The 144,179-nt window shown below is 41.7% G+C and overlaps 1 protein-coding gene across 4 annotated transcripts; it reads right to left on the bottom strand.

The window, feature by feature from the left end:
- Positions 1-50,184: 50,184 nt before the first annotated feature.
- CEMIP2 (cell migration inducing hyaluronidase 2) lies at positions 50,185-137,365 on the bottom strand. Of its 4 annotated transcripts, none has more exons than XM_047830773.1 (24): positions 137,248-137,365; positions 116,707-117,049; positions 111,171-111,311; positions 110,141-110,702; positions 104,178-104,347; positions 98,514-98,702; positions 96,514-96,683; positions 94,148-94,357; positions 93,631-93,836; positions 93,419-93,488; positions 89,855-89,983; positions 87,216-87,304; positions 82,473-82,604; positions 81,203-81,238; positions 79,824-79,979; positions 77,032-77,209; positions 74,418-74,633; positions 70,291-70,499; positions 66,124-66,306; positions 61,567-61,786; positions 59,020-59,118; positions 55,206-55,360; positions 52,790-52,893; positions 50,185-52,209 (listed from the first exon to the last, which is right to left on the bottom strand). In XM_047830773.1, the coding sequence occupies exons 2-24, from the start codon at positions 117,035-117,037 to the stop codon at positions 52,013-52,015; spliced, it is 4,152 nt and encodes a 1,383-aa protein (XP_047686729.1). In that variant the 5' UTR covers positions 117,038-117,049; positions 137,248-137,365; the 3' UTR covers positions 50,185-52,012. The 4 variants fall into 4 exon arrangements, with proteins under 4 accessions (XP_047686729.1, XP_047686728.1, XP_047686730.1 ...); XM_047830772.1 differs by lacking the exon at positions 137,248-137,365 and adding an exon at positions 136,170-136,851; XM_047830774.1 differs by lacking the exon at positions 137,248-137,365 and adding an exon at positions 118,754-118,773.
- Positions 137,366-144,179: the final 6,814 nt, after the last annotated feature.

Here is a 144,179-nt window from a genome sequence, read left to right as displayed (position 1 = left end):
AACTGCAGAGTTCCTAAGTCTTTGCATTTGCTATTGCTGCTGTCCCGTATGTCTTCCTCGGCTTTCCAGACCCCAATCAACCCTTTACCTGAAGGACAAACTCTTCCTTCTTCAAGGAGTCAGATTACATTTTTCCTTGTCTGTAGAGCTTCCCCGGGTAGACATAAATACCCCCTTGTACCTCAAGATAACAGAAAAAGTTGCTTACTTATCTAATTCTCCCACTAGAAAGTTCTAAAGCCAAGTCTCACTGTTCTTAGTATCCCTGTGCCTGGCACAGCAGTTAGCACATAGCAGATGTTCAATACATGTTCATAAATGAATAAATGAGTGAATGACTGAGCCATATGGGCTCTCTCTTTAAACTCTAGAGTCAAACCCAAATCTTAGCAGCATAATGTAAATACATAAAAGCCAAAAGACTTGGGTCACTTCCTTTCAGAGAGGATTTCTGTGACAAATCCATTTACCAAGCCAATCAGTAGCAAATAAAGAGCCCCCGGCTTTTGTTCCGCAGCTAAGCCTGCAGTGCTACTCTGCCTATGGTCTGGATGGTTAAAACTGAAAAAAGAGAGAGTGTGTTGGGCTATTCACATATGCCTAGGGTCTGCTATTAGTTGCTGCTGAGAGATAAGATGAAAATTTTTATTAGAGCGGAAGTACTTCAGGCTCCAGAATTATACAGCAGCTGTGGGGGGAAGAATTTGGGGGGGAGAGAATTCACCTTTCATCAGAAAAATCTGCGGTAAAAGTGGATATGATTTTTCTCTTTAAAAACACATGCAGAAACTGTTTGGCCTGGCTGGCCTTATTATTTCCTCTTGCAAAAGTCTGGCCAGTTCTCCTGAGTAAAGAAACGAAGACCCAGCCACGTGAAAGTCTTTGGGGCCACAATTAAAGATGTACTTTCCCATGTGGTGTTTTCTTTCCTGTAAGCTCCAGATACCACTAATGAGGATGCCCAATTATTACATCTGTGGACCAGGGGCAGTAGTCTTCACTGCCCAGTAATACGTCGTCTGGCAGCTCATTCTAATAAGAAACAGGATTATTGTGGATTCTCTGCCCACGAATACAGTCAAGAAGTCACAGGCTAACTTTAACTTGAAACCACAAATGCATATGTTCAGAAGTATAGTTAAGAGATCTTTGGACCGTTCCCCCCACCCCCCCACCCGGCAGAAGTTGGCTTTCTACTTGTTTGCATGTTTCAAGCCTAATCAAATAGAAAAACGTGTATTTTGCCTCTTTGTGCCCTAAATTTTAAATGCATGTTTGATATCACAGAATCAGAAATTTGGATGGAAGCTCTAAACACAGGAAGCCCCGCCACATGGACAGAACTCTACTCAATTCATCCCTGGAGCAACCTACCCACCCTTTCCTCAGAAATATCTCAAAGGGACATCATACACTGGTGCATCCTGCTATCTCTTGGCACAATTTGCTTCCTTGAAGCTCACATACCATTGTCTTCATTTCCTCTACTGCTCAAGTAGGAGCTTAGCTTTTCCATTGCTTTCATTTCCTCTGCTGCTCAAGTAGGAGCTTAGTTTTTCCCATCATCTCCAGAGTCACTGTGGGCTTTGAGACTGTGGGAAGATCTCTCTAAAGACAAGTCCCTGAACACTTTGTGCTGTTTTGTGCCTGTGTCTTTGCACCTACTTTGCCATTATCCTGGAAATCTTCTCTTTACCTATGATCTACCCTCTCCCACATTACAAACCTCTACTGAACCTCCAACACCCAGGTCCTTGGTGAAGAGCCTCCTGCTCATCATGTTCTGTCCCTCCCCAATCTGGGACTTGAATTACTAGTTCCTGAGTGCTACCACCAGCTTTCCTAAAACTGTGCTGTTCAAAATGAAGTCCTTAGGCCAGGAACAGTAGCATCACTTGGGAGATTATTGAAACTGAGCGTTCACGGGTCCCACTTCTGACGTACTGAATCATTATACCTGAGAGTAGGGCCTGGGAATCTGGGGTTTAACAAGCTTGCTTGAATTTAAGAAGAACTGTCCCACAATAATTTCAACTCAAATAACCTTTGGCAATTGTAGATGTGATGCTTTTGACAGACAAGGGGTTCGTGACATGGAGCCATAATTTTATTGAGCAAAATGAAAGCAACCAAGCAATAGCACTACTAGGAATTTATCCAAGGGATACAGGAGTGCTGATGCATAGGGGCACATGTACCCCAATGTTTATAGCAGCTCTTTCGACAGTAGCCAAATTATGGAAAGAGCTTAAATGTCCATCAACTGATGAGTGGATAAAGAAGGTGTGGTTTATATATACAATGGAATACTACTTGGCAATGATAAAGAATGAAATCCTGCCATTTGCAATGCCATAGATGGAACTTGAGTGTATTATGCTAAGTGAAATAAGTCAGTCAGGGAAAAACAGATATCATGTGTTTTCACTCATATATGGAACTTGAGAAACTTAACAGAAGACATGGGGGAAGGGAAGGGAAGAAAATAGATACAAACAGAGAGGGAGAGAGGTAAACCATAAGAGATTCTTAAATACAGAGAACAAACTGAGGGTTGATGGGGGCAATGGGGGAGAGAGGAAAATGGATGATGGGCATTGAGGAGGGCACGTCTTGGGATAGAGCACTGGGTGTTGTATGTAAGCAATCAATCATGGGACTCGACCCCAAAACCAAAAGCACACTGTATACTATGTATGTTAGCGAACTTGATGATAAATTATATTTAAAAAAAAAATGAGAACAGAATTGGAGGTCATTTCATGAAAAGAAAATTGTAATAGCCCAGGCTCTACATACCACTAAAATTGTCACTCTTCATTCTTAATTACAGACATATTTAGGGGAGGAATTATATGGCAAATCTGGAAAGTCACAGATACCTCCCATGAGAATACCAAGGGTCAGCACTTTTACCCTTTTAATATAATTTTGGAATTATTCCTTTGCATGTTTCTCTCATATTAGTCATAAAGTCTAGATCCTTCTCTATGCTTCATTTCAAAATGAAGCATAGGCCCTGACACACAGCATTTAAGATGTTAACTGAAACAATGAATGAATGAATGTTCACACAGAACATTTGCTGAAACCTCACTGCCTATTTTAGATAATACAGCCACCAAACTTAGTTTTGATTTGGTCTCCAAAAATAATTTTGGCTTACATTAATGTTTTTTGAACTGATGCTCGCTAGACCAACCAACTGTATCAGCATCATGTGAGATGTATATCCAGATTCCTAGACCCACCCTACAATATTGTTTCTGAATCTTTAGTTTGTAGAATCAAAAAATCCCAGAAGAATCTTATGTAGACAAAGTTAGATTATGTGGTTACCCCAATCTGCAGTACTCTGAAATTGGTCACTAACCAAGGAATAAGGAAAAACTTCCTTAACCAGAGGCTCATTATCTAAATTCAGTATAGGAGAAGTCCTAAAGAGATAGGAAAGAAATCAAGAATCCTACAGAGAAATTTCATTATGCAAAGATTCAAACAGTCCCATTTGTTCCATTGTATGTTTGGATTGAAATCCATACCTTCGTCAAATAGTTGCTTTGGGAAGTGGGAAAAGAGTTTAAGAAGTTTCTTTTGCCACCCCTTACATAAGAAACCAGTGAAATGTACTCCCAGGAATTTAAATCAAGGGAAGAAAAACAAGTGGAGGAAGTAGGGGAATTGTTTTCAAAACAGAAAAGAGAAAAGCCAAACATAGAGTTATATATTCTTCTCAAGCCCCTTCTCTCAAGAGTCTGATGCAAAGGCCCAATAGACATTGATTTACCATGGTATGATCTCAAGAAGTTGAAAACTTGATATCTGTTCCCCGAGAGCTCTTTAACTGGAGAAGTTCCACAATTAAAGTAACACCTAAAATATAAACACCTGAGGGGGTAAAAAAAAAAAAAAAGCCTTAAATTCAAACTATAATAGGGGAAGACAGTGGTGAGGGTATGTAGCTTTTTAAATATCCCTAATCACCTCATTAAAGCAGACATGTAGAGCCACACACAGTATCTATAACATTAAGTAAAATAAGTTATTCACATGAACCCCAGAATAGGAGTAAGTGAAGACAAATCATCAAGACTCATCTGTACAGGAAGAAGCCAAGGGAAATAAGGGAGTATCTAGCAGATCTGAGAACAGGATAACCCCAGAATTGCCAACATTTATTGACTTGGAAAGTGTGGGTGGCCAATTTGAAGACCGCAGCTGAATCGGAAAGGTTGTTTGCAGGTGAGTGCAGTGAGATGGCAGGAAGATTTTAAGAAGCTGAATTAATCTGGGACTTAACTATGGAAGTGAACTTGCCAAAATGCTGTTCCAGGACAAAGCTCTTCTGCTGGGAGAAACTACTGGGGATATAACCTAAATTGACAAAGAAAGGGGAGAATAAAAGAGAAGGTCCAAAGAAAGTGGGGATGCAGAAAACCAGGACATCTCCAGAAGTATGACACCATATTTTAAAACAAAAACAATAAAGCAACAAAAAACAGAACTCTACAGCAATGAAGCTAGACAAGCTATCCTGACCCATCTCTTCCCCCTAAAAGTTGAGGAAAACTAATCTCATGTGAAAATGAGCAATGGAAAAGAATTATAGTTGAATTCTATACAAGATTTTTAGACGAAAATAGAAAATTAGGCACAGGAAAATATCTCTCTATATAATGAAAGCTCTCCAGAAAAATGGCCACAGAACAGATGAAAGCTATAACTTAACATGTTTCAAATTTTCTCATGATGGAGCATACAAAAAAAAAAAAATCCCAACATCAATCAGAATGAAAAAAATTTCAGAAATGAGGTGGTAAGGACAAAATAAGAAAAAAAATTTATCATTTCAAAGTGTAACATAAATCCCATCACAAAAGAAACTACCCAAATGGGCCATAATAATGTGAAAAAATGCTCCATGTCACTATTCATCAGACAATTTAAGCCACAGCAAAATATCACTTTACCCCCATTAAAACGGCTAAAATCAAAAAGACTGATAATACCATGCACCAGCAAGGATGTAGAGAGACTGGAACTCTTGTACACTGGTGATGGGAATGTAAAATGGCACAGCTACTTTACAAAACTGCTCAACAGCTTCTAATACATGTAAAAATGCATCTGCCCTATGACCCAACAATTCGGCTCCCAGATATTTTCCAGGAGAAATTTATGCATATGTTATCACAAAGATTTATAAAAAAAGATTCATCACAGGGCATCTGGGTGGCTCAGTCGGTTAGGGGTCCAACTCTTGATTTCAGCTCAGATCATGATCTCAGGGGCGTGAGATTAAGCCTTGCATTGTCCTACACCCTGGGTGTGGAGCCTGTTTAAGATTCTCTCTCCTCCCTCTGTCCCACTCCCCACTCACACACATACACATGATTTCTCTCTCTTTAAAAAAAAAAAAAAAAAAAAAAAAAGAAGGTTCATAGCTATAATTTGTAATAGCCAAAATCTGGAAACTGCACAAATGTTCATCCACAGAAGAAAGAATAAATTGTGCTGTATATATGAACTGCTGTAAGATTTTGTAAGAGGCTGGATATTGTATTGGATATTTTTTAATAATTTCAAACATCATTGAGTGAAAGAAGTCAGGCATGAAAGAGTATATAATTATATATATCAGTATATAATCCCACTGATTTCAAACTCAAGAACAGGCAAAACCAATCTCTGGCAACAGAAGTCAGAATAATTGTTACCTGTTTTAGGAAGTAAGGGTTTTTACTGGAAAGAAGCACAAAGGAACTTTCTGGAATGATGGAAATGGTCTATATCTTTATCTGTTGGATGGTTACACAGGTGTGTACATAAGTGAGTCAGGAGACTACAAGACCACTCCCAAGTTCAATGGTTTGTCGTAGGGCTCCAAGGACTCAACATAGAGTCACAATAATGGCTATAATTTATTACAAAAAGGAAAAAAAGATGTAAAGTAAAATCAGCCAAGAGAGAAACCACATGGGGCAAAGTTCAGAGTAAATCAGAAGCAAGATTCTAAGAGTCCCAGTGAAGTCACACAGGATGTTGTTAACTCCTACAGCAACAAATGTGATATGTGTGAAGTGCTGTCTCCCAGGGAAACCCATTAAGGACTCAGTGCCAGGATTTTTATTAAGAGCTACTCACGTACATGGCTTCTGCCTCGCATGTACCAAATTTCAAACTCCCAGAAGAAAAGAAAGTCTTTAGCGTAAACCATATTATTCCCATAAATACACATTTAAGTTTACTTTATTTTTTTAGTAATCTCTACAACCACCGTAGGGTTCAAACCCACAACCCTGAGATCAAGGGTCGCATGCTCTACCAACGGAGCTAGCCAGGCATCCCCACAATGAGCCATTCTTATCAAGAAACACACACCCTCCTAAAATTCAAGTTCCGAGCAACATTGCAAGCAGGCATTTCTAAGGATAGCAGTCTTCGCAGTTAACTTTTTCTGCACATTATGTAAAAAAACTTCACAAAGCTATACATTTACAATTTTGGGGTTTTACTTCACGTGGATCATATATCAATTTTTTAAATTTAAACATCGACCTGCTAAGGCTCAACTCTCTCAGGGACATAATGGGTCCTGTTCTTAAGTAGCTTAATGTGAAACAAAGAATATGGACTCTGCATCAAGCTGGTCTTTCTTTTTTTTAATTTTTTTTCTAATGTTTATGTATTTTTGAGATAGAGATATAGAGAGCAAACAGGGGAGGGCCAGAGAGAGGGAGACAGAGAATCCCAAGCAGGCTGCACTCACTGTCAGCACAGAGCCCAACCCAGGGCTCGAACTCACGAACCATGAGATCATGACCTGAGCCAAAATTAAGAGTCAGACGCTTAACTGACTGAGTCACCCAGGCGCCCCCAGCATCAAGCTGGTCTTAAAGTCTGGCTCCATCATTTGCTAGCTCGTGATAACAGTCAAGATAATTCACTTATCTGAGCTCCAGTTCGTCAGCAGGCTGAGGATTTGCCACTGAAATGTTGTAAGGATTAAACGAATCAACACATTCAGTTGGCACTCACAAAAATGTCAAGTCCCTTACTACACGAGGTAATACTCTAGAAGATAAGACATACATATGGAAAATTATAAGGCAAGAGAGAACCTGGTTAAGTGCTATGAGGGTCGTCCAAAGTTTTGACTTCTACAGGAGATCAGGCAGAAAGGTTCCTGGTGGCCTGAAACCGAACTTTATGAGAAGTGGCATTTGAGCTGGTGACTGAAGGTTTGGGAAGATGTTGAGATTCAGAAATGAGGAGCGGGGGACATTTTAGGACCAGGGAAGGTACATGCAAATTTGCAAGCTGGATTTCTCTTGGGCTTCTGTCAGTCCAAACTTTGCTGAAAAAAATAGCATTTATTCACCTACATGACTTGTTGTTACCAGGCCGTTATGGGCATCAAACATAATGTCATGCTGAAGAGGGTTACACAGTGGGTTCTTCCACTCTGGATCCAAGGCCAATGACATTTTTTTGCCTCTTGACATATAGCAATATGAAACAGGGGTATGACCTTAACCAGGAACACTACTGAATCCTTTGGCAAAATGGTGACTGCTATAGAAACATCAAATGTATGCCCTTCTTCCTATCATCACAGTCCCCTCAGACTCTACTTTTTTTTTTTTATTCAATAAGTATTTATTGAGCATGTGGTCTGTGCCAGGCATTATGTCATATCCTAAGAATGAAATGTATGGATCCCAGCCCCAAGGAGTTCACAGGCTAGTCAGAAAGGCTACATGTAAATGCATGGATTACACTAGAGATCAGTAGAGGCTTTAGGGTAGAGATGAACGAAAGACCTCAGAATCACACAGGATAGGGCTGGGCCCTAGTTTGATGCCTCTGGTTTCTACTTTGCCAGTACTCTCATTTTGCTGACCGTTAAACTGAAGGACAGATTTGATAAGCTAGCTACTTTCCAAAACTGGTCAAATGAAAAACACTGGGCTCTAGGTAAGGTCGGAGTGCCCTCTGCTGAAACAGGAAGCTGGAATCAGAAGACAAACTATTCTAGTTTTACCTATATAAAAACACTCTCTATGCTCTTTTATTTGTAGTAATGAATAAATATCCTCTTTCCCTATCAGTAATACATCTTGAGTCTCGCTGGATTCTTACGTTTATTTGGGTTGGGAGGCAATAAAGGAGGACTAAGCAACATCAAACGCATGTGAACATCACATGGCAAAACAGGCTTAAACTAACTAGCACATAAAAACTTTCCAGGTTGATTGGCGGGCTATCGAAATCCAAGGTGTGTTAGCCTGGGGCCTTTTCATAGAATGACTTCAACACTGGAGCCTAAACTCCTGGCAAGCTACCATGTATTTTCATTCTCCCATCCCAACATTTTACGTGAATGAAAAGAAATTCAGCCACGAAAGATGTGGAGGAAACTTAACTTCATATGACTACGTGAAAGAAGCTAACGTGGGAATGTACATACCATAACGATTCCAACTGTGTGATGTTCTGAAAAAGGTAAAACCATGGAGACAGAAAAAGATCAGAGGTTCTCAGGGGCTAGAAGGGAGAAATGAATAGGGCAGAAATTACTCTGCATGATACTGTCATGGTCGACACATGGCATTCATACATCTGTCCAAACCCCTAGAATGTACAACACCAAGGGTGAACTGTAACATGAATTGTGGACTTCGGGTGATAATCACGTGTCAATGAAGGTTTATGGATTGTAGCAAGTGTATCACTCGGGTGGGGGATGTTGACAGCGGAGGAGGCCACAAGGGGTGGGAGGGGGATGATGAACACTCGTGCTTTATTCTCAGTTTTGTTGTGAACCTAAAGAATAAGTCTGTTGAAAAACAGAAAACATTAATTCCAGTTAAATACATAAGGGCAAGCCACGGGAGGCAAAATAAGTTCATAAAAAGGTCATTTATTTTGCCATCTAAAGGGGCCGCAGACAGGAAGAGAGGACGTGTGTGTGATGGAAAGTATGGTGGTGTGTGGTTGAAAAAAATGCTACCTCATTTCTTTCCTTTTGCCCAACCTCCATAACAAGCAACAAATCCCAAAGACAATGACCATAGTTATATGTGGCTTAAATTATGAGTGATTTAATAAAGACTGAAACACTCACTCCAAAGTAAGAAAGGCTATAATCTTAACCAGCTTATTTTTAACATGCATCCCGGGCTGTAGAACACAAACTGACATTCAGATTGCAGTGTGACACCATAAGGAGGAGTGGCTTGCTTAAGGACCCTCCTCCAGCAGCGCTGAGGACTGACAGTGTGCTGAGCACTCAGCATTTGTTTGCCATTAGGCAAAGGCAGAGACAACAACCGTCGCTTGTAAACAGGCGAGCTCTACAACAAGGACTCTTCAGCAAATGAGTTACCTTAAAGCAACAACTTGGGGCTGCTAAAAGCCAGGGTCTTGGATTGGATCCAATCCCTTAGTCTTGGGTTGGATCATGTGATCTGAAATCCTTATTCCACTCTGAAATAACTTCCCAAAATGGATCCCATATTTTGGAAGAGTGTGATTAATGAATTTTCAAAAACGTCCCAGGAGAAACACTGTAGTCATTTACTTAACTGGCCTTTAGAGTAAAATAATTAATAGTGTTAGAAATTTTTCTTGCCTCTTTAATTATGGAGTGAGGCTAAATATTTCGTTGCTCCTGATAATGAACTTGCTAGCACACATGAAAAGGTAAGGGGGAGGTCTCTTTAAACAGGTGCTGAATGGCTTACTTGCAATAAACATCCCCAGCCACCATGAGGTTTCCACATCTGGTAGAGATTTTGTAGCCATGAACATCTGGAATTTAATTTGCTACATGTACTAGAAACCCTTTTCATTTAAAAAAAAAATTCTTTATTCAAAGTAATTTGCAGTCTTTTATAATCCACTCACACATACCCCCACCCACCCTCCTTGAAAAAAAACTCCCCACAATGCCTATTGTGAAGACTGTTGGAATTTTTTGGCTTTGCAAAATAGTAACTTAATACAATTCAAGCAAGGTTATTAGAGTTCCTTTTTTCTCATTTCAATGTATGGATGAGCTCTGGCTTTACAATTAACGTGGCCTCTTGTGTTATTTCAGCTTAATTATTCAGTGCTGTCATCTCCCTATCCCGTGGCCTGTGGATTCAACAGTATGTATGAAGGCGTGGTAAGAGGGGGTAGGGTGTGAGGGGTGAAGCAGGGAGTTCATTTGTGTTTATTGCATACAACGTTCTTTTCCTGTGGAAATGGGCGCTGGTGACTGTTCTTTTCCTAGTTCGGTGGATGGCCTGCCCCATTGCAAATGGCTGCTATCAATAAACACCCTCACTTTCATTTGTGAGACCCAACCACCATTTCCTGGAGATAAAAGTGGCTTGGCTTTCAGCACAATGTAAAACATATTCCAAGACATTTCTTGAATGGAGTTAGGATATTTAAAGAAAACCTAACAGGCAGCCCTTAGATAAGATGGTTCTTGCTTTTTTGTGTTTTGCCATCCTCAGATATGGGGTCAAGCCACCTCCAGAAAGCAAGAAGACTGTCACCTCAGTCTCAGCGGTGACAGGTGGCCCCAAAGGACAAAAGGCTAGAAGCTGACATTTAGATCCTGAATGTGTCTTTCTCAATCCTTTCTAAACTTGATCTATGAGCAGTTTCATGCACAACTTAAGCCAGAAAGTACTTCTCAGAATGATTTCCTCCTCCACTGAAACCCCAAAAGGAAAGGAAACACTGAGTCTGACTCTTCCCTCAATTACTCCTATTCAGCATTTCCTAGATCACTAACACCCATCTCATTAAAAGGAAACTGTCCTCAAACAGTTATAGCTGTTACAAAATTTTATGTTCCTTTCTTTCATCTATTTCTCCTAATAACAAATTTTCCCTTTGTGTCAAATACATCATATTCAATCTGTTAAAGCACTTCATTATTTTTCTAGTAACTGAAATGTGAACTGATTGCCTGAAAACAAAAAACAAAACCAAAAAAAAACAAAAAAACAAAAAACACATGTTCAGTCCAGAAAAACACATCCCTGTAAATGGGACCTTTTGCAATGGGAAGGTTACATATGGAAATATACAATATGGGACCAGTTTTAAGTTGGTTTCCCTACGTCGGTACCAGCTGACCTTCCAGTAGTCTTTTGCTTTAAGACAAAATGAAATCTAGAAATTGGGAGAGTAAAGGAGGACTTGTGGTTGGCTTTATATTGTATATTAGATTGCAAACATATGTTTTTTAAGGAAAGGAAGCCTGACACAGTGAAACCTTTTGACACAACAAAGGAAGGAAATTGATCTAAGTGTCTGTCTGTAATGTGCCATTTGCTGTGATCAGTCTCTCATTCAAGCCTGATCTCTGGCGTCCCGGTTTGTATTGGAACCGTTTCCTGCATGATAGTACATTCCTGTTTGACACAGCAGGCCTGGGAAAAGGCGCTATCACCTCCCCCCTGCCCAGGCAGGCACAGGCTGTAAGACGTCATCAGAAGCCTCTCCGTTTCCGTTGCTGGGCGTGGGCTATTCTGCAGGGTTTGCATCTTTCTCAACTGACTTCCTGCTCCGTTAAAGGAAAACTATAGAAGTGTCCAAAGATTTGGTTTCAAGATGAATTGGCAAAACTTAGAAAAGGAAGACATGAAGGAAGGGGAAATACATCCCAAGGTCAAAGATTTTATAACCAAAAATTTGAAGCCTATGGACTTTCTCTGTCCCTTGCTACTCAGTGTGATCCCTGGACCAGCAGCATCGAATTACATGGTTGTCTATTACAAATGTGAAACTTCAGACCCCACCTAAGACTTACTAAATCAGAATCTGCATTTTAACAAGATACTCGAGTTTTGCACCCTTATGCTTGAGATACATGGGTCTCAATCCATTTATTCGTAAATAAAGAAACTGAGTCTCAAGTAAGTAGCTTGTGCCAAACCATCAAGTTATACATCAGAGCAGCTCGGACCTTAATACAAATGCTCCGGCTAGCCTGCTTTTGCTGTATATGAAAGGAAGACATACAGCTCAAATACCCCAGGACCAAAATCCCTTCAAACTCATCACCATCTTTCACGCCATAGGCCAAACCGATTTCTCTTTATCCGAGCCTCCTCACTCCTGTCTTCATCACCCTGGATTCCATTACAATCCTCCTCCTGCAAACGCCTGAACATCCCTAGGACCTTTTCTCAAAGCACCTACCATGACTGAAGTCAACCACCCACCTTCTCCATACCTGCACCCTAACAGCTGAGTAAATCTGGAGAAAAATCACAGTTGAATACATTGCTATCACTTTACATTTAAAATCAGCAAACTCAACCGAACCCCCAGAAGTGCCCATTAGTCTTGCTATTTTTCTCTAGTAGTGGCTTTTCCACCATTTTATACCTTTTCCGATTTCCTCGCACTTTCCACCACCCATTTTTAAGTAATGACTGACTTATCTCCAACTTCACAAAGGTAATACAAGGAATTAGCTATCAAACCCCTCAACTTTCCACCACTGATTCTTTTTTTTTTTAATTTTTTTTTAACATCTATTTATTTTTGAGACAGAGAGAGACAGAGCATGAACAGGGGAGGGGCAGAGAGAGAGGGAGACACAGAATCTGAAACAGGCTGCAGGCTCTGAGTGGTCAGCACAGAGCCCGACGCGGGATTCGAACTCACAGGCCGTGAGATCATGACCTGAGCCGAAGTCGGACGCCCAACCAACCAAGCCACCCAGGCGCCCCTCCACCACTGATTCTGTATAACCTCTTGCATCTGCCCACCCTCATCTTCCCCTTTTCCCCTTTTTACAGAAGATAAATCACCCACCTCCTAACAAAGGCTAGGTCAGAACAGACGCTGTGGAACTCATTCACTCTCCTCTCCTCTGGAAGGGACCCCCACTCCATAGATCACTTCTCTTCCCTAAATATGCCACATGCACACATCCTTGCTTCTGAGTCCATTTCATCTGCATTCAGTTTTATTCTAGTACCTCCCTTCTAAAACAAAAAGCAAGCTAGCAAAATCTTAGAGAAAACCTCTCTAGTCTGATCCCTACTTTAATGCTCTCCTTCACAGGTAGCTGGTGAGAATGTGTTCTCCACACATATGGTCTGTGCTTTTTCATGTCTCATTCACTATTTCTCAGAATGACTTCATTTTTTTTTTTAATTTAAGTAATAGGGAAAAAATTTAAAAAGATAGCAAGAAAAAAATTACTATAACTCTCACAACCCCAAAATAATCATCCATCCAAAAAGAAGATGGATAGGTAGGGAAGGAAATGTTAAATGTAAAATGAAATTGTATTCTATATGCAATCTTTTTAAAGTATAATTTCATTGTTCTTGAATTTAACAGAAGAAAAGTTTAGAAAATGAAATTAAGACCCTTAATTTCAACTCCTTACTTTGAACAAGAAGGAAATCTGCTTTTTGTAATTCCTTTCACGTTTTTAGTTTCATAAGTTATATTATTATTTTAACTGTCAAGATTTTTAATACTTAAGCTCTGCTTTGTTATTATAATCCTGCAAGTATTAAGTCCTAGCTTTCTATTTACATGTATCCAATCCTGAACACTGATAATTTTTACTATAGGTTTTCCATTCCTAAGTATATTCAATACATATGTTTGGGGCATCTGGGCACGGGGGAGATGAGAGTGAAAAATGGGTAAGATCCCTGCACTCACAGAACTTACATTCTAAAGGAGGAGAAAGAAAAGAAACAAGGAAAAACAAAACAAGATACTTCTCAAATTATGTGTGATAAGTGCTATGTACATAAGGACATATGGTGAATAAGTGGGGGAAAGCCCATTTTAGCAAAGAAATACTCCTCCTTAGATGTGATGTGCAAACTGAGTCCTGAATAATCTAAAATACTCCATCAATAAAAGGCCTTAGAGCAGAAAATTCTACATGAAAGGAACAGAAAATGCCTAAGGTAAAAAATAAGTGTGGCTTGTTTGAGTGCCAAAAAGGTCAATATAGCTAGGACTTAGTGGGAGAGTAGGAGAGGAGAATGTGTGGTCAGAGGGATAGTCAAGTTATTTGACACAGGGAATTTCAGACAATGAAATTCAAAATGCAATGTAAAACTTTAAGAAAGTGTAAGCAGGAGGGGGAAGAAGGATGTGAACCAATATACATTTTTAGAAGACCAATTTGCTGTGTAGAGAATGAATTGAAAGAAGATGTAGGCTAGGGGTGCCTGAGTGGCTCAGTCTGTTAAGTGACTTCAGCTCAAGTCATGATCTCATGGTCCGTGGGTTTGAGCTCCGTGTTTGGCTCTGTGCTGACAGCTCAGAGCCTGGAACCTGCTTCGGATTCTGTGTCTCCCTCTCTCTCTCTCTCAAAAAAAAATTTTTTTTTAAAGAAAGAAGAGGTAGGCTGAAAAAGTAGAAGCATAAAGTCCAATTGGGAGACAATACTATAATATAGGCAAGAAATGATGATGTGGACTAGAGTAATAACAGTGAAGAAAGAAAGAGTGACATATTTGGGATGTACATCACAAGTAGAATGGATGAACTGCCTAGAGTGGATGGAATGACTGGGGGAGGAGTAAGAAAAACGGAACCAAGCACAAATTCTAATGGCCTGGTTGGTTGGTTGGTTGGTTGGTTGGTTGTCATTCTACTTGAGCAACTGGGTTTAAATTAGTGCCACTTACTGAGATGTTAAAAAAAGGGGTCCAGGAGAGTCACATTTGAGATAGGTATTACAAATCTAATAGGCAAGAGGTATCTATGTTTAGCCTAGGGTTTAGTGGAAAGAGAAATTTAGAAGTGATCAACATAGGGATAAAATTAACACCAGAAGGATAATCACCTTGGGTAGACAGTGGTCTTCAGTCCTCAGTGTGCAACAAAGTCATCTGAGCTTTTACTTGTTAAAATTTCTTTTAATGTTTATTTATTTTTGAAAGAGACAGAGAGACAGAATGAGAGGAGAGAGGGGCAGAGAGAGAGGGAGACACAGAATCGGAAGCAGGCTCCAGGCTCTGAACTCCGGATGCCGGATTCGAACTCACAAACCATGAGATCGTGACCTGAGCTAAAGTCAGACACTTAACCAACTGAGCCACCCAGGTGCCCCCAAATCATCTGAGCTTTAAGAAATACTTGTTTCCAGTTCTCTATCCCCCAAATAAACAGCATATGTGAGGATGGAATGTGGCATCGTGTAGATAGAGAAGTGGGACCAGGACTAAGCCTTTGGATACACTCACATCTGGAGGTCAGAAAGAGGAGAATCCAGTAAAGAAAACCAAGGAGTAGCTAGAGAGAAAGGAGAAGTAGGTGTTGTCCTAGAAGCCAAGAAAAGAAAGTGTCTCATGAAGGAAGGAAAGGTTATTCTGCCAAGACATTAAGAAAGATAAGAATCGCGTACATATGGAGGACGAAGTCAAGTTACCATCTGTTTGCTTTCATCAGTCAGGTAAAGGGAAGCCATCAGGTAAGATAGCATAGGAAAAGAGTAATACTAAAGGTTGTATGAGAGTGAGGAAAGTGTATAAAGATCATTTTAAAGAGTCAGAAAGCAAGAAGAACACACAAAGAAAGCCAGGAAGTATCAATCGTTCTTCTCAAAATTATGGGCAGAAAATTACAGTGGGACTAGTCAATCCATTTGGATTAGTTACTCTAACCCCATTCAAGTGTTCAAAGTAGCAGACGGCTGGGTTTAATCATGGAAGGGTTTTGGGTTAGAGTTTTGTTTTATTTTTTGCTTGATTTGCCAAGTGAATATAATAAAGGAAGAAAGGGAGGCAAAGGAGTGAACTTACATCCTAGTTTCTTAAGGGTTGATTGCAGTGACAGCCCATATGATATCAATATGGGGTATCTCTTGCTCTAAACCAGGTACCAGCTATACCAGAAAGGCTATCATTCCAGGGCGAATTTGCCAAAAAGATAAAATAAAACAACAAGAAAAATATTATTCCTACTTTCAAGGAGTGCATTTTTAAATAAATCCAAGCTGAATACAGAGGGAGTGAAGTGAGAAAGCTTGATGAATTACAAAACACGGTAGGATCAATGGACTGACAATCTCAATGAAGCACAATTGGTAGGATGTGGACATGAGAGTGAACCAGTGGTGGGGACACTCTTTGTTCCAATTGCTTTCAACTCTTGCATTTTCCTTCTGTGTGCACTCTGAAATCTTCAGCTTTTTCTCTATGGAAATAATTTGATTTTCAGCTGTTGTGTACTCTGTTCTTTATTGTCTCTAATTTATGCATAAGTTTTGTAATGACGTTGTTTTGGTCCTTAATTTGTTCCCTTAGCTCTGAAATCTCCTTTTGCATTTCATGCTATTGTTTTTTTACCATTCTGTCCTTGAATTCTTTTTCATATTCCTGTTCTTAATAAGGAATTCCTGTTCATAATTCTTTTATGACCCAAAGCACCCATGGAATTATGGACCAAACTATTCATCTGTGTTTTACTCAGTATGTTCCAGCTCCTTCCCTCCTTTACCTCTCCTTCTCTTCTCTTCCCTTCCTTCTTTCCTTTTCCCCTTTCATTCCTTTGTTCCTTCTAGTCTGCCTTCCTTCCTGCCTTCCTTCCTTCTTTCTCCCTTGGTCCTTCTTTCCTTTCCTTCTTCCCATTCCTTTCTTCTACACTCTCTTCCTTTCTCCTTCCTTCCTTCTTCTCAACCTATCTAACACCAGGTTTTGTTTTGTGTTGTTTTGTTTTGTTTTGTTTTGTTTTGTTTTGACACAAGCTTAAGGCAGACAGCTCTAACCAAACTTCTCTTTGCTCAGAGAGGATGCATGTCAGTGTTCACAGACACAGTCTGCAGCTCATTTGAGACTGCATTGTTTTCTCCTCTGAGCTATATATAGGTCAAAGAGTGCATATTGTTTTGGACTGATTCTTTTTTCTATGGTCTGTGGTGCCAGGGGAAAGTGGAGAGCTCTGCTGGGGCTCTGCGTAACCTTAACTTGAAGACACAAGTTCTTCTTTCAGAGATTTTCTTAATATCCTAAGAATTCACATCACCTCATTGTGAGTGCTATCCCCCCCAAAAAAACCTATTCCCATGGGACAAGGGTGCCTGGACTTTTTCTCTGCTGCCTACTCACTTCCTTTGCTTCTTCTGGAAGGTGGGAGTGGGCAAGAAGCTGTGTTAAGCACAGCCACTGTAGAATCTCCTGATTCTCTGTCTACCAGCTTCTCACAGTTAAAGAGTGAGATTGTAACCATTTTCCCTATGTGATTGCTGCTGGTGAACTCACTGCCGGTTTGTACTGGATTTGTTGTTTGAGGAACAGGGATTTTTATGATCCTCTTTCACACTACTATCTAACAGACACACCAGAAATGAAGTATCTGCCCTCAGAGAGCTCTATTCTAGTGGAGGGGAAAAAATAAATAAACAAACCAACAACCCTGCAAACACAGACAGACAAGAAAGTTTCAACGTATTTCAAGAGAAATAAAATGCAGGTGAAAAAGTAGCTCTTTAGAATTGTCTCATATATTTTACCTGTTACTCCACGGATCAATTACTCCTAGGAATCCAGTCCCACAAAAGAGGACACTACAGGCAGGCCCTTTGCTTAGGTGCACTGAAGCTTTATGTGGAGCTGATGTTAAATGGAGTGACGTAAAATTTAACAGCAACAGTTGTTACTTGGGAGAGTCATGGGAGCAGTCACAGGTGAGACAAGCTAAAACAGTTCTGTCAACTGGTTCGCAGCATATAGAGGGGAGCTCGGATTTGTAGGGTTTGCAAATTTCTGAGGTATGCTCACTCCATGTGATTTCAAGCTACTAACAATCTAAGAACCAGCTTGAAAAGTCCTGAATATTTACCAGTGGGCTCTGTGAGCCAAGACAAGACAGCAGAAGGCAAGACTTTCACAATAGCTGCTGCCCTGGGACCCAAGATTCAGTCCTCATTTTCAGAATGGCTTTGAGCAAGCTCTTTTCCCTCTTAGTCTCTAGATTTTCATTTTTATAAGAGGATCAATGGCATCTAGCAGAAGGAAATGTGTGAAGGTTAAATCAGATCATGACTGGTCTAAAAATCTTCCTAATTCAGCAAGAATACATACAACGGAGGGTCTATTGTGAGCTGAACTCTGAACCAGAGATTTCTGAAGAGCCTCAAAATAACTGAAGACAGGTTTGTGCACATGGTCTCTATATAACTCAGTTGTGAAGGTACATTGCCTTCTCTTGAGTCCTATGTCTCCCACATATACGTGTCCAGTGTAAGCCACCTGAATGTCCAGGAGGGACAACTCAGCCTCCTGCTCTAGTCCTGATTTTACGGGGACTTCTGACCAGGTGTTCTGGCTCTTGGCCCTGCCATCTTCTCATTAGGAAGAAGCAGCTCATTCTCAGCACTCAGGCCTAGAGACCTCAGAAGGAAGCTTTCTGTAGTAGGCAGGATTAAGTAAGAATGTTTACGTCCCTCCGTAGCCTCTGGCCCATTATTATAGCAACCCTGTAAATCCCTCTCCTCAAAGACCCCTAAATAAGGAAATCAGCAAAAAGCAATCAGAAGGACAGGGTGGAATTATACCTTGGCTGATGTGGCCCCATGTTAGACAAAGCCCCACCTGTACATTCCCTGAATAGTGAGCTCTGCCCCCTGAGGAAAAACCTTATGGCAAGGCAGAAAGCACTAAGCTTGGACCCAGCTGACCAGGCCTATACAAAGGCCTCAGTTTTCTCATCAGTAACTTGGGCATAATAATGATACACACTTCATAGTGCTATGTAAACACAAATTGTGATTTGTGTATGAATGTGTATGTAACACATTCAATATAGTGGCTCACACAAAGGATAGGCTCATACTCCCCTACTCTGTCTCTCAAAAAATAAACATTAAAAAAAACTTTTTCAAGTGGGGGGGGGGGGCACTTGGGTGCCTCAGATGGTTGAGCGTCTGACTCAGCTCAGGTCATGATGTCATGGTTGGTGAGTTCAAGCCCCAGGTCAGGCTCTGTGCTGACGGCTCAGAGCCTGGAGCCTGTTTCCGATTCTGCATCTCCTTCTGTCTCTGCCCCTCCCCTACTCACACTCTCTCTCCCTCAAAAAAATAAATAACCACTAAAAAAATTTTTTTTAAAGGATAGGCTCATAAATGTTAACACAAATATTATTGTTAAGTACATCTGCTTATTATTAAGGATATCTTTCCAGTCTTTGAGAAGCTTTACCTATAACTTTCTCAAAACATGTGCCTTTAAATAAACCCCAAACTTACTGTTCGGGACTTGTTTCACTGTGTTACTATTTTTTAATTTACCCAAAAAATCTTTTAGGATCCTTCATGCCATTTTCCCTGACAGGAATTGTTTTGTGTGGTTTTGCTGTAGATGTCAGTTTGGACTGTTGTAAAAATAAAAACCTTATTCAAGATTCATTTGTTCAACATTTTTTGAAAACTCTTTTTATCTTACTTCTATTGCTTCACTTTTTTTCTTTATTTTTATAATGCAGATGGAGAAGAAACCAGTGCCAGGTTGCTGGCCAAGGGGAAAGCTTTAGGGGTGGGGGGCTGGATCCATTTATTCACTCACATACATCTGTGGAGGCCATGTCTCATGCCGACGTGCCAGGCACCACTGTAGGAACCAAAGCCCCAGAGAACAAAAGCATAGTCCCCAGCTTCAAGGACCCTAGACAGTAAGTAGGAGATACAGGCCAACTGGTAATAAATGTATGGTGTGATAAATGCTCGATACAAAAATTCTTGTGATGCTACAGACCCGGTGGGTGAGAGTGAGCTAAACTGGGAAAGGAAGAGACAGGGCAGTATTTTTGTAGTTTGGAAGTGACAACTGAGTGACTGAGGTATAGTCAGTCACTCAGGGGACAAGGAAGTCTGAGGAAGAGGGAAGAGCTGATTCATAATTACAAAAACATGAGCGAGACTGGTGTGCTTAGAGAACCACATGCAGTCTGATTTGTTAGAAATCGGGAACAGGGAAAGGAGGTCCCAGAGGTGAGGCTCCATTCAACCAGCTTATACTGCATCCTGAGATCAGTGGGGAGTAATCAAAGGACCTTAATCAGGGGGATGAAGAGATCAGGTCTGTGCTTTGAGAGGTCGCTGTGGTAGCAATATGGAAAAGACTTAAAGGGGGAAAGCTTGAAGATGGAGAGACCCCTGAGCAGGTGAAAAGAACAGGCAGAAAATGAGGAGGGTCTAAGCCAAAGCAATAGCAGTGGAGTGCAGAGAAGCAGAGGGGCTATAAGATATGAAGTGACAAAATCAATAATTCCTGTTCACCAAAGTCTTGGTAGGGAAGGGAGACAAAAGGATCAAAGCTGATTCTTAAGTGCCTGGCCTAGGCATCCAGACCAATAGATTACAGTGGCATTCACTGACAGGAGGCACAGGAGGAAGGTGGATTTAAGGGGTTAAATATTTATCCATTTTAGGTATCTTAGATTGAACTGCTCATAAAACATCCAGACCAGATAGAGACGGTGGTGCAGTAAACAGGTTGCAATACATATGTGTATAAATCACGACACTGTATCTTAAATTTACATGGTGCTGGGCTACCTCAGTCAGTTAAGCATCCAACTTCAGCTCAGGTCGTGATTTCACAGCTCATAAGTTCAAGCCCCACGTCAGGCTCTCTGTGCTGACAGCTCAGAGCCTGGAGCCTGCTTTGGATTCTGTGGTTCCCCCTCTCTCTGCCCCTCCCCTACTCGTGCTCTGTCTCTCTCTCTCTCTCTCTCTCTCTCTCAAAAATAAATAAACAATAAAAAAAAATTTTAAATAAATTTACACAATGCCATATATCAATGATAGCTCAACAAAGCTGGGGTGGGGGGGATGGTGAAATAAAACTAGTTTGGAGTTTAAGAGATAGATCTAGGGAGGAGATAAGTGGTAACGAAGGTCACAGATGAGAATAATGAGTAGAGAATAGAGGGTCAAGGAGGAAAGGCTGGGGAACATAAACATCAAAAAAGAAGAGACACGGAAAGAGAAAGCCAAAGAGATATAAAGAATATAAGAAGAGTTGGAAACCATATTAATACTCAAGTTTCAAGACTCAGTTCGGGTACCATATTCCCCAGAAAAGCCTTCTCTTGGTCTCTGCCTGCCTCCCGCTACTAACTGCTTTTGCTTTTTCTCATAAGCAGAGTGATAGCCCGGTATCCGTGACATTCTGTAAGCAGTATTTACCTGTCTCCTCCACACCCCCAATCTCCAACCTCTAAAGCTCTCAAGGGCAAGGGCCATGTCTGACTCATCTCCATATCTCTGGCATCTAGGATGGCTTCGGGCACATCATATCTGTCCCATCAGTAAATATTCATTTGACTGAGTTGAAATTAAAGGAGAAAAGGCATTGAATAAGAGGAAATAATCAACTTTTTTGAACTACTTCCAAGAAGCCAAGTCAAAACACTATACTTATAAACAAACTGAATCGACAACGTTCCTGGTAAGAGAACTTAGTGAACTAAGAGAGGCAGAAACCAAACAACCACAGAAGTGGATGGAGACAGTGGAGAAAGCACAAGCAGCTTTCTCCTTCAAGGAATCTGACAGCGAAGGGTTATGTTGCAGCACATAATAGCTGATCAGGAAAGGATATTCACCCTAATGGCTCTTCATTTAGCAACAATGTTTTCAAAAATTAACATTATTAAAGGGGAAATAAATAGGCATAGTAGAAATGGAAAGATGATTAAAAAAAATGAAGGGGGATTTTTTTTTTAAGTCGGAAGATAGTTTAGCATAATTATAGACCAGAGGGAAATAAAAACACCTAAGAAAGAATGATGGGAGTCAGAGGCTCCAACGACAAAGCGATATTCTGAGAAGTAAAATGAGAGAGATCCAGAACCCGGGTTGGCAAATAGATGTAGAAGGAAGACCATGGTTCTCATAGAAACTTGAGGAGAAGGGAGGGAAAAAAGGCTTTGGATTCAGATCCATGGGTCAGGAAGACGAGGAGCAGCTCAGGAAGGAACGCCTCTGACCTCTAACTTCCAGAAAATGCCGGATGGTGTCACTGCTGAGTGTGGGGCACTGTTAGGAAGCACTAGGAGATGGGTGAAGGTGTGTGTAGCTGTGGACAAACAAGAGAAGTCTCTAACAAGAAATGCACGGGAACATTACCGGAGCAATGTGAAAGACGCTGCTGGCTTACGACTGCCTCTGCAGGGCTCCTGCTGGGGGAGTTCACATGTTTGCATAGCATCTGTAGGAATAAGAAACATGATTTGGGGCAGGACGATGGCAAGGGACCCTGCTGTGTGTTACCGATTTATAAGAATTATGTGGATGAGGGAAAGAACACATTTTCTTACCTATTTTTATTCATGTTCTGTAACCTAAGTAAGAATACACGGTGGCTTATCCTTTTAAAATCCAAGTATCCAAATACCTACGTTCTCACCACCTACATTCAACAAAAGTTATTTCTGCCATATTTTCATCATTTGCCTTAAGAAATAAACATGACAGTGGTAGTTACCAGGGGCTAGGGAAAATGGGGAGATATTGGTCAAAGGGCACAAACTTTCAATTACAAAGATGAACAGATTCTGGGATCTAATACATAGCATGGTGATTATAGCTAATAATGCTGTTATTATATACTTGAAAGTTGCTGAAGAGTAGAACTGAAATGTTCTTACCACAAACACACAAAATTATGATTATATGACCAGATGAACGTGTTAGCTTATGCTATGGTGGTAATCATGCTGCGATATAGAAGTATATCAAATCAACAGTCGTACTCCTTAAACTTACACAAGGCTATATGTCAATTAAATCTCAATAAACCTAGAAAAAAAAAAGACACATGGCAGGTATCACTGAAACCTCTTAGCACCTCTCGCTTCCTCTCTCTCAGGAAATCACCAGATTCTTTCACTACCCTCCACGTTTTCATAATTTATCACCAAGGTGTATTATCTATAAGCAACAGTGATTTTTTTAATGTTTATTTATTTTTGAGAGAGACAGAGACACAGTATGGGCAGGAGAGGGACAGAGAGATAGAGAGGGATACACAGAATTGGAAGCAGGATCCAGGCTCTGAGCTGCCAACACAGAGCCCGACGCAAGGCTCGAACCCACGAACCATGAGATCACGACCTGAGCCAAAGTCTGATACCTATCCAACTGAGCCACCCAGGCTCCCCAAACAATAGTGATACTTACTTGGCCCTACAGTTTCCAGTAAAATATATATATATTTTTTCATATATATATATATACATATATATACATATATACATATGTGTATATATATACACATATATACATATATATGTATGTATACATGTGTATATATATGTATATATACACATATATACATATATATGTATGTATACATATATACATATATATATACATATATTATATATATTATATATATATAATACAGAATATATACAGTATTGTTTTGAATGTTTAAGTTGTTTAAATAAGGTCACCTCAATGTAGTTATTCAATAATCTGCTTTTTTCACTCTTTACTTTTGAGATTTACCATATTAATATATATAACTGGAAAATGAGATTTACTATTATAGTTTTAAGTGAATGTTAGAAACACTAATTTTACCTGAAAAAATATCCTTTTGCAGAGAGCAAGGTTTTAATTACGCTTTCTTCATTTTAATGAACTTTTTTTAACATACTGGTTGTATTAATTGAAACAAGGACAAAATAACAGTTTAAATGAAAAATACAATTATCTATTACAAATTCTTTGACAAGTGTAAAATAAACAGACATTGTTTCAAGTTCACAAGTGAACAGTCTTTGGACAATAACTATTAAACAAACTTCTGCAAATTATACAAAGTTCTTTGTTTAGTAAACAGACTTAGAGATAATTTTATGATAACAAAATACAAAAGAAGCATAGATTAATTTAAACTTGTGGTTACTGGAACATAAATATTCTCCAACCTTCATTATCTTTCTAATCTAAACAAAGAATAGTGGCTAGGCCAGTGTTTTGGGTTCTCAAAAGCCCGTATGTCAATGTCTTCACTTAAGTTTCTTATCACTGAAACATGTAGTTTATAGTTTCAATGATAATTTTAGCTGAGGCTGCTTCCAAGTATTTGGGGTCAATAATGTTGTAAAGAACATTAAAGAATCTATACGTAGAATTTATCTCCACATAGTACTAACTTTTTTTAATTCTTCGCAGTATTCCATTTTCTGCTGGTGAAAGAATTCGGTTATTTCCAGTTTTTCATTATCATAAGCAATGCTACAAGAATGCTCATGCCCATGCCTGTGCGTGCACACGTGCAAGAGTTTCAATAGGTTCCTCAGGAGCAGAAGTGCTGTGTCCCAGAGAATATGCATCTTTGGTTGGATTTGATATGAGGACATATCCTTACTAGATACCATCAAATTGTCCACAAGGGAGTTGTACCCGTGCACCCTCTCACCACCTGTGTGTGACTTCTGTTTCATTTCCCCACATCCTCACTCACATTTAGAAATATCAGACTTGTAAGTTTTCACTGATCTGTTAGGTATGAACCATGTTTTAAATCTGGATTTCTCTGGTTGCTAATGAGACAAAACACTTTTCTGTGCTTACTGTCCATGCTGGTTTCCTTTTTTGTGAATTGCCTGATCATACCGTCTGCAAATTTTCTCAGGACTTTGTTTTTTCTTTCAAGGTTTGCAAGGGTTCTTAATGTATCCTAGATACAAATTCTTTCTCAGTTTTATGTGTTACAAAAACTGTCTTTTGGCCTATAGATTTCGTTTTACCAGCTTAATTTGTGTTTACTATTCTCCTTTTCCTCATTATGTTTTCTCCTTTCTTGCCTTCTGCTGTACTTACAACATTTTTATGTACATGCTTTTTTTATCCTTTGTGGCTTTAAAGCTATAGTTTCTACTCTTTTCATGATCCCTCTTAACTTTTAGACTTACAGAGTTAGCTACAATATTTTTCTGATGAAGTCTGGAGGAGCGGTTCCCAAAGTGTGGGCCCCAGACCAGTAGGATCAGCATCACGTGGTAATCGTTAGAAATGGAAATTCTCAGGTCCCACCAAAGACCTAAGGAACCGGGTGGGGCCCACCACTGGTGTGTTCCAAGTGATTCTGATGCATGCCAAAGTTTGAGAAACACTGGCCTAGAATTACTTAACATCTCTACCTATCTGCTAAACAACCAAAGTCATCTTTTCCTACCCACTAGAAAGACCTCAACCTCCATTTCTGCCTTTCCCTCTTCCTTGGTATTCTTACATAGAGTTTCGAGTGTGTGTGTGTGTGTGTGTGTGTGTGTGTGTGTGTGGCAAATAGTGCCAATGACCATCGGCCACTAACAATAGCATGTTATTTTCTGGTTTTTGCATCCCAATTCTTACATACCTGTTAATAGCTCTTTCACTGAGAATCTGAAGCATCAAATTTTCCTAATACATTTCAAAACTGTATGGTCCTTTTTTTTGAGTCATACTTTATTTGGATTTAGAATTCAAAGTTTGCACTTATTTGCTACCATCACCTTGAAATATTACTTTGCTCTAATTTGGCATCAGTTGCAGGTAAGAAGTCTGTTGTTCATCTAATAGGTATTTATTAGCAGGAATTCTGTCTCTCTTCAGGCTTTGAAGACTTTTACTCTCTATGCCTGGGGTTCCACAATATTCCTGTTTTGTGTCTACGTGTACATCTACTTCTGTTTAACCTCTTCATTATTCTTTGTGTTCATTTAAATGTGAGGGTTTGTGATTTTAACTCTGAGAAGTCTTCCGTTACTCTCTCTTTGAATATTGTTTTTCACCCTCCTTCCTTGCTTCTGGACTTCCTGTTGGATATAAGCTTCTCAGTCTATCTTCCACGTCTTTTCCCTATTTCTCCGTATTTTTCCCCTTTTCTCTCTATGCTGCATTCTTGGTGAATTTCTAATACAATTATCGAGAACACAATATTTTTCTTCAGATGTGTCAACCTACAGTTGATGCAACATACTGTGTGTTTTAGTTCAGTCTCATTTTTCATACACAAGATATCTAAGTGGTTGTATTTCATATATACTTTTTAATTTCATTTCTGCTTATTTTTGTTTGATTAATCCTTGCTCTTTTTATGGAAGTCTTTATTTCATTTACCACTCTGAGGATCCTAAAAACAAGTATTTTAAGTCCTTCTGGGGCACCTGGGTGGGTCAGTTGCTTAAGCGTCCAACTCTTGATTTCGGCTCATTGAGCCCCACGTCAGGCTCTGCACTGAGTGTGGAGCCTGCTTAGGATTCTCTCCCTCTCTCTCTCTGCCCCTCCCCTCCACTCATTGCACATTCTCAAGAAAATTAAAAAATTTTTAAATGAAGTTTTTTTCATATTTCTCTATTATTTTAATTGTACCTAAAGTGAACTTGTCTCCAACTGCTGGTAGTCACGGGCTACATTTCTTCATATATTCTAGAATTTCCACTTCAAGTTCTCTTTGATGAAATCTTTTTCTTTTCTTCTCTTCCAGCCAGTCAGCCTCTTCCTTCTTTTTTTTTGGGGGGGGGGGGGCAGTGCAAGTAGTTTATTGAGGGGTGGTTGGAGGTACAAGGAACATTGGGAAGGAAGTAGAGAAATGATATTGGAAAGGAAAGATGGCCAAAAAGAAAGGGTGCATTATTAAGCTAGCTGCTACAGTGAGCAATTGGGAGTTTATCTCAGAAAACTTTCAGAAAAGGTGTATAAAAAACACATCTTAAAAAAAAAAAAAAACACATCTTATTTAGTGCCCTCTATGGAAAGAAGAATTGAGGCATTTATATACCAAACCATATAAGCCAATGGTTGAGGGTAGCTCCACAATTCTAGTGGTGGACCTACAACCACCTCAAGCCCTCCGTGCCCTTGATGGTATTGCAGAGATTAAATATCTGACACTGCCTGGGGCTTGCCTCATTGTGGGGTTGTGAACTTGCACGCGTCTTTGCTTCCTGGACACAAAGTTTCATAGAAGTGGGAGCCTTAAGGAGCTTTTCAATTTCCTTTCTTAACTAGGGGTGTGTCAGGCAAGACCCTCATTTCAAGAAGCTCCTGTCTGGGGCGCCTGGGTGATTCAGTTGGTTAAGTGTCTGACTTCAGCTCAGGTCATGATCTCACAGATCAGGAGTTCAAGCCCTGCGTCAGGCTCTGTGCTGACAGCTTAGAGCCTGGAGCCTGCTTCTGATTCTGTGTCTCCCTCTCTCTCTGACCCTCCCCTGCTCACGCGGTGTGTCTGTCTCTCTCTCTCTCAAAAATAAATATTAAAAAAAAAAAAAAAAAAGGAAGCTCCTGTCTGCTTTCAGACATATAGCCCAGCAGGGTCCAACACTAACCCCAACTATAGCTTTGTCTTTTTGTCGTGTTTCTGGAATGGGGAAATGTTATTCTTTTTTATTAATGTATCTATTACTTTAATTTTCTCTTTTTATAGTGTTCTATGTTTGGAGCAAAGATGGAGCTTCAAAAAATAAATTTATAATGCCTCCTTGATTCTCAAGGTCTGACAAGGAATCTGCTTTATCGTGTTGTTAGGACCCAGGAAGAGACCCAGAATGATGTAGATTTCTGGTTTCCAATTTGGCATGTAAAGAGCTTGGAAGCCGTCATTCCATCCTAACAACAAGTTAAAAGCAGAACAAACTGAAGATCAACAATTCTTCTTAGGGTTATTAGAGAACTGCGGTCACAGGACAAAACCCTGCCCCCCATATTGGAGACGCAGACAGGTGCATACTGAGATTCACAACTTACCAGAGCAGAAACCTCCCTTAGAAACAACACCAGGGTAGGAAAACCTCAAACGTACCCGACAAACCACTGAAGGCTGGGGGCAGGCAAGTAGACAGTGAACATCAGAGAAAGGTCCTTTCATGCTTCCAGCAGGGGAAAAGGATCCATCTTGAAATACTCTAGAGAATTCTGTTCTTCACAAGGCCTGCTCTCAAGAGAGCCTAACCTGCTGACATTTTATCAGAGCCTAACCAATTCCTGGCAACGGAACTACCTAACTGCAGCCCGTTCTGGCCATCCTACCCCACCCAAGCGGGAGTGGTAGGGGACGCAGAAGCACGTGAAGTTGACAGTGCAGGGGCACAGGCTCACTAAAAGACCTAACTGGAAAACTACTGAACACTTCCCCACCCCCACACCTTATCACCACATTACCATAGGTCTATTTACCTGAGGTTTTTTCCACCCAGTACATCATGACTGGCTTTTAACAAAAAAGCACAAGGCATCCTAAAGCAAAACACAGTTTGAAGAACAAGCATCAGAACGAGACTCAGGTATGCCAGGAATGAGAACTATTATTAGGTCTGTTACTACAAGACCGAGAACTTAAAACAACTGATTAATACACCCAGGGCTCTAATGGAAAACCATTGACAACATGCAAGGATAGATAAGTAGTCAGAGAGATGGAAATTCTAAAAAATAATGAAAAAGAAATGCTGGCAATCAAGACCACTGTAACAGAAATGAAAAATAGCTTCAATGAGCTTATTTGTAGAGCGGACATGGCTGAGGAAAGAATCTCTACGTTTGAGCATATGTCAATGGGAACTTCAAAATCAAAAGAAAACAAAGATTGAAGAAAAAAAAGATTGAGGACTGTGGAACAATTACAACAGCGTAACATAAGCATAATGGGAATGTCAGAAGCAGAATGATGTACAATAATCAAGTCTGCATCTGTACAACTAATTAAATTGCAACTTCCAAGCAGTTCTCTTGAAGATAAGACAGGTACTCTCCCTGTAATTCTTTGTGAAATTTCTTCATAACTAGATCATAAGCCATACATGAGAAGCATCTTTGAGGGGCACCTGGGTGACTCAGTCAGTTGAGCATCCGACTTCAGCTCAGGTCATGATCTCACGGTTCGTGAGTTCAAGCCTCAAATCAGGCTCTGTGCTGACAGCTCAGAACCTGGAGCCTACTTCAGATTCTGTGACTCCCTTTCTCTCTGCCCCTCCCTTCCTCCCTCCCTCTCTCTCTGTCTCTCTCTCAAAAATAAATAGACATTAAAAAAAATTAATGGGGCACCTGGGTGGCTCAGTCAGTTAAGCGTCCAACTCTTGGTTTCCACTCAGGTCATGATCTTACATTTCGTGAGTTCAAGCCCCACGTTGTGCTCCACTCTGTGCAGAGCCTGCTTGGGATTCTCTCTCTCTCTCTCTCTCTCTCTCTCTCTCTCTCTCTGCCCCTCCCCTGCTCACTCTCTCTGTCTCTCTCAAAATGAATAAATAAACTTAAAAAAAATTTTTTTTATTAAAAAAAAAAGAAATGCATCTTTGAGGTCACGTGTCAGGTGCTACAGGGACAGACACAGAAGCCATAAAGACCATCACTGTCACATAGTTTGAGTAAGGTCGAAACAAGTCCTGGCAAACACTGGCACACACACCATGGCCAAGGGAGGTAATTAGCTGCGTTGGCACTACATCACGACCCTTCTCAAAGCACTGCACAGTCACTTCCAATTTACCGCAGTTAGCCTGCAAAATTAATTCTGTTCTCAGTATTTCCTAAGTTGTGTCTGGAGGAGCTTCCTTCTTTAAAACATTAAGTGGTAAAAATATTAATAATTATTATTAGCATGTCAAATAAATTTGAAAGCGCTGAATCAAAATTATACAGGTTTTTTAACTGTCAAACTTCATAATGTACATTATACGTTTCTATTTTCTGAAATTCCTAAACCAGAGGGAGCAGCTTATACAATGAGTGTTCCCTAGAGTAGACTTCAAGAAATACGGTTCTAGAAATATTCATGGATCCATCGTTTATGGGAAGGTAGAGAAGTCTGCAGGTAGAGCAGATGTTAGCAAATTTTCTCCATAAAAGGTCAGACAGTATTCGGGATTTTATAGGCCAGAAGGTCTCTGTCACAACTACTAATCTCTGCTGTGGTAGAAAAAAAGCAGTCGTAGTCAACACTGGATGTAGCTGTGTTCCAATAAAACTATTTAGGAAAAAAGGCCTGTGAGCTGTAGTCTGCCAGCTCCTGCTACACAGAATAACAACGAGGCTTTGCCACAAAACATTTCTTTCAATCAACAAATACTAATTGAGTGCCTACTATGTGGGTTCTGGCTCCACACAGATGAATCTTTTGGGGGGGAGGGGGGAGATCATAGTATTTGGGGCACAGAAACATGCAAAGTCGTGAGGCCTTCACAGTTTACATTTACATGCAGTTTTTCACTTGACTTGTTTTAAATTTGGTATTATAAGTACCACCATTGCACAGAAAAGGACACCAAGACCGAAACTTTCTTCGGTGGCCGTGCTGGGGAAGGCAGCTAGAAATGGAAGGTGCGTGGACACACTTCTGGTACAGCATTTCTAGGTCACTTATTCTTTCAGTGTCAACCCAACATTGCCTCCAACCTCTACTCAGATATTCAACCACAATAAAAACATCACAAAAAATTAACTAATTACCTTTTGCCTTAGGCAATGGAAATGAATCCAAGCCCACAGTGTTTTATGTTCCAGGGTGGAATAGATGGATGCTTGGGTTGTTCAAAGAGACTGATTACATCTCTTCTAACTCACTAGTCCTCTCACTGAACTCAATACCTGGCGGGTAGGAAGGAAAGATAGAGATACCCTCTGTTGGTGGTGGTGGTGGTTTTTCTTCAATGTTTTGTTTAGAAATCCTGATGGAAAAGCTTTACTCAAGTCTGGCTAGCCTTTATCCTGCAAATCTTTCCAAAGTCTTCACAGCTTGGTTTTTGTCCAGGTTCTGCTGATTCTGGTAAATCAAGCTAACCCCAGGCACGTTTGGGCTTTGTTCAAATCACCACTAGCCTCCATTTACACGTCTGTTCCCCGTGCCAGTTGTTTAGACTACAGCATTCAGATATCTGCTGCCCCCTGTTACACCGTGTCCTTCCCTAGAAAAAGACAACCCCAGCATTCAAGCATTTAGCATCGGACAACTACAGAAGCAGGGAAGAGGAAGCGAATGATAATGAAAAGGGATATTGGTGCCCATGATTACTTTCTCAAGCTCTGTTCCAGCATCCTTTCTGACTGTAAACTTTTGGAATAAGCACTAGGGGTTAGCCTGTTTCAGACAAAAGAAACCACTGAAGTCTCCATAACACTATATACCAAGTTGCTCTTGTGAAACAATTAGCACTGTGGCCAGACATAGGGCTCCAATTTTAAAAAGTGCTGCGTTCCTTGAAATTCCTTAGGCTTGGCTGCCCTGCTGGCCACTGACAGAGCCACTGGAATGTTTAATAGAGCAAATGTTGCTCTCTGCCGAAGCCATTTGTTTCTCTTCCTACAATTCCTATGGAAAATTTCCTATGAAAGAGATTTGACAGATGAACAAAAAGCTTCCCTTTGAACAACTGTCTTCTACTCCCCCATCTCAGCCACATCAGATGAAAGCAAAAAAAAAAAAAAATTCTCAGACTGCACAAGAAAATTTGGGCCTCATAAGGACTTATAGAAGGTAGAGGAAGTGGGGGCCATTCTTTATGTGTTTAAATGAATGATCTACATGAAAGCAAATTCCTGCAATTCCCCTTCGGCTGGCATTATTTAGTACAGCCCATTCCCAAACAAAAGTATTGGTCTTACATCCGCCAATGGGATTGTCACCACTCATAAACATCTGTATATTTAACTCACCCCAGAGGTCTAACGAAGGGAAATCAGGCATTTGTTATTTCTGCAGAACAAACCAACATAGACCCAACAAGGGACAAAAAAAAATGCAAAGCGAAATGAAATGACAACAGGTAGGTGTGATTGTTGGGAAACAGAATACATAGACTGAGGACTGAGGAGAGGTTTGTTCTTGGGAATGTGTAACAGATAATGAAGAGCACCTTCCCAGCATTTAGAACCCTGGCTTCTGTTAAATTAATTAAATAAGGAGGCCATTAGATCGATGTGGCCCCAATGCTAGGGTAGCTGACGTAAGCAATCCAAAATCTAAGCCTATATAGACTATCCCGGACTTCTCACGGCTTAACTTAAGACGATTCAAGTTTAGGATGGTGCAAAGGCGATACATATTCAGTAGAAATTGTACTTCCCATTTTTAATTTGGATCTCTTCTCGGGCTAGCGATATGCAGGATGATACCCTGTCATGAGCTGAGCAGGGGCAGCGAGCGACCGCCCCCAGTCATTCCCACAACCATGAGGGTAAATCCCCAACAGGCTTACAGCTATCTGTACCCTTTCAGCCATTCTGGTTTTCATTTTCAGTGCTTAAGTTATATAAGATGTTCAGCACTTTGTTATAAAATCAGCTTTGTTACATGATTTTGCCCAGCTAAAAGCTAGTGTGTCCTGAGCACATTTAAGGCAGGTGAGCCTAAGCTGTGGCGTTCGTTAGGTGTACCAAATGCATTCTTTTACAGCTTATTTATTTATCTTGGGGAGGGGGGAGGGGTAGAGAGGGAGGGAGAGAGAGAACCCCATGCATGCTCTGCACTGTCTGCGCGAGCCCCACGGGAGACTGGAACTCACAAACTGGGATCCCGACCTGAGCCACAATCAAGAGTCAGCCACTAAGTCACCCAGGTGCCCCATATTTTCAACTGAAGATATTTTCAACTTACAATGAGTTTACTGAGAGGTTACCCCAACCTAGGTGGAGGAAGATCTGTCTCTGCCTCGAGATGACAAAATCGCAACACCAATCACAGCCAACTAGCTTTTAACTTGCAGCCAATCAAGAACTTCCTTACTTTGCTTCCGCCTTTTCTCTGGAAGAATCTCTCCGCGGCCGCTGTGGGTAGAGCGTTCCTAGCCGCTTCTGGTTTGGTGCTGCTGGATCTGAATCACTTTTTGCTCAAGTAAACTCTGAAGATTTTAAATGTGCCTCAGTTTGTCTTTTACCAGCTCATGTCAGAAGAGGAAACTGAGGGAGACCCTTCCAACCCCTCCCTCGCCAAACCCCCGCCGCCGCCACGTGTCCCAGCGTAGCTACCTGTTGAAGCGCGTCAGCCCGCGGCATTCTGGCTTGCTCCGGCGGCCCCACTCCCATACTAGCTTCGCAGATTGTTTATTAGTCTTTCAGACTACTTGAGGGGGGGGGTTGTTGGTTTTTTTGGGTGTTTTCCCCCAGGACTGAGTCTGCAAGCCGGCCGGAGTCAGCCTGGGTCCAACCTGGAAACCAGTCCGGGCCAGGGTTTGATTTGGAAACCGGTCCGGGTCTGGGTCTCCCCTGGAAACCGGTCCGGGTGTGGGTCCAACATGGAAACCGGTCCGGGTGTGGGTGCAACATGGAAACCGGTCTGGGTCTCGGTCCAAAACAGAAACCTATCCGCATCTGGGTCTTGCTTGGAAACCAGACGGGTCTGGGTCCAACACAGAAAAATGTCCGGGTCTGGGTCTCACTCGGAAACCGGTCCGGGTCTCAGTGGAACTGAATCTGACTTGGAAACCAAACGTGGTCGGGGTTGGTCTGGGGCTAACTGCTTGCAACTTGCAAAACGGACCAAGATTGGGGTCGGACTGGGTCAGACTTAGAACCGGGACTGAATCTCACTTAAGCTGGATTGGGTCCTTTGCGAGGCCACAGCGTGAATAAAATTTTGTCTTGAGGCTTGTTTAAGTGGGTTAACCTTACCAAAAAATCTTAAATTACAGTGGCTGCTGTAGAGAAGTCTTTATCTACCTAAGTGTATCCGTTTAGGAGGTGCCCTAAGGAAAAAAAAAGGGGGGGTGCCCTAAGGAAAAAAAAAGGGGGGGTCTCAGCCAAGCACTCACCATAAAGGGTAGAAGGAAAAATTTTTTTTTCCTCCTCTCCAGTTTCTGGTGACGAGGATGGGACCTTCTGGGACACCCACTTGCCCCAGAGCCTGCAGACAGGATCATGGGAAAATTGCCAGAAGCAGACAAAGGGCAAAAATTCGTCCCAAAGTCAGCTGTCCCAGATCTCTGTCTGTGGTGCATGGTTGAGAGAGAAATAGAAAATTTCCTGGTGTCCCTTCCTTTTCAAATTCAGATCAACAGGCAAAAAAACATTTGTAAAAATTAGATCTTTGAATTGTGATTCGTAAATTTGCTTTCGGGTACCCATTGTAGATTCCTTCTCTCCCAGGGACAGCTATTGCCTTCTTGTTCATCTTGGTTTGTGTCCAGGTTTCTTTTACTTTGGGAGCCCCCAAAATATGGCTGGACAGAAATGTGGGCTGCATTCCATTTGTGGCTAAGGTCCTAACAACTCTTGCCGGCTCTCAGGGTTATTATCTGTCTTTCTTTGGCTATCTAGGGAGTAGCTAGAGATCTTGGGAGGATGATATCTTTGGCACCTCCCTGGAGACGCCGCTTGCACCCAGGGGATTGTTCAGTACTGCCAAGAATATGTATTGATTGTCCCGGCTGAAAACTAACTAGATATTCAGAAGGATTTTTTTTTTTTTTTAAGTAGCTCTACTGGCAGAAATTGGCCAAATTGGAAGCTGATATTCAGAGCCTGGTGGGAAAGTTTTTTCAGACGTTCTCCCCTAAACTAAATGAGACTATGTACCCAGAGGGAAAGAAAAACGTTCCAAAGACAAACAGCTCTAAATCTAGAACACAGGAGTATTTTGATTTAGGTCTTAGTTGAAGATCTTCTCCCTGATGTAAAGAAGCAAATTAATAATGTGATTGGTGGGTGGGTGGACCTCACTATCATTCAAGTTGAAACATTGTGGTTCTTTAATGTTTCATTTTTATAGATTTCAGGAAAGCCTTTTTTTCTTTCTCCTAAGCTATGGGCAATTTTGTAAAGTATACTTTGTAAACAGAATTGAAGCATTTGCTATTTCTCTGTACCTGAGCCCTCCAGTTCTAGAGGCCAGGAGTCCAAAATCAAGGTGTCATTTAGTGTTCGTACCTTCTTATGGCTCTGAGGGAGAACCCATTTCTTTCTTACCTCTTCCCTATTTTCTAGTGGCTGCTGGCAGTCCTTGGCTTGTGATCACATGACTCTAGTCCCTGTCCCCATCTTCACATGGCTTTTCCCCTGTATCTCTGTACCAAATCTTCCTGCCTTTCCCCTTGGAAGGACACTTGTCATGGGGCACCTGGGTGGCTCAGTCACTTAAGTGTCCACCTCTTGGTTTCTGCTCAGGTCATGAACTGGCAGTTTGTGAGTTTGAGTCCCACATCAGGCTTTATGCTTAGAGTGTAGAGCCTTCTTGGGATTCTCTCTATACCTCTCTTTCTGCCCTTCTGGTGCTCACTTGCACTCTCTCTTTCTCAAAATAAATAAACTTAAAATAAAAAGGACAAAGGACACCTGTCATTTTATTTAGAGCCCGTCCTAAATCTAGGATAATCTCATCCCAAGATCCTTAACTTTATTTACAACTGCAAAGACCCAATTTCCAAATAAGGTCACATTCACAGGTACTGAGGATTAAGACTTGGACAAATATTTTGGGGGACACTTCACAGTCCTTATGGATGCATGAGAACAAAAATACCACCCTACCCCATTCATTCTGGGAACTGAGCCAGCCACCAGAAACCCATAAATGAGTAAAGTCAATGCAGTCCTTATCCTCAAGCTCACTGACTGCTCTTCAACATCCCTCTTGCCAATGCCCCACTAGAATGGTCTCCTAATGTTTTCTCCTGGCTTCAAGTCTAACAAGTGTTACATCTGAAACAAAACAAAGAACCTATAAGAGCCCAAACAGGCAAGGCTACACAGTGGCAGTAACCACCACTGTGTCTCCGTGTCTTAAGACAATGGTTTGTGTCTTATTCACATCCACGACAAAATAGCTGAGGATCTTCTCGATGGCATTCTTACCCAAGGACAAAGGCTCATGCTGCCATAAAAGCTAAGGCAGGAAAAGGCTCAGTGACAAACCAGACAGTGTCTCTTAGGGTTTCTGCCCAGATGTGGCACATATCACGTTCACTCATTGGTGTTGGTCAAAGTAAGTTACAGGCAGGCAGAGAAGTACAATCTTTAAGGCAGGCAGAGAAGTACAATCAAAGTGGGAAAAATTGGAAATATTCAGTGAATAGCTCTACTGCAATCATTGTACTGTTTGAATATCTTCAGTGGATATGTATCATCCGCAGGTGGCAGTGAAGACTCCTTAGCAGGGCAGTCCAGCCTCTATACAGTGACCCCACTCTTGATTTTCACCCTCCTTTCTCCCTCCTTCGCGACCACAGATGCTCTAGCAACACTAAATTTGATGACTCAAAATCCCCAACCAAGCCAGGCTCTCTCTAGCCTCAGGGCATTTGTTCAAGCTGTTCCCTTCACCGGAAACAACCTTTGCCCTTATTCATTCTCCAAAATTTTTCTTAAAGGGCACTTCCTCTTTGAAGTCATCTCCTTAGGTAAAATTAAGCCCTCCATCTGTGATCCCTTTTCATTCCTACATATCTCATTTCTTCATTGATTTAGGCACTCAAGAAGCAAATCATGTGCCGAGCACTATTTGCAAAAGAAAAAAGAGCTCAGCCCCAGTGCTTGAATGCTTGTGTCACGGGGGAGAAAGAAAAACCACAGGCAATTATGATACAAAATTATACACGCCACTATGGAAGAAGTATGAGGTGCTATGGGAGCCCTTGGCACAGTGACAATTTCCCAGAGGATATGGCAGATCTAAGAGGGAAAAAAAAATCAAAGCAGGCATTAGCCAAAAACAGGAGTGGGAAGGAGAGATCTGGGTAGAGAACAAAGCATGTATGAAGCCCAAAGATGAGAGAATGTGCGGCAGTTTGGAGAACTGAAAATATGTACTTAAGAAACATAGGGGAAATATGTGGCCTACGCTGTAAAGCAAACTGAACCGTGGATCCTGAATAGGAAGGAGAACAAGAGAGAACCCATTTCCTACTTTCATGATTCATCAGGGTGACTCCTTAATTTGGCCTCCTTGATCTATCTGTCTCGAAGAGAGATATTCTTTGTCTCTCTCTCTCTTTTAAATTTTATTTATTTATTTTGAGAAAGAGAGAGAGAGAGACAGAGAGTGCAAGCAGGAGACGGACACGGAGAGAGAACCCCAAGCAGGCTCTGCACTCAGAGCAGAGCCTGACGGGGGGCTCTATGCCACAACTGTGAGACCATGGCCTGAGCCTAAATCATGAGTTGATCACTTAACTGAGCCACCCAGGCACCCCTCTCACTTTTTTTCTTAAGTAAACTCTACCCTCAATGTGGGGCTCGAACTCATGACACCCAAAAACAAGAGTCACATTCTCTTCCAACTGAGCCAGCCAGGTGCCCCTCCTCTTTGTCTCTTAATATCATCTCCTATCATTATGTTAACCTTTTTCTTCTCTATGCATTTTCTTGCTAAATATCCTATTAGAATTCTGTTAATATTAACATTATTCAATATTAATATTGTTGTATCAAATTTCTTGGCTAATGTATAATTTTCTCTCCTTTCATTTTGATCACTCCATCTCATTTTGTTTGAGGTGTATTTATAAACAGCTCATAATTATTACATTCTTTAGTTATTTGAAGTATAATTGGCATATAACATTATATTAGTTTCAGGTGTACAACATAATGATCCAATATTTGTATATGCTGCAAATGAGGGCCACAAGCCTAGTTAATGTGTCACCATACATAATTACACCTTTTCTTTCTTATGATGAGAACTTTTAAGATCTACTCTCTGACAAATTTCACTTTTTGATCCAAACTGACAGATTTTTGTATCCAATGTGAGAAAAGTGAGTTTAATCTGCCTCTACCTCTTATAATTATTGATGTATTTGGATTGATTTCTACCACCTTTATATTTCTTTTTTTGCTATTCATTCTTAATTGTTTTTCTTCTTTTTGCTTTCATTAAATAGATCAGTTTTTTAAACTTTCTTTTTACTTTCCAGTTTGGAAGTTATGCCTTTGGAAGAGTGTTTGTTTTTAGCATACGTTCTTACATTTATAATATGCTGACAAAGTCAATGTTAATCAGTATCTCTTTTCTCTACTGAAAAAGGCAAGGACCTTGGCACACAGTGACTTCCTCTGCCTCATGATGAGGCTGGACACTTGCTTCCCGGACCTGTTTTGAAAGCGTAAGCAGAACTATAGTTGTGTTATTGCATTATTAACTTAGCTCCACATTCTTAAGTATGTTTTATGCACCTCTAAACTTCACACACAGTCATTAGCTTTGCCTTTTCACCCCCATTCCCTGTTTACCCACTGCTTTTATAAACCTAATGGGGACTGGATGGTATCATTTGTCTTGAAATTATCTGATGTACCAGATAGAACCAGGTCCTGAATGGTGTCTCATTGTCCAGAAGAATGCATCCCTCTAGGTTATTTCAAGTTCCTCCCCACCTTAAAAGTTTCAAGAAATCCCTCACTCTCCACTCATGTGTCTACCTCCTTCCATGAGTGTATATAAGCTGCCCCTGGGCTCACCAGGGCAAGACAGCTTTGAGAACAATCCCTTGCCTTCTCTTTGGGCAGATTGTTTCCAAACACAAACATAAATATTGTTATGTTTGTTATTTTATGGAAAGTACTTTTTAAAACCATGCTCTATTTTTCACTGCTTTCATTATTCATTATTGCTTCTTATAACCCATAGCTTCACTCTGAAATCATTTTTCTTCATCCTGAAGGATAGTCCCCATGGTTGTTTACAGCACCCCCCCCCACAACTGGGTATCAGGGACCAAGAAATGTGACCCAGAACTTCAGAGGGTTTCTCTTACCTTCCATCTATCTTCAAGAATCAAGGAATCCAGGAGCCCAAAAAGACACACCCCTCTGGGGGGCATCTGGTTGACTCAGCTGGAAAAGCATGCAACTCTTTACCCAACTCTTTACTCAAGACCCACTTTGGGTGTAGAGATTCCTTGAAGAAATAATAAAACTTAAAAAAAAAAAAAAAAGAGGAGTGCCTGGGAGGATCAGTCAGTTAAGGGTCCAACTCTTGGTTTTGGCTCAGGTCATGATCTTGTGGTTCATGAGTTCAAGCCCCACATCGGGCTCTGTGCTGACAGCGCAGAGCCTGCTTGAGATTCTCTCTCCCTCCCTCCCTCTCTCTCTCTCTCTCTCTCTCTCTCTCTCTGCCCCTGCCCCTCCCCCACCTGCATGCCCTCTCTCTCTCTCTCTCCCTCAAAATAAAATATAAATAAACTAAAAAAAAGGGGGGGGGGGGAGTCTGAGAAACTGCTACAATTAAGAGGAGCCTAAGGAGACATGACAAATACATTTACATAGTATCCTAGATGGGATTCTAGAACAGATAAAGGACATTAGTTAAAAACTACCATAGAATAAAACATAAACCTCACTTAACATATCAATATTAGTTCATTAATTGTAGCATATGCACCACCTAATGGAAGATATTAATGATACAGAAAACTAGGTGTGGGGATATATGAGAACCCTCTGTGCTGTACTATCTTCACAATTTTTCTATCTAAAACTATTCTAAAATTAAAAGTTCATTTAAAAAGATCTTCTCAAAAATTGGATGAGATGATTTTTCAGAGAGTTTTTAGCCTCAACATTCTGATATCTAAATATAAAATAATGAATCTCCAAGGTTAACAAGAGTAGAAGGAAATTGGATCATGCAGCTTCAACAATATGTTTGCAACCACAAATGTTACATTACTTATGTGTTTACTTGTACCTTGTCTATGTAGGGGCCAAGGGCAGGCCACCCCAAGACGGGCCACTTTGGCAAGGAACATTATTTTGAGTTAAAAGAAGTCAAAACCCAGTAGAACCCAGAAAAGCTGTTTATCTCCCCGTAAACTGCCTGCTTACACCAGGAAGAAAGCTATTAACAGAGATTCCTCTTTACCTAAGAAACATATCTACATAACAGAGAAACCTTTGTTTTCCAAATATGTCCTCTCACCTTCTTGTTAACAGTCTTTCTCCCTTTGTATCCTCAGACCCCTTCCTACCCCTCTCCTTAGCTGATGTAAGCATCATGTTCCCTCGTTGTCTTTGGAATTTCCATGTCTGTACGGATTCCCTGTATATACATGATTAAATTTGATTTTCTCCTATTAATCTGTGTCATGTCAATTTGATTCTTAGTCTTCCCCCCCCCCAAATCTACCAGCATTACCTTTTCTAGATGTATTTATGTTGATAAATAAACATTATTCATTTTACCTGCAATATAGTGTCCAATCTATGACTATACTGTAATGTATTCATGTAATCCCTCAATAATGAATATCCATGCTCTTTCCAATTTTTTACTCATATAAACACAGCCATGAATATCTCCACATGTTTTCTTGCACACACGAAAAAATTCATAGGAACATATATAATTAGGGTAGCTTAGATACAAAGCTATTAGATACTACCATTTTGACCTCCAAAGTGTTTGTACTCACTTTCCAGACAACAGTATATCCGTAGTTTCATTTCCTCTGCATATCATGAACCCTTTGAATGGTATCTCACTTTTTTTTTTAATTTTTTAACGTTTATTTATTTCTGAGACAGAGAGAGAGAGAGACAGAGCATGAGCAGGGGAGGGGCAGAGAGAGAGGGAGACACAGAATCTGAAATAGGCTCCAGGCTCTGAGCTGTCTGCACAGAGCCTGACGTGGGGCTCGAACTCACGGACCCAAGATCATGACCTGAGCCGAAGTCGGACTCTTAACCGACTGAGCCACCCAGGTGCCCCTGGTATATCACTTTTTAATTGCACTATCCCTAAATACAAATATAGTTATACGTTTTTTACATATATATATTTGCCTCTCAGGTTTCCTGTTCTGTGCTGGATGTGATTGACATTTGTCCATTTTTCCTTTGGTTGGCTTTTTTTTTCATTAATGACTTAGAGAAGTTCTTTATATGTTTTTGATACTAATTCTTTTTTGGTTATGCTCATTACAAATATCTTATCCAAGTTGATGGTGTGTCTCTTGGCTTTGCTTATGGTACCTTTTGTCATCCAAAATGATTACATTGTAATCTAGTAAATCTTTTTCTTTTTCTTTTTTTTTACGATTTGGGTTGCTTGTGTGTTTAACATCTATATCTCTCTTCCAATGTCAACATTATATTCTCCTGTATTTTCTCGAAAAGCTTTATAGTTCTACTTTTCACACAAGTATTTAATTCATATGGAATGTGTTCTTCATGGCGTTTGGTAGGAATCCAGCCATATATTTTTCCATGGAAAACCATTTATTCTCACTTTATTTATTGACTAGTTTATCCCTTACCCACTGATTGTAATGCCATTTTTGTTACCAGTCTACTTCTGGGTGCTATGATTCATTCCACTGTTTAGGCTGCTTATTTAAATACAGATTTTTGGGTTTCAACAAAAGATTCCAACTCAATCCATCTAGAACAGAGCTCATTAATCTGCAGTGTTAACAGTAAATCCCATGGTTCTGATGGAAATAGCCCATAAACGTCACTTTAAAAAGGATAATTCTGGGCTTTGGAAAACAATCAAGAATGCAGAACCCAGAAGATAATATCCCACAACATGGAATATGATGTCTCTCCTTCATAACCGTTGTTTTTCCATGTGGTACCTGAAACCCTAACATTCACCAGTACAGCCCATTTCTAGGCAATCTCATAGAAGTTTAATCAGAAAGGCTAAACTGTTTTTCTCTCTAAACTTGGAAACTCATACCAAGCAGATGGGTACATGTAAAGAGCTAACTTCCCCATGGTAATTAACAGACTTAACTTGAGCCACAAAGCAAGACTCTACCTACCACTGATAAAGACGCTCTCCTTGACCAAAATGAGTCAGGCTCCTCTGGGTCCTTCTTCTGACTAGGCCCCTGACCTTGCGTTTTGGGGACCTTCTGGCCTATTTAGTCCAGTTTCAGCAAGAATCCTGCTGTGTCAGTTTAAGGAAAACCCCCCACTCTTGATATCTGATCAAATTCTTCATTCCCACCCTTGGTATCTTATCACCCAGGCAAAAATCCCATAAAGCTAGAATCCCCCTACTAGTGATGTTTCCTCTTAGTAATATCCCATCCACTAATGCCTACCCTGCTCCTTGTCTATAAATGTCACTTTGTCCTTGTTGTATTCCAAGAATTGAGCTCCATCCTCTCCTAGTACAAAACTCCATTGTAATAACCCCTTGAGTAAAGTCTACTTTACCATCTTTAACAAGAGTCCTCAGTATTTAACACTGTACACACCAGTAAAATATTCTTTGTAGTCCTCACCAAGATAAGCTTCTATAACAGGGGAGGAACCAAATTTTGTTGTTAAAATGTGAGTTTTTGACATGTGGAGGATCTCTTTCCAAATCCTCAATTATATAATTACAAAAAAAAATCCATGTTTCAAAGAAACGTGCTTAATCATAATATAAAATTCATGTCACTTACCACAAAGTTAGACAGTCAAGTGTATTAAGGATAAACAAAGAAGAAGCAGTATTTACAAATTAGATTATATGAAACATTGTGAAGAATGTTTTGCTAGTAAACAACCTAATACATGCTTTTTTATACACCAAAATGATGTATCTGTGAACAATATGATAAAGTTTATAATGTTAAAGACTAAATTAAATTCAAGGTTGTCATATTGAAGACTTTTAAGTTTATTTATTTATTTTGAGAGAGACAGAGACAGCACAGGTGGGGGAGGGGCAGAGAGAGAGGGAGACAGAGAATCCCAAGCAGGCTCCACACTGTCAGTGCAGGGTCCAACACATGGCTCCAACCCACAAAGCCACAAAGCTATTTGATCACAACCTGAGAGGAAACCTTAACTGGACACTTAACTGACTGAGCCACCCAGATGCCCCATCATATTGAAGACTTTTAATTAAATGCAAGTAAGATAGCATTGAAAACTAAATTCAAGGTCAAGGTCAGAGTGATAAAGACTTTAAATTCACAATTTTAGTGATGATATCAGAATAACTTATAAATTCTCAGGCATATGAGATACACACACACACACACACACACACACACACACACAGTAACAAAGAGGGCAGAATTTGTTTAAAATAGCAAAGTCAGGGGCGCCTGGGTGGCTCAGTCGGCTAAGCTACTGACTTCCGCTCAGGTCATGATCTTGTAGTTTATGAGTTCAAACCCCACGTCAGGCTCTGTGCTGACAGCTCAGAACCTGGAGCCTGCTTAGGATTGTATCTCCCTCTCTCTCTCTGCACCTCTCCCACTCACACTATCTCTCTCTCTCTCAAAAATAAATAAAACATTAAAAAAAATTTTTTTTAACTTAAATAGCAAACTCAGAAATTCACTGGCTAGATTCCACTGGTTCTGACCTGCTAATTTAAGTATAGAAATAGTTAATGGAAAGTTTTTTTTAAAAAAAGAGGATAGTCATTCTTCTCTATCTCATTCTATATTTCTATTTGCTATTCTTTACGCCTTTCATTGGTTACCTTTATGCTTCATTTTAATCATTTGTCTTCTGTGAGCAAATAAAGAATGAAATACTATTAAAAGATCCTCTCGTTATTTCAAGTATGTAGCAACAATATAGGTATTAAGTTGACAGTTTCGAAGCCAACTATCCAAAATATCCAATAATTATACTTACCGGTAGCTTCTGAATCCAATTATTTTAGATAACATCACATTAAGAATTTATAGCTGAAATAAACAAATTATCCCATTTCAAGGAATTGGAAACAAGAGCCAGAAAATATAGATCACCAATATAATAAAATCACCCTGCCTTCACCCCCCAAAATAATAATTTTGCATTTGTAATTGACCTTCTTCCTCTGGATAAAAGTGTACAGGAAACCCTAATCCTTGTGATCTCTAATTTTTTTTATACATCATCTATCCACTTGGATCCTCACTTAACCTTGCAGGCACATGTTTTCAATATAAGGCTGCAACAAAGGAAAGCTGTAATTACCCAATCTCTTCCTTACAGCTATTGAAATAATGCGATTTACAGAAATGCAAGACAGTATAAACAAAGGGGATTTTCCAGTGTTCACAGAGCACAGCTTCCAGGAACATGTCGTGATAAATATGCTTTCTTGTGGCCAAGCCCCCTGGGCCTGGAATCCAAATGGATTATGTTTCAGAGCCAGGTAGGGTTACTCATCTAGTCTCTGTGTTCTGAGAACATTGTTTAAGCAGAAGGAAAATCACAGTAGTATCCATAACCTTCCTAAAGACGATCAGAAGGGATTCTATTCAAATACAAATACTGGTATCCCATAGATGGTTTTGACCCCATTACCCAGTGACTGATTACCTGGTTTGTGGATTTTCCAGATTTGTAACTTTCTCTAGGCTTTGATGGCACCAGCCCCATTTATAGGTGAAGGATGCAGGAGGGCAAAATCGCTTTAAAAACCAACCAAATCAGATAAACAAAACTTCCAGCAACACATTACTTTTAACATTATAAGCAATTGCAGGCTGATTTTAAAATGGCATCATTGCCTAAGAAGGAATTAGTTTTAGACATGAGGACTAATCTGATTTTGAATTAGTTTAGCAAGGAGTAAGGATCCTGAGGGCCGGACACGGGATATGTGAGCAGGAATGGGTACAAAGAAGTCTGGGAATGTGGTCTTGCCCAGTCTCACGGTGCCGCAGCAGTGGGCCCAGGGCGTTGAGAAGGAGGTGTAACAAGGAATGGGGTGCAGAGACATGGGAAGGTTTGGGGCCAAAGGCATTCATTTTCCAAGCCCTTCGCTCAGCTTCAGCTTGTCATATAAACCTAAGCTCTGAACATTTCACTGTGTTAGCACTTTTCCTGCTTGCTAAGAAGCAAAAGTGAAAATGTGGGCGGTTGAAGCATGGAGCGAAAATTAGAAATGAGCTGTTTCTATTCCATGTGAGTTTATGGCAAAAGGGACTGGAAGAGACAAAGTATTAGCTGAGCTGCAGTTTTCCCTCATGTGGACGGAGAGCAGAAAGCTGCATACACAGCTGTGGGACAGGGTGCAGCCACATGTTCTCATCTCACGGTTGTCTTTCCACATTTTGTAGCTCTAGCCCGTACACAGCTGGTTTGCTGTCTTACCGAGCTGGCGCAACCAAGGGCAGAAATGCAAACTTCACAAGAACGCCCAAACCAAGTCGCTGAACTGCCTGGCCCGAGGTCCGGTTTTCTAGACACAAACAACTGAGTACAGGAAGTGGGTTAGAACTAGGCCAGGGGCTTTCATAGGGCCTCTCAGCGCTTCCCAAATCTGGCATTATCTCCAAAGGGTTTTTTTTTTTTTTTAAGTCTTTTTTTAAGTTTATTTATTTTGAGAGAAAGAGAGAGGGAGAGAGAATGCATGGGGGAGGGGCAGAGAGGGAGGGAGAGAAAATCCCAAGCAGGCTCTGCACGGTCAGTGTGGAGCGTGATATGGGGCTTAAACCCATGAAGCGTGAGATTGTTGACCTGAGCTGAAACTGAGTCAGAAGCTTAACTGACTGAGCCACTGAGGTTTAATGTATATGGATAAGTTTAATATATACAGATTCCTTAATCCTTAGCCTTGGAAAAACCACAAAATGAGAATTCACAGGTGTCTGGGGGGCACCTGGCTTGCCCAGTAGGTGGTGCAGTGACTCTTGATCTCAGGATTGTGAGTTCAAGCGCCATATATGGTGTAGAGATTACTTAAAACAGAAAGAATGCACAGGTATCTGGAAATCCAATTTTTTTTTTTGGTAAAGAATCCACCCAGGTGTTTATTGTTACTGTTGATGATTAACCATGTTTGGGAACCATGGCTACTTTCATTTAATCCCCTTTGTAATTTTACCCAAGTATTGGTAGTCCCATTTTATAGATGAGAAAGCTGAGGACCAGGACTAGGAACCCACTTGAAGTCACACTGCTAGTAAAGACCCCTAACTGGCATCAAACCTAGTGTGGTCACCAGAACATCCACAGTATCTACAGCAGTGAAGTATATGAGGCACTTCACTGTCTCATATCCACTAACTATTCACAAAGGGCCGTTCTCCTTAGAAGAGTGTTCACATGCACATTTTTGAAGAAGGCAACAGGTTTTGGATGGTCTTTCTCTCCCCTGTCAGAACTCTCTTCTTCCCTCCCATATTGGGAACTAACGATGCTTCTTGCCCTGAGATATGTGTAGATCCTACCTTCTCCCACATCAGAGACCTATCTGATCTATGCCTCCCACTCTTAGGAACTGGGTGTTTAAGACCCATATGGGTTGGCGAGAGGAGGTGGAAGAAGGAAACCCTGCCACATTCTTCTACAGAGTGTCCCATCCAGTTTCTCAGCAAAGACCAATTTCATAATCCCCCAAGTCCATCCGACTGCCTCTCACCCCCTCCATAAAGTTCACATATTAAAAGGCTTTCACTTACACAGCAAATTGCTTGTATGAAGTAATTCATTCTATCATTTATTTAAAGCTTATTTTCAGAGAGAGAGAGAGAGAGAGAGAGAGAGCACACAAGCACATGAAAGTGAGGGAGGGGCAGACAGAGAGGGAGAGAGAATCCCAAGCAGGCTCCGAGCTGCCAATGCAGAGTCCAACTCGGGGCTCTAACTCAAGAAACTGTGATCATGACCTGAACCAAAATCAAGAGTCAGACATTCAGACATTCAACCAACTGAGCCACCCAGGTGCCTCTTTTATTTATTTTTTTTAAAGTTTATTTTGAGAGAGAGAAAAAGAGAGAGAGAGAGAGAGAGAGAGAGAGAGAGAGAGAGAGAGAATCTCAACCAGGCTCCACGTTCCACACATCACACTGAGTCTGATGGGAGGCTTGATCCCACAACCACCAGATCATGACCTGAGCCAAAACCAAGAGTTGGATACTTAACTGACTGAGCCACCCATTTGACCCTATGTTAAAAAAAAAAAAAAAAAAAAAAAAAAAATCTGCACTTGACAGTGCTTCTACAAATATGAAATAACTAGGGTGGATGCAGTTCCAATCTAAAAGCAAAGAAAACACTGGGTGTTGTATGGAAACGAATTTGACAATAAATTTCATATATTGAAAAAATAAATAAAAAAAGCAAAGAAACTATGCTTTTGTTTGTGCAACCTGTACATTGTGGCTAAATGTACATTTTTCATTTAAACTCCTCAAATTAACAAAAAGAACTTGCAAAAAACCCCAAAAGATGGCTGGGATAACCATAGGAATAATTGTAGGAATGACTTTAGCCAAAGGAATAATCGTAACAGTGAGAATTTCAGACAATGGAGAGAGAGGATTTTATCATGGGCTCCAAGCCTTTGCCCCAGCTACAGTTGTCTACTGTGCTGTGTGCGTCAGATCTGCCTTGCATTAGTCACAAAAAGTTCTGGGGAAGACAATGTAGATCAGGGTTAAAAAACACAACATTCAGATTTGTTCAGATGTGTTCTGTACTGAAGGAATGGAGGGAGAGAATTAGCAGGAGTTCACTACATGTTATGAGGTTCTCAGAAAAGTTCTCAGACTTTTCTTTATAAGAAATACCTGGGGAGCTTGTTATAAAATATGTTCCCAACTCCAACCCCCAGAGATGCCAAATCTCCAGTCTGAGTTGGGGTTTGAGATTCTTCACTTTCATCAAGCACCTCGGGTGATTCTGATGCCAGTTTTTTCCTTAACGTTCTATTTAAAAAATTCTCAAGCCTTGTGAACGTTCCAAGAACAGGATAATGAACACCAGTGTGCCCTTCGCCAGATCAAGGGTCGGCAAACTTTTTCATTAAAGGAACACAGTAAATATTTTCAGCTTCTCAATCACAGTCTCCGTGACAGCTACTTAGATGTGCCACCGAATATGTAAACCAATCATCACGTAAGCAAGTGAGTGTGGCTGTCTTCTAAGAAGACTACATTTATGAACACTGAAATTGAAATTTCACCTGATTTTCACATCACAAAATAATACTCTTCTTTCGACTTTGTCCAGTGGGTTAAAGAGGTAAAAGCCATGCTTAGCTCAGAATTGGTACAAAACCAGTCAGGGCAAATTTGGCCTACACATCCTTTGCCAACCCCTGAGGAATCCACCTGTGATTGTAAAGTCTAAGCTTTTCTGAGGATGAACTTTATTTGTTTATGCCAAATGTTTACTTATTTTGAGAGAGAGAGCAGGTGTGTGCATGAGCAGGGGAGGGGCAGGAAGAGAGGGAGAGAGAGAATCCCAAGCAGGCTCCATGCTTTCGACACAGAGTCCAACACAGGGCTCGAACTCACAAACCCGTGAGATCATAACCTGAGCCAAAATCAAGAGTTGGACACTTCACCAGCTGAGCTACCCAGGCGCCCCTTCTGAAGATGAACCTTAAACTGATCACTCTTCATGCAGACTCAACACACTGTCCATCTTAGGAAAATTGAAAAAGTTAATCGATGAGGTTGTTTTCTGACTCTCTGCTGTATTTTCAGATAGAACATTTCACAGCTTCCTATGGCTGATATTTTTGGATGCCCTGTGGGATACAGTTCCTCCTTTAAAATCTTGATAGTTCAGTTAGTCATTGTCTAATTTTGCCACATAAAAATAAAGTGTGTGTGCCCTTCCCCACGACACCAGGACCCGATTAGCATCTTTTTTAGCTTTTCTCTCATACTGAGGACAAATATGGGTAAAAAGACAAAAACAGATGGGGCGCCTGGGTGGCTCAGTTGGTTAAGCGTCCGACTTCAACTCAGGTCACGATCTCGCGGTCCGTGAGTTCGAGCCCCACGTCGGGCTCTGAGCTGATGGCTCAGAGCCTGGAGCCTGCTTCCGATTCTGTGTCTCCCTCTCTCTCTCTGCCCCTCCCCTGTTCATGCTCTGTCTCTCTCTGTCTCAAAAATAAATAAACGTTAAAAACAAAAACAAAACCTCTATGCTCCAAATGGCTCCAATTTGTTATTTGTGAGCAAGGAGCTGGGGATACCTTTCCTCGATTTTTCTCCTCCCTGACCTTTGGCTGAAAATTTGCCCCAACCCAGAATGTCTGCTCACATTTGTAGCAACACTGGGTTGGTTATTACCGAGTTAAGACAACAGTAATGATGCAAATCTGTTAACCAATTACTTTCATTCATAGTCTTCAAGAATTCTGGAGGGTAAGGTCCAACTCAGCATCACAAAATCAGCAAATATGGCCACAAAGGGATCTATGTATTTACCCATGAAGGCCAAGACAGTGGGGGGTTGGGGGTGGGGGGAACACTTGAGTTCACTAAGTGCATTCCTGCTTATTAAAATGCCTTTCAACTGGACTTATCCAAACATTACCTCATCTCCTAGGGAATAAACACCTAGCTTTCTGAAGCATTCAAGCCTCTACCACCTCATTGCCCCGCCCTTCTCAAAGCAAAGTGATCTGTTTAATGGCAGGAGGATGTGTTCTCCTCTGATGAAGCTGGAGAACAGAGAAGTCATAACCGCCCCCCTCCCCATCCGGCATCTGAACATCAGCTTAGGCTGCTTTGGAGTCACATTGTAAAGACCTTGCATCTGCCTTTCATCTCCCAGCTAGCTCTCCTCCAGCTTGTGAGAATATGTGGCATGCTGGCTCAGGTGGAAAGGCAGGCACCTTAGAGTGAAGACTTAAAACCCAAGTCGGCCGACATATGAGAAGGCCCTGGGTTTCTCATCAGCTGGCTGATTTGTGGACGGTTGCATCGCTGGAGCTCAGCCAGCTGCCTCACCTGATGGAAAATGCTTATGAGCTTTGAAATCACCTTTAAATAGGATATATTTTCTCCAAAGAAATTAGAACCGAATGCTAGCTCCCCATTGCCGGAAATATATTTGTCAGTTTAGATGACTGATTCAACAATTTGAGACGATTAAGGACTACAAACTGTATCTAAAATTCTATTCAAAGAAGACAATAGTGAAATGCTATTTAGGTCCGGGAGTTCTGTAATATAGGAATAGCAAATAAAAATAATAGACAAATGTAATTTCGTTTTAGTCAAAAATTACAGACTGAAGTTAAACAGTGGACCTATTATATTAGTGCGGTGGGTCCTAAACCTGGCTGCATGTTAGAATCACCCAGGGAGCTTTAAAAAAATTCCAATGCCCAGGCTGCATCCCACACCAATTAAACCTGAAAGTAGGGGTGGGGGGTGGGGCCCAGGCCTTTGTATTTTTTAAAGCTGCCAGGCAATTCCAATGTGCAGGCAAGGTTGAGAATGTGATCCCTGTCCCTCTGCGGTTTAGTCTTTCAAAATCTACTTGGCAGACGGCTTCCCTTCCTCATCTCTGCCGATAGCTTCTTTACAGCTGCAATCTGGAATAAAAAATGATTGATTGATTGAGTCACACACAATATATAAAAAATACATGCACACACATTTTTATTTATTTAACTTAGGCCCTGATTATTAGCATATAAATCAGAAAAAAACGAGTGCCTTGGAACTTACGTAGCCTCTCCAAATCTTTAAAGAACCAAACTCTAAAAAACACACACAAGAGATACTTAAGTCGTAAAAAACACACACACAAACAGACTTTAATCACCTTCAGGAACCATGATCCAATAATATATTTCATAGGTAAGATCTTGTTCATCAAGATACAAAAGAAAAAAAACAAAAACAGCCTTAAACTTTAAGACATGTGCCCTTAGCAAGAGCACTTAGAGTTAGAATGGTTTATCGGCAGCATTTTGAGGTAGCATATTTTGTAAAGTCAACAGAAGTCACAGAGCTGCTCTGCAGTTTCTCATGGACACAAAGGGACAGGCCCTCAGCTTTTGCTCTCGGTGGAGGAAAACGAGTGTGTCTGTATTCAGGACCAAGTGAGCCTGAACACCCTTCCTACCATCTCGCCACGGCCGTGTCTTCATACACTTCATGTATTACAGGTTTCGGAAAAGGTAAAGGCATTTTGATCCTTCTCTCCTCTTGGTGTGGTCACCGCCCCGGCTGTGGGGCCAATCTTTCTACCACATGAAATTCTCGCTGACAGAACACGCGGGGAGGAAGGGAAATAGGGCATCATGGCACTTTTTTAAAACATTGGCTCTAACAATTTAATTAATTAAGAGTGACTAACTCCTCTAAGGCTATACAGAGTACTGTTTCTGAAGATCTCCTCCATGATTCTGACCCTTAAAAGGCTCTCCCTTTTTTCTCCCCCTGAGTGTAACATTTTGGGGTATCCTTAAGCTTTCTGCAATTTTCCTGGCAGGATGGGGAGCAGAAAAGCTTTTAAAAAATCCACACATAAAAACAACAACAAAAACCAGGTGCAGGAGCAACCCCAAGAACAGACTTCCTTTGTGCAAGTTGAAACAACCCAAGTTTACAGTTCAGGAAAACGGCCTTCTCTAAAAAAAAAAAAAAAAAAAAGTAAATATTCAGCTCAGCTCTGCGTTTTAAACATGAATATACAGTTGAAACAGGTTAAGAATTAAAGCTGCAAATACGGTCCCAACAACTTCAGACCTTGGTGCAGATCAAATTTTTGCCCATGGGCGCAGATTTATGAGGGATGTCAAATCCCTAAAGCCCTTTTGTCCCAGTATCCTTTCTGTTTGAAAGTTAAACCCTTGGAAGGAATCAATGTACAAACGAATAAAAATAGCACATGCCCAGGCAAAAAAGGGCATGAGCTGGGCCTGAGCTGCCATATGGAAAACTCTGCCATTGAGTATCCTATACAATCTGCAAAGGCTGCCAGCCCAGATCCAGAGCCCAAGGCATCAGTGAACTTGCCAGCCACCCAGGTCAACTGTGGACCCAAAGCCAATGACACAACTGGGCATCAGCCTTCAAGTATATGAGTGCTACAAGAGCTGGTTTGCTCAAGGACTTGGGCTGACCCTCGGAGGCCCCTGCCTTGTCCCATGACATCCTGTGATGCAAAAAGGAAAGCACTGCTTACAGTCACTAAAACACACAGAGTGGAAGGTGGGGAATCGAACCGCTCTCTGAATATACCAGCCTAACAAATACAAATAAATTCTTCAACACTTTGTACAACTAGAAGGTGCGTGAGCTGGTATTTAAGCGATCACTTTAAGCTCTCTTTTCCCCTTTCTGGATCAAATAGGAAAATGGTTCCGTTGGGTTAACAGTGTCACTTTAAAAATGCCATAAATTAAATAAGTTAGTTCACATTTTTTTCCCCCAGCACTTAAGTTACAGAGAGTCTCTAATGTGCTTTTGAAGTCTGCATCAATAGTTCCAGGTCTCTTCTGCGGACAGCGCTGGTTCTGTGACAACCATATTCATCCAGCTGCAAAGGTATGAATTGTTCAAGCAGCCCAAGGCCCTGGCCAGCAGGACTGGTGAATAGCTTAGCCCATGATGGTTTAAAGTTTCCGCTGAATCCCAAAAATATGGTACTCCCTTTAAAAACAAACAATAACAAAAAAAAAAAGTGTAATTCGTACATCTACTAGTTTCAGGCAAGATAATGCGGGAGGTGAGTCGGAGGTGAGCAAAACAAAGACAGTTATAAACACAAAAAAACTATCCTTCCTTACGTCAGCCATTGAACTCTTACCACCCACCTCTTGCCCCAAATAACAAACCACATCCCCAAACGCTTCCTCTAATAATGTTCCCTTATTTAAAGATTATCTTAATGATGCCTGCTTCAGCAAAATAAGCTCATGAAACAATCTGGGGGCCATAGTCCACCATAAAAATGCTCATGTGGCTGGACTCATAAGAACTCCATAGAATAGGGGCGCCTGGGTGGCGCAGTCGGTTAACCGTCCGACTTCAGCCAGGTCACGATCTCGCGGTCCGTGAGTTCGAGCCCCGCGTCACGGCTCAGAGCCTGGAGCCTGTTTCTGATCCTGTGTCTCCCTCTCTCTCTGCCCCTCCCCCGTTCATGCTCTGTCTCTCTCTGTCCCAAAAATAAATAAACGTTGAAAAAAAAAATTTATAAAAAAGAACCCCATAGAATAATACAAATACAAACCTTTGTTATAAAGATGAGCTGGTTTGGCTAATCCCAGAGGTACTAACGATTCTGAAATATTCAAATGCTTTATTTCTCCTCTTGTGCTCAACAAAACAATTGACCTGTATGTAAAAGTTAGAAAGTTGGAGGGAATTTCAGTAAATCAGCATGTGTTAATTGAGTACCTTTCTGAACTGAGTACACCATAGATATGCTAGATAAAAGCAGAACTCAAAACAAACAGGAAAAAAAAAAAACAAACCAGATGCTTTTCACCTTCCTGCTGTTCCAAGTTTGGCTCCCCTGACCCACCCAGAACTGTGTTGCTATTCCAAGGTGTCTCCAAGAGTAGGGAAGGCAAAGGTCATTTAGGTCAGTTGACCCAGTGAACAAATTGGGACTCTGCTCTTTTATGGAATAAACTAACAGAGGAGGTTAGTTTTGTTTGTTTCAGATACTCTACTTATCTATTTAAGTCCTATTATCTATTTATCAAATAAATTAATAAACATCAATTCTAAAAAGAAATAAAATCTGTGCCCCATGGTTTGGTTTAAATTGCCCTGTTTGCTATGTAGCATAGCAACATATATACTTAGATCTGTTTGTGGATTTTCTCTTCTCCTGACCTCTCCTCTCTCCTCTGCCAATGCTATGCTGGCTTAATTACTATGGCCTCATGATTTATTTTAATATCTTATGAAACAAGCCCCCCTGTATTATTTTAAGTTGTCTACAAATATTTTATTACTCTCCCACATTTATTCTTCCAGATGAATTTCAGTACCAACTGTCAAGGACAATAGAAAAGTAACCTATTAGGACACTGATGGAAATATGTTAAATTTATATTTATGTAGGTAGAGTGACATCTTTACAATATTAACTTTCCCTCTAGAAACAGGGAAAATCTATCCTTTTCTTCAACTTGCTTATATCCATCAGTATTCATTTTCTTAATGAGGGTCCTGACATGTTTTATTAAGATCCAGAAGTTTTAGGTTGGTATGGATTCTTTGAAGTCATTCTAAAGCAGTGGTGACCATTCAGACTCAGAACAGAGGTCTGACCATAGCAACTCTACAGGTCTGATTCCCTTCAGGCTAGTCCCATGGAGATCACTTACAGGTCCCCACTGCCCCCCCCCAACCCAATACGTGCACAGTATCTCCAGAAGTCACTCCCAGTTGCGCCATAACCTCTTAACACTTTGTTAAGACACAACACACAGACAGTAAAGTATTTACACCGAAAAAAAGTATTTACACCAAATTTCTGCCCACTAAACATACTTATGTCACCAACCCGGATGAAGAAGCACAGCACTACCCAGATTTTAAAAGTCTTCCTTCGGTCTCCTTTCTAGAAACAACCTTGTGACTTTTTAATGACTTGGCTTTAACTCTTAAGTCTATGGGATACCATGCAGGACACCAAGTTACCCTAAATATTGGTGGTGAGAGGTACACTCTGGATTGTCTTAGGTGGACTGAGTACCTGTGTTTCCACCACTGGGAAAAGTTTTAAATCCTGAAAGAAAACTGAGGCCTTGGAATTCCCTACAAGTATCTTCAAGCAGAAGACAGGGCTACACATGCACATTGTATATTACACTCAAATAATCCGATGACTTTAGGGGACTTCCTGAGACCTGGTTCTGTAAAGCGTAATGAGCGTAAGTCATCAGATAACCGAAGATGTGTTCAAAAACTAGACAGGACTTTACTCCCCAGGAAGCTTATGTGCCTCCCTTAGTTACTTCACTAACTGAAGATCTGCATGTAAATCAATGTCTGTAGCACAACCAAGGAAGGCAGAAAGGAGCCTGAATTCATCGCCTTGCCTCTAGGCAGGGTCTAGCCAATCCCCAAAAAGAAAGGTTTTGTTCATGTGCCTGCTTCTTCAGAGACCAACAAAACAAAACCAATCAGACCAGGGCTCTGAAAAGAGAGACCAGATACTCAACCGCTTAAAAATCAGTTGACTCCTTTCCAGTCACTTCCATGTGAGCCAGGGGATGAATTCACAGCACAATGCCATCTGGGGGCTTATCAGTGGGACAGATGGCCACAAAGGCAAAATTGTGTATAAAATTGCTTACATCAGTAATGAACCTTCTGAGTGAGTTAGGTGCAAAGCAGATCAACCAAATGCTAAAATGTGGGACAGTAAAGCTCCAAAATACAGAACAATTCCCCTTCAAAGAGCCTTTACACTATTTGCAAACTCTTCTAATAGCCCGGCTTTCACTTATCAATGATAGGTACTTTAGACCACAGGGGCGTCCATCTGAGAAGAGGAAGGAATGGATACCTTTCAACAGCCGTAAGTATCCACCGAGGAAAAGGGTGGAAAGACAAACCAAAGCTCAGAGTTAACTGGGTGTCACTTGCTCAAGGTGACTTGTCCCTCTTACAGAGCAAGCTTCACCTACCTTGGAGGGATGCCTGTTCTCAAATACTCTTCCAAGCGACTGATATCAGCAAGAGAGAAAACCTTCTTTGCCGTTAAGCGGAAAGGAACGCTGCAGGCATCCACAACGAGGAGGAGAACACCCGGATTTTGGATGGTAAAGTCGGTGCCGTTGACCTGAGAAGAGAGAAACATCTTCCGTCGTCACCACCATTTCATATCTCCAGGATGGCTCATTTTTCTAGCCCGTCTTCTAAACCCATGATTCAAATTATAGTTCCAGGATTCAAGCTGCATGATCCATTTATTCTTTCTCCACCAACATCTGAAACTAAGCCAGTGTTCTCTAGACCGTGCCTCAATTGGTCTTTACTGTTGGGATAGATGCTCAAGAAAGGCATCTCAATGGAGGCACTCAGTTGAGCAGCGTGACTCTGCACGTGTACGGGATTAATTTTTGCACACACTCTCTCACTGGGGCCAATGCTTGCAAACTCAGTGAAACATCAGTTGATAGCCTTGTACTGCAGCTCCGACAGCTCACTTAATGTCCCATTGGTTCAGAAAAAAAAAATACCACACCTCCCCACACACGTAAGCCCCCCATTAGAGTTTAGGTTTGGAACAGGAGAGGAGCCAGATGGCCTCATCTCTTTTTTTCCATCCATAGCTCTCCTGTAAAATCAAAATGGAAAAGTGGTCATTTCACCAGGATTTAAGCCACAAGGTAGTAATAGATTTGGTTCACAATTATTGTGAGCTGAAGTTTCCAGTAGTCCTCTTTAAACTAAATTAGCAGTTTGAGACTTCTTGAAGAAAAAGGAACGCCAGACACATCCAAATATCATTAATTCATCAGCCAAAAAAGAAGGAAAAAAAACCCCTCGCCAGACTAAAAAATGATTCAACACCAATTTAAGCCACAGGCACTGTTCCTACCTAAAATGTGTAAAATTGGGGCATTTGGCTGGCTTAGTCGGATGAGCGTGTGGCTCCTGATCTCAGGGTTGTGAGTTCAAGCCCCAAATCGAGTGCAGAGATTACTTAAATAAATCAATAAAAACTTAAGAAAAAAGTTTTCCTTAAAAAAAAAAAAGAAATAAATTGTGTAAAATTATAAACTATACTAAAGGCTAACCAAGGAGAAATGCTATCACCACCGCACCTGTACTTGTTTGGGGAAATTATATTGAAATTTTATTTCTAATCGCTACTGGTCTCACAGGAATCAAAATGACTTTTTCGCTGTTTATATTGCTCTAATCTAGAGAATAATTCTGGAAATCCTTGAGGTAAAGTACCCTTTTATATTTGGAAAGACTGGAAGTGTTTTTAAGACACTTGTTTTTAAAACTCAGAATACATAAAATTAAGATACATCTGAGAAAAAATATATAATGATACCCAACACGCTTCAACTGTCCTTTTGCAAAGAATCCCCTAAGACCTACTGCTTAAACCTACAGCAGTTTCCACACAGACTCAAGCAACGCCATGTCCTAGCAAAGACTCTTCAGGTACTGCAAGGGGAAAGCACTGGAGGCAAATGTGACAAAATACAATGTTCTGTGACTTTTTTGGGGTCCCGAGCACCCAGTATGCAGCAATGGAGTTTTAAAAAAAATGTCTTCACAGGGCACCTGGGTGGTTCAGTCGGTTAAGCGTCTGACTCTTGGTTTTGGCTCAGGTCATGATCTCACAGTTCATGAGTGCAAGCCCTGTGTCAGTCTCTGCACTGACAGTGTGGAGCCTGCTTGGGATTCTCTCTCTCTCTCCCTTTCTCCCTGCCCCTGCCATGCTCACGTTCTCTCTTTCAAAATAAAAATAAAACTTACCAAAACAAAACAAAACAAAGTCTTCCTACCCTGGAGCAGAGCCTGCCTGAGATTTTTTTGAGCAAAGCAGTATCTTCCTAAATTATTTAGTGAAGTTAATAGAGCAGAAAGACTCAGCACCCACTTGCTTCCATTACACAACTGACTCCCACCCAGATACCATGCCAACTGGCTAGGATCAGGCTCTCCAGGTAGCCGACGGCACTGAGATACTGAGTTAACAAATTTCATGCCAAAAAAAATCATATCTCAAACATAGTACAAAACGAGCAGTTGCTAACACAGGATAGTAGGCATAAATATACAGTTGGGAAATCTTTGGGCTACCTTTAAATAGGAATCTTCTCTATTTATTTTTAATATTTGTGTGTGGTCATGAGATCCAACCGCTTAACAAATTTTAAGTGTGCAATACATAATTGTGGACTGCGGGGACAACGTTGTACAGCAGCTCTTGAGAGTTTATGTATCTTACTCAATTGAAACTACATGCCTGCTAATCAGGAATGCCTCATTTCACCCTCCCCCCTTAAGTAGGGATATTCTTGTTTTAACTTGTTTTACCATTTATTTTTGAGAGAGAGAGAGAGAGAGAGAGAGAGAGAGAGAGAGAGAGAGAGAGAGAGATAGAGATAGCACCTGAGCTGGGGACAGGCAGAGGGAGAGGGAGACACAGAATCTGAAGCAGGCTCCAGGCCCTGAGCTGTCAGCACAGAGCCTGATGCGGGGCTTGAGCTCACGAACCGTGAGATCATGACCTGAGCCGAAGTCGGACACTTTACCGACTAAGCCACCCAAGTGCCCCAGTAGGGATACACTTAATTCAGAGTTGCTACAAAGCTCTTAATTCAGAGTTCAGCCCTGGAAATGGATGGTGGGGATACCTGCACAGCAATATCAATGGACTTCATGCCACTGAGCTGCACACTTAAAAACGATTAAGATGATTGAGGCGCCTGGGTAGCTCAGTAGGTTGAGTGTCTGACTCTTGATTTCAGCTCAAGTCATGATTTTACAGTTCGTACGATCGAGCCCCATGTTGGTCTCTGCACTGAGAGCTTGGGATTCTCTCTCTCAAAATAAATAAATAAACTTAAAAAAGAAAACCCTAAAAAATGGTTAAGATTATGAATGTTATGTTATAAATACTTTAACACAAGTAAAAAATAGGGAAGGAAAACAAGAGTAAGGTAGAATTTTGTCAACATACAACATGTGGATTTGTGATTGTGTTACCCACCACTTTAAAACACTGGGCTCGTATGGTTAGAGGATGGGTCAGGCAGGTGAAGGGGATTAAGAGGTACAGACCTCCAGTTATAAAATAAATATCACAGGGAAGAAAAGTACAGCATAGGGAATAGAGTCAATAATATTGTAATAACTTCATATGGTGTCAGGTGGTAACTACACTTACCATGGTGAGCATTTCATAATGTATACAGCTGTCAAACCTGCTGTGCCTGGAACTAATATAACATTGTATGTCAGCTATATTTCAATTATAAAAGTTAAAAAAGAGGGGCCTTTAAAGAGACCACACGAGACTGGGACCAGGCCCAGGCTGGATGTCACTTGGATGGCTACATACCTGCCACCACAAGAGTTCCTAACACAGTGGCACTTAGGTCAACCTGGTTTTGGACAGATCTCATGCCAACAGCTGGTTACCACTGGCGAGCTTGGCTCTTAACCCCAATTCTAAGTGTTGGCGATGAGGTTTAGGCCTTTACTTCCATAAACTTGCCTAGAACAGACAACTAACACTTCGTGAACAAATTTTGACATTCACCTCAAAGTAATCAGTAAAGACAATCTACTGAGAAAAAAAAAGATTTTTTAGTGAGTTTGAACTTATTTAAAACACCAAATGTTTAAGAGGTACTTATAACTTTATTACATCGCTTGCCACCAAGGGACTGCTGCCAGAGATGATTCATGTCACCGGGATGAAATATCAAAGTGAGAAACTGAGGCGGGTACATGTCAGATGGTACTTACGGAGATCACAGACAGGTCTCCACGCTGAGTCTCTGCTTTACTGGGTGACTGGAATTGCACGGGGAGGTAGCTTTTATGAGGATCACTAGTAAACACCACCTAAACGGGGAGGAAATTCCATGTTAATGTCAACTGCATCTTCCTTCAAAAGGGCCTCAAATTAAACCCAATTATATCAAACCCAATGGTGTTTTTTCCCCCTTTGTACATATTGCATGGCCTAGAATTCCATGTTTTGATACAGATGTAACACAAGAAGTGATTGTTCCTCACTTTCTGGAATAATCCCAGTGTCAAATAATTGTACTCTTATTAATAAAATCAATTCTGCAAAGGACTAAGTAAGTGTGCTTTACACTTATAAACACTTTATGCAAACAATAGTCACAAATGTTTTTAAAGGTCCTTTTCAGACCAGTTATCTTAAATAGGGACTGAGTCACTCCCGAACTAAGAAGTATAGATGATAAGGATTACCCTGTTCAAAACCTTTTAGTAAGCTGTGCATCACCAGGCTAAATTCTTCTACCAGACTTGCAATGTGTCCCATAAATCAAGCCACGCCTTATGTACGGGCCCCTAACCCACTGTTCTAGCACATTCCACACACAGTGCAGCAACTTTGCTTTCCCACAGTGCTTCATCTCCTTTCCTGCCAAAATTCTGCCTTTGCAGATGCTGTTCCCTCCCAAGAGTGTCCTTGTTTCCTTCTACTCCTCAAAATCACTCCCAGCCTCCAAATCCCACCTCCTCCCTCCTCCCTAAAGGCTTTCTTCTCATTCTAAAGCAAGCTTCTCACACAACTGAGCACCTAAAGTATATATCTTTCTGAATGGATGTCAACAACTTCCTCACAAGGGCAAATAGTCATGAGACATCATGATACTAAACATTCAGAAGCTCCATATTTCTTTGAGTCTCAGGTTTGGAGTCAAAAATTCATGTGAATTTTCCTATTTACTCCTAAGGTACATGTGCCTGTTTTTAATATTCAAAACAAACTCATTCCCTCAAATCTCCAAGTAAAAGTGATGTTTTCAAATACTTCAAGTACCATGCAATTGCACCAATATATATCATCGGTATTTTCAAAAAAATAAATTCTAACCAATGTTTCAAGCGCATGTGCGTGTATGCACCTGTGCGCGTGTGCACGCGCGCACACACACACACACACACACACACACACACACACAACAAAGAATGCTAAACATTAAGGTATGGAACCATTTAACAAGACAGGCTATTTCCAGTGATGATTATTTTTAAAAATTATAATGTTGGAGTCGTAACTATAAATTATATAATCTTGTCAGTAATGAAGAACTTTCTTAACAAATTCAACTTGAGAATTGGGCTGGAGAATTTACTTTTCCACAAAGATTATCTAAAAATGCCACTTTAGCAGTTAAGACATTACATGGGACAGGCAAGGATCTATATAAACTTCTTCAGGTACATGGCTGGTGGGTTGGTGGGTTGGTGGGTTGGTGGGTGGGTTGATTGGTTGGTTGGTTGGTTGGTCGGTGGGTTGGTGGTAGAGTTTTAGTTGAGTTGGAGAATAGAGGTGGCACAGGGACATGAAACACTGAAACTGTGATAGTGAACTGCCATTGAAAATATACTTACCATATAACATAATAGGAAGGAAAAAAAATCCCTACTCTTACTATCACCAATAGGCAAAAACAAACGAGAAACATTTCTGATTCAGTAGGATTGGCATAGGACCAAGAATTCTAATATTTCACAAGTTCCCAGGTGATGCTGATGCTGTCAGTCTGGAGACCCCACTTTGAGAACCGTTTCCCTTAACCCATATTTGTTTCTGTAAAGGTTAAATATTAATTCTACACTTCTTTTTCACTTAGAATTGGTCTGACTTCCTTTAGAAACCCCATGCCCAATTTGAGCTCATATTTTGGACTTTCAATGTCATGTTTTCTTAAGACCCAGAGAGAAACTTTATAATTAAGAATATGTCAGGTGAAGCATTTCACTTCTAGCCCAAGTTAGTTTGTACTTTTAACTACAGATAAATATAATAGCACATGCTTCAAAATTAATCACTTCCAACCTTGAAAAAAAAGGAAATAATTTTCATATCAAGTGCATTTTTGGAAGAGAAATTTTACAGTCATTAATAAAACAACATATTTTTCTACATCATTGAAATGTAAACCCAATAGCAATATTGTAACAGAATCACACCTGAGGGGGGGAAAAAAGATGAGGACCAAAAAACGTCTATAGTCATCCAGGATAAATTGACATATCACAGGGGTAAGATATTTTTATTATGAATTTGGACTAGTTTGCTTCTTATAAGCATCACATTCTACAATGGGCCACAATTCAGGAGAAACCATGCAATATTTCTAACTTGGCAATACAGATGTTTCAAAGAAAAATGTGCCTATTGCAAAAAAAAAAAACAAAAAAAACAAACAAAACAAACAAAAAAAACAAACAAAAAAAACCTCCAAAAACAAAAAAAAAATTTCATTCTTTCTCTCAACCCACAGTCCACTTTTCTTCCTTGTTTACCTGGCGGGTCCCGCAGCCTTGACAAAGCCCGGTGAGCATGGATGGCATGCGCTTGAGTGCTGATGGCTTCCTGTAATACTGAGGATAAGCTTTGGCCATGCAGTTACTGATGTCTTTTGAGTCCGTTGCTGCCTGGATCTTGACTCTTTCGCATCCCTGAGATGAACAGTAACTGTGGCCATCCCTGTGGCTTTTGGCTTTGAGATACAAAAATAGTAACCTGTGTAGAACACAAACCAATCCATAGGGTGTTAGACTGACACTCAAAACTACAAAAATTCCTCAGATCAGCTCATGGCCTAAAGGGACATTCCTCTAATAAAGTAACTTTTCCTTAAAAGAAAATAAATTACAAAAGTAATAAAGTTGTTTCTCATTCCTTTCTATCCTCCTAGGGTCCTAAGTCAAATGTAAAGACTATGTTCAGAAAATATTTTGATAACCCAATTCAGGCATTCTGGAACATATCAAAGTTAATTTCTGGATTAAATTAGTTTAATGGGTAATTTGGGAGGATGGCCTTTGGTTTGGTTCAAAAATTCTTTGGAAAATTTTAGACTTGTATTGAGTTTTAGGATTTTGTAAATTAGTGCGGTTTATTCTTTTTTTTTTTTTTTTTTTTTTTGGTTTATAAATCATTTTGGTTTAAGGCATAAAATTGAAATAATAAAAATAGCAACTGTGACTTGCTTGGCTAAGGCCAAGATATGGTCTCACATCAGTTCCTGTGATGTTTACTAAGAGCAGATGGGCCTGAGGTCCTTCTGTCTGTACTTTGGCCAAAATCAAGTGAAATGAATAGTCACGCCCACTCTGAATGATCCTCCAGCTGCCAAGATGAATGGAAAAGTCACTTCCAGGCAACAGTCCAATGTCTGTCAGCGGAACTAGTGTTTCTGAACCAAGGGGAGACTGTAAAGCATTTGATCAAATGTGATTGATTACTAGAGATTAAGAACTCATATTTTAATAGGAAGTCAGTGAACAATGAAAAGTTGTGATACTGAGGAAAAAATCAGCCATTGTCCTAACATCGATACTTTTAACATATATGCAGAAGGAATGAAAGGGACCTAATTAGGTCTGGGCTTTTTGAGATACAATTAAAAATTGTCAAAATGAATAGAATTAAAAAGAATGAGAACTTTGGAGACTGAGGGATTATAAAAATACCTGGCTGAGCAATCCCTATCAAAATAACAGCAGCATACTTCACAGAGCTAGAACAAACAATCCTAAAATTTGTATAGAACCAGAGAAGAACCCAAACAGACAAAGCAATCTTGAAAAAGAAAACCAAAGCTGGAGGCATCATAATCCTGGACTTCAAGCTGTATTACAAAGCTGTAATCATCAAGACAATCTGGTACTGGCACAAAAACAGACACTCAGATCAATGGAACACAATAGAGAACCCAGAAATGGACCCACAAACGTTTGGCCAACCAATCTTTGACAAAGCAGGAAAGAATATCCAATGGTATACAGATAGTCTCTTCAGCAAGTGGTGCTGGGAAAACTGGACAGCGACATGCAGAAAAATGAACCTGGACCACTTTCTTACACCATACGCAAAAATAAACTTAAAATGGATGAAAGACTTAAACATAAGATAGGAAGCCATCAAAATCCTAGAGGAGAAGGCAGGCAAAAACCTCTTTGACCTTGGCTGCAGCAACTTCTTACTCAATACGTCTCCAGAGGCAAGGGAAACAAAAGCAAAAATGAACTATTGGGACCTCATCAAAATAAAATACTTTTGCACAGCGAAGAAAACAATCAGCAAAACTAAAAAGCAACCAACGGAATGGGAGAAGATATTTGCAAATGACATATCAGAGGGTTAGTATCCAAAATCTATAAAAAACTTAAAAAACTCAACACCCAAAAAACAAACAATCCACTGAAGAAATGGGCAAAAGACATGAATAGACACTTCTCCAAAGAAGACATCCAGATAGCCAACCGACACATGAAAATATGCTCAACATCACTCATCATCAGGGAAATACAAATCAAAACCACAACGAGATACCACCTCACACTTGTCATAATGGCTAACATTAATAACTCAGGCAACAAAAGATGTCAGCGAGGATGCGTAGAAAGAGGATCTCTTTTCACTGCTGGTGGGAATGCAAGCTGGTGCAGCCACTCTGGAAAACACTATGGAGGTTTCTCAAAAAATTAAAAACACAACTGCCCTACGACCCAGCAATTGCACTACTAGGTATTTATCCATGGGATACAGGTGTGCTGTTTCAAAGGGGCACATGCACCCCCATGTTTATAGCAGCACTATCAACAATAGCCAAAGTATGGAAAGAGCGCAAATGTCCATCGATGGATGAATGGATAAAGGAGATGTGGTACATTGGGGCGCCTGGGTGGCGCAGTCGGTTAAGCGTCCGACTTCAGCCAGGTCACGATCTCGCGGTCCGTGAGTTCGAGCCCCGCGTAAGGCTCTGGGCTGATGGCTCAGAGCCTGGAGCCTGTTTCCGATTCTGTGTCTCCCTCTCTCTCTGCCCCTCCCCCGTTCATGCTCTGTCTCTCTCTGTCCCAAAAATAAATAAACGTTGAAAAAAAAAAAAAAAAAGAAGATGTGGTACATATATATAATAGAGTATTACTCGGTAATCAAAAAGAATGAAATCTTGCCACTTGCAACTATGTGGATGGAGCTGGAGGGTATTATGCTAAGTGAAACTAGTCCATCAGAGAAAGACAAATATCTTATGACTTCACTCACACGAGGAATTTAAAGATACAAAACAGATGAATATAAGGGAAGGTAAGTAAAAATGATATCAAAATAGGGAGGGGGACAAAACATAGGAGACTCTCAAATATAGAAAACAAACAGAGGGTTGCTGGAGGCGTTGTGGGAGGGAGGAATGGGCTAAATGGGAAAGGGGCATTAAGGAATCTACTCCTGAAATCATTGTTGCATTACATGCTAACTAACTTGGATGTAAATTAAAAATAAACAAAATAGGGCGCCTGGGTGGCTCAGTCGGTTGAGCGTCCGACTTTGGCTCAGGTCATGATTTCGCGGTTCATGGGTTCGACCCCAAGTCGGGCTCTGTGCTGACAGCTCGGGGCCTGGAGCCTGCTTCGGATTCTGTGTCTCCCTCTCTCTCTGCTCCTCCCCTGCTCACGCTCTGTCTTTCTCTCAAAAATAAATAAAGATTTAAAAAATTTAAATAAACAAACAAACAAACAAATAAATAAATAAAAATACCCGGCTGAACAAAATATTTCCCGGCTAATCATGAATTTGTGATCCTCAGACCATCCTCACAAATTTAGGTGTTGCATTTATTTTTGTGGAAAATCAATAGGGAATGTGGAATTTCTGTCATCTGTAGAAGAAAAGCCCAAGTAGGGTGTTTTAAGTCTAATTAGAAATTGAAAATCAGAGACAATTATGGTAAGAGAAGACTTAAGCTGGCCACACTGGCTGCTGGAGGGGTCCTGGAGGGCAAACGAGCTGCATCTTATTCAAAAACTAATAAGGCACTCGACTAAAACCCGACCTCATTCCCCCATCAGACTCGCCACCCTTCTCCCCATTCTGAGCTTGTCTTTCCCCAAACATGCCATGCCACGTTCTTCCATGCCTCCATGCATCTATCCACACTGCTCCTAGGGACACCTTACCCCTCTCTTTCCATCTCCTCCTACTGGTTCCTCAGGAGTTAGCCCCATGACTGGGCGTCCTAGACCGAGCTTCTGGGTTACCGCAAAAGGCCTACTGAACATCCTGCTACGGGATTTACAGCATATAATCCTCTAGCTCTCTAATTACTTGCTTGGCATGCCCACATCCTTCAATGGACTGTGAATTTGTGGAAGAAATGAGCCTTATTTACATCAGTATCTTTACAGCACCTAGACGATGGCACGTGATAGGAATGTCAGCTCAAGGAATGGATACTAAAGGAGCATGCTACTTGTTGGAAGAGTACAGGAGATCGAGCCTACCATAACCCAAAGGCTGAGAGACTGTAACTGGATAAAAGCAGACAAAGCCAACAGGACCCCAGGTGAACAGGATTAGAATTAAAAAGTGGAAAGATGTAGCCTAGAGAGAGTTGAAAGCAAATATGCCATGGTTATACAGTGGTTTGTTTTTGTTTTTTGTAAACTCAAGGTCAACTTGAAAGATCACCTTAAAGGAAGAAAAAAAAAGAGAGCTTTTGCTGAAATATGAACTATATCACATGTAAATAATCATCTTAAGGGTTGTGATAGAAAAAAATTATTTTGATTTTTCATTGGGCCTACTGGTTCTTTACTGACAAGGATAATTTCTCTCTCTAAATTGCCTTAATAGGTATATGGCAAACATCTTCATTTCATTCCTGCTGCCAACTATAATTACGAGGCATTCTGTCTCTAAACCTCTAATAGTGATGAGCAGAGAATTACCCACATCAGCTGCTTTTCTAAACAGCTGTCACATCACAACCTATTCTTAGTTAGGGTGAAGAACTAGTAATTTCACCATTAAAGAAAAATAGCAATAATTCTCATTCACTGGTTGTGCTTCATTACCCCGCGCTGGAGTCAAAATAGAATTTCCTCTCCGACTGCTTTCTCTGCAATTCCTCCAGTGAATGCACAGGCTCATACTCTTCCATTTTGGATAATGAGCCATTATGGCGCTGTAAAAAGCCAAAGGTAACCTGAAAACTTGTGTTTGATGGATAGCAGAGGCCAACTCGAATCCAGTCATTCCTGTAAAGGAGAGACAATAAAACAATGAATTCATACTTAGGCCTATATAATTTTGAGTATTATAGCATATGTAAATTTCAGCCATGATTTTTCTCCTCCTTAAATTTCTCCTGTGTACTGAGCCACTAACAGTGAAGTCTTGTACCCCAACATACCAGCAAATACCCTATCTTTGTATGTTCCCCACACTTCTCAATATATATATACAACAATTGTCTGGCTTACAAAAAATGTCTTAGTTTCAACAGGACTTCAGGAAATGTGAATAGAAGTTGGATAAAATGTACTTAGGCACTGCAAGAAGAGAATAAAGTTAAGTGACATGGCTGGGTATGGGGTATACGAAGATGGAGGAGACACTAAGAGCCTGATAGCGGGAGCATACACCGGTAAAATCTTTGAACAGAACTTTTTTAAATTTTTTAATGTCTACTTATTTTTGAGGGAGAGAGAGAGAGACAGAGAGGCAGAACATGAGCAGGGAGAGGGGCAGAGAGAGAGACAGACACACACGGAATCCGAAGCAGGCTCCAGGCTGTCAGCACAGAGCCCGACGTGGGGTTCAAACTCACAAACTATGAGATCATGACCACAGCCGAAGTCTGACGCTAACCAACAGAGCCACCCAGGCGTCCCTAAAGAGAATCTTCTTTAAAGTAATCTCTGCGTCCAACGTGAGGCTCAAACTCACAACCCTGAGATCAAGAGTTGCATGCTCCACTGACTGAGCCAGCCAGGTGCCCCTTCAAAGAATTATTTTGTTTATAAATGTGTTTTTGTCTTTTATTATTGCATTTAGGATAAATACCTAGTGGTAAAATTGCTGAATATAAAGGCATATGTATTTTTAAAGTTTTTGATGCATATTACCAAATTACCATGGTGTTTTTTTCCTTATCTGATGTCCTATCTTTAGATATAAAATCAATACTTTCTGAAAACAATTAAAAATATTTCCCTTTTTTAAATCATTTGCTGTTTGGGGAATTTTTTTTAAGTGATTTAATGTTTTGTTTTTGTTTTTGTTTTTGTTTTGACAGAGAGAGAGAGAGAGAGAGAGAGAGAGAGAGAGAGAGACAGTGCAAGAGGGGAGGGGCAGAGAGAGAGGGAGACACAGAATCTGAAGCAAGCTCCAGGCTCCAAGCTGTCAGCACAGAACCCAACGTGGGGCTCAAACTCAGGAATGGCGAGATCATGACCTGAGGCAAGGTCAGATGCCTAAATGACTGAGCCACCAGGCGCCCCTTCAGGCATTTTTTAAGTTGTGGTAAAATATATGTAACAAAAAATATCATCTTTTTATCCATTTTAACTCCACAATTCCATGGCATTAAGTACATTGGCAAGGTTATATAAATCACTACTATTCTAAAGAATTTTTTTTAAGTTTATTTATTTATTTGGAGAAAGAGAGACAACACGCAGGGGAGGGGCAGAGAGAGAAGGGGAGAGAGGATCTAAACCGCGTTCCCGCTAACAGCAGAGAACCCAATGCTGGGCTTGAACCCACGAACTGTGAGATCATGACCTGAGCCAAAATTACATGCTTAACCAACTTAGCCACCTGGATGCCCCCTCTTCTAAAGAATTTTTAGGGGCACCTGGTGGCTCAGTCAGTTAACGGTCCAACTAATCGTATCGGCTCTGGTCGTGAGCCGTTTGTGAATCTGAGCCCTGCGTCAGGCTCTGCGCTGAGCCCACTTGGGATTCTCTCTTTCCCTCTCTCTCTGCCCCACCCTGCTTGTTCTCTCTCTCTCTCTCTCTCTCAAAAACAAAACAAAACACTTTAAGCGTTGAAACAATATGTCACAAGGCCTTAACATTATTCATGCAGATTTTACCAGTACTTTCACTAAAGAATAATTAGAAATGCAGACCAAAAATGTCTAAGAAAAGATGCTCTGTGCAATATCATTTATAATAGCAAAAGGGGGATATGGAGAGGCTGGCAGAAGAAACACTAAATGTTCATGCAGGAAGAGAGTAGTTAAATAAATCTTGGTTTATCTATATGCTCAGAAAACACGTGAGGGCGGAGAGAGAGAACAATACGTTTATAATGTCTCACTTCGATTAGAAGAATTCTAGGGTTTTTTTTCCCATTTTCCTCATGTTTTTCTCTATTTTCTTTATTTTGTTTAAGGAATACGTACAGCTTTTATCATGTTTAAAGTGTTATTTGCAGAAGAGGCACTGTGACAAAACCTATGACCGCTCCATGATCATATTAAATTTGAGAAGAAAAAAATTATCTGTCTTCTCCTCTTGCCTCTGCCCATGATGTAATTTTTACAAACTCTGAGCTACTTAAGCAAGGGAAGTCTGACTGAACTTCAAAAGCCCATGCAGATTTTTGAAACTTCTGGGCTCAGCCTCTTTTCACTTTAAAATATTTTTACTTGCTCAGTATTTGTTCAAAAGTTACATGTGATACTTATAGAATCCTGCATACCACGTGGTTGTAATACCTCACCTCAAGTTCGTAACCTGCCAGATACAATTCTTCGAACTACTGATGGCTGACATTTCTCCTTGAGCCTCTATAGCTATCATTTTTTCTTTCATTGCCTTCTCCGCTGCTCACTCATGGGAGCGATAATATCATACTGGCTTTTAGGAAACTGCCCCCCAGACACATTGTGAACTAAGGATTAGAGATGAGAAGATAGAACAGGATCCAGACAACAGATGATAATGGCCTGAACTCAGCCACAAGCATCCAGAGGTGGAAAGAAGAGGAGAGAGGCAAACAACATTAAGGAGACAGAGCTAACAGGGTTTGGTCACTGATGGGAAGGGATGAAGAAAAAGAAGAGTCAGTGATGACTCCTGGGATTTTTGCCTTGGTTGACTCAGTAGGCAGGGCTGTGATTCTCCAGCAAAGGAACAGAGAAAGCGCAGCAAGTATTATAGGAAAGCAGCAATGGTCCAGTTTAGAGGATGTGCGAGATCTAACAGCTCAGAACCCACTGATATTCACCGATCCTTGGAAGTGACCTATTCAGAGCTGAATTCCTACATGTTCTATGCCTCCCTCTGTTCATTTCAAGTGAGCATTTTAAGAGAGTTCTAACAAGTCAGAGCTTTAAGACCAGCCAGGTGAACAAGCCATTTTGATTTTTCCAGTACATATCTGAGCAGTTTCATGGAGTCTCATAGGTTAACCATCACATATAAACAGATTGGTTACCTCTACCTTTCAAAAGAATCCCATCCCTCCCTTCCAGCATCCTCTGTCACCTCCCCTGAGGCACCCTATGCTCTTAACACGCTGAATCCATCAGTCCCTGAGCAGAACCAGCTTTTTCTCAAAGGTATTGTTTTTATAACAAGACAAAACACTTAGTATCCCTTCCTCAGGGGCACCTGGGTGGCTCAGACAGTTAAACGTCTGTCTCTTGATTTTGGCTCAGATTGTGATCTAACGGTTCATGGGCTCCAGCCCCACGTTGGGCTCTGTGCTGACAGCATGGAGCCTGCCTAGGATTCTCTCTCTCGCCCTCTCTCTCTCTCTCTGCCCCTACCCTATTTGCTCATGCTTTCTCTTTCTCTCTCTTTTGAAACAAATAAATAATCCTTAAAAAAAATAATAAACACTTAAAAACAAAATCACACAACTCTCCTCTGCCAAGTCTGAACTTGGGCTCAAAAACCTTTTCATGTTCTTGATTACCAAGTGCTCAGTTGGAATACCAGATAAAACTTCTTTCCATCTCAGCTATGGGGCATTAAAGTATTCAGCAGACTATATTATAACCTAATGGCTTTCTGCACATAATACCTTGACCATAGACAATAAGAAATGTTTTTAAAATGACAGGATTCAATTGCTTAATCTCATCAGCATAAAATACATACAGCCTCCACATGAGAAGAACAAAGTACATGAAAACTGGCATTCTTTACTCGCTACAGAAAAGTGATAATTTTTCTCCACTAAATTACAACTTGCTTAGCTACTTGAAGTAACCGTAAGAGACATACCTGTTGAAGTTTATGAGGTATAGAAAAGCAGTCCGTGGGGCAGGCCCATTCCAGTGGATGGTATAGCCCTTCTCCAGCATGATCACAGGCTGGTACTGTGGGAAGGTGGCCTTCTGGTTAATGCCTCGGAGCACCATCGGATAGGAGGGATACTCATCTCGTGCGATGGTCATCGTCAGATTCTGAGTGCTCCATGTCTGGACATAAACCTTCAAAAAACAATCAAGAATGAAAGGGAAGGCGGCGCCTGGGTGGCTCAGTCGGTTGAGCAGCCGACTTCGGCTCAGGTCATGATCTCGCGGTCCGTGAGTTCGAGCCCCGCCTCGGGCTCTGTGCTGATGGCTCAGAGCCTGGAGCCTGTTTCGGATTCTGTGTCTCCCTCTCTCTGACCCTCCCCCGTTCATGCTTTGTCTCTCTCTGTCTCAAAAATAAATAAACGTTAAAAAAAAAAAAGAATGAAAGGGAAGAAGACTCTACAGAAAACAAACTGGTGGTTCCCAGAGGGGGAGGTGGGTGAGAGGATGGGTGAAATAGGTGATGGGGATTAATACACTTATCAGGGCACCTGGGTGGCTCAGTCAGTTGAGCGTCCAACTTCAGTTCATGATCTCGAGGTTCGTGGGTTCAAGCCCTGCGTCAGGCTCCGTGCTGACAGCCCGGAGCCTAGAGTCTGCTTCAGATTTTGTGTCTCCCTCTCTCTCCGCCCCTCCCTTCCCTCTCAAAAATAAACAAACACTTAAAAAAATTTTTTTAAAGCACACTTACCATGGTGAGCACTGAGTGATGTATAGAATTGCTGAATCACTATATTATACACCTGACACTAACACCATATGTTAAGTCTACTGGAATTAAAACTAAAAGCTTGATACAAACTTTTAAAAAGAATTGAGGAGAGAGCACAAGCTTAAATAGCTAAACAAACATTTCCAGCACAAAGTCCAGTGTCTCTACTTTCAGAACAGAGGTTCTGTGATCTGAGCCAGACTAAACGAGTAGAAGCCAACTTCATCGTAAGTTATACTTAAAATGAAGCCCTACTTAAACTGAAATGGTAAAACCAGACCAAGCATTCTGCTAGCCAAGATCTTCATCATCTCCTCCGCCACAACGGGCCAGCTTATTCATCAGAATATAAAGCCTTTGCGGCTTACACAGCTTGTCAAAGAAATACCTCAGTCTGAAGAACACACATCCAAAAAAAACCCGTAAATTAACTTGAAACCTGATACCCTCCAGTCAAATCTGAAAGCCTTTTCTCTAAAACAAGAGATGGAAAATTGAAATATCTTAGAGCTTCGGCTTTTCATTTTCCATGACCTACATCAGCCCAAGAAGTCATTTTTCACCCATTCAAAAAAAAAAAAAAAGGCTTTATAAAGCACTTTACAAAAACTGGAAAAATATATTAAACAGAGACAACTTTGAGAATTCTGAATTTATTCCAGTGGTATTTGAGCCCTTGCTCTGCCAAAACAAAACCTTCCCCAAATGCATCCTCTAAAGAACAAACCTCAGAACAATTTCCTAAAGCAAATCAGTATCCTGTAACAGGATTCCCCAGAAGTCTTAAAACATTTGCAGAATACTGTATTTAATCCACAATATTTCTCTATTTTTCTTCCTGTCATTTCTACAGTTTTGTACATATTGAGCCAGGAAAGCTTAAGTCTCATTTGTGTTTCAACACAATACTCTCCTTTCTGATACCACTTAAAGATTTAAAATAGATGGGAAATATATATTTTGAGATTACTGACTGTCTTCATTTAAATATATATATTTAGTATGTACTATATATTATAGTTACTACAAATAACATACTTATTTTTTTAATTATTATTATTTTAATGTTTATTAATTCTTGAGACAGAGACAGAGTGTGAACAGGGGAGGGGCAGAGAGAGAGGGAGACACAGAATCTGAATCAGGCTCCAGGCTCTGAGCTGTCAGCACAGAGCGCGACGTGGGGCTTGAACCCACAGAACTGTGAGATCATGACCTGAGCTGAAGTCGGACGCTTAACTGACTGAGCCACCCAGGCACCCCATACATACTTATTTTTAAACACAGGTTTATATTTAACCTGTAGGTTATATATAATACATATTGTTTTTAAAAATGTTTATATTTAACCTGTATTTATTTATAGGTTATATAAATGTCATATATATACATGTATTTATTACAAAATATAAGTGAAAATAATAAAATATTAAAACTAGCTTATAACATAAAAAACAAGTTATATATAACAGGTTATATATAATATATAATGGGAGATAGATAGATACATAGATAGATCTCCTCCCTTCTTCCAAATCCGGGAAGATATGAGGTAGCACATATTACCTTAATTCTCCTATGTTACCACCTTTTTTCCTGAGCCCCTTTAACCCTTGGGTTAGCAAAAAACAAGCATCCCATTAAAATATATTTACAAACAGCTAAGTAATTGTTATTCTATCTTGAGATCCAGGTGTTCTACCCTTCGCTTAAAGACATAAAGTCTTCTACAAATGTCTGCAGATCTGGGCCCCCAGCCCAAATCCCAAATTCTCAGGAAAAAATTTCTGACCTGTGGTCCTACCATTCCCAGAGCCTCCTAGCAAGTATTAGATGACTTATTTCTTTCCTCATCCTTCAGTAAAAAGTGAATTACTACTCTGCTTTATAAGATGGAAGGATCATGTTCACATTCTCAAATACACTTGAAATCCAAAGGGTTGACAGATGCATCTATAATAATTTTTTATTTCCTTGGTGAGTACACACCACTTTCAGACAGACACATACACACGAAACTTAACTAAAACTATAGCTACAAAAAGGAGCTAAAAGCTTTTTGTTTTAATTCTAAAATTTCTTCTTTTTTTTTTTAAGTAGGCTTCGTGCTCAGTGTGGAGCCCAGTGTGAGACTTGAACTCACAACCCTGAGATCAAGACCTGAGCTGAGTTCAAGAGTTGGATGCTTAAACGACAGAGCCACCAAAGCACCTTGTAATTCTAGAATGTGTAGAGCTTCCTAGGTATTGATAGGTTACTTAGTTTTAGCAGGCAATTCTGATTAGGAATAAAATGAAAGGGGGGCACCCGGGTGGCTCAGTTGATTGAGCTTCCGACTTCAGCTCAGGTCATGATCCCAGGGTTCGTGAGTTCGAGCTCCATGTTGGGCTCTGTGCTGACAGCCTGGAGCCTGCTTCAGATTCTGTGTCTCCCTCTCTCTCTCTGTCCCTCCCCCACTCAGACTCTGTTTCTCTCAAAAATAAACATTTAAAAAAATTTTTTTAAAAGAATAAAAGGAAAGGAAAAAAGAAATTACATTTTAAACCATGTTTTCTTCTTTACTAGAGTTAATTCTCCATTTTTTCCTTGTCCTTCCCAGGACTTAGGCAAGAATAACATTTTTTTTTCCATATTGGAATGAGAAATCCCACAACAAAGAAGCTAATACTCCTTTAAAGTAAGTCAGGAGACTCCTTCCCATCTTCATCCCTCTGCCAGATTCCCTAATTTAGTAGAGATAATGACCCTGAGAGCAAAGAATAAATCCCCCTCTCAGGGGGCACAGCTGTCGCATGACAAGGAAACCTGGCCTAAGACTGAGGAAATATGGGTTCTCACGCCAACCATATCCCAACTATATTTAACCAAGGGCGAGTCGTACTATTTCTGTTGGACCCACTTTTCCACCTGTTTAATTAATTTGGAGCAGTGGAACCTTAAATAAAACTGTACGAGTCCATGGGGCACCAAAGTGGCTCAGTCCATTAAGCGTCTGACTCTTGATCTCTGTTCAGGTCGTGACCTCACTGTTTGTGAGTTCCAGCGCTATGTCGGGCTCCATGTTAACAGTGCAGAGCCTGCATGGGATTCTCTCTCCCTCTCTCTCTGCCCCTCTCCCGGGCTTGCTCACATACGCTCTTTTTCTCTCTCTCCAAATAAATAAACTTAAAAAAGTTTGTCTGAGTCCATGACTCCTAATGATTTTTTTTTTCTTTTTTCCTAAAGGAAGGTCATGCCTTGGAAAGTATCGACCATGCTGAGGAGCAGAGGAGTACTCCTCGTGGAAGTGGTGCTATTAGGAGCTGGTTAGGAATCAGGCACCAGAGAGCATTCTGGCCTACCTGGGCATAGTTCCCGCTGCAGACCACTGCATTCCACTTCGTAATATTCACGCAGCTTGGGTGGCGGATCAGGTAATTGTCGATTCTTCCCACATACGCATCCTTGTATCCTGTCACAGAGCCGTCGATGTCGTGGAATATGGAGTTCTTATCACCATCCAGCTCACAATCTTCAAACCAGGGGCCAGGCTTCCCAAAGAAGACATTCAGAGAGACCTGCCAGCAGTGAAAGACAAGGACATCACAAAATGAAGGCTTCTGCATTCCTGGCCAGCGTCCCCTGCAAGGATCCAACTGCATATCCCTTACAAGTGCTTTGAGGTCAGAGCAGTTCTGAGTCACAGTTCATAGTTGTCAACCGCGGCACCCAAAGTTTTCACTTAATTATGACATGGTTCGTTGGGGGTGGGGGGGGGGGGTGGAAATTACCAAGCCTTGTGGAGTTCAAGTGGCAAATGTTAAAAATATAGCTGGTGTTTCCCTTTATCTTCCATTTAAAAACTATGACCTGCTCTCCAGACAAAACTAACCTATGGTAAGAGAATCAGAACAGTTGTGGGGAAGGGAAATATGGAGCCATGCATATTTGTTAAAAATTATAAACCTGACACTTAGGATGTGTGCATGTCCCTGTATGCAAATTATACCTCCATTAAATAAAGTCTGTTATAAATTCTATCTTCTGAGTTAGTTCGTCATTTTATTTCACTCCAAATGCTTTAGTTGCTTGTTCATTTGACTCCTTACCGCCCCCCCCCCCCACCAGAAAACATGTACAGTTCCAAATCAAAACAAAGGCCAAGTGTTGCCTTGGTATGCTGGGTGACCACTGAACTCACTCGAATCTGCTAGAAAGTGTATGTTACTTTCTCGTCAACATAGACCAAACCCAGCTCAGTAATTTTTATATCAGGTAGAGTTAATTTAAAGCTTTTATTAAATATGTAGTACACAACTGCAAAGCAGGCTGCAGATTACATGTTTTATAGTCTTTAGCTGCTTCTTATTAGTGGTAAATTATTCATACTATTCAAGGGGTGAAGACACACCTTTTTTTTTTTTTTTGAGAGAGAGAGAGAGCACAAGCAGGGTAGAAGTAGAGAGAGAGGATCCAAAGCAGGCTCTACACTGACAGCAGCAAGCCCGATATGGGGGCTCGAATTCACCAACCCTGAGATCATGACCTGAGCCAAAGTCAGACACTTAACTGACTGAGTCACCCAGGTGCCCCATCATGCTCAGATGATTTAAAGTCAAACTGAACGTCTAAATGATAAGCAATTCAATGAAAAATCACTGATGTCTGGGACACGTGGCTGGCTCTAGGTTCTTAGTCACAGGCTTTTTTTCTCATTTCCCTTGTACATCCTGTTGTTAAACCTAAGAGAAGTCTGGGCATGTTTCCCACTTTTCAGGGAGCACAAATGGGACAAACCATTCCCTTTACAAGCTGTTCCCAGGGCGTGAGCACCATTGGACCTCCGGATGATGACCACCGCGTTTGCACGGCAGGGATGTTAGAGGTCGGAACTCCACAACCAACACAACACCTGATGAACTGTTTCTCAGAACGACTGTGTCATCGTCACTGCAGCTCCATGTATGGAGGTCTGTGTGCACAGCAGGTGAACACCCGGCCTCCACACTGGAGAGCTGCTCCAAAGACCGTCCTATTTATTCACGTGGGAAGCTGCCTGCTAGGGTCGTCCTCCCTCTTCCCCTGCAGTCATGCGGCCGAAAAGAGAGCCAGCCAACCAAGCTGGCATCCCAATTTGCACCTGTGCCTCTGTTTCCTGCCTCAGCCATTCTGGAAAACCAGATACAGGCTTTGGTAAACTATCTCATGTTCTATTTTAAACTAGGCTACCACAGAGTCAGCCCATGGACGTGAATGAGAGAGGCATGAGCCACTTCCCAGTTGTGGTCGCCTGTGGAAGCGGCGAGCGAGATGGTCTGAGACTCAATCTCCACGTACCAAGGTCATTTTGGTACTGGCAAGATGGTGGAGGGAGAGGTACGTAACCTTACTGTCCTGTGTACTAACGGTACAGGGGTCACCGATGAAACTACTAAGAAAACAAACGATTCCTGTGGGCCACTGTACTGTAAACAATGATTTCTCGGTCTTCTTTGCAGTCTTCGTAAAAACCTTCCGACAGTTTTTATCCATATTTGCTTTATACCACCCCAGGACTCCTCTTCTTCCCCATCCTTTTGTCCTGTTTCCCCAAAAGAATAAGCCCCTGACAAGTAGAATACCAGGCAGAACTCAAATCGCTTCACAGATTATCACAATGAACTTCCCCAAATCCTATGTCCTCTGGTTCCTATGAAACTCTACTATCCTCAGTCCCGCGCTATCACTTTAAGACACTGTCCCTTTCGGGATATCACTTGAATGTCAAAAATACCCCTGGTCACATGGGATTTCTGTTCTCACCTTGAACTCAACGGGACAGCGTGCATGGAATGAGGAGTCTCTTTTGCATGTATTTCTCCTCCCAGCTGTAAAGACTGAGTACGAACACTTGGTTCGTGTGTTTGTCTCTGGGGATGTGCTACCCCTCTTGCTCCTGTCGTGGTCACCACATAGGTACCGTAAGAACATACTTACGTGTGGACCAAACTTCACGAGGGAGATGTTATTCCTGGGAGTTATCTGCCAGGGATTCTTCACAAGGAAGCCGATAGCACTGGTGTACCTATCTGGAGTTGGCACATATTTTTTGAAAGTGCACCTGGTTAGATGAATGGGCCCGTCATAAATCTGAAAGCCTCTAATTGGGAACGTCCTGTTGAAATACAAGATTGTGTTTAGTGTGCATGGGCCCATCCCTGCACCGGCACGTCACTTACAAGTTTGTTTTATAAACACTGTTGAATATCTCATACACGCTAAGCACAATTCTAGGATACAGCGGTACCATGACAAAATCCCCGAGCAGAACGGTGGAAAAGGCAAACAGAAAAACAAGGATAATTTCAGGCAGTGAGTGTTGTGCAGGCAGAGACACGGTAATACAATAGGTTGGGTAGAAGAGAGACGTTGTTTTGGACAGAACGGAGGCCTCTCTGAAGAGGTGATTTTTGCTTCCTTGAATCAACTCAGTCAAGACCTTTTATTTGGGAACTCCTATACTTCGGTTTTGGTTCCAAAATCTCTGGCAGGAGAATAAAAGACCAATCTGTGCTTTCACAGAGAGAACCTCCTTTCAAGCCACTAAATGATAGTAATAAGATGAAATGATACACTTAAAAGCATAAAAGTGTAAATCCTCAAGGCTTACTATGTCAAAGGGGTTGGCTGGATTGAGAAATTTGGTTTATTCATTTTCCTCCTTTCTGTTCAAACACAAACTCCTTAACCTACTAATCATATATCATTAATCATAATTAAGGTACAAAACCCATAATATTCTGGATCCCTTAGGTTTCTCCCCTGTTAAATTCTTTAACGGCACTGCAGAGGATTCCTACAGCAACATCAGTTTACAACTTGGCAGTGTTTTACAGTGAAAACATACATGCCAGCAAGAAAATGAAGTAGCCTGCTTAAAAATCTATGCACCTTGATGAACGTCTAAGGATATATCCAAAATGGCTCTCTCTCATAGAAAAAGTTGTAAAGATACAGTAAAATAAACACTGGATCCACTGACCAAGGAGGACTCCTTGTTTTTGAAAATCTTCCTTCATGAAGAAGCAATAAGAATTTTGAAACAAATCTGAAGGCCACATCGAATCAAAATTTTGCACACCTGAAACTAACATAATATTGTATGTCAATATACTTCGATTAAAAAAGAAAAATGGAGGGGGTGGCGCCTGGGTGGCTCAGTCGATTGAGCGTCCAACTCTCGATTTTGGCTTCGCTCATGATCTCACAGTTGTGAGATCGAGTTCCATGGCGGGCTCCACGCTGGTGGTGGGGCCTGCTTAAGATTCTCTCTGCCCCTCTCCTTCCTTTGCCCCCTCCCCCACTCATGAGTGTGCGCTCTCTCTCAAAAAAGAAAAAGAAAAAAGAAAAAGAGAGAGAGAGAAAAAACAAAAAGAAAAACACGAGAGGCCAATGTCAAGTGAAAAGAATGGAATTGGGCACCATCATACTGTAGCCAAACGCTAGCCAATATACAGCTATTTTCCGTTACACATTAGAAGAGACAGCTACAGCCCAATCTTGACAGGCACATCACAGCGATGAAGGCAGACTAACAGGGTTTGAATCCCACCTCAGCTACTTTTAGTAAGCTCCTCATTTACAAAGCAGGATAATGACAGTACCTACCTCACTGGGCTTTGCGAGGATTAAGTGAAGAATAAAGTATTTAGAACGGGGCCTGACACATGGCAAGCACTTAATAAACGTTAGCTATTAAAAATCCACGAAGTTTCTTCCCTCATGGCTTTCACAGTCTGACTAACAGGAGGGCTACACAGAGCGAAGCTTATAAGGGCATTCAGGATTTCCCAACAACAAGCAAAGGGGGAGTGGAACCAAGCTCACTCTTTGCCAGAGGCTAGTAAAAGCCCTTTTGCCAACACCCACCGCGCTGCCCCTCAAAGTGAGCAGTCTGTGTGGCCCATCCCCCTGACCTGTCCTAGCCCAGTACCCACCTACAGTGTATAACTTTAAGGGAACTGATGCTTGATGAATTCTGGCAGCGGGTCCAACATGAGACCTTCGGAACATGAGTTGTTCTCTGTTTTTCTCACAAATAGAATGAGGACAATTCCAAACTGGGTCTTAGAACAGAGGTATGGGTTAATTACTTACTAGTTCCCTAAAAGCTCTAAAGTATCTTTCTGGTGCTAAGTACTATTTTAATGACTCTGTGATTATTTTAACAGAAAACATGCCAAAAGTCTACTCTGTACAGCTGAAACACTGGTAATTACACAGCCGTGGTTCGGTTTTGAGTCAGCTTTGGCATCCATCAACTCTTATTTTCTAGGACTTTTTTCAATAAGTTATTTCCTTTTTCCAGTGGCTATTTCTGCAAACCCACCTCACAAATTGAGGCAAGAGTGACCTAACGTCATAGTTTACAGTTTGGCCACTTTCTGTGGCTCAAGAAAGAAGAAAACAAAAAAGTCAGCAGCTTATATAAGGCCTTAAGCAAGGAATGAAAAACAAGATAGTTTTTCCCTTCGTTATATAATTAATAATGAAATCTATAAAGTGCTTGATAGTTAATGCTCCAAAATTCCAGAGTCTACCCAGTTGTAATAGTAATGATACAATAATAATGATAATAATAATAATAGTAATAATAATAATAAGATAAGGTGGGGAAAACCATCACAGAGGGAACCAATGCACCCAGGATTACTGCAGAAACTTCCGATAAGGGTGAGGTTTTCATTTATTGTTCAAATTTAACAGTCTACTGCTAAAGCAATGCTTACCTGTTCCTAGGTAGGGTCCGAGGCTTCTGGTCTATTCCTCCAGTGCCTACATATTTGTTCTGACCACCCTGAAAGCCGTAATTCCTGCTCTCCCCAACAAAGAGAGATTCGGATACCTCCTGGCTGGAACCTTCATCACTGGGGAAGCTTCCATCACTGTTAAAATGAGAATAACCGTTACCTCCCACCTCCAGGAAATTTAAATTGGCCCTCAAATCCAGACACGCCATAACTTAAAAGCTAAAAATTTGCAAAACAGATAGGAGTTTTTTCTAATGCATATTATCAAGTCATCAAAAAGTCCTTCTAAGCTGTGAACATACCTCGTATAATACATGGTTTGCACATGAAACAGGTGACATTTCATTTAACAGCAACAATTGATTATTTTAGTCTCCAACAACAGTATTGTACATGGGGGATGAACTTACCCTGAGTTTAACAGTTAGATGACAGTCATATTTAAGACAGTACCCAAATAACTCTTGTCTGGAGAAAAATATGTAACATTAAAAGTTCGGTTCTTCGGGGCGCCTGGGTGGCGCAGTCGGTTAAGCGTCCGACTTCAGCCAGGTCACGATCTCACGGTCCGGGAGTTCGAGCCCCGTGTCAGGCTCTGGGCTGATGGCTCAGGGCCTGGAGCCTGTTTCCGATTCTGTGTCTCCCTCTCTCTCTGCCCCTCCCCCGTTCATGCTCTGTCTCTCTCTGTCCCAAAAATAAATAAACGTTGAAAAAAAAAATTAAAAAAAAAAAAAAGTTCGGTTCTTAAAGATCACTGCAAAATTAGACCAGGTTCTAAGAAATAAAATATTTAAATATTTTTTTAATGTTTATTTATGTTTGAGAGGAGGTGGGGTGGGGAGATACAGAATCTCAAGCAGGCTCCAGGCTCTGAGCTGTCAGTGCAGAGCCCGATGCGGGGCTCAAACTCACCAGCTGTGAGATCATGACCTGAGCTGAAGTCGGACACTTAACTTAACCGACTGAGCCACCCAGGCGCCCCTAGGAAAGAAAATATTTAATATACTCCCAACTTTTCTTCCCTTCCTCTCAAGTGTTTTCTCCTAAGCAAAAAAATATGACAGGACAATCCTTCTACAGAATTCCAGCTATATTAACCTATGACTTTGGTGCGAATTCAATTAATTAAGAAAAATGTATTTTGGCCCTCTAGTGGTATCAGGAAGTGGGTGCTGTTTTGTTTGTTTTTTCAACTGCCAACATAATGATAGAACAATCCATGTGTGATCAAACCCACCCCTCCCCGCCAAACACACACACACACACACACACACACACACACACACACACAAAACCAGGGCTGTTTTACCTTACAGCTTTGAAATAATCAGATAAGTGTTTTAAAAACAATTACAAACCTGGCAAAGGTCAGTCCTATTCCATTATCTGCAAATCTATGAGAAAAGAGAATAAAAGAACATTTAATTTATCACCTCATGTAAGAGGTAATTTCTCTCAATATTTAATTTTTGGGAAAATCCAGGAGGTTCCAATAATGTTTACTCCCCAAGACCACAAGAAAATGTTTCACTTCCCAATAACTTAAAGCACACACTCCACAGTGAAGGTAGCGTTGCTGATTACTGGCCACATGACCTTGGGTAAGGCATTCACCTTGACTCTCCCTCGGTTTTCTCACCTAGAAGTTGAACCGAGAACATAACCTTCCTCAATGGATACTTGAGGGCACTGAACATACTAATTAATGCCAACCCTTTAGGACAGTGCCTGTACACAGTAACCAGCACACAAGTGTGAGCTATATTATTTTTATGACTATTTTTGAAAACAATTAGGTCATGGGATTCTCTTCCAATTTTTCAACATTAATACCCAAGCCATTTCTACAGATTTAATACAAAACTAATTTTTTGCATGATGAAAGTCAGAGGTGACAGTAAAATGCCAAGAAGCTAATGTCAGTGCCAGTCGGAAAAAAAACATGTTTTTCTAGACTCTTGAACACCAAATCTTAGCTCGACATACATCAGACTTCTAAAATTATGCAAACGGGAAAAAATTAAGATGCTTACTGCCTCAAGTCATATTAAGCCATAAGTCAACAGACTTAGTAAGGTGGAATTCACGACTTGTATTTGTAATGGCAGTGGGAAAGCAACAGAAAAACTTCTGAGTTTCCAAAAGGAAGGGAAAAAAATCCAGGTAGTTTCAAAATCTTTATTTAGCTCTCTGACATAGACGATACTTGTTATATAAAGTTAAATCCGCAACTCCTGTTCAATCTCATCAAAAAACTCTCGTGTCACCAGATGAGTTCAATTCCAATAAAAGCAACAGAAAGAACGATTCCAAACATTTGCTGCCTATGAGCGCGAGCAAACACTTCCTCAGAGCTCACCCCGTCTGTTAGTAATAATAGTAATATGATTCCAGGGGTGCCCACTGGCTCAGGTAGGAGAGCGGGTGACTCTTGATCTCGGGGTCGTGAGGTCCAGCCCCACACTGAGTGTAGAGATTACTAAACATAAATAAATTTTAAAAAATAATAATAATAATATGATTCCAGAAACTATCACTGTATTTTCAGCACACTGGGTTGTTTTAAATTGCCTTAAAAAAATAAACACATAGGTGCCATCAGATAATGACTTTGTAGAGAATACCTACGCTGAATTCTGAACGACAATGTCTCCCCCTCTGACCCAAGCTCCATTGTCATTATTTTTAAAAGAAATGAGCCTGTCAATTAAAGCAGCAACACGTGGCTTTTCAGGGTCCGCATCCTGATGAGGCCTAAATCTTGGAGTTTAAAAAAAAAAAGAAGAAGAAGAAAAAGGACTTTTTAAACAAGCATTGGAAATCATTTATTTTACAATTGTAAGCTTAAGTGTCAGAAGGCAGGATTTACATATGACCAAGACAAACAAAATCTTAATGCACAATTTACAACTTAATTATTTGTATTTCAGATACTGAAAAAAAATTACATTTATTTATAGAAGTTTCCCAAGAACTGCTTTCATATTTTCTTATTGTTTTAAAGCAACTTACATTATAGAAGAGGACACTACAGAACATTCTAAGCACTAAAACCATTTCAAAACAAATAAACAAAAACCTCAGACCAGGAAATCTGGTATGTTTTCACAAATTCTTAAATACATGACACTAATATAAACACACTGAATAAATTAATCAGGTATTTTAACATACATATATGCAAACTAGAGTATTATTTGAGTTGTGTGCTAGTGAGATGTTTTAGATACAGAGATAAAACTAGTTCAATATTTAAAATGCCTAAATTTAAAACAGAGTGTATTTTTAAAATTAACTTGGCAATTACAAAGACTGAATTTTACTTCTTCTTTCTCTTCCTTCTACAACACTTACAAGGACCTTAATGAAAAGGTCAAAAAAATTGGTGTCAACCACTATATAAATCAAATAAATAATTCTATAAAGCCACCTGGTTTTTAAATGTTTGTTTATTGAAAGAGAGAGAGAGAGAGAGAGAGAGAGAGAGAGAGAATCCTAAGCAGACTCCATGCTGTCAGCACAGAGGCCAACAAGGGGCTCGAACTCATGAACCATGAGATCATGACCTAAGCCGAAATCAAGAGTAGGACACTCAACTGATGAAGCCACCCAGGCGTCCCAAGGCCACCTATTTTTTAAAAAAGATCATTTCTATCTTAATTTTTACAAAGCTGGGGGGTGAGGATGGGGGAGAAACAACTAGATAATTTTCCAAAAACCAATTCAGCAGGCTGAGATTTTCAAACCATGCAGTCAGGAAATACCATTTGCACAAATGTCATTACCATAGTTGCTGGCACAGTAGATGCTATCATGGGAGAAGACGACATGCACAGAAAACAGCAAGTGAGAAGGTCCTTAGGCATGAGTGAGCTTGGCCAAGGAACAAATAAATTGGCTGGAGAGTAAGAAGCATAGGGCAGAGGACAGAGAGGTGAGCATATGCCAGGCAATGTGAGGGCCTAGGGAGAGCAGGACACAAGGCAGGTGATGGTCAAAGAGTACAAAGTTTTAGTTATACAATATAAATAAATTCTAGAGGTCTATAATACAGCACAGTGCCTTAGCTAATAATACTCTATTGTGCACTTAAAATTTGCTAAGCCAATAGATCTTAGGGTAAATGTTCTTACCACAAAAACATAAAAAATATTCTTAAATTTTTTTAATGATAACAATAAAGGAAGGTGAGAAAACGTTGGGAGATGATGGCTATGTATATGACCTTGATGGTGGTGATGGTTTCGTGGGTGTATACCTATCCCCAAACTCCCTGAGGTGTATACATTAAATACACACAGCTTTTTAGATGGTAGTCATACCTCAATAAAGCAGGTGGATAGAGAGGGGGGCGGGGGAGGGAGACGGACAGTCTTCAGAAACAAGGAATCAAGGAAGTGATACAACTGATTTCACTTTTTTCTTATAAACTGGTCACTCACTGCTACTTGGTGAAAGGACTGTAGAGAATGGACCATAGGAGACCAGTCTGGAAGCTTTATACCCGTCCTTAGATTGTGTACATGACCCCTTACAGTAAAGAGCTCTGACCTAATAGGTAAAATGTCTGACTCTGGGCCATCACCCACTCTCTGGTAATTGCGGTTGCTGCCAAACAGCTTTGCAGTCATTACGCAGTATCAAGCAGATGGAAGAGTTCTGGAAAGAAGACTACACAATGTTCTACAAGAAAGTTAAAAAAAAAAGAGGATCCTAAAGCAACACTGATTCTCTGCTGTAGCCATCTCACCTTTTCTGAAATTCCAATCCATATACATCAATTGTTGACTGCTTGCTTGGATACCCTTTACTTCTAACCTCTTTCCCACTTGATCTGTAGGCGATAGCTAACTTTCCCAATTTTTCACCATCCTCATTCACGAGCTTTCAGCACACTTTCCAACCTCCTTTAATTGGCCTTGGCCTTAAATACTACCTGGTTTCTGTGCTCTTTCATTCCCTTAGACGAAACGTCCCAATCTGACACCAAGAGCTTTCTTGGGTTACAATTTCCCATCTTTGGATGCCAATAATTTCACATCTTGAAGACACACGGAAAGGCTCGTCTGATTAATTGTTGAGTCAACTTTCCCTTTGTTGTACAGACTAAATATCTTCTGGATCCCATGAGCCTTATGTTTAATTCATGGGCTGGTTTATTACTCATTGTGTTAGTGTTTTATCATTCTTACTCATGTCTGGACTGTATGAATGTACGTGGGCATATTCTACACATGAGTTTATACAAAATTAAATATATACACCAACTGCCAAATGTCTTATTCATCTTCCATAATCAGTTCTTTCCAGTAACAACTTCTAAATGGAGTCTAATTCCCACTATGTATGCATTTATAAACTGGTAAGAGAAATAATGAAGAGCAGAGAAAAAATTACCATTATCATAATATATACACATACCCAGTAAAGAACTTCTCATGCCATTATGGATAAATTGTTTTACTGTCAAGCCTGATTAAAGCACCAATGAATTTCTGAAATATATTTTCTCATTCATCCATTCATACACACACACACAACTTTTTAAGGCAGGGAAGAGAAAATCAATTGTGTTGTGTTTAAGCATTTTTCTGTTAATACTAAGCAAAGTACACATTACTAGTTCTACCAGTTAAAATAAACTCTTAAAAAGCAGCCGTGTCCTGTCAGCAAAGATTTCTTTGTTTTGCGAGTTAATATCCTCTTCTTGGTTCATGTCCACTGTCATCTCTATGCTCCTTTTTCTTTTAAAGTTTATCTCCTATCTTTCCATTTCATATCTTACTTAGCTATTAGGTGTCCAGTAACTTGTGTTTTATTTAAATAACGTCCAGAGTTTCCTGGTTTCTCAAATGTCATCTGATCATTGCTTTAAAATATTTCAGGCTCAACTTGACCTTTAAGTAGTCCTGATGAGTAATTTTACTAACTGTACTTTCTCCAGTTTTCTCCTGGCCTCGTGCCTTATTACTGTGTCGCAAAGATCTTGCCTCACACTTAAGTGGACGTACCAACCTACAGTGAGGATCCTATCTTATTCCCTTGTGAACAGTAGGGCCTGGTGTCTTTTTCTTAAATATCTATCAAAAGAGCCTATTAAACCTAGCACCCTTTCGAAACTATAAGTTGGTAGGGCGCCTGGGTGGATCAGTCTGCTAAGTGTCCAACTTTATTTTTTTAAAAAATTTTTTTTTTTTCAATGTTTATTTATTTTGGGACAGAGAGAGACAGAGCATGAACGGGGGAGGGGCAGAGAGAGAGGGAGACACAGAATCGGAAGCAGGCTCCAGGCTCTGAGCCATCAGCCCAGAGCCCGACGCGGGGCTCGAACTCACGGACCGCGAGATCGTGACCTGGCTGAAGTCGGACGCTTAACCGACTGCGCCACCCAGGCGCCCCAAAGTGTCCAACTTTAGCTCAGGTCATGATCTTGCAGTGAGTTTGAGCCCTGTGTCATTTTCTGTGCTGACAGCTCAGAGCCTGGAGCCTGCTCCAGATTCCGTCTGTCTGTCTGTCTGCCTGTCTCTCTCTCTGCCCCTTCCCCGCTTGCACTCTGTCTCTCTTTCTCAAAAATAAACAAACATTAAATTAAAATAATAATAATAATAATAATAATAATAATACTAAAGAAACTAAGTTGGTCAATCAACTTGAAGTACAGGAAAAAAACAAGTACGCAGTTTCTGTTGAATAGGACTTTAAGTTGCCATCTTTTCCAGAAACTTTTATTTCCATTGGAGACATGTTATTTATTTTGGCTCTTATAGAGCACATAGAAGAACTCTGTTGAAATGTTCTCCCTATCCCAACCACATTTTGCGGTTACAAAGGGGGGCAACATAGAGCCCAGAGACGATGGGACTCTGAGACTACAAACAACTGAACCAAACTAGCTTGCTCATCAAGTTCAAGACCTTTCTCTGTGAAATACATTTCAATGCAATGTTCCATTTTGACCACTAACAATAAATTCGATAGGCCTTGGTTTTCAGGAATTACACCAAAATGTCTTAGCTTGTTTTTCAATGAATCGTGTTCTATGTTAGGCCAAATGTAGACCCTATTTTCAACATCTCTCTCTCCTTTTTCTTTCTCTTTCTGAATATCTCTCTAACATCAATTTACAATGGTGAAAAAAGGGGAAAGTATCAACTTCTCTGGCATCTCAATAATATTTTAAAACAAACAAACCAGCCACAGGACCTAGAACAGCAGGGGGAGAAAAAAAGAGTTTCCCCAAAGCCTTCCCACAAGCTTTGAAAACTTTAGTTTAAATGGGTTACTGGAAAACAGAGCACAATGACTTACAACTCAGGAAGTTTTGTTTTGGCAAGATAGGGCCAGAATGTAATGTAAAAGGACGGACTCTACCTTGCGCTGTTATCCAAACAGAGGTATTCTCTTGGGTCTGCCGCACTAGCATTGGTTGTTTTGACACCTTTGTCAATAAATAAGCCAGCCTGGAAAATATAATAAGGGACTGAAGTGAACATGAGTCCTAAGTTATATCGATATACTTCTCATGACTCATGAAAATTACCTGTAGCTTATCACATCCACCAAAGAGAAGGGAGAGGAGTGAAGAGCAAGGTTTTATGAAAACAACTACCTTTCTGGATATTTTTATAATTTTATGTATTCAGTCATTCAACAAATATTTACTTGGTGCCTACCTTGTGGGAGGCACCAAGCGTGATGCATTAACAAGGAAACCATGGTCTTTGCTGTTGTTGGCATATCCAGTAGCAGGAAGACACGCAATTAAAGAAACAATTACCATCCTGTATGATAAGCAGTGATGAAGTGAGTAGATGATGCTTTAGCAGCATGTAAGAAGAGGCACCAAATGAGACCTTCCTCAATGATGGGAGACAGAGGATTCAGGGAAGGTCTCCTCAAAACAGTGACCTCCTAAAGCTGAACGATGAGGGATGGGGAGGACCGAACCACACAAAAGAATGGGCTGGGATGAAGGTTGGCGGTGCATGGGTGGGAAGCAGCTGAAAAACCCAGAGCAAAGTACTCAAGGAAATCGTTGGTACAAAAAGTCTGGAAATGAGGGAGAGCAGGGCACATCTGAGAAGAGACTTAGATGGATGAACAGGAAATGTATGGAGGAGGGGAAAGCAAGGAAGAAGGCTGAAGAGAAACAAATGGCGGACAACATAGAGTCAATGTGCTGGAGTCCATTTAACGAGACTTTTAATAAAGGCAATGTAATTAACCGCACGTTAAGAATGAATGCTCTACCCACAGGATGGATAATGGATCAGAAAGGGAAAGGGGCAAAAAGAGAGATAAGAGATAAGGTAGGACATGACCCTGGTAATCCAGAAGAAAAACAAAGATGACAGAGTCTTGGGCAGTAGTAATGGGGGCAAATGGATACGGCGAGAATTCTTTATGAGGTAGATACTGCTTAGCAATGAACAAAACATCTAAGGGTGAGGGAGAGGGAGCGATAAAGGTTCCTGTCTTTCTGTTTGGGCAATTAGGTGGCCGGTGGTTTCATTCAGTGAGACAGAGATATGGGAATGGGTCTAGGGATACACATAAGGATTTGAGTTTTGAACACACTTTAGTGATGTGTCCCTGAGACAGCCAAATGTCAGTTGGAAATCAGACATGACTGACCTGTGCCAGATGCAGATTCGGGTGTCATGAGCAACCAAAGCAAAAAGGTCAGTGTTGGTATATTTACAGCTTATCCAAAGATGACAGGTTACTGTCTGAGGACCCCAAGGGTTCTGTTTCCCTTGGCTGTAAAGTATCATTCTGGACAGTCAGTCCCAAATTAAACAATTTAAAACCTAATCATCCGCTCATTATTTAGATATGATATTTTTCTAATCAATAGAATAGATTACTACATGCACTTCTGGTATATGACATTAAAAGTTAATTAGAATAGGATTTTTTTTATATCACTACCATTAGAAAATTTTAAGGATTTCCACTTTGAAATGGTACTCTCAATAATTACTGGCCTTAATCAACTACTCAGCTTCTGACCAAGGTTTTTTGCTCTCTCAAGTGTTTAAGTGATGCTAAGCTCTTTAAATTATAGCACACTTAGGTCTTTACAGGATCCTCTCAGCATCGTAAATGGGAAGTATTTGTTGAACTTTGACATGGATCACATCAGGGTAAAGAATCTGGGCACTATATTACATAGTGAAAATACCCAAGTGCCTTGTAAGCACAACAGGAGGCAAATACATTTATCACTTGAGGGTGGGAATAAATACTAAATATCATGAAAACCGGTGTTCCTAAATGGCTTTTGCTTTAGTTGATCTGTATCATTTTAAATTGGGCCAAATATCATAAACAGTATTTTACCACATAATTCGTATGAAATGCCCAATAGGACATTCTACCAGCACTGTGAACTGAGAGAAGAAAGGAAGTATGCTCCTTAACCCACAGAAGCATATCATCTAATGTGTACATCCCTAATAGGTACTAACGATTGGAAAGAAGGTGAGAGGGAAGGAGGGAGGGAAGGAGTGAAGAGGGGAAGGTAGGAGTGAGGGAAGGGACAAGGACACAGGGATCAAGTCCATCATTGTAGTTACTCAGATTGTATGCACATGCATGTGTTGGTATATATGCCTGGGTGTGTATAAATGGGATCCGGTATGTAATCCTGAATGTGTCTGCTTTCCTTTTTAAGAATTTTTCTTTAATGTTTATTTTTGAGACAGCGAGGGTGAAAGGGGGAGGAACAGAGAGGGAGACAGAGAATCTGAAGCAGGCTCTGCACTGCCAGTGCAAAGCCAGACGTGGGGCTTGAACCCAGCAACCACGAGATCATGACCTGAGCTAAAGTCAGACACTCAACTGACTGAGCCACCCAGGCGCCCCTGTGTCTGCTTTTTTAATCACAAATTACTTTTTGTGATGACAGGTTTTACCTAAAACTGACATTTCTCACTTGTATTTCTCAGCATTCCATCCTTCACCCTGTAAGTCACATGAACTGATTTTGTTAAGGCCTAGGAACCTACCTTGAAACTTGAATGGACCCTGTTGTTATAAAATATACCCAACGGAGTGAGTTCTGGTTTTGCTAAGAGCTGCAATCCACTGGATTCTCCAGTAGGTTCCTTGTGGAATAAATACCATATTCCAGCATCCTGTAATTAAAAGGGTGAGATCATTAAAAGCCTTATTTTATAAAGCCACCCTATGAAATGGCTTCAATAGACTAAGTGCTTCAGAAACAAAAATGGATCTTTTTTAAAAAATTTTCTTAAGTTTATTTATTTATTTTGAGAGTGAGAGAGACAGAGGCAGCGTGAGCAGGGGAAGGGAGAGAGAGAGAGAGAGAGAGAGAGAGAGAGAGAGAGAGAAAGAGAAAGAGAGAGAGAGAGAGAGAGAGAGAGAGAATCCCAAGCAGGCTCCACACTGTCAGTGCAGAGCCTGACATGGGGCTCAAACCCACAAAACCATGAGATCATGACCTGAGCCAAAACCAAAAGTTAGACACTTAACTGACTGAGCCACCCAGGCGCCCCCAAAATGAGTCTTTTTAACACTAATTTTTCATTGTCTCAGGCTCAGAATGGACTATAAACACTTGTGCACTCACCTAGCACTTTCAGAGCCATTATAATCATGTTTTTAAAAAACAAATTTACTTCTGCTTGCAGTGTTCGATAGAAATACCTGGCTGAGGCCAAAACTCATTTTCAAAACATAACTCTCCCATCGTTATCTACTTTAATAAGTTATGCAGAGTTAGAACCAAACAAGGCTGCCTGCCTTCCATGTGACCAGGACAGCACGGCCTTTTAGCAATATGAGGGTTTTTCTGTTTACCTCCAAACCTGATCAATAGATGAGTCATATTCATTAAACAACTATCTGCCAACACGCAGAGCTCACTGACTTCTTTCAAACAACTCCAATGCCCTTCCTGTCCCGAGGCAAATTTTTGCCAAAGAAAAAAAAAACCACCACACGCATGAATCAGGATGCTGTCTCAGTCTGGATCCTGTCTGTTCAATTTCAGTATTCCTGACCTCAACAGGAGCAGCAGAACAGTTTAAACATCTTTGATACTCAAAATGAGCTATAAAAGTCAAAATGAAATGATCTTAATCTCCATGACCATTTTTTTTATTTTACATTAAAAAAATTTTTTTTAAGATTTATTTTTGAGAGACAGAGAATATGAGCAGGGGAGGGGCAGAGAGAGAGGGAGGGAGACACAGAATCTGAAGTCGGCTCCAGGCTCTGAGCTGTCAGCACAGAGCCCGAGGAAAGGCTCAAACTCAGGGAACTGTGAGATCATGACCTGAGCCTAAGTTGGAAGCTTAACTGACTGAGCCACCCAGGTGCTTTTATTTTACATTTTAATTAAAAACCAGCCCAATGCTAAAAACAGCTTCACGTAGAAGAACGTGGATTGAATGGGATGTTCCAACGTAAACATACAGTCCCAAAGTATGCTACAGATTCAAATTCGGCAAATATTTGTTTAGAGCCCACTGTGTGCCAGGTGTATAGTAAGACTATTCTCAAAAAATTCAGAGTGTAAGGAGAAAGAGAGAACAAAAATATACATACTAGGTACTACATTACAATTAATTGCAAAGCTCTGCAGGAGCACAGAGAGATGCATTGTGGAAAGCATATACACCTACACACAAAAATGAAAGTAACATTTAACATTTTTCCACGATAGAGGAACTACCCTGAAAAAATGTGTTTGCCATCTCTACTTTTGGGGGCACAAAACAGACCACAGAAGAAGATCTGGAGGCTCTATACCACGGCCTTAAAAGCGGAGGGTAGAAGCGAACCCTCCCAGGATGCAACAGGAGTCTGGGGAAGGGGCAACATGGGGGGTAGCTGCTGTTTCCTGTTAAACACTGTGGTGTCAAAACAGGTAAAGGGAGCTCTGTAAAAAGGCAGTGGAAACGTACAAGAAGAAAGAGTTTGATTTCCTTTGGGAGGAAAACCCTTGCCAAAACATGAGCTTCGCGGGGACAGTTTTTCTAGAAAGAAAAGAAAGAACTCACAGAACGAAAAGGAAGAAGAACGAACACGGGGTGGAAAACAAGAGACCCGCTTCTTCGTTTCTCACACAAGCCCCAGGAAGGGCTTCTGGCAGCCTCACCCTACGTTTTTTCATCAACTATTTGCAACTTGTTTTCATCTTCACTGTTCACTTGAAACGTACCACAGGTCAGAAGATGATCCCAGGTTGAGGCTGCATATCAAACTCGCATCTTTACCCCTAGAACTCCCCCTTCTAATTAGGAACTCTCAACACAAACCCCGACAGATTGCTCAACAAACATCGGATGAAAAATGAATGAATGAATGAAACCTGAAACGATTAAATGCCCAGGTCTCTACCCTGTCAAGTAAGAATTTTACATTTTATGTTTTTAAGGAAAATCGCAGAGGTCAATTCCACCATCACCCAGAGACGCCCGTGTTTTAGTTATCGGGAAGAAATACTTCCTTCAACTTATCTTTCCCTTGGTCCTGGGAAACAATGCTAGGTATGTCTTTACATTTAATTATTTAATTTTAATAGTCACGATATATAAATATGAATATTTAGGTGTTGGTGTAAAGCTCCTATTTCTCTACTGTGGTTTTCAGCACAGATATAATCATGATAGTATAATGTCTTCAGGATTCACTTTTATATTATAAGCTAACAGTTTTAAATCACACTCAATTATGAATGTAAATTTCTCCAGCTTTCTTCAGGAATTATTTCTGCCATCCAAAAATAGTTCACTTATTGTCTTGAGTTATACTCGTGTGTGTGCGTATCTCTGAAATAATTCAAGGCACATAGTAATATAAAGTACAGAGTTGGGTTGACCTGCTTTGCCAAGGAGATAAAACCCCTAAGTGTGGATGATCCCTGCATTTAACAAAAAGACGTATCCTTTGACCAGCATGACCGCTGTCATAATGTTCTACAGAATAATCCATTCCTATAAAGAAAAGCTAAGGCTTTCTTTGTTCATCAGAATTAAAAACTGAAATGATCAGGGGCGCCTGGGTGGTGCAGTCAGTTAAGCTTCTCACTTCATCTGATCTCACCATTCATGAGTTTGAGCCTCACATCGGGCTCTGTACTGACAGCTCAGAGCCTGGATCCTGCTTTCGGATTCTGGGTCTCCCTCTCTCTCTGCCCCTCCCCCACTGGTACTCTGTGTGACTCTCTCAATAATAAATAAACATTAAAAAAAAAAACTGAAACGATCAGTTACTCGGACACACATGACTTAAATAGAAGTCAGAAAGATTGCAAATTATACACTAAAAATACACTCTGAAGGTACAATAAACCCACATATCAGCCCACCTCTTTTCTTCCATTTGGCATCTATCTTACCACACTCATAAATACTAACTGGCATGAATGATTTGGAAGAAACAGAAGAACCATCAACTGTATCCTCCTTTCAACAAAACAGGCAGTAGCCGAAAACAAAGCCATGCTTGAGTTAGACAGTCACACGTTACATTACATCCATATGATATCCAAAATACTTATAAACACGAATACAAAACAGCTGAAAGCATCTAATATTACTTACCTGTGAGCCTGCAGCCGCATTACTAATCAGGTTATTGTTGGGATGAGCAATCCAGAAAGTCGAAACAGCCCTGCAAGGCATTTTTTAAAGTGATTTAAACATCAGTCAATGAAAAAATCCTGCCCGCTAAAAATGTCCTCCAAAACATCTTCTCCCCAGAGTCAAAGGCCTTGAGCACCACACATGAGGTTTTCTCTCTGCCAGATACTCACATGCAGTCCGTGGCGGGCACAGGGACATAATTTCCAAACACTTTTTCTCGCATGGCAGTGCACATGGTATTATTCCTATCAGTGGGGAGGAGGGTGCCGGGTTTGGTGAGGAGTCCCAGATTGTGGAACAAAGTATTTCTCTGTTCAATACCATCTTCCAAAAAGAAACAATGACCCAGTGTGTCAAATCCAATTGTGTCTTTTATCTGCAGAAACACAAGCGTATCATGTCACTGGTAACACGAACGACTGTGGTGTTAGTGACGAGGCTATCTATGTAGCATGCTCAGTACAAACGCAAAGAGACGTTTTAATCTTCACGGGAGGGGCAAAGTCAAGTGTCAGGTTTTATTGATCTCTTAAGAGAATAGAGGAAAACACCGGAATTCTCAGTACAAGCAGGAGAGAGTAAGGGATGCGGGACAAGAGCCGACTTCTCTCAAATTGAGAAGTTGGGACAATGGAAGACAGTTAACGCTTCCGACAACATGCATCGACGTGACGAGAGGCTACGTACCAGCAGGCCATTTGTTCCGTGCACAGTGATGCACCTTGAGAAGCTGTGATGAATAGACAAGCCATCCACAAATGTCGCGTGTCTGTACCCTCCCTTGTGATCCACGTCCCCACACAGGTGAAAATGAACAGGATACCGCCCCAGATGCTGCTGACCCATGTGTCTCAGCTCCACATAGGACAGATGCACTGAAGTAAAATTTTTCCTTATCTATAAGACAAGATAACTGGAATCACACTGATAGGCTTTGGAATATTTTTTTAAAAAATTGTTTTTTACATTTATTTATCTTTGAGAAACAGACTGAGACAAAGCGTGAGCGGGGGAGGGGCAGAGAGAGAAGGAGACACAGAATCCGAAGCAGGCTCCAGGCTCTGAGCAAGAGGTCAGCACAGAGCCTGATGCGGGGCTTGGACCCACAAACTGTGAGATCATGACCTGAGCCAAAGTCGGACACTCAACCGACTGAGCCACCCAGGCGCCCCAGGCTTTGTAATATTAAGGTAGCAAAAAAAAAAAAAAAAAAAATATATATATATATATATAGTTCTAATAGAAAATGTCTGAAGGAGAACACATATTAAAACTTTTGTTTTCTTTGGCACCTTGCTTTCTAGGATCTCCAGTTACTAATTTAGCAAGTGCTGCTACTTCTTTTTTTGGTTTTGTTTTTTTGTTTGTTTGTTTGTTTTAAGTAATCTCTATACCCAAAGTGGAACTCGAACTCTTGACCCTAAGGATCTGGAGTCACATGCTCTACTGACTAAGCCAGACACAAGTGCCAGCAAATGCTTCTTAACTAAGTGAATACTTTCAAGAGCCATAAAAATGGCCTCTCATAAGAATACAAAGACATGTAACCAGGAAAGCCACAGGAATGATTTGTCTATATAATATGTATTGATTTCTTCAAATATTTTGGTCATTTCCAGTCTTATCTTGTTCTTTGATTTCTATAAGCTCCACCATAGTTTGATAGTTATTTGTAAATCCTTCTCAATGTTTTAGTTAGCACATAATATTATTTACTTCAATTCTTTTTAAAACTTTCTCTGGGACCCACAATTTGAGCATAAATTAAAAAAAATTTTTTTTTAATGTATGTTTATTTTTGAGAGAGAGAGAGAAAGAGAGAGAGAGAGAGAGAGAGAGAGAGAGAGAGAGCGAGCACAAGCCAGGGAGGAGCAGAGAGGAAGACACAGAATCTGAAGCAGGCTCCAGGTTCCAAGCTGTCAGCACAGAGCCCTACTCGGACTTCGAACTCAGGTCAGATCATGACCTGAGCTCATCCAACTGAGCCACCCAGGCACCCCAGAGCATAAATTTTTAAACACCGGATTTTTAATCATACTGTTAAAAATAAAAGAATAACACTGACCAACATTTCCTAAAACAGTGTGACAGAAATGTTGCTAACAACCATAACCTACTGAGTGTACAAAAGACAGATTTTAAAACACATGTAGCCAAAATGCAGCCCAGAAGGCCAATCAGCTAGCACACAGTGCAATGCTTATCATATAGTGAGTGCTCAATACTTCTATATAAATAAAAATCTACATATAAAAAGTATGTGTAGATTACTATTGCTTACCTTTTCATAATATCAAGGTATTTTTTTTAAGTTTATTTATTTATTTTGAGGGAGAGAGAGCATGAGTGGGTGAGGGTGAGGGGGGGAGAGAGAGAGAGAGAGAGAGAGAGAGAGAGAGAATCCCAAGCAGGCTCCATGCTATCATCGCAGACCCAATGCGTGACTTAAACCCACAAACTGTGGGATTGTGACAAGCTGAAATCAAAAGTTGGATGCTTAACCAACTGAGCCACCCAGACGCCCTCATACATGGAGATTGCATGCATGGATACCAAGACTCTTTGTTTTTTTATCTCTATGTGGTTCTTCTCAGTGTAAACTGATTTAATGCTTCATGGGACAAATTGGTTTACGGCTCCAGGTCAACTAAATGAAGATATAACTTTCTCTTTCAATTCTGAAAAATCTCCTCACTGTCACTAAATAAAGAAAACACAATTTCTTTTTAATATCCATATAGATCTCATCCCCAAACTTGAAAGTTTCGGGGTGCTTGGGTGGGTCAGTTGGTGAAGTGTCTGATTTGGGCTCAGGTCATGATCTCACGGTTCGTGAATTTAAGCCCCATGTCGGACTCTGTGCTGACAGCTCGGAGCCTGGAGCTGGCTTCGGATTCTGTGTCTCCCCCTCTCTCTGCCCCTCCCCAACTCATGCTCTGTCTCTGTCTTTCTCTCTCTAAAAAAAAAAAAGAAATTCAAAAAAATTCAAAACTTGGAAGTTTTTTCAAACATGTATTTAGCAACCAAGGAGCTCCTTAAATCTTTTTGCCTACCATGACATGTCCCCCAAAGGTGTCATAATCAAAGAACTGGCATTGGTTTCCAGCATAGCATGAGTCTTCCATTTCTCCTCGGATCACAACATTCCGGGTGAGAATTCCGACCTCTGCTCTCATGTCTACACCATCAGTGATCTCACCCATGTGCAGGAACTGAGGGGCTTCTGATTGATGTGGACAAGAGACAAAAAATAAAAAAAAGAAAAAAAAAAGAAAACAGGAAACATATCAAAAAGACAGTCCTCTAACCACAGAATATAAGGAAGCAAGGCTGTTAAAGACCCTCAGTGTCAAAACCACACACAGACAAGGAGCTTAATCCTCTCCTGGATGGCACCAATATTCTGGAATCTACCTAAGTATCCACTCCCTCTCTCTTTCTTTCATTCTCTCTGGTTCCTGCCCATATGCTCTAGTTCTAATCCCTTGAGGACACATGAAAAATGAAATGCATGGTGAATCCATATTAAAAGGAATGGTTTTGTAGATGTTGATAATGGGGTATCAAGCTGTTTTTGCTTTTACTTCAAAGCTAAAGTAACATCCATTTAACCATTAGCAGTGCAAACATTACCAAGATTTTATAACATTTCATAAAATAAAATATCTTATTTTAATATTGATAAGCATTCTTTTTAAATGTCCACCTTTATTGGAAGTCTAGAAACCCTTTAATAATGAGCTTTTCTCTGATGTTTTTATTACGTAAACTCAGGAAGGAAAAATACAAATAAATCAAGCAGTTAAGATCGTGGGAGATTCATTATCATGTAGACTTGTTAACAAGAGTGGGAATTTCCAAACAAAATTAATGCCAGATGGTATCATAGTTTTTTGGGTTTTGTTTTCCGCTTATGCTCTATAGTGTCAAGAAGGAAAAGTACAACACTGAGTGAAGCAGAGACCAAGTCCCAAGTGAGCCAATCATCCTATTTTTTTTTAAAGCAAACCACAAAGCTCTAAATTACCCATGAGTGTGTGCCTATTAAATAGGTACTGTAAGCTCTCTTGTTTTATATCATAATTGTATATAATCTTGAGTACAGAAGGAAAATGATGTAAATAAGTGAAATGAATAATAAATTCCATAATTAAGGAAACACACGAACAAGCTTTGCCTATTACCTGCCTCAGGATAAGTGGCTGGTAAATGTCAGCCCTTCTTCCTAAATATGGCTTACAATACGGATCTCACTGCATATTCCTTTCATTCAAAAAACATTAGTCAAGACTGTGATTTAAAAAATGTATTGTACGAAAATACCTTTTTGGTTCTATTTTAAGTATTAGTGAAATGTTTTTGCTTTTGTTTTGCCAAGAAAGTAGGCACTCAAAAATCATGAGATTTTTTAAAAATTTTCTTTTAATGTTTATTTTAGAGAGAGACAGAACACAAGCAGGGGAGGGGCAAAGAGAGAGGGAGATAACAGAATGTGAAGCAGGCTCCAGGCTCTGAGCTGTCAGCACAGAGCCCGAAGTGGGGCTCCAACCCACAAACTGTGAGATCATGACCTGAGCCGAAGTCCGAAGTTCAACCAACTGAGCCACTCAGGTGCCCCATGAGATTAGTTTTTTTAATTAAGAAGAGAAAGACTTCTATTTAAATATGAATCGGTTGATAATTGGCATTATTATTATTTGATAGCAGAAAATTAACAAGAAGTTGGATATGATCTTGGAGAAAAAAAAAACAATCCATGTAGTTGCCATATATATATACATATACATATAAATATATCTATAATTTTTTTTTAACAAAGAAATAGCACAGAACACTAATTTGCCTGCAACACTACTGTTCAATGAGTACTATACTTTTTATCTAACATCCTCTGGGATCTAGTGTTCAAAGCACCCAGCTGCTAAGATCTTCGATATCAAGATGATGATGGTGATGGTGATAATGCCTTGGGATGGGAGTGGTGGAAGGGGATCCAGGAATGCGAAGCCAAGAGAAGAGCGTTTGCCAAGAAGCATTCTAAGCAGTCGGATACCTTTGACTTTGACCTGGAAACGGCTGCACTCTGGACAGGGGAGAAGAGTGAACTCCTCTGCTTGGTACATAGAATAGTCTGTGCTTGCAACCACAATCTGGTCTCCAGGTTTCCAGCTACTAACATCATCCAGCAGATGAAGCTTCACTCCATCCACAGCCTCCACCCGGAAACCTGAAAGAGAAACACCTAAAGGAAAAAGCAAGGAAGAAAATGATACATCATAGGCATTTTTTTCCCCTAAAATCAATTTTCTCACTGATTCACATCAAAAGTTAAGACAGACACAAGTCAGTATGATTTCACCAGTGCTAACCATGTGCCAGTCATTCCGCAGATACTACTAATAAAAAGATGAACATGTACATCCCTGACTTCCAGAGTAGAGAGCCCCAGCACCCCGAACCATGATGAGACAGAAAATGTCACGCTTCGGTACCATTTCTTTTATAATTTTGAAGAAGCCTCTCAATCCCCAGATCTTTTGCTATACTTCAACTCAGTGCTAAAACTGGGGTGCCTGGGTGGCTCAGTTGGTTAAGCGCCCAACTCTTGGTTTCAGCTCAGGTCATGATCTCGCAGTTCACGAGTTCGAGGCCAGTGTCAGGCTTTGTGCTGACAGCTCAGAGCCTGGAGCCTGCTTTGGATTCAGTGTCTCCCTCTCTCTCTGCTCCTCTCCTGCTCACACACACTCTCTCTCTCTCTCTCTCTCCCGAAAAATAAACATTAAAAAAAAGAATAAAAGCTTGCCTCTGGCAATCTCTCTTTTCTGTGCCTTTGCTCAAGCTTCATTCTTCAGTTACAGCATTCTTCCACTCTTAATTCACCAACCAAGATACTATCCATCTTACAAAAGTCATGCAAATCTTTTTTTTTCTTTAAGTTTATTTAAGTAACCTCCACCCAACATGGGGCTCGAACTCACAACCCCAAGATCAAGAGCCAAAAGCTCAACCGACTGAGCCAGTCAGGTGCCCCGAGATCAGACTAATCTTTAAAGACTTCCCAAACATCCTTGCTGGAAGCAACCTCTTTCTCCAGTATCCTTATTCTAGTGCTCCCTCTGGTGTTATCCATACCTTTCCAATGGAAGAATAGCTCCCTTCTTTGGAAGGTACATCTGTGAAGGCAGCAGAATCCGTCCACCTGTGTATTCACTCCTCTTGCAAACTCAAAGATTTTTGCTGAAGGGATGAACATTCCCACTATGACCTGCAATGTCCCCCAGAGGTCACATGATAGATCCCCTGTCCAACTTGGCTCCTTCCCTGTGACTATATCAACTATGCAGTCTACACAACCCAGGGACTCTAATCACTGATCTCTCCTAATACCTCCTTTTAAAACTCAAAGTTGATTCCCAATCAGGCAGACAAAACCTGAAAAGTTGATCCAACATCTTAACTTGTTCTTTTACATGCAACCAAGTGTAGAAGCATTTCCTGGCTCTAAAGCATCTGTGATAAAATCTGCCATAAACCAAAGGTCGATTTAATGCAAATGTATACACACTAGATGCAAGCCACTTCATGCGACTGGTGGAGAAGGAAAAACAGCGCATCGCAAAGGTATCTGTGCACTCGTATCTGTACTCCACAACCATCCTTCCAGTTAACCACAACAATATTCGGGGGCTACTTTAAGATACTGACACCATGGGTCAATGACAGGAGTGAAGAAACACATTTATTTACTCAAGTTAGAGGAATCAAAAAGAGGGACATTCGGGCAGGGCACAAGGAATACTACAGACATCCTTACAATCTGGAGCCAGCTCTCCTGATACAACCTGGCCGTAACAAGTCTTAGATTCTGTTCCTTGAGATGCCAACATACCATGCATTTGTTTTTGCAAAGCACCAAAAGAAAAGTACCTTAAAAAATGTAAAGTAGCTTTCTTTTTTATATGTTTCTTGCATCCAGATACTAAAGCCTACAAAGTAATTTGGTCTAAATAAAAATAGTAATAATGATAATAATAATAGTAATAACAACAGCCGATAGTCGCTGGGACTTCACTCGCATAATAAATAACCTCTTATTGGGGCGCCTGGGTGGCTCAGTTGGTTAAGCATCTGACTTTAGCTTGGGTCAAGATCTCGTGGTCTGTGAGTTCGAGCCCTGGATCATGCTCTATGCTGACAGCTCAGAGCCTGGAGCCTGCTTAGGATTCTGTGTCTCCCTCTCTCTGTCCCTCCCCCATCACACTCTGTTTCTCTCTCTCAAAAATAAATAAACATTTAAAAAATTATTTAAAAAAAAACCTTTCATCAAAACAACTTTGAGAGGGGTAGCTGGCTGGCTCAGTCAATACAGCATGCAACTCCTGATCAGAGTCATGAGTTCAAGCCCCACATTGGGCATAGAGCCTACTTGAAAAAAATCAAAAATAAAAATAAACAACTTTGAGAGGCAGAAACCATTTTGTGTACTAAAGATGAAGAAATCTGAAAGAAGTCAGGGAGTCTGGAGAACAGCTAAAAAAATGGTACAGCCCACAAATGAATGCTCATTTAACTCCAGAGCCCAGTTTCCTAACTTCTTTATTATTCTGCCTTTCTAAGAATCCCAACAGGCAGGGTAAACACAAAGACAATCAAGAAGCTCCACAACAATGATTATCACTGACCAAATTTTCAGATTTTACACCCAAAAATTTATCTAAAAAACAACTAAGAAACATTAATTTTTTTCACACAAAATTTTAAAAAATGCTTTCTAAAAAGGAGGACTGTTAGACAAATCCGTTTCAACTTAAAAGATCATTATAATTTGTTTTTAGGGGCGCCTGGGTGGCTCAGTCGGTTAGGCGGCCGACTTCGGCTCAGGTCATGATCTCGCGGTCCATGGGTTCGAGCCCCGCGTCAGGGTCTGTGCTGACAGCTCGGAGCCTGGAGCCTGTTTCAGATTCTGTGTCTCCCTCTCTCTGACCCTCCCCCGTTCATGCTCTGTCTCTCTCTGTCTCAAAAATAAATAAACGTTAAAAAAAAATAATAATAAAGAAGAGTTAAGACTATTCTTAAAAAAAAAAAAGAATTTGTTTTTAAAGAAAAAAGTCAGAAAGTTAGATGGGAAAGATCTGCATTATTCAATAATTTCTCACTTTTTCCTAGCTTTAGATGAAAATCCTGCCTAAGATTTCCTCCCATTAACACGAGTGAATTGGAAATAAGGGAGGAAATATGCTCATCCTTCTTGCTTCCTGGAGAGAATTTCCACCTCTTCCAGAAAGTAAGAGTCATTGCAAACACGGGCCTCAATATCCTACGATAGCTAGAATGTACCCTCTTCCAGAAATGAGTAGTCACTGAGAATGTGGAAACGAAAACAAAATTTTCCACAGAGGAAATGTTGACTCGAGGTTTGTCAGTAATTATCCTCTGCATGAACTCTCACTGGAAGCGTTTCCACTAAACCCTTCATGCAGGTTCAAATTCTTGCTAAGAAATGCTTCTCAACCACCTATGCTTTTTGCCGGAGGCAACTATGATGGGGTAGAAAGCAGTAGTCTTGGGGCACCTGGGTGGCTCAGTCGGTTAAGCGTCTGACTCTTGGTTTGAGCTCAGGTCATGATCTCATGGTTTGTGGAATCAAGCCCCACATTGGGCTCCATGCTGACAGTGGGAAGCCTGCTTGGGACCCCTCTCTCCCTCTCTCTGCCCCTCCCCGCTCTCTCTCTCTGTCTTGAAATAAATAAATAAGCTTAAAAAAGGAAAAGAAAAAGAAAAAGAAAAAGAAAAAGAAAAAGAAAAAGAAAAAAAGCAAGCAAGCAAGCAAGCAGTAGTCTTGGAGGCAGAAAGCGGAGGCTCGATTCTTGCATCATCATCCATAACAGCTACCATTTCCTCACCCCAGGCCCGGAAGGCCGCTTAGAAGCAACGTGTCAAAGTCTCTGTTACATACCAGGAACTCTATTTACCTGTTTATTTTAGAGCAAAAGACTTTCTCCCTTTAATTACAAAGATACAAGACACATGGTTATAACCCAAGTCATGTATGGATCGCCATTAAAAGAGCTAACACCGTATGCTAACTATGCATGCTGTGTGAAGAACTTCACATCTTTCACATCTGATATTCACAGCGGCCCTATGTGGTCGTTTCTCTTATTATCCCCACTTTTGAGATGAGGAAACCGAAGATTAGGAAGTTAAAGTCACACAGTAAGGGAAAGAGCTGGATGATGAACCCAGGCATTCTGTCTGCAGAAATCCATCTAAGTAAACATTTTGCTACATTGCTGCTCGAAACAGAGGTGTGAGCCCTAAAATAAACCTTTATGGGTAATAATGCACTTCCGAATTACTCATGTCATGTTAATTTCGGCATACTATTTGGTTGGAAAAGAAAGGCGGAGGGCAAGTACAAGAGGCTGCCAATCCATACTGGGCACCAAAAAATCTGGCAGCAACATAGGTAAGTAAACACCCTTTTTTTTTTTTAATGTTTACTTTTGAGGGACAGACGGGGGGGGAGGGGAGACACTGAATCCGAAGCAGGCTCCAGGCTCTGAGCTGTCAGCACAGAGTCGGACACACGGCTCGAACTCGCAAACCAGGAGATCATGACCTGAGCCAAAGTCAAACACTCAACCGACTGAGCCACCCAGGAGCCCCAGTAAATAAACATCCTTAAAGAAACAAGTCAGGAGTACCCAAAACACCCAGTGCTAGGCATTATTTAACAAATTATACTTCTTCTAAAAGGTGGATTCAAATAGAAATCATGTTAAAGAAAATGTAAAGACTTAAGATAACTGAATAAAATGTTATTTAAAGAGAGGGAAACAGGCTGAAACAAAATGAACACTAGAGAAGAAAATATATACAAGATAAAAATTACTAGATTATGTGCACAAAAATAATCATCTCTGAATGACAGGATTAAAGCTTAATTTTTACTTTGTACTTTTCTGATCTGTTTGTAAGACATACATATTAGTTGGATCATCAAGGAATAACTGCTAAGAAAATGGGAGGTTTGTTTGTATAGCCTGTGTCTAAAAGTAATATTTGCTGACATGTCTACATGAAGAGAAGATCCAAAGTACAAAATCATGTTCACTGTCACAGAGCACAACCAAAGGCAGCTCACCCTGTCACATTTAGATTGGTCCAACTGGTACCAAATCCAGGAGACAAATCCATTTCTTTTTGTTTGTTTGTTTTTAATGTTTACTTATTTATTTATTTTGAAAGAGAGAGAGAGAGAGAGAGAGAGAGGTAGGGAGAGGCAGAGAGCGATGAAGAGAGAGAATCCCAAGCAGGCTCTGCACTGTCAGTGCAGAGCCCAACATGAGGCTCGATCTCATAAACCATGGGATCATGACTTGAGCTGAAATCAAGACTTTGGACGCTAACTGACTGAGTCACCCAGGCGCCCCAACAAATCCATTTCCAATGGTTAACCACACCTTATGACTCAAGAATCAAGAACAAAGTCCAGGTGGGAGTGGAGCACTAGAACAGGGCGTTCTCCCATCCAGCGAGAACTCTTGAGTTCTTGATCAAACACAGTAGGGAAACCATAGGTTTCATCTTCAGTCAGTTGAGAAACCTAATCAGACTGTCCTTTGAATACAATACCACCTAAAAACCAAAAACCAAACTCAAACAGTCTTTCACAATACTTACCAATGTCTTAGTCTAAACTGTACTTGCTTACCTTCAATCCATTCACTGTAAGCGGTCACAGTGAACTTCTGACCATCCACAGTATAAAATTCTCTTTGGGCAAGAGCCTTCCCTCCACTGCTGTGATTTTCATAGTTCCTCACAGATTCATTGCAAGAAGCACTTCCACCATCAATGACACCAACCAAAGCCCATGCTTGCCTAGAAGGAAAAACACCATGAGCCTTATTTGTCATGGTACCAGTCCAGATCCCTGACACACATGTTATGTCAGGTGCTGCTAAATACTTGTATTTCATTTGTATCAATCCCTCTACTTCTTTTACCATGAGGTTGTAAGTCTAAACCTTGACTGAAGTAACCAACCTCACAGAAGGAAATGCACCTGGACTTTAAATCCTTGTTTGTCTAGCTCTGTAACAGGTGAAATACCAAAGACTGGCACTAAGATTAATCACTGTCTTCCCTCCTCGATACACACCCATTTGACACATCATTCTGGGCACAAACCCATGTATTTCCCTTCTTTTAAAATGTGTATTGCAGGCACCCTGATATTTATCGCATTATCTACAACAGCCAAATTACGGAAACAGCCCAGCTGTCTAATGACTGATGAATGGATAAAGATTTGGTATATATGTATATGTACACACACACACACACACACACACACACACACTGGAATATTACTCAGTCATTAAAAAGAATGAAATTTTGGCATTTGCAATGACATGGATGGAGCCAGAGAGTATTTTTTAAAGAGTTTTGTTTGCTTATTTATTTATTTATTTTTATTTTTTAGAGAGAGAGTGTGCACACGCGTGAGCAGGGGAGAGGGGCAGAAGGAGAGAGAGAATCTTCAGTAGGCTCCACACTCAGTGCAGAGCCCAACACTGGGCTCAATTGGACAACCTTGGGACCATGATCTGGCCCAAAATCAAAAGTGGGACACTCAACCAATTGAACTCTAGGTGCCCCTAAAGAGTATTACGCTAAGTCAAATAAGTCAGTTAAAGAAAGACAAATATCATATGATTTCACTCATATGTGGAATTTGAAAAACAAAACAAACATAGGGGAAAAACTAGAGAGAGGCACACCAAGAGACAGACTCTTAACTACTGAGAATGAACTGATGATTACCAGAGGGAGGTGGGTGGGGGGATGAGTGAAATCAATGATTGGGGTTAAACAGCACACTTATGGTGATGAGCGCTGCTGGGTAATGTATGGAAGTGCAGAATCACTATATTGTGCACCTGAAGCTAATATTACACTGAATGTTAACTAACTGGAATTTAAATGAAAACTTCAAAAAGACAGAAAAGAAAAATGAACAATAAAATGAGTATCGCCTGCTGTCTTTTGAACTCTCAGCAATGTTCTCAAATCTGGCTGCATAATAGAGGCACATGGGAGATTTAGGAGTCCATCCATGCTCAGCCCCAGCCCAGACTGATGACATCATCATCTCTCCAGGTGGGGCGTGGCCTTATTAGGTTTGTTAAAGTTTCCCAGGCGATTGGGATGTGCAACCAGACTTGAGAAACACTAAGTTGGAGAGTGGTTCTCACACTTTGATGTGCATCAGAACACCCAGAGGGTGTCAAACCAGATTGCCAGGCCCCACTCTCAGATTGCTTGGGGTTGGGCCAGAGCACTTGCATTTCTTTTTTTTTTTTTAATGTTTGTTTATTTTTGAGAGAGGGGGAGAGTGCAAGCTGTGGAAGGACAGAGAGAGAGGAAGATAAGAGGATTGGAAGCGGGCTCTGAGCTGACAGCAGGGAGCCTGATGGAGGGCTCAAATTCATGAACCGTGAGATCATGACCTAAGCCAAAGCCAGAAGCTCTACTGACTGAGCCACCCAGGCATCCCTCAAGAATTTGCATTTCTATCAAGTGCCAAGGTGATGTTAAAGCTGCTGATCTGGGGACCACATTGGGAACCCCTGAGTTAGTCACCAACCCTGACTGCACATCAAATGCCTGGCAGGGAGTAGAGGGTGGGGGGGCCCATCTTTCAGAGATTCTGATGTAAAAATTTCTAGGTGGGCCCTGGGCATGGGATTTTTAAAAATTTCAGGAGTGCAGGGGCCCCTGGGTGGCTCAGTGAGTTGGGCATCCGACTTTGGCTCAGGTCATGATCTCACAGCTTGTGGGTTCAAGCCCCGCATTGGGCTCTGTGCTCACAGCTCAGAGCCTGGAGCCTGCTCCGGATTCTGTCTCCCAATCTCTCTGCCCCTCCCCTACTCACACTTGTCTCTCTCTCCTTTAAAAATGAATAAACATTTAAAATTTTTTTAATGTTTCTTTATTATTTTTGAGAGACAAAGACACAGAGCATGAGCAGGAGAGAAGCAGAGAGAGAGGGAGACACAGAATCTGAAGCAGGCTCCAGGCCCTTGAGCTGTCAGCACAGAGCCCGATGCAGGGCTCAAAGTCACAAACCTTGAGATCATGACCTGAGCGGAGTCAGATGCTTAACTGATGAGCCACCCAGGCGCCCCATAAACATTTAAAAAATAAAAATAAAAATCTCAGGAGTGCAAAACTGAGAACCAATAGGTTACTGTTGGTATCATCCAAGTTGTATCATCACTCTCCAACAGATTTACATTTTTACATCTCTTTGTTGAAAGCAACTGTGTTTGAAAATTCCATTTAATTTCATTTTGTTTCTGTAATAAACATTCCAGGGACTTGCTCAGACTTGTGGCCAAAATAAAAAAAGAACAAAGACAAAAAGCCAAAAAATGTGCCTTAAGACTCCAGGTTTAAAACACAGAAAGAAAAATGTCAATTTCCTACTCTGGAGGTTGGGGGGTAAAAATGGGTGTGTGTGTGTGTGTGTGTGTGTGTGTGTGTGTGTGTGTGTGTATGGAATGTAATCTATGTCAAACAGATGGCTGGATACTCACAGATAAAAGTCAACCAAAGCATGCCTACATCCTTATAAATTCCACACCTGCCCCGGCATGGATTAGCTACTTTTCAGCTGACTATGCTTTATAGCTCTATTTATATTCCTTGACACTGCACAAGGAATCAAATGCAGAATGTTTCAATTTATTATCTCCTATGTGAGAGGAAAGGAGAAGAAATATCAGAGGCTCCCTTTATTCACCAGAACTGCCTCAGCAACTATAAAACAATGCTCTATTCTACTGACATTATCTCCAAAACACTCCTACTTCCCTCCTCCACTTGAGGAAAATTTCAGCGCACCAGAACATTATCTTCAAAGGCGTATGTTTATGTGCATTGGAGATAATGTCAAAGCAATGGAACACTGGCAAAGGATCACAACCCAAATCCCTCTGTCGAATCAGCAGCACTATTTTAAGGGGGATTTAGAAACCAGGAGGGAAAGGAAACAAAAAAAGGTCAAACGCAATATTCATAGCTAATGACCACACAAATCCAGAGAAACAATGGAGTAAAGAAACAGAAGTTGTCATCCTGGCATTAATGGGTAATGAAACAAGCAGGTATCTAACTTTGAAAAAGATCATGTTTCCACTGCTAGGTCTAGAAGTTACAGAAATATATACACATGGGTTTCAGGAGATGGATAAAAGAACATTTGGAGAAGCACTTTTTATCGCAGAGGTTCAAAGTGGAAAACCTCCCAGATGTCCAGCAGTGAATACACTGTAGTACAGGCATACATAACACTCAGGAACATAGAGTTGAGCAAAGAAGCCAGATGCAGAAGATGATACATTGTCTGCTTGCATTTGTATGAAGTCCAGGGGCACCTAGGTGGCTCACTCCATTGAGTGTCTGACTCTTGACTTTGGCTCAGGTCACGATCTCACGGTTCGTCGGATTGAGCCCAGCATCGGGCTCTGCACTGACATCTCGGAACCTGCTTGGGATTCTCTGTCTCTTCTCTCTGCCCTCCCCTGCTCTCTCTCTTTCTCTCCATCTCTCAAAATAAATAAACAAATTTAAAAATATATATATTGGGGCATTTGGGTGGCTCAGTCAATTGGGCATACGACTTCGGCTTGGGTCATGATCTCATGGTTTGTGGGTCCGAGGCCCGGGCTGGGCTCTGTGCTGACAGCTCAGAGCCTGGAGCCTGCTTCCGATTCTGTGTCTCCTCTGCCCCTCCCCTGCTCATGCTCTCTCTCTCAAAAATAAATAAACATTTAAAAAAATTTTTTTAGTATATATTGTATGAAGCCCAGAAACAGGCAAACCTAAACTTTCATATTCTCCGCAAATTTAGATGCATGGTGACCTTTGGTGAGCAGAGAGAGTGATTGGTGAAAAGGAGGAAACAGCAAGGGCACTGCCAAGCCACTGGCAGTTGTTCTATTTCTGACCTGGTGGGTGGCTATCCAGGTGTCACATTGTGATAAGTCATTAAACTCTGCATTCCTGTTTTTTGGCACTTTTCTGCATGTGTATTATATTTAAAATCATAATTTTTTAAAAACCGCATCTCCTGCTCTTCTCCACCTCCCACTGCCTACACAGCATCCTCCTACACTCCTCTCAGGTGTCTCACCTTTGGGAAGCCTCCCCAGATTCCCCAGGCCGATCTGGGGGCTCCCTCTATTTTACGCTCCCATTACAGCCTGTCAGCAAGGGTCTCACTGTCTAGTTTGGTGTGTTTCTCCACTGGATTGAACGAGGGCTCTGAGGCTGTGTTCTTTCATCTAAGCACCTGTGGGTACCCAGTACTCGGCATCTCCTCAATATTCCCTGGGTGAATAAAAGGGATTTAAAAAGCATTACAGGGGCACCAGGGATGCTGGGGTTGAGCATTCGACTCTTCATATCGGCTCAGGTCATGATCCCAGGGTCACAGGATCAAGCCCCACACCAGGCACTGCTCTGGGCACGGAGTCTGCTTGGGATTCTCTCTGCCCCTATCCCGCTCACGCACGCTCACTTTCTCTCTCTCAAAAATAAATAAACTGACGGTTGATGGGGGGTGGAAGGGAGGGGAAAGTGGGTGATGGGCATTGAGGAGGGCACCTGTGGGGATGAGCACTGGGTGTTGTATGGAAACCAATTTGACAATAAATTTCATATTTAAATAAATAAATAAATAAATAAGCATTAAATTGTTTTTAAAAAGCATCACACACACTTTTCTTCTTTAATTTCATCTTCTTTAACTTTCTCTAGAAATTCTACAGGTAATATCTCATTCCAACACCCAATCAAAGGAAAATAATAACTACATCACTCAACCATCCAAGGAAAAAATAACCAGATCATGTCAACCTATGAGTTTTAAAGTCCTCTTAACTTTTCACAGCAGATACTCTCCAACTTCACTAAGAACAGTAAGCAGGATTAAAACTTCCGTTTTTTGAATTGAAAGCGGAGCCAGCTACTTCCCCCAGACTCAGGGCTGCGTTAAGAAGTCACGGTAACCAGAGCATGGCACGAGAGCCATCGGCAGGAGAAATGAATCCCGCTCGCGGATGGGCTTCCAGGCCCCTCCAGCTTGTCGCTCCCTCACACGTGCCAGGGCTCCACAGCCCTGCGCCAATCAAGCCGAAGGACTCAAATCAGCGTGCAGAGGAGTTCAGAAAAAGAAACAGAAAACCGTGCGTGTTCCACAGGCTTTTCAGATAACTTTCACACCTCAGCGTGGGATCGGGGCCCCAACAAGCCTGAGTTTCATGTGGTTTTCAAAAGGTAACGAAAGAGGGAAGCAAACTGGCCTTGAACTGCCTGCCAATTTCTCAGTACCACATTTCCGTTCCTAACTTTCCACAAGCCTGGTGCTACGGCTCACAAAGTGCTTCGTAAACCAAAGCCAAGAAGAGAGCTTTGCTAACCAGCGTCCCGTCCTCCATCCCGTCGTCTCACAGCACGAGGTAACCAGACCTGCAAACGGTAGCTGCCATTCTGACGACTGAAGACAGTCTATGGAGTGATGTGTCCCTTTCTCCACCCCCCCTCTCCTGTCACACAGATAACAGACTCGAACACATAGCCGGGAAGGAAAGTAAAAGGTATGCCCACCTGTAGCCCAGTCCCTGGATGAGCTTACTTCCCAGCCGGTCCTGGATCATTTGTATGGTTCCTTGCAAGAGGCTCTTGGCTGCCGAATCTCCAACGGCGATAGCAACAATCCGGCCTGGATCCTGGATTCTCAGAAGTTCCTGAAGCCGTCTACTCTCATTGTGGTATTCGTGGGTATCAAACTTCTCACTTTCCAAAATTTTGGCCGTGTCTTGGTCGATGATCCTCACATTGAGGCCTCTAGAAAAGTCCTTTTCAAAGGCATACGACCCAAAGGTCAAGCCCGAGGAATGCAGAGTTCTCGCCAACAACGTCCATGATACTGTCTGCGCCCCGTGGATCTCCAGTGTCCCGCCAGCTTCCACACCAATAAATTTTTTGCCAAATGTTGGCATACTTTCACCTTCATCTGACTTGCCATACAAGGCAATTGTCGCTTTGGATTTATAGCGGCATTTTTCTGCTCCAATATGAAGCGCCCCACCATCCTTGATCAGGATGTAACGAGTCCTCAAAGTAATATTTCTGGATCCATCTTTATCATCCCCAAATACAAGCAATCCTGCAAGGAGCAACACTAGTGTAAGCCAACCTCTGAAACATCTCTCTGGGATACAGAGAAATAGAGTTTACTTTAAGGCAGTTACTGCAGGATAGGAGAACTCTTCTACAATTGAGTTGGGAAAAAAAATTCATTACGAGTCTGTTTAGAAAATTAAGCCTGTTTTGGGGCACCTGGGTGGCTCAGTCAGCTGAGCGTCCGACTTCGGCTCAGGTCATGATCTCGCGGTCTGTGAGTTTGAGCCCCGCATCGGGCTCTCTGCTGACAGCTCAGAGCCTGGAGCCTGCTTCCGATTCTGTGTCTCCCTCTCTCTCTGTCGTCCCCCTGCCTCCCCGTCCGCCCCCCCCCCCCCCCCCGCTCATGCTCTGTCTCTCTCTCTGTGTCAAAAATAAACATTAAAAAAAAAATTTAAAAACATCAAAGGAAGGGGTAACCTCACGGCTACCATAGGCAGGGACCTTTCTTTACCTCCATCCTGAATGACTACAGAATTCACCGTGGCATCTGACGTCAGACGGAACATATCTCCCTCCTTGATAACAACTTGCTTGGCAGAATCTTGTCCTGGATCCCAGTTCCTGAGACGTGGGTTTTGATCTGGGCAATTCTCTACAAGCAATGCAACATCAGTAGCCATCAATGCAACAAAATTCACGAATGCTTTTAGCCAGATCCAAGTTCTACTATCATTTACAGCAATTTGCAAGGGATGAGCGGACCTGTTTTAACTTCCTGCCGTAAGGATGGAAATCCCATCCCATTTCACCCAGCAGATATGTCAAAGCCTCTACTTCAACACATTCAAAAAGTTTCACCATGAAACTAAGTCGCTATCATCTGGTTTGGGTCAAACTCTACAAGGTAAACAAGGAGTTCCTCTGAATCATCGACTCTGGAAATAAATGAACAATACAAAACAAAACTGTGAATTGCTCTCAGACCTACACTAGGAAGGTGTTTTAGAAAACCAGTATTCACAACATACTGGTAAGTAAAAATTGGAAACTGCTAATAGGTATATCAGGTCTTCCCAAGTTCCCTGTGCACAGTGAAGCATAGCATAGGCGATAAAAGCACCTCTATCAACCCACAGGCAGCAGCTAATACCAGCTATCTTCAGACATGTGCGCTTTCCCAATGAAACTGCCAGAGGCAGACGGCCAAAGACATGACTTCTCATTTTCAGAGATGAGGAAACTACAGATCAGAGAAGTCAAATCCAAGATGACTCAGCAAGTTGAGTGATATTCAAGTTCCCCCTTAAGAAAGAAATGAGGTTTACTGGACATGCTGTGTTTCTTTACTAAATTAGAATGTGCCTCTCGAATGGGCGACGAGGAAAACATGAAAGCATTGCAACAGCTATTTAATGCAAGAGAACTTCAGCTGCTGTTATAATTTGGAAGAAGGGGGAGGGAGGGGCAGGAATCACACTGGTTTTGATCAACTAATGACCACATATTTACTGAGGATCAACGTGTTCACTTTGTACTAGCTATTGTAAAATTTATAAAGCATAGAATGAACTCTATTAAGCATAGAATGAACTGCAAAGGTTATACTCTACTAGGAGAAAAGTCACCAGGTAGGAAATAACTCCATATTGAACAATGTGGTACTCACTTGATGTGCCAATGAGCTCAGAGGGGTCGGCTGGAATAACTGAGGCAGTTTCAATGGAACACAGGGACACTAGACCTGGACCCCCAAAGGGCAGACAGTACTTAAGTAAGAGGAGCACGAAGGTGGGAGAAGCAAGCGCCCCTTGCTGTCCAAGTCCATTGGCTGCTCAGTTAAAAGAGTCCACGTTTAAACTCAAAGTAGAGGGGCGCCTGGGTGGCGCAGTCGGTTAAGCGTCCGACTTCAGCTCAGGTCACGATCTCGCGGTCCGTGAGTTCGAGCCCTGCGTCGGGCTCTGGGCTGATGGCTCAGAGCCTGGAGCCTGCTACCGATTCTGTGTCTCCCTCTCTCTCTGCCCCTCCCCCGTTCATGCTCTGTCTCTCTCTGTCTCAAAAATAAATAAACGTTAAAAAAAATTTTTTTTTAAAAATTAAGTAGAGACAGGCAAGGAAGGTGTACTTGGGAATCGTATGAAAGTGGAAGGTGCATGTTGGGAAATAACATGAGAAAAGGCTGAGGAAGCATGAGGAAAAGTAGACAGGCTGAGTGCAGCACGAAGACATTTTTTATAGAAAAAAAATTCTGATTCCTCGTTTTTGAATTACACAACACTCAAGGCAAACATCTTATTTCTAAGCACTGGTGTTGACCTAGGCTTACGCTTTCTCTTTGACAGTAACTCCTGCGGTTACAATTAGCCTCGCTGGTTAAGACCTTGGCAATTAACCATTAAGTCCTTGGCAATTTCTCATGGAACTTTTCTCAGAGAAGTTTCATAATCACCAATATTTAATTCAGACAAATCAGTCATCATCACTATTATACTAGAAATAATCCTTAAATGTCTCTTTCCATTAAGAAAACAAGAACTCTCTTGGGAATGCAAACTGGTGCAGCCACTCTGGAAAACAGTATGGAGGTTCCTCAAAAAACTAAAAATAGAACTACCCTATGACCCAGCAATTGCACTACTAGGCATTTATCCATGGAATACAGGTGTGCTATTTCGAAGGGACACATGCACCCCAATGTTTATAACAGCACTATCGACAATAGCCAAAGTATGGAAAGAGCCCAAATGTCCATCAATGGATGAATGGATAAAGAAAATGTGGTATATATATATATAATGGAGTATTACTCAGCAATCAAAAAGAATGAAATTTTGCCATTTGCAACTACGTGGATGGAAATGGAAGGTATTATGCTAAGTGAAATTAGTCAGTCAGAGAAAGACAAAAATCATATGACTTCACTCATATGAGGACTTTAAGAGACAAAACAGATGAACATAAGGGAAGGGAAAGAAAACTAATATAAAAACAGGGAGGGAGACAAAACAGAAGAGACTCATAAATGTGGAGAACAAACTGAGGGTTACAGGAGGGGTTGTGGGAGGGGGGATGCACTAAATGGGTAAGGGGCGCTAAGGAATCCACTCCTGAAATCATTGTTGCACTATATGCTAACTAATTTGGATGTAAATTTTAAAAAATAAAAAATAAAATTAAAAAAAATCAAGATTCAAAGAAAAAAAAGAAAACAAGAACTCTCTTGAATGTGTTCTGACTTTAAGGGTTTCTTAAACTTCTGTCTTCCCATAAAACATCTAGCTGGAACTCCCCATGATGTTATATCACAAGCAAATGTATGCCCCAGACAACAGGCCTGTACCCAGCCACTGAGAAGGAAATCTGGTCTGTTGACATGTAGGGCCCACTAAATGGTTATATAATTTCTCTTCATTTTTAAAATTATTCCCCAGGAAGCACGCTTCCTCAGGAACCATCACCAGAAATCCTAGTCTATTTCCCTCTAGTAAAGTACACTTAATGAGAAAATACGTGGTCTGCAGAAAGGACTGACAAATAGCTCAGCGGCCCTGCCTTTCTGGCTGCCCACTGTTGAGCTGTGGGTGCATTATCAAGGTTCTGGAACAGCAATAACCACAGCGAGGCGGACCCTGGAAGATGTCAGCATACCACATATTTCCACTGAAGTTCTGCACTTTTACTGCCAAAATGTGAAGCTGAGGAATGTTGATTCAAAGGAACCACATCAGTAATTCAATGTCTTAGATGGAATATCAAAAGGTCAATTAAAGCCAGAGGTTTCACCTCTGATTTTCCCTGAATCTAGCATCTCTTTACTGCAGATTACTTGGGAAGAATGAATCAATGGCAGTGAACTTGGTTATTCTGCTGGAGAAAAGGGGAGAGAAAGTCAATGCTAAGAGCCAATCAATAGAGAGCAGTGTCACAAATTCATTATGTGATCTACTGGTCTGGTTAGCAAAGACATTGCTATGAACACCCCTCTGTCTCTCTCTCTCTCTCTCTTTAAACGCTTATTTTTGAGAAAGAGAGAGACGAACATGAGCGGGAGAGGGGCAGAGAGCGAGGGAGACACAGAATCCAAAGCAGGCTCCTGGCTCTGAGCTGTCAGCACAGAGCCCAATGCGGGGCTCAAACCCACGAACCATAAGATCATGATGTGAGCCAAAGTCAGATACTTAATCGACCGAGACACCAAGGCGCCCCTGAACATCTCCCTTACTTCAGGTCTATTTTCTTAGAAGCATTGACACAATCTCTCCCAGGACTTTCAAGCCTATAAAACCCCTAAAGCACCCATGGAAACTAAATAAAATAGTATTTGTAAGTTTTATAAGTGATGAAGTGTTTCTCAAATGTTACATTCATTTAAGGAGGCACCTAATTTGACAAAAATCTGTTGTAGATAGTAAAAAAAAATTTTAAAGCAGGCAAAAATGTGCCCAATCCATTGTTATGGTCTGCTTCTCCTGAGACAGTCCTGAGCCCCCTGATTTTTGGACTGATGGATGAGATTCTATCATGAGGTTCTATCATGAGATTCTTGGTACTATATTGAGGCTGACTGGGCAATGAATTTCTTCAAAACCATTCAAAGTATTGATATATTACCAACTTGAAAAGCAAAGACCATATAAAAAACTAAAACCTCCCACATGATATTTAACTATGAAGTAATGAGTGATTTATAGATAAATGTACTGGAACTTAAAACTCCTAATGGATGTTTTCCTTTGGGGATAAACATTGTTCCTCAAAAATATTTGAAGCTTCTTTTTGTCTCTCTGTCTCCCAGCTGGTTTCAAACCACAGAACACAAATCTTAGTATTTTCACTCATTTTTTTTTTTTTTTTTTTTTTTTTTTTAGTAAAATGTAGGGGCTCCTGGCTGGCTCAGTTGGAAGAGAGTGTTACTCGATCCCAGGGTTGTGAGTTTAAGCCCCACACTAGGTATAGAGATTACTTAAAAATGAAATCTTAGGGGCGCCTAGGTGACTCAGTAGGCTAAGTGTCTGACTCTTAATTTTGGCTCAGCTCATGATCTCATAGCTCGTGGGTTAAAGCCCCGCTTTGGGCTCTGTGCTGACAGCTTGGAGCCTGGAACCTGCTCCTGCTTCTGTGTCTCCCTCTCTCTCTGCCCCTAACCCACTCACATTCTGTCTCTCTCAAAAATAAATAAACATTTAAAAAAAATTTTTTTTTTAATAAAAAAAAAGAAATCCTAGGGGCGCCTGGGTGACTCAGTCGGCTAAGTGTCTGACTCTTAATTTTGGCTCAGGTCATGGTCTCACAGTTAATGGGATCAAGCCCGGTGTCAGGCTTGGCACTCACAGCACAGAGCCTGCTTGGGATTCTCTCTTTCCCTCGCTTTCTGCCCCTCCCCCACTCACACGTGTGATCTCTCTCAAAATAAATAAACATTTTTAAAAAATGAAATCTTTTTTTTTTTTTTTTTTAAATTTTTTTTCAACGTTTATTTATTTTTGGGACAGAGAGAGACAGAGCATGAACGGGGGAGGGGCAGAGAGAGAGGGAGACACAGAATCAGAAACAGGCTCCAGGCTCTGAGCCATCAGCCCAGAGCCCGACGCGGGGCTCGAACTCACGGACCGCGAGATCGTGACCTGGCTGAAGTCGGACGCTTAACCGACTGCGCCACCCAGGCGCCCCTAAAAAATGAAATCTTAAAAGAAAAAAGAACAAACGTAGTTTTATCATTACACTTAGTCATTTTTATCACTAAAAACCTCTGGCAGTCAATCATACCCACCACAAAGGATGAAGTCGCAGTAACACAGGAATTAATTCTGCCAAAGTGGCAGAATGGGCAGGAAGGGCAATCCTTTAACCGTGTCGTGTCCACGGATTCCTTTAACAATTGCTTCCATAAGCAGCTACAACTCCTGTTCTCTAATTATACTTCAATTCGCTAGAGCCAAGTGAAGATATCACAAGGCTTTCTTTTTAATTTCATTCTGCTATTTCCTTCCCTCTTCCTTCTCCTGCACTGGGTCGTCTGTACACGTGCGTGTCCACACGTGTGCACTTACCATCTGGGGCGTATTTTGAGGATATGCCTAAAATGACAGCGAGTGCAACGAAAAACGAGAAACTAGTGATGGCGAAGCAAATGAAAGTATTTTTGTGCCTCTTCTGCTTTCGGCTCTCTCTCTGGGCCTGCTGCTCTTCAGGTGAGAAAGCGAAGGTGGCCCGGGCTTCCTGTCTGACGGAGGTCAATTTGGCTGAAGCTTGGCTCTTTGGAGGAGGAGGGGGACGCAGCGGCACAACCTTCCCGGGAACATAGCCAGACGAGCGATGGCCGTTTCCGTTCTGAGGTTGCAGGAAAGCAGGGGGCTGTCCCCTGGAATCAGTGGCATGCATGATACACTGTCACTGCAAAAAGAAGAAAATTACGGTTCAGAAATGTGAGAATTGTGATGGTTTTATTAAGCGTCTTTGGTGGTGGCCAAATCGCGTAACATAAAACGTGCCATCTTAACCACGTTTCAGTGCACAGTTCAGGGGCATTAAGTGCCTTCAGCGGTTGTACAACCGTTATCACCATCCATCTCCAGGACTTTTTCATCATCCCACACAGAAACTCTGCAGCCATTAAGCAAGAATTGCCCATTCCTCCCTGGTAACCACTGTAATGACTTTGAAAATATCAAGTCAGCCTACATCCCTGATATAACCACCAATTGTTTTCTAATGCTCCTGCTTTTTTAAAAAAATGTGTAATGTTTTATTTATTTTTGAGAGAGAGGGCACGAGTGGGGGAGAGGCAGAGAGAGGGAGAACAGAATCCGAAGCAGGTTCCAAGCTCTGAGCTGTCAGCACAGAGCCCGACGTGGGGCTGGCACTCGTGAACCCTGAGATCATGACCTGAGCCAGAGACAGACACTCAACCAACTGAGCCACCCAGGTGCCCCGTAATGCTCCTGCTTCTTGACCCTGGTGGCACCTTATAATCACCCTCTAACATTAATGCCCAATGCCACACCCCAAACAATCAAGTCAGGATCCAAGCATCTCTATCTTTTAAATGTCACCTGAGTAATTCTATCAAGAACTTGGGTGAGAGCCGCTCTTCAGAGGCAACTGTTCTCAGTTCTCATTGTGCAAAAAAGAATCACCAGGGATGCTTGTTAACAACGTAGATTCCTTGGTTCTCCACTCCAGTGATTCCAGCTCAACTGGTGCAAAGAGGGCCGTGGATTTTACATTTTTAAAACACACCCTGGTGACACTAAAGCAAATGGTCACACTTTTTGAGGAGCATTACCGTAAGCCCTTCAAACTGAATTTAAAGTCCATGCATCGTATGAAGACCGTAAGTTGGCCCTAACAAGTTCCAATAGACAAGCTTTCATGTTTAGGTGTTCGATTTCCCCACCAGATTTTTCTTTCAGCGAAGCAACTTAAGTATTTCTACCTGTTATCACTTAACTATAGGCTATGAGTTCATTTGGTGAGAAAACCTAAAGTCTACATTAGCTGGTTTAAAAAGAGACAACGGGCTCTTTCGGGCACCTGGGTGGCTCAGTCAGTTAAGTGTCCGACTTCAGCTAAGGTCATGATCTCATGGTTCAAGAGTTCGAGTCCCATATCAGGCTCTCCACTGTCAACTTGGAGCCTGCTTCAGATCCTCTGTCCTCCCCTGTCTCTGCACCTCCCCTGCTCTCTTTCTCTTTATCAACATTAAAATAAATAAATAAACATTAAACATTTTTAAAAAGAGAGAGAGACAACAGGCCCAAAATGGAGTCACTTATGCTAAGGCCACGTCACCAAACCGAGACTTAACAATGAACCCAATTGCAGTTCAGCTTCTCTCAGGAATATAACCTTTAACCAACCTTTAACCAACCTGGTCAGCAATGGCAAGGTAATCTGCCTGACAAACCACTGCCTTCCCTCAAAGGAAGATACCTTGCCTGAAACAATACACTCTTTGCTAAAAACTTTTTCTGACCCCTCTGCCTGTAAAAGCCTTCCATTTGGTACAGCTCCTCGAAGCCCCTCTCTACCTGCTAACATGAGATGCTGCCTGATTCATCAATCATTAAGTAAAGCCAATTAGATCTTCAAACTCACTAAACTGAATGTCGTTTTTAAACAATCCCTTTAGGGGCGCCTGGGTGGCGCAGTCGGTTAGGCGTCCGACTTCAGCCAGGTCACAATCTCGCGGTCCGGGAGTTCGAGCCCCGCGTCGGGCTCTGGGCTGATGGCTCTGAGCCTGGAGCCTGTTTCCGATTCTGTGTCTCCCTCTCTCTCTGCCCCTCCCCTGTTCATGCTCTGTCTCTCTCTGTCCCAAAAATAAATAAACGTTGAAAAAAAAATTAAAAAAAAAAATAAACAATCTCTTTAAATCCTCAAAATTTGTTTAAAAAATAGGCACTCAAATATTATGGTTAGGATAACTAAAAAAAAAAAAATCTGGCTCAGAGTACTTACACCAGGCACTATTCTAAACATCTTGCATGTACTACTCATCTAATACATTTGTTTTAAATGTCTATTTATTTATTTTGAGAGAGAAAGCGCACCACCGAGGAGCGGAGAAAGGGAGAAAGACAATCCCAAGCAAGCTCCACACCATCAATGTGGAAGCTGACACAGGGCTCGATCTCATGACCCACGAGATCATGACCTGAGCCACAATCAAGAGTTGGATGCTTGGGCGCCTGGGTGGCTCAGTTGGTGAAGCGTCTGACTTCGGCTCAGGTCATGATCTCATGGCTCATGAGTCCAAGCCCCGTGTCAGGCTCTGCACTAACAGCTCAGAGCCTGGAGCCTGCTTTGGATTCTGTGTCTCCCTTTGTCTCTGCCCCTCCCTCACTCATGCTCTGTGTGTGTGTGTCTCTCTCTCAAAACTAAATAAACATTTGGGGCGCCTGGGTGGCGCAGTCGGTTAAGCGTCCGACTTCAGCCAGGTCACGATCTCGCGGTCCGTGGGTTCGAGCCCCGCGTCAGGCTCTGGGCTGATGGCTCAGAGCCTGGAGCCTGTTTCCGATTCTGTGTCTCCCTCTCTCTCTGCCCCTCCCCCGTTCATGCTCTGTCTCTCTCTGTCCCAAAAATAAATAAATGTTGAAAAAAAAATTAAAAAAAAAAAAAACTAAATAAACATTTAAAAAAAAAAAAGAGTTGGATGCTCAACCAACTGAGCACTCAGGCACCACACTCATCTAATGCATTTAATACAACAAATCTGTGTATCTCCCATTATCCTTATTTTGCACCTGAGAAAGGTTAATTAGCTATTATATGGAAAAAACAGGACACTAGAGTTCTGGTTCTTAACCGTTACACTAATGTGTCTTTCAAGACAATTGAGAAGCAAGAATTCCAAAGAAATCAATTTTCTGATTTGCAAGGGTGTAACTCGAACTGAGCTGAGTCTGAAAGAATAGAGCACATTAATATTTTCAGGAATTCTTCATGCAGAAGTTCACTACAAATGATTCTTATCTAAGAGAAGCTCTCTCTCTCTGTCTCTCTCTCTCTCACACACACACACACACACACACACACACACACGTCAGTCCTTTTTATTTTTTATAGTAAGCACTTGTAAGTTTTTGAAAGAGTAAGTTTTAAATGCAACCCTATTCTGTTACTTTGCGAAGGGAAGGGGAGAGGAGGGGAGGGGAGGGGAGGGGAGGGGAGGGGAGGGGAGGGGAGAAGAGAAAAGAGAAAAGAAAAGAAAAGAAAAGAAAAGAAAAGAAAAGAAAAGAAAAGAAAAGAAAAGAAAAAAGAAAAGAAGAAAGAAAGGAAGGAAGAAAGAAAAGAAATCCTATGCTACTATATAATGTTCTTATTGCAATGACTGTGGATAAATAAGATGTGCTGAATGGTTTCAGAAACATGGTGTTCAACCTCTCCCATTCTGTAATAACTAGAGCATCTCAGAGTCACCTGATTTCACTCAATAGCCTTGTAATTAATTCCCCTCATGTTTTGCCAAAACAATGAATGAGATCCCAGTCATAAGGGTACCCCCAAATTGCTCTAAACTACACTAAACCCATTAAACATAAAATGCCGTCATTAGAGAAGCCATCAATAAGCATTCCCAGGACCCAAACGACCTGCAAATTCATGGGGACAGAAAGGGAATCTAATCAGGAATTGATGCTGATTTTACATGGGGCAAAGAACATTCTGAGTCAGTGTGTCTGTCAAAAACACTTGGTTAGCGGGGTTTGATTTCTGAACAAAAGTAATTATTTAGATGAAGCTTAAGCTCCATGACAAAGGAAAAAGAACATGATTCAAGGTGCTATTGAAGACATTACCATGTGCCAAACAGCAGAACGAGATAATAGAGACATCCTGCCGGAACAAATGAGAGAGTATAACAAAGAGCCCTTTCTGATCCTCTATTAACAAAGAAAAGGCTAAACTAGATATTCTTGAGTGCCAGGCTCACCAGGGCGGGAGGGGAGTCATGAGTATAATCTGCTCTGAAAGGGAGTGGGGATCTTTTGTTTGAGGCTGCAATCAACTGATACTTCATTGTTCCAGGGTGAGAAAGGTTGTTATTACTTAACAGGCTGGAGGGCCCTTTTGTGGGAGATGATGTGTCTCCAGATGTACCCACAGTATAATAACAGGCAGTAAGAGGCTAAATGAAGCCACCAAGCCACTGGGAATAATTTGTCTTCAGTCATAAAATGATAGACTCACATGGAAAATTCAGATGGTGTCTGCCATAAACTAAAATGGTCAAGAAATGAAAGTAACTGTGGTTGTGTTTGCCCCATAACTCTTTTGTAAAACTATATACAAAATATTAATTTTTATTATTTTCTTAAGTAAACTCGATGCCCAACATGGGCTTGAACTCATGACTCCAGAGACCAAGGGTTCCATGCTCTACCAAATTAAGTCAGCCAGGCACCCCAAAACTAAATATATTTCTATTCATATATTCTGAGCCCATTAGCTCCACTCTATTGAAAGACATGTAAATGCATAAGCGGCAAATACAATCATTTTCTTCCTAAGAAGTAACATACTGTTGAAACCATCTTAAAATTACAATCAGGGGCACCTGCCTAGCTCAGTCAGAAGAGCGTGCAACTCTTAACCTCGGGGTCGTGAGTTCAAGCCCATGTTGGGTGTAGACATTACCTAAATAAATAAACTTTTAAAAAATTACAATAAAAAAACTCACTTTACGCAGATTTCCCTTTCAATTTATTATAATTTGTAAAGATACAAGATAAATTTTAGGATATCACTTTACATTTATGAGTTTATTTTAGAAGTAGTATTATGAATCAGTTACTTAAAAATATAATTATTGCTAGTTATAGATTTAAACTACTTGTGGGAAAAATTGACATTTCACTCATTCAATAAGCAATAGTGAGATCCTAAGGTCATTAGAGGATTGTGGTAAGAACTACTGAGGATAGAGAAAAGATTTACGGCATCCCCAAAAAACACAATTCCTAAATTCAACTTGAATCACTCACTTGAAGGCAGAGTTAAATTGACCAGGGAAATACAGCTGACCCTTGAAGTGGGGGCACTTATCCCCCGCCACGCAGTCAAAAATCCATGTATAACTTTTGACTCCCCCAAAACGTAACGACTAATAACAGCCTACTGTTGACTAGAAGCCTTATGGATAACCAAATAGTTGATTAACACACATTTTGTATGTAACATATATTATATACTGTATTCTTACAACAAAGTAAACCAGAGAAAAGAAAATGCCATTACGAAAATCCTAAGGAAGACAAAATTTGTTGACAGCACTGGACTGTGTTTATGGGGGAAGATCCACATATTAGTGGACCTGAGCAGCACCGTGAGAACAGTGGTCAAGTTCCCAAGCTCTCTGACCAATGGCCGTTTCATCCACGAGATTGTTAGTACAGTCCCTGCAGCATTAGTGAATCCGGCGTTCTGAGAACAAAGAGGCACCTAACAGAAGAAAGAAGATGAAGAGGTCCCTCTGGGCTTTCAAGACTTCAAGGTGACTATTAGCTGCCATTGTGAAGTTTTGACGACAGACCAATGTTTTTACTTCAAACGCTACTAATCTGTTCCCGTTACATGTCGTTTTTAAGACGGCGGTCTTTCTAGTGGAAAGCACATAGTACTATACAGAAGGAACACGTTAGCATTTTATGATGTATTTGAAGAGCTAAATCCCTAAACACAGATAGATAATCCAAAGTGGGGGGAAAAAAGTCATTCATATTGAGTTGGGAAATGCACTCCATGCAAGTTTTGAAGCATAAGTTTTGGTATTTGAATTATCTCGTATTTATTTACTGGATGACAGCCCGAAAGGCTTAGTAATAATTAATTAATTAAAATGTTAGTATAGGTGCTGCCGAAGCCAGCACTAATTAATTAAAAAGTTAAATCACTAAATATAAATAAATAAATAAATAAATAAATAAATAAATAAATAAATAAATAAATAAAATCATGCCATTAAAGATATTCACAGGGAATTTGGGCAAATATTTAAAATAGAACAGTTCATGGTGTCAGACTAGAAGTCTGGTGGGTATTGGGGTTTATATATCATAGCAGTAGCTCAGCTTTGGGAGTATTATTCACCATATTTGTCTACATTGACCAACTGGGAAAAGAAGGTAGAGGAATAAAAATTAAGATTTCTTGGCCTCTTATCCCTTCACTGCTTAGGGAAAAGTTTATAACGAAGGGCTGATTCTTCCCCCTCTTACCTCTAAAATAAGTAATACAAGAAATTACTAAGACTATGAAACTATCAACTTAAAAGATAAAAATGCAAATGCTGAAAAAGGGGGAAGCATTCAAAACCTACCATTTTGGGGGCGCATGGGTGGCTCAGAGCCTGGAGTCTGCTTCAGATTCTGTGTCTCCCTCTCTCTCTCTCTCTCTCTCTGCCCCTCCCCTGCTCACACTCTCTCTCTCTCAAAAATAAACATTAAAAAATTTCTTAAAATAGAACTACTAATTTTGTCAAAAAAAAATCGCTAAAAAGAAACCTTTAAAACTTCCTGTTACTTTGAAACAAAATTCTTCTCTTGCATAAAAAGAATGCATAACCTTCAACAGCAACTCAAGGTGGGAGGGGGCCTGTACATTTGATAAGAACACCAATTACAAGAAGTAATCACAGAAAATAATTTGTTTTGAAATTTCAATAACATTAAAGGAGATCAGGTTGGTAAGGGTTTCTCGGGCCTATAAAAATAAAAGAGCATGGGGCACCTGGGTGGCTTAGTCAGATGACTGTCAGACTCCTGACTTCGGCTCAGGTCCTGGTCTCATGGTTGGTAAGTTCAAGCCCTGAATCAGTGCTGCTAGCACAGAGTCTGCTTGGGATTCTCTGTCTCCTTCTCTCTCTGCCCCTCCCCACTCGTGCACTCTCTCTCTCAAAAATAAATATTAAGAAAAAGAGAGAGAGCGTGATTTTAAGAAAACTGAGATATTCTCATTTAAAGTCAGCAAACACTGTGCTATCCCATCCAAGAAACCCTTCCATCTCAGGATTCTGCAAGAAGTTCTGTCTGTTCTGCCCCGTACTCTGTGTAAAACTCTTGTTAGGGTGCTCCTGGCTGGCTGAGTCGGTAGAATGTAAGACTCTTGATCTCAGGGTCATGAGTTCGAGCCCCACATTGGGTGTGGAGATTACTAAAAAATAAATAAGTAAATAGATAGATAAATCTCTTGTTGGATCATCTTGCTATCTGCCTTATGTTCCAGTTAACGTGTAGACTTGTCCGTCCTTCAGTCAACTATAAATATAGTTTATATAGTTTATAGTTTATATATATATATAAATAAGCCTCTTGAGAACAGGGACTATGTCTTACTCATCTTCGTATTCTCACAGGATCTTACACACAGTAGGTACTCACTAGGGGCTTGTGGAACTTTGATCAGTATCCCTCTATAGATCACACATACACATATACACAGACTGGAATTTCCCACTTAATCTTTCTTTAACATCCTTGAGGCTCTGGGAAATTTGTCTCATCTATCTGTATCTATTGCCCCGATTTAGGAAAAACTGAGAATGTTTACAACTTCAAGCAAAAAGGTCAAAGCATTAATTTTTACAAAATGCAGTCCTAGTGTGCAATCTAGCAGGTGACTAAAGGTATAATTCCCAGATGCAAACAGGAATTCTAAAGATAAAGAGCAGCACCCTAGACAAGCCCAACCTTTCACAATATTTTGTAATAGTTTTAGCAATACAGTATGAAATGCAGTAGGCACACAGGAAAAAAGAAAGTGCTCCATTCTGCTTTATGTTGTTATGCTGATAGCCAATAAATGCTGTGATCTGGGTCACTTGGCTGGCTCAGGCAGTAGAGCATGTGACTTTTGATCTCTGGGTTATGAGTTTGTGCCCCAGGGTGGTGAGTTCAAGCCCTACGTTGGACACAGAGCTTAATTTGGAAGAAAAAAAAAAAAAGGCGGGGGGGGGAATATCGAAAAATTTTTGGAAAAAAAAATGTATTGAAGGAGTCTTCTCAATACAGACATAGCAGCAGTAATTCAAAATTAATAAGAGCTCTTTAAAAGGACAGAGTTTTGAGGTGCCTGGGTGGCTCAGTCAGTTGAGGTCTGACTTCGGCTCAGGTCATGATCTCACAGCTCGTGAGTTCGAGCCCCGCGTCGGGGTCTGTGGCTGACAGCTCACAGCCTGGAGCCTGCTTCTGCTTCTGTGTCTCCCTCTCTCTCTGTCCCTAACCCATTCTCATTCTGTCTCTGTTTCTCTCAAAAGTAAATAAACATTAAAAAAAAAAAAAAAAATTTAAAAGGACCGAGTTTTCACGTGCTTTCTACTGCGGAGACATGAATATAGAAGACAAAAACTGCTTCCTACACACGCTTATCACTTACATGGTGCTTGAGGGCACTTGGTGCCGGAAGCTGTATATTCAGTCCCCCCAGTTGCCCAGCCCCTCCAACCCCGTGGGGAGGGGCTCTCATAGCCCATGCTATGCCCTGCATACTGACCCCATCATAGTGAACACTTACTGAAAACTCACTGCTTTTGATTCATTTAACCCTTTTTAAATCCCGCCTGCACTTGTTTCGAGAACTTATTTTTGAATGGAAAATTTAGGCTTATAGGAATAGTCAAGAAGCTGGCATGATCTCAAGCTTATTCTTCTTTGATCAAGGACATAATTTTGGAAACAGTGTCCAATCTAAAGGTCACTTCTGCAAGTTACGGTCTTCGTTTTCTAAGAGTTTCGGTACAACCAGCCAAACTCTGGCCGAGGAAACTTCCTTTTATTAAGATCTTGGTAGCTCTTCATAACATACTCACTGGTATGCTTAAGTCACAATAAAAAGTCAACCATGCCAGGAATGAGTGGCCATTTGTGAATTACCTTGAAAATAAATGATAGATGTTTATAATTATTAGTAATTATGACCTAGTTAAAATTTTAACCAGCTCCTAACGGCTTTGAACTTCCAATTAATGGTTTCAACTTCCAATCTCTCATGTTTAGGAAAAAGATAACACAGAATAACATCAAGGAACCAGGTTTAGGGTTTGGGAGGGCGGTCGGGGGTTTCTTTAGTTTTGTGGTAGATTCGGACTACGTCTACAGTTGCTAAACAATGAGCTCAATACTTCAATCATATAAAACTGTTCAGTAAGAAATAAACTTAGCACAACTGGCTTGTAGCTCCTTTAGTTTCTCAAGCTGTCAAATAAATACTTAAGTCTGATCCATATGTTTGTGAAGACTGTGTATTTAAACAGATATTATAAAGATTTTCAAAAAACGATGGTTGAAAAAGTTTCTGGGGGGAAAAAATCCTTCTACAGACAGTTACCAGGAATATTTTTTAGTGCATATCGTATTCCCAGAGCACACAGGATAAAGTACATTTTTAAACAATGCTCCCCGCAAAAGAATTCAATATAAATGCTAGGTCTATACATAGAGCTGTTTGGGAGAAAACAGACAGATGGTAGGGAAAGATTAAGTTCACTTTCCCCCAGAGATCTGCTTCATGTGTGTAAGCATACTCCCAGAGAATCCAATACCCAGAGACCTCCAAACGGGACGGTGCCTTCACACAAGACACATTCACACAAAAGGGTAGCCTTTTTGGCTTTTCTTTCAACTCTCCAAACCAAGACGAGTCACTATCACCTGCAAATGTCTGGTATGTTCCCAAGGAATAAGACACTTTGCACAGTTAGTTACTTTACATTAACTCTGGTTCACTTTTACTAAGCTGATCATACCCAGGCCAATGTTTCCAGGAAGAGGGGAAGAATTGGCCCTTCGTTATAAACCTTTCCCTAAGCAGTGAAGGGATAAGAGGCCAAGAAATCTTAATTTTTATTCCTCTACCTTCTTTTTCTAGTTGGTCAATTTAGACAAATATGATGAATGATACTCCCAAAGCTGAGCTACTACGATTACATATAGACCCCGATTTTTCTAGTCTGGCATCAGGAAGTGTTCACATTATCTCCTCCCTCACAAGGAAATCACTCTCCCAGTACAGACTAACTCTATTAAAATATAATACTTGGGGGGTCACCTGGGTGGCTCAATCGGTTGAGCGTCCGACTTCAGCTCAGGTCATGATCTCGTGGTCCGTGGGTTCGAGCCCCGCGTCGGGCTCTGTGCTGACAGCTCAGAGCCTGGAGCCTGCTTCAGATTCTGTCTCCCTCTCTCTCTGCCCCTCCCCCGCTCATGCTCTGTCTCTCTCTCTCTCTCTCTCTCTGTCAAAAATAAATAAACATTAAAAAAATATATAATACAGGGGAGCCTGGGTAGCTCAGTAGGTTAAGCATCTGACTTCGGCTTAGGTCATGATCTCCGGTTCGTGAGTTCCAGCCCTGAGTCAGGCTCTGTGCTGACAGGTCAGAGCCCAGAGCCTGTTTCAGATTCTATATCACCCTCTCTCTCTGTCCCTCCCCTGTCCTCTCTCTCTCTCTGTTTCTCTCTCTCTCAAAAATAAGTAAAAATAAAAAAAAAATTTAATATAATACAGAGAAATTATAAAGAATCTTTTAGGGGCTCCTGGGTGGCTCAGTTGGTTGGGCGTCCAGCTTCGGCTCAGGTCATGATCTCATGGTCCATGAGTTTGAGCCCCACGTCGGGCTCTGTGCTGACAGCTCAGAGCCTGGAGCCTGTTTTGGATTCTGTGTCCTCCCCGCCCACCTCTCTGCCCCTCCCCCACTCATGCTCTGTCTCTCTCTCAGAAATAAACATTAAAAAAAAATTAAAAAAAAAATGAACATCTTAAAACTATAAATCTCCTCAAAAGACTACGTTGACTAAAAATTATTTTTGGTCACTAAATATTGAGTCAGAATAAGCATTCTTTAAAGCAAAAAGAGGAGATACCAAGTAAAATGCGTGCATTTGTGATAACTGTGTACTTCTGGTGACTGCATAGTTTGAAATCCTATTTTTTCATCAAGTTTTATAAAAATGCAAAAAAATAAAAGCTAGGAGACATTTATATCTGCTTAGAAATTCACTTTTCAGAAAAAAAAAAAAGAAATTCACTTTTCAGTTAAGCTCTGCTCTCTTTGCTGGAATACTACAGTCAGGGAATAGTAGACCCCTAGAAAACAAAAGTTAACCAAAATACAAAGAGGTGGCTTATGTTAAAAACAACAAAACAATAAATACTGGGTTTATGGGCCTGCATGGAGGAAATTCAGATTAGCAAGCCAGCTACAATTTCACTAAAGTGGAGATATCCTCGGCAAATTACACTGGACTCTCCTGTTAAATATAGATCCCTCAAAACAAAGAGACTTATTTACGATATCTAACGCCCAAAACCGAACCAAGTGAACACTTTCGCGTCTTAAAGTTATAGAGGTGACCTTTAAGACATATCTTTAATTATATTCTTATAGTCCTCCCACTTACGCAAGATACAGGAGGCAGATGTCTGATTTTCCTGACACCACACACGCTCGTTAATCCCGTCTTTTCCAAATCTGTTAAGCATCTCCATGAAAAGCAAGGCTTGACCCCAAAGCCAAGATGGCTGACAGAGTGAAAAGGCTAAAGAACATTACCGTGGGCAACAAAAGGGAAGCAAAAGAGAAAAGACAGACCTTCAGACCAACAGGGGAGAAAGGCTGATAGTGAAGAATATCTCACACTCCTTACCCCGTCGAAAATAAATCTTAAAAGAGCAAAGTATGTAGGCCCTGGGTGGAAGGAAAGAACTAAGGGTAAACACAACAGGAGAAAGAACAAGGCTTCCACTTGGGAAGCTGGAGAAAGGAGAGGGTCAGTTTACCTCCCAGTCCTCTGCTCTTCACGTCTGTTTCTTTTTCCTGATGATTATTCCTCAGATTCCTTTTTCTCCTTAATCCTTTCTGTTGAAAAGCTTTCTCCCCTCCTTCCCAATGCTCCTTGGACCACCCCCCTTCGCCCTTATTCCCCACAGGCTGGGAGGACACAGCAGAGGCTTCCACCCTGCTGACAGTGAAGGATGGCTGCCAGAGGCACACAATGGCAGATGAAGGCGTGTCATCAGCCTTGCAGCTGGCCTTCGAAAGAAAGAACCGAAGCCAACGTCTGACCTGAGGGAGGCTGATTTAATTAAGGTTACGGCAAAGGGCACAACTGTCTGCAGGCTGCATTCTCCGCGAGCGCTGGGGACAAAGCTTGAAAATACTTCTCAGGAAGAAAGAGCCAAGAAAGTTATGTTGGCTAAAATGTTGAAAGGGAGGAAAAAAGTAAAGGCAACAGAGATAGGTTTGATAAACAAGCACAGATACACCAAAAGTCCATGATCCCCTGATACACAGACATCAAGATACAGGGACCATAGGAAGCATATAACGGGTATGTTTGGACATGCCTTTCAAACTACGAAATATCCCAGATGAATAATGAGATGCCCAGAGTGAAGTGATCTGGGGCCCCTCAATCCAGCATCAAAGCAAAGTTCCTACCAATGGCAGGACCAGGACCAGAATCCAAATGTCCTGTTTCTTTCACCGACAACCTCGAGCCTATTTTTAATACAATTTTCCCCACTGAGAGTAAAGGCTTGCCCAAGAGGAAAAACATTCAGGCTTGAGCATCTCTTATGAGACAAGGACTCTGCTAGATGACAGGGACCCAGTGGAGCACAAACAAACAAATTCTCTACCTTCAATGAGCTAAGAGCTCAGTGTTAGGGTGGAGGGTGTCAGGAGATGAGCCAAGTAAAGAAGTCATTACAATGCACGTGAAGCAGACACTGGGCTGGGGGGTTCTAAAGAGGTGATCGCCTGAGTTTATTAGATCTCAATGAATGGAATAGAGGTATATTTTTAAAAGCCCTGGCGAACTGACTTACCCAAATGCGTATCACCAGACTACTACTAATAGCTTCTTTTTGGATGTGCAAAGTGAAACCTACCACTGAACTCTGCCACTGAAATGACAACACACTATCCAACAATGACCACTATGTGGGGGAACCAACAGAAGTCTTTCATAGTGTCTGGAAGGCTTGCAGGCAGAGTGTTACCTACAGATGAGTGCCCGGCCGAAATAAAAACAGTCGCAGTGCCCGGTCTCCCAGGGCATGTGAAATCTAGGCCTGCCAAAGGGACCATATCACACCTCCTCCGGTCTCGATGTTCATCAAAACTCAACGGTGCCAGAGCGTCAGCAAGGAGGACCAGTGAATGAGCAATTACTCAGCACTAGAGCAGTGTTTAGACTTTGCACAGCAGAGCAGGGACAGAATACAGCCAGCAGCAGTGGGACAGGCAAACAGAGGCTACGTGATCAACTCAATGGCTGCAAACACAAGCAGGGAGCAAGAAGAAACACTTTAAGGTTAAAGCCAAGCTCAGACCACATGGGAAGTAGGCAGCGGGGGAAAGTTATCCGTGAGCTGACTGCACAATGTGAAGCACGACCACGTGGAGAGGACAGGCAGTATCTAAATCAGTCCAAGCACTTGGGAAAGCAGCTATTAACATTAATCAAAAGACATTATTAACATGCAGAAAAGACGATTCATCTTCCGTTTGGCCTTTCCAGCTATACCTTCACGCACACCCTACTTGCTCCCAACTGCTAGCTTCTCAACATCACTAGCCCTTCGTTTCTATCTCAGCATGTCCTCGGGGGGCTGGCGAATGACTGTCACCAAGTGCCCACTGAACAATTAAAGGTGTCTTTTGCACTAATGAAATATATTTTTTTAAATCCTCATATGAAGTTGATTTTATAGAGGTGGCGCTGGTGATACGAATAAACAATAAGAAGCGTGTTTTTTTACCACAATAAAAAAAAAAGACTCATTTTCCTCATTCCTTCTGAAACAGGAATCAGGCATTTGTCCTTGTGCTAAACTTAATCTTTCCACTCCCTAAAATGTTAATAATTAATTTTCCAACCCCAACCCCACTGTATGTGAAAAACGACTCATTCTGGAGGGAAGTGAGTCACCGTTAGTGAGGGCCACTGTAACAACAGAAGGTTGGCCGTCTCCAAGTACAAGCCAATAATTAGGCAAGAGCCCTCAAATCAATAACAATTTCTTACTCTCTGGGCAGACTTCATAACTAGACGTGACCAAGACATCTGGCTTGTGGTGGATGTTCATGTGTTTTAAGATACTTACATCAAATTCAGAGTCAATGGGGACCATTCTTTTTTCTCGGTGGCTCAGTATGGATCGTCTTAAATTGCAATCCTTTCGGGCAAAAACTTTCCAATCACACTTCTATGCAGTGTTAACACCATTTTAAAAACTTTATTAAAGCTAAGACTGCTACAAGATCCCTGAGGCAAACTTTTCATAACATAAAATCCCCAAATGTTGCCAAATTTTTACTTATTGTCCAAACTGAGATGGAGCCCTGATAAAATAAATATAAAAGGTTTATCACTTGTTACAACGTAATGAAAATAAGTGTCATGTTACAAGTCAGGCTACAAGGTTAGACTAATAACAATTTCAATGCAGATTTGCCTAACAGATCAAAGGACGGATTTCGGTGGGAGACAACAATTCCGTGTTTTTTAAGTCATACACAACGTCCCAGTCTGGGCCATTTTTTTTTTTTAAAGAGACATTTTAGTAAAGACCCTACGCTTCATTCGTCTTTGCACTGCTCACAGCAACCAGCACAGAGCCTTGCACATCTTAGGAATGCAATAAAATATTTGCTGAACATAGTTCCTGACAACCAACATTAATGGCTTCCCAAAGCAAACACAGGGAAAACAAAAGAACATGCCAACATATTTCTAATATACTTTTAACCTATGATTCACAACACAAATCTGAATGATGTTTCCAGGAACTTACTTCTTTTCAAAAATGTGCACTTCTACAATATTTTAAATTTGTGTACTATTAATGGAAAATGCAAGTAAAGCTAACATTATGGTTACATTTAGTTCCCTATTTGCCAGAAATGTATTACAAGTAACATCACCCCCACTGTGTGCATCATGTCATGTGTAGGTCCTCCCAAACAAAAAAGGTAGAGTATCTGCTTTAAAGCTGGGTGCAATGGGTTTCTCAGCCCAAATGCAAATCATTTCACCATTAAAACATTAAAATAACCAAATTGCTAACAAAACCAAACAGGAACTAATTAGAGTACATTAGAGGGGGGAAAAAAATGCTGACCGGAAACAGGGACAAAGGGGTTCTTGTCCCTGGCTCAGCCATTAATTTACTATATGACCTTACCTAATTAGTTAGCCTCTCTGAGTCTCAATTTCCTCATTTTAATATTATTTTTAAGGCCCTTTCAAACTACAGGCTAAGATTCAATATGTCCTGAAAATTGATTTACATTTGTACTGCTTCCCGCCCCAAGAAAATCACACTGAACTGATAGTTTGAAAAATGTGAGTATGGATTTCTATCAAAGGCAATTTATTACACTGTCAGATGAGCTTAAGTTCATTTCAAGTGGGGAGTAAGGCAAGTACGTTAAAGCAAGACGTGCTTACAGATTCAAGTTTCACCTAGACAGCGACTGTTTTGACTGTGAGAACAGCCTTTTCTTTAACAGCATCGTTGAAAATTACACCTCTTTATACATGGAGAAAACTAGTAAGGGTCATTTTCAGGATCTCGAAGATGCACATGCATGGCTTTTCCTTCCTTTTCCATATTCATCTTGTTAGGATAGAGGAAAGCAGAGGGGTTAGCTTGCCTTGGGAGACGGTGGAGGAACACGGCAGTTACAGAACAGCCCCAGACAAGCCCCTCTCAATCGAGGTGCTGTATGCACCAGCCCATCCTTCTAATTAGTGCTCACCACCTGAATGCAATGAGAAGATTTCCTGTGGCTGGCATGGGAAGCTGCCTGGACAAGTTGAGGAATGCCATATGACAATAACCAGCATAAAGTCTGAAGAATTGCACTCAAGATGGGATTCGGAACACTCTGGAAAGGGTCAACAAAATAGGAATCTGTCACTGGAGCCAGCTGGACTGAGTTATGATTCGGATCTCTTCATTGCTCTAAAAAGAAAATATTTTTGTTTGTTTTAAAGCTTTTTGTCTTTTGTTTTTTGGTTGTTTCGTTTTGGGGTTTTTTGTTTGTTTGTTTGTTTGTTTGTTTGTTTGTTTGTTTTTGAGAAAGACAGAGAGAGGGAGGGGCAGAGAGAGAAGAGAGAATCCCAAGTAGGCTCTGTGCTGTCACAGTAGAGCCCGATGAGGAGCTCAATCCCACGAACGTGGTATCATGACCTGAGCCGAAATCAAGAGCTGAACGCTCAAAGAACTTTTGGCTTTTCAAGCCACCCAGGCTAAAAGAACGTACCCTAAAAAGAACGTAGTTTGAAAGTACCTTGCGAGAGCAAACAGCACTAACTTGTATGGAACTTTAGTATATGCACAGCAAATTAAAGTTAAACCTGAAAGAATTCAATAAAATATGATTAAACTCATTCTACAGATGAACAAAGTGTGAAGAACGGGGGGATTTGGGCAGCCCAAAGGGTTAGCAAATGTCAGAGCTTCGCTTCAGACTGAACTCTGACTTCAAGTACTCCCATCTTTACATTTCAAAATGGTACCACTGACACCAGTGTTCTGTCCCTACTATTTCTGTCTGAATTTTGAAAATTTTAGTTTTCACCAAATTGCTTCCTTCCACCCACTGCTCCCAATCTGGTCCTCCTCTGGATTCTTAAAGGATTCTATGCATAATGCTCCCCACACTTACACACTTCCTGCACCTGTTTCCTTTCCTCTCAGCCTAGGCTCTTTCCTTTCAACGCAGAGACTGGCTCATCTTTCTTTACAGATGGAAGCCACACACAGGTGATCTTGGCTCCCTTGGACTTCCCAAGCTCTAACCACTCCATCCACCTCCCTCTGCCTGACAAGGTGGGCACTCGGACTGTTTCCAGAGGGCCTGACACGCAATGGGTGAACAAGAATTGTTAGTTGAATGCATGGTGGGTGGGTGATGCAATACTCCTCTTTTACAGCACTTTACAAGGTACACGTTTAAAACTTTACAAGGTACACGTTTACATACGGTATCCCATGTGAGTCTAAGACTGTGTATTTGATAATAATCCTCTAAATGCTCTCTTTCTGCACTGTGGTTCATCGTATCATCATTTGCAATTTCAGAACCCTGCCCAGGGGGCCAGAGCTGGTAAACAGTAGCCTTTCAACTTCGGAAATGGCCCACAACTACTTTACTTTCTAGTTGGTATTCTCACCATTCCCAAGAGAGCTTGGAAACAAGCTAGATGAGGTCTGTTGGAACAGGAATGAGGTGCCGTCCCCTGGTTTCCTGCCATGAAATCTGAGAGTCCTGAAAATCTGCAGGTTACAGGTTACATCAACAAAGGAGACTTTACTCAAACAATTCCGCCATGACAAAAGAAATCTAAACAAGCAAGGGGTAAGGATTTACTGATTCCACCTCCCTGTCCACACAGCCCGTGGCTTCTGTCACTGGCTGTTGAAACAGAACAGGTAGGTGATGATTCAAAATTCACTTCTAACCTTAATTTTCTGAGTCTGTAAACACACATTCGTCAGATAAACCAGCTTCACGAAGATTGAATTGAAAGCCAAAAGCAGACTTCCACCCACACAGACTCTGACCCTGCAGTGCAGGTTCACAGAAAGCTGACGGGAGGAACTTTAGTGTCGAGAATACAACACCACAAGGTACTACCCAGTGTTGACTAAGCAGAAGGGCTAGTCCACTGTCTTCTCCTTTGCCCAGAAAGGCTAACCCCAAAGAGCCCTTTGAATAGCTAATCAAAGGCACACAACTAGAGCATGATGCCCAGACCAATTTTGAAAATAGCAAGCTTCCTTCAAGGGTCAAAGATTAATAGCTCCATTTTTGCCAAACCAAAGAACCATAAGGCTAACTACGTGCGTTTCTAACACACCCGTTTCCAACAGGTATGTCTGGCTGCCCTGAGGCTTGAGGCCTCCCTCAGCTCAGGTGAAACTTCCTTCCATCCCATTTCCTCTAAATTCTTATTTTGCTCCTGAAAACATCTGCACACCCTGCAGTTACACAACAGGGCATCGCATGGTTGAAATGAAACCAGGAGAGTGGACACAAGCCGGTGAGGGGCTCCTGTGTGGAATGAAAGTTCTTAAAATTATTAAGCACTCCATCCTTAACCCCAGCTCCTGATGAAAGGAGACATACATCAAAGTCTGTTTTCCTAACCTTACGCAGAGAATTTAAGTGAGTGGTTTCCGCTCAACAGCGAGGTCTGGAGACAACCCTCAGCTGAGAGCATCCAGGGACATCAGGACCTCGGTTTTATTGCAAAGGATGTAGAAGCTGGCACTAACTACTGAATTCTGGGATCCTCACAGAGCGGGACGCCCCTCCTTTGCCAAGACCTCGCAACTCTGCAGAGGAAAGCTGGGCGTGGGGTCCAGGGCTTAGGCTATATTCCCCAGCTGTAAAGAAAGCTGCAAGCGATTTTTAAAGCCTCCCCTGACTTGAACTAACACAAAGCGGGGTAAGGGGTGTGGGGTGCACCAACCCAGGGGAACAGTAAAGAGACAAAGGTCACCCCAAACGCGTCCGCGCGCGCGCTGAAGCCCAGACTCTGCAATGCACATTCTATCAACCTTTCATCGTGGTCAGCTTCCTGTGGGGTTTATCCCCCACCCCCACCCCCACTCCCACCCTCTCCGGAAAGTTTGCGGCTGTTCACACCGACTTTCAAAGGTCCATTGTTTCCTCCCCCGTAAACGTAATGAAAAGAGAGACGGAAAGAAAGAAAATCGAGATGTGGTTCCCAGACCCTTTCTTGCGGAGAGGATTTACTCCGGGGGAGTCCGGTTACTCCCGAACCCGAGAGGAGGGAGCCCGGGAGAGGCGGTGCGAGGGGGGAGGGCGGGAGGGTGCTTCGGGGGGCGGGAGGATGTTTTCCATTTCGGCAGCAGCAGATGCCTAAATGCCAGGCCGCCGGGAGCCGCGGTGGTGCGCGGGGCCGCCGTCGGCGACCTCGCGGTGGCCCCAGCAGGCAGCTGGGGAGGCGGGGCGGGGGGCGGGGGACCCTTTGCTTCTTACCTTCCCCTCCCCCGCTTAGCGTCGGCTACTTCAGGTGCCTACACCGCGGTCCAAAGAGACGGAGCCGAGCTCCTAGCGTCCCCGGGTCCGGATCTTCTCTCCATGGCCAGAGAGCCCGGGGAGCCCCGCGCCCGCGCCCGCCGCCACCGCTGCTTTTATGCAACTGGCAGCCGCAGCCTCAGCCTGGAGGTGAAACACTCTCCTCCCGGGAATGACGCGCACTTCCCTCCGCCTCCGCCTCCTCCTCCTCCAGCCCCGACACTCGGGGGCAGGGGCCTCGGCTCGCTCGCTCGCTCCCGGAGCAGCCGCTCGGCTTTCTCCGCTCCTTCTCCGCGGGGAGGAAGAGAAGCTCGGCCCTGGCGGCGCGGGCCGGAGCGTCCCCGCGACGACGGGAGGAGGCGGCAGCGCGGGGCGGAGCGGGGTCCCGGGAGTCGCGCTTGTCCCTGGTCGGCGGGCGCCGCGGCTCGCGAGGGTCGCGCTCAGCCTCCGCCGGCCAGACAAGCCGCCCGGCTCTGCTGGGCCGAGGGCTGCGGATTGGGCGGGCGGGCGGGCGGACGGGACGCAGGAGGCGGGGGCAGAGGAGGGGCCTGCGGCCGGAGGAGGCGGTGGCCGCGCTGGGCTCCTCCCGCCGCCCGGCTCCGCGGGAGCTCGGGACCCGGCGCTGAGCGCGTCCGGCCGCGGCTGCAAGCTCCTGCTGGGCTCGGCGGACCCTGAGCCGGCGCCCCCGCCACCTCGCGGCTGAGCCCGACCGCGAGCCCCTCTCACCCGCGGCTGGACCTGACAATGGGCTCCCATCACCCCCCCCCCCCCCGCCCCCGGCGGAACCTGCTCGCGCATCTGGTCCTGGCCGAGCCTGACACTGCGCCCCCATCACTCCGCGGCTAAGCTGGACACTGCACCCCCATCGCCTCCCGGCTGAGCCCTGGCTGCGCCCCAACACCCCTCGGCTGAGCTGGACTCCGAGCGCCCTCATCGCTCCCGGCTGAGCCACACTCGGAACCTCATCATCCCCAAAGGGACTTCCAGAACTCCCGAAAATTTTCTGCGCGTTCCGCCGGCGCAGCGCGGCCGCCCCCACCTGGCCAGCCACGCGCGCCGGGTTCTTAGCCCTTTCCGAAGACACCGCCCGCTCTCTGCCTCAAGACAGCTCCTCGGGCAGCTCGGAGCGGCCGGGGCAACCGGCCCTCCAGCCAGAATAAATAGAACGACGTTTCCCCACGCCCCCTGCCCACGCCACTCTGGAGTGGCTGCGGCTTGCGGGAGTGGCGCTCTGCAAGCCACTCCCCGGCCCACCCCAACGCCCCTGGACCTCTCTATGTATGGACTCCTGCTCCGGAGCTGGAGGAGCTCCAGCTGCCACCTCCCCGCCCCTCGCTGGAGCTGCTCCCACCGAGCACAAGTCTGGTCTCCGGCGGAGGGCGCCGCCGGGGCTTGGTCAGTCAGACCCACGAGGTCCCCGGCTGGTGACAGCAGCGGCCCTGCCCAATCCAGGCAGTCGTCACCTCTGTTTAATTCGGAACTGGAGGTTGTCCCGACGGGGAACTCTTTCAGCGAGTCCTGGACAGATAGGAGTGTTCGGATTTCAGGGTTGCCCTTCCCCGCCGCCCCCCACCCCCCGCCCCGCCGTTTTAATGACACCTCAGTCATGTAACCATGATACACCCAGCGGGCGGGAAAGGGAATTTCCCCATTTCCATGAGTTAGGTTCAGGAATTTGTAGAAATCAAAGTTTCCAAATTTCGGCTGATAACATTCTCCTGCCGCACTTTGAAAAATTAGGATTGCCAAACTTGCCGCCACCTACTGAATCAGAGGTGACTGGAAGACTCGAGTTTGAGAAACAGCGCTACAGAGCATCCGCGAATGACTTAAGACTTTGGGGGGCGCGGGGGCGCCTGGATGGCTCAGTCGGTTAAGTGTCCGACTTCAGCTCAGGTCACGATCTCACGAACCGTGAGTTCCCCCCCCCCCCCCCCCCCGCGTCAGGCTCTGTGCTGACAGTGTAGACCCTAGAGCCTGCTTCGGATTCTGTCTCCGGCTCTCTCTGCCCCTGCCCCGCTTGTGCTCTCTCTGTCTCTAAAATAAATAAACATTAATTAAAACTTTGGAAGGATGCCTCCAAAACAGCAACACGGTCCAATCCAACAGGGTCCAGTGCTAAGATCTTAATGCAACTACCCAACTTTGGATGCCACTGTTCCTTCTGGGAGAGGGAGGAAGGTTCTTGAAATAAGGCAGATGATTTTGAGTGACAAACTGGAAGGGAGGAAGGGCTGTTTTCGTGATCAAAGGTGAAATGTTTGGGACTATGCCTTATGAAGACAGGATAGGAAATGTGTCACCCTGTGTCCTAAGCTGAAAAATACCCCCCTCTCCCCACCCAGAGATTTCAGACCCTAATCACCAGAACCCGGAAGTGTTCCTTTATATGGAAACAGGGTCTCTGCAGTGGGATTAAATTAAAGATCTTGAGTCAGGGGGTTGTCCTGGGTTCTCAGGGTGAGCCCTCAGTGCAATCACATGTATCCTTATGAAAGGAAGGCAGACAGGAGATGATGTGAGCATGTAAGCAGATGCAGCCGCAGTCAAGGAGCACCAGCAGCCACCAGAAGCAGAAAGAGGCAAGGAAGGATTCTCCCCTGGAGCCTCCTGGGGTAAGGGAGTCTTGCCCACTCCTTGATATCAGACTTCCAGCCTCCAGGAGCATGAGAGAATAAATTTCTGTTGTTTTAAGCCACCGAGTGTGTGGTAACGTGTTATAGGAGCCACAGGAAACAAATGTATCCTACGACCTGCACAGGGCCAACTTTATATTATAATGCCCATTATCTGGGGCTCCTGGATGGCTCAGACGGTTAAGCGTCTGACTCTGCTCAGGTCATGATCTCACAGTTCCTGAGTTTGAGCCCCACACTGGGCTCTGTGCTGACAGCTCAGAGCCTGGAGCCTGCTTCCAATTCTGTGTCTCCCTCTCTCCCTGCCCCTGCCCCCCCCCCCTCACTCTGTCTCCGTCTCAGAAATAAACATTAAAAAAACATTTTTTTTAATGCCCATTCTCTGAATGTTTATTAAGTGCCAGGCGCTTTGCTTGGAGTCTGAATATGTTACTCAATTTAATCCTCTCCCAAATTGTTATTCCAGTTTTAGACACGAGGATACTAGGACTCAAAGTTAAGGGAACCTGCCGCACAGCAAGAGTCCATTGGAATCAGGCCTGCCAAGCACTCAAGCATTAAAAATAGCAATTAAAAAATCACATAAACTGTTTTCATGGAAGGTTTGGTTTTAAAGAGGTTTTACTTCCAGAACCTATACCTGTTGTCAAAACCAAAGGAAATGGATGTCAATATCCAGGAAAGCTGTGCAGGGAAAGAGGTGGGCTGGTGGCGGGGATTGTAGGGGATTCTGTATCTTCTGCTCAATATTGTTGCGAACCTAAAAATGCTCTACGGGAGCCTGGATGGCTCAATCTGTTGAGTGGTTGAGCACCACACTTCAGCTCAGGTCATGATCTCGTGGTCATGGCAGCCCAGAACCTGCTTTGGATCCTCTGTCCACCGTTCTCTCTGCCCTTTCCCTTGCCCCTCCCCTGCTCACACACTCTCTCTCAAAAACTGAATAAACATTTAAAAATTTTACAAATTAAAAATAAATAAAACTGCTCTAAATAAAGCCTATTGGGGGGCACCTGGCTAGTTCAGTCAGTAGAGCACATGACTCTTAACCTCAAGGTTCTAAGTTTGAGCCCCATGTTGGGTGTAGATATTACTTAAAAATAAATTTTTTCATGATAAAAATTAAAAAATAAAGTCTACTGACCAAAAAAAAAAAAAGAGGGCACTGAATCTTTGTGTAGCTGACCATTGAGAATTTTACAAACTTTTGTTCTTGGATATTTATCAGGAACATGAAAAATCAAAGGTTCTTGAAATAAAGCAGATGGTTCTGAAACTACAGATAGTCCCCAACTTACAGTGGTTGGACTTAATTGTTCAACTTGACGATGATGTGAATGTGAAATGCACGCAGTAGAAAATATACTTCAGATTTCCGGTTTGGATCTGTTCCTGGTCCAGCCATAAGCGGTATGAGACTCTTCCAAGATGCCAGGCAGTGACAGGGAGCCGTAGCTCTGTGTCAGCCCGGCCATCATGAGGGTGAACAACTGATACACTCAAACCATCCTGTACCCAGACAGCCTTTCTGTTTTTCACTTTCAATACACTATTCAACACGTTACATGAGATATTCAACACTTTAGTATAAAGTAGGTTTTGTGTGAGATGATTTTGCCCAACTATAGACTAATGTGGGTGTTCTGAGCCCGTTTAAGGTGGGCTAGGCTAAGCTGTGCTCTTGGGTAGTTGAGGTGTACTAAATGCACTTTTGACTGGAGATATTTTCAACCTACAGGAGGTTTGTTCAGACGTAACCCCATTGTGAGTTGAGGGAGATCTGTAATGTGAAAGGAAGTCACACCGGAGACCAAACAAAGTGAGAGGCCACAGACTTCTCTGGTCAATGGAATTGATGTTGTCCTGGATCGGGTTCCCAAGGAAGCAGGCTCTGAGACAGAGGAGCAAGATGTTCGTTTAAAAACGTCCATGAGGTCAACACCTTTGGAGGGAGGGACAGGAAGCAGGATGGGACAGAGGGAAAAGTTGAGCTGCAATGTGAACCCAGCAACAGGCTCGGCCAACCTCCCCTGGGGGCCCTGGAGCCCGCATGGCCCTTCTGAATTTTTGCACCCAGATGGCCGGACCTTTATATAGCCTCCTGAATTAGTCATTGGATGTGGTGCATCCTGGGAAGTTGCAAGACCTTGGGCAAGGCAGCTCAGCAGCCGAGGCAGTCCTGAGAAGGATCACTGCCAATAACCCTCATTACGGGGCAGCACATCCTCCCTTGAAGGCAGATCGGGTGGTCATATCTCTATGTCACGTACTCCCTCAGGATGTGACACCCTCACTGTTGTTCTGTCCTTTCCATATGAGGGGGGGAAAGTCCCAGGATGAGTGAGATGTTCCTTTGATGTCTTTTCATATGTGCTCTTCATGATGGTGGTGCTCACTGTGTTGAGGCACGATAGCGAATTGGCCAAGAGTGAGGGGCCTTCAGTCAGGTGGCCTGGGTTAGAACCATGGTCCATGGCTCAGTGGCAGTATAACTTTGGACCAGTAGCCAAGTCTCTCTGTGCCTGTGTCTTCATTTAAAAATGGGAATAGGGGCACCTGGCTGGCTCAGTTAATAGAGCATGTGACTCTTGATCTTGGGGTTGTTAAGTTTGAGACTCATATTGGGTGCAGAACTTTGAATGAATGAATGGATGGATGGATGGATGAATACTACTGAGCCCATGCAGGTGTTATGAGAATTTATTATGATAATGTTATAGGGGGTTTAGCTGCACACCCCATAAGTCCTCGGCGCACTGTGCCATCGGTGCCTCTGGCCATCTCTTCTTTGGCCTTCCACAACTGGCTAAATTAGAATCTTCTATCATTACACTCACTACGACTTCCTCCATGGGGATTGGAAAGTGAGTGCGCTAAGATCCAGGCCAGAGGTGAAGATCATGAGAAACATACGTGGATCATTACCTAAAGGAAGCTGGAGCTTTCATTTTAATGGCGAGAAACAACGACCACACTTCAAACATGCCTCATTCTTTCAACCTCTCCGGCCCCGTATGCACTTTCCTTTCCCCATCTCTCTGAAATGCCAGTTCTCCCACTCTGTACCCTGGCTGGCCCATCCCTTATCACACACGCCACTGTCCTTTTCATTTTGTGAACTAGATCAAATGTGACCCTCTTCCTGAACCACTCTAGGATCATTCGGGACCTCCACTCAGCTCCGAGGGCTCTATCCACACCTGCTACAACTCTAGCAGCCCTGCGTCCTGATTATTAAGTACGTCCTACCCCCAGCCATCCCCATCCTGCCCCCTTCCCTGCAGCTGGTAAACTGGGCACCTGAAGATTCAGCACGCCACGCCTCTCTGCCCTTCCTACCCTCTTCCGTGGGCCTCTTGTCTACGCTTGGCTCCGAACATTCCCTTCTGCTCTGAAGGCTCAGAAATTCAAGATGGAGCCTCACCTTTATTTATCTATCTATCTACCTATCTTTTTTAGTAATCTCTACACCCAACATGGGGCTCTAACTCACCATCCTGAGATCAAGAGCCACATGTTATTCTGACTGAGACAGCCAGGCACCCCAAACCTCATTTGTTTTTCAGTCCTAAGAGTCTAGCGGTGTTTGCAGAGTGATGCTGCCTGCTGTATGGATGACAAAGGAGTCCACAGGGCCCTTCAGGAGAGGGGAGAGGATCAAACACCACGATCTGGAAACCTGTACACCTCTGCGTTCAGCATTTTAGTGCCTCTGCATGGTTTGTATTTTTCAGCTCCAAACCCTTTTAAGGCAGAATCTCGCTTAACTACCAGCCACTCTTCCCCTTTCTGTTTCCCCCCAGGCTGTTAGAAATTAATTCCCACAAACAGCGTTTCATTCTGTGAGGGTCTGAACAGATCGTCTTTAAATCTCACTTTTCTGTTCATACTTGTTCCCTGCTACATTTAGTGTACAGGCTTGGAAATTATTCTCCAGGTGACTAATGCTTCTCCAGAAAGGTGTTGATATGCTGTTTGCCATCCTCACCTTAATTAAAAGTCTTAGAAGAATTTTCCTCCGCTGACCGAGTGCAATAACATTACGGAATGTTAGTGTGACCTTTCTCCGCTGGGCTACAGCTGAGTGTCTACAAAACCATCTTTTCTTTCTTTATGTCCTTGCATCCAACTAAGCTCATTCTCACATTTCATCAGCTTGTCATGAAGACAGTATGCTTCCAGTTAAACTCTCTGGATACTTGCTTTAAAGTATGATGTAAGCAATTCTGATATAGCTTAAACTCTGACACGGTTTTTTCAGAGAGAGGAGAAACACTTATTTACTTAATTTTCAGCCTCTGCAATCTATCAGGTAAGTAGGAATGAAACCTCTTTTCTTTTTTTTAATTAAAAAAAATTTTTTTTAATGTTTATTTATTTTTGAGACAGAAACAGAGCATGAGCAGGGAAGGGGCAGAGAGAGAGGGAGACACAGAATGTGAAGCAGGCTCCAGGCTCTGAGCTGTTAGCACAGAGCCCGACGCGGGGCTCGACTGTGAGATCATGACCGGAGCCGAAGTCGGACGCTCAACCGACTGAGCCACCCAGGCGCCCCGCCTCTTTTCTTTTTCTTATTTGAAAACACAATCTTCCCCTCTGAAAAAAGTGATGTTCCATCCTGATTCCCATGCCATATGTTCAAAATGTGCACAAAATCCTTTTAAGTTATATACTATCTCTATATAGGTGGTTTTGCTTTGCTGTGAGACATCTCACTTCACAGGTGAAGACCCCATCCTTGAAAAGAGAAATGAGTTACCTGATATCAGTCAGCTAGAATAAAGTTGCTACTGTAACATATTTGGTGTCAAGATTTTCTTCTACCAGGTCTAAGATATATGAAGTATTGCCATCACTGTCTTATAAATTTGCTGTATGTATGAAGATTACATGATAAATGTAAATGGAAGAAATACACATGAGAAATGTACCACCTTTTTGTCATATACACAAATGGATGTGTACTGAAAGGATTTAAATAGCCAATTAGTATAAGAACTGAGAAAGCTGATTATGTATACAGTAAGCTATTTAAAATAATACCAACATCCTGGGGCACCTGACTGGCTCAGTCAGTAGAACATCTGACTCTTGATCTGGGAATTGTGAATTGAAGCCCCATGTTGGGCATAGAGCCTACTAAAAACTAAAAGTAAAAAATTAAAATTGTCTTTAAAAAACAAAATAAATAATACCAGCATCCCGAAATCATGCATTATCTCCTGGGTTTTATCCCTTCCTTCCTGTTCTTCCCTTCCAGGCAGTCAGAAATATAAGCCCACTGCACCCTGAAAGATTAAGAATCCTGTGTATTCTTCAAAGAAGCATAATTAGA

The sequence above is a fragment of the Prionailurus viverrinus genome, chromosome D4 (genome assembly GCF_022837055.1).
Source record: "Prionailurus viverrinus isolate Anna chromosome D4, UM_Priviv_1.0, whole genome shotgun sequence".
NCBI classification, from domain to species: Eukaryota; Metazoa; Chordata; class Mammalia; order Carnivora; family Felidae; genus Prionailurus; species Prionailurus viverrinus.
Note: the sequence above shows the minus strand (reverse complement) of the source record. Positions and strands in the feature narration are given on the sequence as shown.

Coding starts and splice junctions, on each gene's coding strand:
- CEMIP2 (XM_047830773.1), bottom strand. CDS start 117,037: ATGCATGCCACTGATTCCAGGGGACAGCCCCCTGCTTTCCTGCAACCT. Junction 93,837..94,147: donor ACGGAACAAATGGCCTGCTG/GTACGTAGCCTC, acceptor GTGTTTCTGCAG/ATAAAAGACACAATTGGATT. Junction 82,605..87,215: donor TGTTTGGATAACAGCGCAAG/GTAGAGTCCGTC, acceptor TTAAACTCCAAG/ATTTAGGCCTCATCAGGATG.